At 37.0% G+C, this 141,125-nt stretch overlaps 1 protein-coding gene across 12 annotated transcripts; it reads right to left on the bottom strand.

The window, feature by feature from the left end:
- Positions 1 to 31,735: 31,735 nt before the first annotated feature.
- Positions 31,736 to 126,351, bottom strand: lark (RNA-binding protein lark). Of its 12 annotated transcripts, none has more exons than XM_083141479.1 (11): positions 125,835 to 125,989; positions 114,180 to 114,338; positions 112,398 to 112,634; positions 107,391 to 107,533; positions 105,710 to 105,757; positions 90,755 to 90,872; positions 89,431 to 89,753; positions 83,188 to 83,217; positions 75,964 to 76,026; positions 62,327 to 62,368; positions 31,736 to 35,612 (listed from the first exon to the last, which is right to left on the bottom strand). In XM_083141479.1, the coding sequence occupies exons 2-11, from the start codon at positions 114,321 to 114,323 to the stop codon at positions 35,606 to 35,608; spliced, it is 1,155 nt and encodes a 384-aa protein (XP_082997605.1). In that variant the 5' UTR covers positions 114,324 to 114,338; positions 125,835 to 125,989; the 3' UTR covers positions 31,736 to 35,605. The 12 variants fall into 12 exon arrangements, with proteins under 12 accessions (XP_082997605.1, XP_082997609.1, XP_082997599.1 ...); XM_083141473.1 differs by lacking the exons at positions 31,736 to 35,612; positions 125,835 to 125,989 and adding exons at positions 61,329 to 61,916; positions 126,234 to 126,351; XM_083141472.1 differs by lacking the exon at positions 31,736 to 35,612 and adding an exon at positions 61,329 to 61,916.
- Between the last annotated feature and the right edge of the window lie 14,774 nt (positions 126,352 to 141,125).

Genomic DNA, 141,125 nt, shown 5'->3' with positions numbered 1-141,125 from the left:
TCATTTTTTGTGATAATTTTCATATATGAAGGCATATTATGTACTGGAGACATAACTAAAAGACATGTAAGTCTTCAAATATTTATTTTATTGCAACATTAATTGAGGTAATTTGTTTGCAAGAAAATGTCCACCAGAAAGTAGCTGGAAAAGTAACTTAGTTACTTTCCAAGGAAAATTAACTATAACAGTTACTTTAAAATGAACGAACTTTTTGAACGAAGTAAATGAAATTGTAACCTAGTTACTTTTAAGAAAGTAACTTTCAGGACGCTGATATTTCGAAACCTGCCTTTTGAGACCGATGTTTACAAATCGACAAGATACCGAGGCTATGCCAGATTTCTGTCTCGTCTCCTGACGATATCATCCCTACCGTTAGCCCCTTCTTAAGCACCGCTGGTTGTCCCTAAAGACACTTTCCAATTCCATAAATTCTCTTTGCAATTATTCAACTACGTAAAACTTAGAAAGGTACAGTATTAAAAAAAGACTCACCTCGCATGCTCACCTCTGCGTATGTAATGGGTGTGACAGAAGATCTGTGGCAGATGTTCTGTCGTGTCGTCACTCATTGACAAACACCTTGCACCTGTCGCGGATCCCGCATTATCTCTTCTGGTGAAGGTTATCTAACTCTAACTGCATGGGATGAGTTATACACAGAAGGTTAGAACCAGTGGAGTGCCTAGGAGTTTTGAAAGGAGGGGAATATGACCCAGGGGCGATTCCTCAATGTAGGAAGTGAGGAACTTCCTACAGTTCATTTTTACTTATTTCCAGTTCTCTACTTTTTAGGAGTTTAATGCGTGTTATAAAATTACGAGCGCAATGTAAGTACAATTGGCTAGGTTAGCTACTGTCATGAGTTGACTGCTCTGGCTCGCTCCATAGCAGTGCAAAGACGATGGACAGGGGCTTCTCTGCCACTCGCTGAGGATCCTCGGCGGTCATCCTACAGACAGATGGGGGAAAGGGGGTGGAAGGGGCAGTGCAAGGACGTGGGGAAAGGTTACGAAGATCGGTGAGGATCGAGGAACCAGCAAGACTTTCCTCAACCAGCGATGCCAACCCCAACAAAATGTTACTAAACCAAGCACAATTTGATCTTTGTTGGCACTTAGCACCGTTTCTAGCATAATCTGCAAACACCAATCCCTTGGAGAGGGAAATCAAATTCAAAGGAATATGTTTTCAGGAAATAGAAATAAAATTATGTCCAAATCTTATGTCTACTTCACCAGCGGACATGTTTCAAACGAAAGGGAGTATGCCGATCCAGCGGAAAGCTTTTTTACAACCATGCCACGATCTATCCTCTGTCTCTTCTTCATCCTGCCCGATTTAGTTCGTCAGGAGAATTAATGGTAGGAAATCTGTAGAGTTGGGGGTAAACAATTTTCTCAAACCTTTTTAAGTTCGATGTTGAACCAATGTATTTTCTTGCAACACTTTAAACATTTTTGGGGGGAGGGAAATTTACACTATTACATAACTGTTAAATATAAGTAACGCAAGTTCAAAACTCTAGAAAAACAGATGCAGAATTACAATTATCCGAAAAAAAAAATTAATAATAAATTCTACCACAATTTAGAAGTATTTAGCATAATTTCGAAGTTTTAGCAACACTTTTTATTATTGTCAATCCACACGACAGGGAGGGGGAAGAAAATATAAATTCTGGCAAAATCTGAAATATCGTCATTGCTACTGTCGTCTATTTTTATAGGTTCACATTTAAATATTTCGTAGTTCAAAGTGAAGAGCAAGGGCCCCTTGCCACACCTTGAGCATGAGCCTGCAGCTAACATTCTAAATGCAATGGCTAGTACAAGCAAGACGTGTGAATGTAATTGATCCCAGTTTTCAAACCTTCCTCGGTTTACCATAAATTCTTCCTACACTCCGAAAAAGCCGAGTCGCCACTGATATGACTGGAATGGGGTTATGTCTCCTATTCTTCATAAGTCAGTCCTATATTTACCATGTTTTCTAGAATTTAACGTTCATTCTTTTTCAAGAAATGCTGGTGCTTATGACCCCACTCTTGGGCAGGCCACTACAAACAACTCATGCGAATTGTTACACACTTTCTAATTCAAAGTTCCGAAAATTCGGTTGTAGGGTCAGCCCTACCGACCCAAATAGGATGGAATTTGCAGGAAATAATCATGAAATATCACTTTGACAACATGTCACCTGCGTCTCCACGTTTTAGGAAAAAAATCCCTAAAAACTTTATTTTTTTGTACACAATGCGAAATTGTCGGTAAATTTCAGAAATCGGTCGTCTGCCTAATTGCCACTAATCGAACAAAACGGACTTGTCTTATAAAACGAACACGTAATAGCAGTTCACTACAGGAAAATACTAGGGTCGTTTAGAAGTAGGGTTATCAACAGTTACTTTCACAGTTACTTCGAGACATTTAAATTGGTAACTTGAAAATATGTAACGCGTACTAAATTTGGCAACTCTGTTTCAAAATATGAATCTTCTCTGGATGCTAAGGTGAAAGGATATTCGTGGAGCCGTCTAAGGGGCGGATTTCTGCATTTTCTGGGAATGTGGTAATCTAGCTACAAAGTCATTGTTTATTGAGGGAAAGTGTTTAAGGCATATATGTAGAGAGAGAGAGAGAGAGAGAGAGAGAGAGAGAGTAAAATAAAAGGCAAAGTAAACTATTTGTTGAAATAAAATTCTCAGACACTTTGACTTCAATTTCTGACGCGGAGTTTGAACTCAAGCTTCCAACATCTTTATGGAAATTTCCTTTTCTCTTGTACAGGTGGGCCTTCCCGATGGCGCAGTGGTAGCGTCGTCGCCTTGTAATCAAGATGTGCCGGGCCCGATACCCGGTGGAGGCACCAAGAGGAAAAGGTCTAAATATGGGCCCCCCTTTTTATGTTGTCATTTTCGGAGGAAAAAATTAATATGTCAAGCACCTGCCTTTAAAATGCATGTCTATGAAGTATGTACTTAAATGTAATAGCATGCTAAAGTATAGAAGGTCTTCATTTTTTAAAATAAAAAAGCAATTTCCAAAAAATGGTACAATGATGTATTTTAAAATTGTTGTCTAAATATGGGCTACTAGTGGCAATATCACAAAACACCATTAAAATTTAAAAGAACAGTCATTTATCGCTAAAACATTATAAAATTCATATTTATGAATAATCAATCTGTTGTTTTGAAAATCACGTGGAATGGGAAAAATCGAAATTACGAAAAACATCCAAATATTTGTTGAAAATGTGATATCAACAATAGACCTCATGTCATAGCCCATATTTAGACCATCACGCTATTTTTCTTCTTCAATTTATTTTCGCTCTCTGTGGTACATATTTCACAAACAAATCATGGCATTATAAATGCCCACATTTGTTTTATGTACCGCTAATATCATAACCTATACAAAGCAGATGAGAATTAAGAAAACGCTGAGTTAAAACATACCTGCAAAAAGTTTTCGGATGTCGCAATTCTATAACAGCGTCCAAAGCAGAAACTATATAACCACCACTTACTCTTGCGAATTGGCGTCGCAACCTTTGTCCTTGACAGATAACCAGTTCCCATAGCCTCTGCCGGGAACGCTGATAACTCCAAAACCCATATTTAAACTTTCGCCCATATTTAGAACTTCTCCTCTACTGGTTCGGATTCAACTTTAAACTGTAGGTCCAGTCCCGATTAGCCTTACTGTGCAAAAGTGTACTTAAAACACCAAATCAATCACTCAATCAATCTTGCACAGGTGTGCAAAGGTGGAAGAAAGGACAGGGCTGGAATTGTGAAAAGTAGGTGGGGGGGCAGGGACGGCGCGACGGGTGGGCGAGGGTGGGCAAAAATATTCAAGAAGTATTAATAAGTATTTATCAAAATACAAATGCTTCAATAAAAATGTATTCTTGTCTTGACTCCGTGCAAATTTTTCTTACGAATATTGTCGATACGAGAAAAGCTCACAAAATTATCCTGTACGAAGTTTCGCTGCCTTTGGATTTACATTAGTTTACCGAATAAGATAGTGAGAATCGTAAAAAATATGGCGAGGGATAATACATATTATTTGTAATTAATTATATTCCATATTTAAAACTTGAAGCATAAGACTTGTGATCGAGTTAACACTTCTGTGACTACAAGTATGCATTACAATATCTATCTACAGCCAAAGCGCACTTTTCTAGAGGTACAAAACCTACAGAAAGAAAAAAACAAATAAAAACATATTCACATTACTTCCATATGGCATGCAAAAGAACTTCGATTCATGACTAGGCTTCTTTCACCTAGCATTTTGAATAAAGGGTTACTTCTTTCGCTCGCGTGGCAATTGTCAGTACTAACTGAAACTGTTTCTAAGAATTTCAAAGAGTTATGAAGAAGAGAAACTCCATTTGTATGAAGGTGTGAACAGGAGAAGAATTGCCATATACGGTAGCTACAATGATCAAATTTATTTTTTTTAATTTGTTTAAGTAATTTAAGATTGTTTTCTCAATCTCTAGGCATATTTTTATTGAACCACATGGAGTATTTCTTTTCCCTGCATCAAACAGGTAACGATTATTCGATGTTAATTTTGCACATATTCCTTTATTTTTGCAATTTTTAATTTTATTTTGTGTGAAAAATCACGTTCTTATGCGAGGGAAGTTTAATGCAGAATGAACTAAAGTACTTTAAAAACTTCTCTAATAGGCATTAATTAAATACAAAGATTCATGTAGGCGGCTACGCGTATCAATTTGGAACACTCTATGAGCCAAGTAAAAATCATTCGTTAAGCCTCAACGAAGAAGCACTGCTCTTTTCAGTTAAACTCATAATGTTATTAAAATTGTATATTCAAAATCATTCGTTTGAATTACGCACAAAAACCAAAAAGTATTTCTTTACTATTGTCGGGGTTTATCATACTTTCTGTAATCATCCTTGAATGTTTAATGTGTGGTTTAATGTATAGGGCATACGACATTGTATCGCATGAAAAAAAAAACATGTTATTTCGTTTCGGAAAGCACGTCAGTTGTAGAAAATAAAGGCGGACAGTTGAAACTTTAGCAACTGTAAATGTTTAATTTTGGCATAACTTGCTCTCCGAATCTAAAACGCTAAAATTATATTTCAAATGGTTTTGCTGCTAGGTTGCTTCACTCCATGAAGCATTAGGCCTTGTTCCTCTCCAAGGGACGGCGGTAGTTTCACGCATACAAATTACTTCTTGTAACCTTTTGGTGTCTTCCATTTGTAAAGAATTTGTTCCATTTTTTTCATAATTGTCGCATAAATTAAGCAATATACTCTAATCTGCCACCAAACTATAAACCTTTCTTCTACGTTACGCTCTGGGCTGTATTTTGCAGACTAACGAGGCTCTGGCGTCTGTACTCACATCCGGTAAAAATGCGCATATGAATGGGAAACAATGTAATTGTTTCCACGTGATTTCATTTATCTCAGTTCCTGACAATTTAAAAATGGAAGTTAGCACAACGCACTATATGTCAGGGGTCCCGTATTGTAGCTCGGTTCGGACCCATGGATGTTTGTGGTTGTTCCAATGAGAATACAGAAAACAAAGAACATTTGTGTGCCTGACTACCATGCGAGAGACCCGGGTTCGATCCTCGGTGGGGGAGAACCGGGATTTTCCCCACCTGTTGAATTTGCTCCGGCGCCCACCCAGCGTTCAGGTGGCCCACATAAAAGTAGCCGGGCCGGGTGATACCAGAGACGAACTAATAATTGTGTGTAACTCTCTGACGCATCCGTGATATTCAGAAGCGGATAACGCAAAGCCCGAGAAAGTCTACCCGAAAACTATCCCAGCAGGTCGGTGTCACGAACAACGTGTCAGCGTGTGCTGAAGTCTCTGAAACTGAAGCCATACCGAGTAACATGTGTCCAGGAACTGAAGGAGCCGGACACAGCTAAACGGGTTGAGTACTGTAATTGGTTACTGACAATAATTGCGGACGGACGTTTGGACCCTCTGCTGTACTTGATGTCCGAAGAAGCGTGGTTCCATTTATCGGGTTACGTGAATGCGCAGAATACGCGGTATTGGTCTGCTGAGAATCCACATATCCTGCACGAAACACCCCTCCATGACAAAAAAATTGGTGTTTGGTGTGCAATTTCAGGAACACGTATAGTGGGTCCAGTGTTCTTTGAATCAACAGTGAATAGTGCAGTTTATCGTGGCTTCTTGCCACGTCACGTCACGTTTTACGACGAACTGACACCAGAAGAAAGACTATACTCCTACTTCCAACAAGATGGAGCCACATGCCACACTTCCAACGAATCCCTGGCATTGGTGCATGAACTGTTTACAGAAGAGCGGACAGTAAGCAAGGGGTTGTGCTCCCTCGTTCCCCGGATTTGTCCTCCTGTGATTTTTATCTCTGGGGATGCTTAAAGCTTAAGGTGTATGCAAATAACCCATACCCTGGCTGAACTGTAGCAAAACATTACCAACACCATCCGGAGCATCACCTGTGAAGAGCTACATGCTGTGTCAGCCAATATGCCGCGACGTGCACAAAAGTGTCTCGATGTTAACAAGGCCACTTTCAGCATCTCATGTAACATGCAGGTCCTACCTTTCTATCGGCCAGTATCCGGTATTACTACGCCGGGCTATTTTTATGTGGGCCACTCCAAATTGGGTACCTGGAGGAAACTCTGGGGGTAAAGGTGGTCAGGGGCGTGGTGCTAATCACATCAGCCCCACCTTTGGCCGTGATCAAGAAATTGTGGGACCCTAACTCCACACCCCCATACGCCTTCATGACGTAGCAAAGCACAGGAGAGCACTTTATTTTGTAATAAATATAAATATACGAATACTTATATTATGTACCAGTAACATAAGTAAAATACAAAATATTTTATTACAATTAATGATCGATTTGTGTAATTTGATTGCAAGAAAATTTTCAGCAGAAAGTAACTGTAAAAGTGTGTGAAAGCGCGAGAGGAAGAGAGAGAAAGCGAGGGGGGCGTTATACAAGGAGAGGAAAAAGGTGGGAAAAGATAAATAAGACATTCAACAGCAAAGAGAAAAGGCGAAAGGAATACAAAAGAATGCAGGATAGGGCGAGAGAATACATGTTTGTGAAAAATCATACATTTTATATCTGTCCACCCTAATTTATCAATATATGGCTCCTGCCCAGGTGGTCAACATTTTCTGGCGCCGTCCCTGAGCAAAAGGTAGACTGATATAAACAAAGCAGTGGCAGCTCTTCATGTGAAGTAGGTGCAGTGGGACGTCACCACATGTTAACGTACAAAAGGTTTTTATTAAATTATCCTTCACGTATATTAGTATTAAAAGAAACATATTTGAGATGCAAAATAATCCAACACAGTTATTTTTAGGGGTTTTTATTTTATCTGCGACGTTTTATCCTGGTTTCCCAGAACTTTTACAAGCTACTGAGGCTCTGGCCGAAAGGTACAAAGTACAGACTTGAAGTATGGTCTTGGCGGAAGTGACGTAACCTAGTTCAGTTCGAAAGCGCTAAGAACAGAAGTACGCAAGTGCACTGCTTGCAGTACATATGGTTGGTGTCTAGGTCACGTGGTTTCCGCACTCGTTGTTCATTTGTTTAAAATCGCGGAGGTAGAAAGTCAGCAACACAGGTTAAATATACGTTATGGGCCATCACGTTGTTGTAATGTAAATGTACGAACATTTGAAAATGATATGTGATTTCTATGGTGAAAAATAAGTGTTTAAAACGCGAGGAAAACAACGAGTACTCAGTTTTATCTACTGATCGTATTTGGCGCTGCAGTCGAAGTGCTATTCGAAAGACAAGACTTCCAGTCCACGACTTGACGATCGAACTCCAAGACCATACTCTGAGGATCCTCGCTTCAAGTACGGTCTTGCACATTTCGGTGTGCGGGATCCCTAAAAGTCGGGACCGGAATCAGGGAAAAAATTTCCCTTCCCGATCCCGATTTCGGGAAATGACTTCCCGACTTTACGGGATCCCGAGCAGTCTGGAAATAGCGAATGGTCATTTTAAAAAAGTCGTTAATTCTAGATGTTGTCTGCATTGTTAATGTCTGGAACTTATCGGAAATTGTTAGTTTTTGTACCAGAAATGCAAAAACAATCAGTTAAGGGGAATATGACGTGTAGAATTCGAGATTTTCAGAGCTTCGGGAAACTTTGAACTTTGTCGGGAAATTGCGAATTTTTCCCGTCCCGAATGTCAGGATTAAAACCATTTCCCTTCCCGACCCAAAAAATTCTGGCCCGCTAGTGTCGCTTCCAATATGGCCGCTCTATGTAGAAGTCATTCCATGCCAAATCAACACAGATATGTGCAATTTCCAACCTGACCATCTCCGATTTTCATGAAATTTGGGGAGTTGAAACTATGCATGGAACTTAGTAGCTATGAAAAATTTTAGTCTTGTGCGTCTTGTAATTGTTAAATTATTCAAGGTCAAAGTTCGCGTAAATTGCCCTTTTTGAGCCCGCTTAGCTGTACTAAATGTTCTGTACCTCCGCCACTATTTCACCTAGGAAGCTCAAATAAAGCGTATTGTACAGGGAATTGAACAAGCTTTCCAGTGATATATAACAAGCCCACCTATCGATAAAAATATAATTTTGTCACGTGACCTTGACCTTTGACCTTGAATATCTCAAAACATGTCATCACCAAAATTCGTGAAAAAATATATTTGGTCCCTCATGCCATACTCTAAAACATATCAAAAAATCATTCTGGGACTGCAATGGGATCAGAAGATACAAAATAATATGTGTAGCTATGTGTCTAATAAATGCATTTTGGCTGTGCAGGATTACATATTATTTGCGCAAGACAGTGTTTATACGTGTTTAGTGGCCAGTGTGCATCCTGTGTCAACTCTCTTTTTCTCGAATCCTGCAACATTAGCTTCACGTTTTGGTGTATAGTGCAAATACATACACTATGGGTACCACTTGCACCAGCCAGAACACAGTTCTTGGGTCGTAATTGACAAAATTTAGACAGTCCTATTTTCAGTTCCGGATTCTCATCTTTAAATGCTCGATACACTTCTTTCAGATTTCCTAAAACCAAACTCTTCTGCTTGTGAACCCTGGTTCCATTTTCCTTCATGGACACAAAATCTTTCTTTCCAGGCAAACATCGGCTTATGTCATCACTGTTATATAATGCTGTCACCTCGAGTACAATATTTTCACTTAGGACTCGTCCAGGTCTAGTATTAGGAGTTGATAGTATACAACATTCGTTTACTAACTGTTTCGCCTTCCTTACTAAATACCTTGAAGCTTTGAATTTGTTTTCAACCTGTCGAATGCTCCAGCTTTTTGGTAGAACTGTCAATATCTCAATCTTTTCACTGTTTGTAACACTACTATTGAATTTCTGTTTCAATTGATTCACGATTTCGGATTCCACATTTCTTTCACAACTTTCATTTCTTTCCACATTGGATACGTACGTATTTGTCAGTACCTGAGTAACTCTCTTAAACTTTTCCTTTGGATATTGTTTTACTTGCAATTTCTTCCTTTTTACTGGCGACTCACCGAGAAATGTAAGACTTGCATTTAATGAATCTAAAGTAACACTTGAGGCTACATAAGTCTCATATGTCTCTGATGACAGTGGACAAGAAGGGTCCTGCAATTCTGTGCTTCCTGCATCCTTGGATGTACTTGAAAATGACAATGGCCCTTTCATCTGTGAGAGTTTCTTTCGGCATTTGTCGCATATCTTTTGCTCCATACTTATACCATTGGCTATACGAACCATCCACACTTGCACATTACGTAGATATTTCTTGTATCTTTTGTGTCCATCTTCCCGGAAAGGATTACAACAGTATAGCAGCTTCTCAAAATCCATCTTCTGGGTTTGTTTTCTCACTAACAGTTTAACTGCTGAGTCCTGTGTAACTTAAAAATACTATTTCTGGAACCGTGACTACTTATTCACTGACAGGTAATGTGTGATAAGTTAGGAATTCCTGCGATTGGCTTTCTTGTAATTGCTGAGAATAAGAATATCTGCGATTGGCTTAGTGACATTGTTAGCTCGCTGCGATTGGTCAAAATAAGAATGCCTGTGATTGTCTTGTTGGCATGGCAAGCTTACTGTAATTAGTCGAAATAGGAATGTGTGCTATTTGCAGGGACGTCGTTAGGGGGGGCACTAGCCCCCCGAAACATTCAAGTGGCCCCGGCAAACTGTTCTACATTTGCAGAAAATTTTACTTTCATGACAAATATTGTAAAATAGTTTTTCAGCAATTTTCTCTTTCAGTTAGAAACACTGTTCTTAATTTGAGTGGCACGAACCCAAAACCACATTTCTTTCTAGTTTTCCTGGTTCTAGCTATAGTGGATGTCAGTGTAGGAACCTAGAACTTCGTCGTTTCTCGAAATTTTGAGGGAGCTGTCTTTCCACCCCTAGCAGTCGCAGGTCAACAACAGGCAGGGTTGGGCGTTGAATGTTGACGTTGCGTCCAAACAATGTTTTGAGCTTGAGTAGTTTGTGACCAGATTGCAGAATGACCGCTTGTGCAGCGGTAAACCACATATATGCAAACAGTTACAACTGGTCCCGAATCAGAGCGCAATACACGCTAAATAAGTATAATGGTGACAGTATGCCTCATATCTCCGGGTAAGTAGTATTATTCGAACGAAATATCTATTCTACTATTGAAACAGTCTAAAACACGCAACGTGTTAAAAGTAATTATCTTCACAAACTGTACGATTTCTCGAGTCGCATATTTTTCTCGATATCGTGAAGACCGATTTTGAGAATCCTCCTTAACAACGATGCCTCCCCGATTGCGCAGTGATAGCGTTGTTGCCTTGTAATCGAGGGGTCCCGGGTTCGATACATGGGTGGAGGTACACAGTGGTCCGGATCTTACTTTAAACTGTAGGTCCAGTCCCGATTAGCCTTACTGTGCATAAAGTGGACTTAAAAACACCAACTCAACTCAACTCCTTAACAAACTTCGAAGAATCGAAAATTTAAACAAGAACAAGTAGCTAAATACATTTTTGTAATTTTGAAGTAAATTATTATTATTATTGTTATTATTTTGGGTATTTTTGGTTCGTATGAATCTGCCTCACACATTAAGCACATATATTTAAGCATCTATAAATATATAATAACCCGTGGTTCGACAGCCCTGCAAGGGCCTTGGTCTATCTCCCGACTGCCAGTCCCTCCCACAATCCTACCTAGAGGTGTGGAGATCTTTAACCAGTAATGGGTTGACGTGGGGTCAGCACGTCGAACCCCCAACCGTTATAGGGGATATCCGTAAAGAATAATTATATTCTTGTGGTAAGGAGTCGTTGTCATTTAACAAACTTTATTGATTTATTCCATCATCATTATTTAAAATGTAGTGCCATACTGAACTTACCAACTTAACAAAGGCACATTGATTGCTAAATGGGGCATTTTCCTTGTGTTGCAGAGCAGGTTCAGTTTTTGGAGTATTGCAATGTTTTACACAGTCCGTTCGAAGAATTTTGAAAATATTGATGTTTTGTCAAAGGGACCACCCCGAATAAAATATCTGTGGATGTTTTACAGGTTTCATCGTATTTAAGATGGTAATTTTTCCGGTGCAACTTTCCTCCGTACAACATGTCTTTTGCCACTCAAGCTGAAGAGCCGATTTATAGGTGGAACGACCTTGGCAGAATCAGAAAGAAACTCTGATTGGCACCATGTTGACAAAAGACTCAAGAAGTCCCGCAACCGACAGAACTCGAAGCGCTCGGATCCTACGGTGACATACACTTTGGTTGAACACAAACGGATGCATTGGTAGGAAATGCAGTGATTTTATGGGCCGTCCCTTTCTGGGAAGTCGGGGACCTTTTGAAAACACGCTTTCGCTTCATGCACACCAGGGGGCCTAAGCCAGGTGCTAGGCATAGACAAACTACTAGGGGTGCCAGGTCACCCCTTCCCACAAAATCTTCTTTTCATCTGGCTCTGGTTATCGGCCGCGCCGAAACGCACTGCAGGTAGCTAGGACTTTCTGGGTTAATTACTTTATGGTTCAGCATGGACATAGGCTTTTCAAATTGCAAGAGACAAAATTCTACTGTTTGTCCTTTTTCTGGCGCGAGATGAATGACAAAGATGTCGCGGTTCCTTCAGGTTCCCACACTCAACCCTTGTGCTCATAACCTGCAATGAAGGGAAAGGCCATAATAAGCCTTTGTAATGTACCAACTTTATATTCTCCCTTGGTAACTTTCCACTAATTTTCAAGAAACATCTGCTTCTTTTTGCCCTACTGTTTTGATTGGTCGACAATTGATGACTGTCAACTAGTTCGAAGAACAGTTTGATCCAAGAAGTGGTTTCATAGTTAGCTTCTGTAAACGTAAGATTCCGGTAGGATCACGGAGTGCATGAGATCTCATTTTCATGCATTCCGAGTGAAATTTCGATCGATTTGGTTCATTTTACTTTGCTTTTCTGCCACATTTGGCTAATTGCGAAGATGGAGATGAGTGATGATATGATTAAATTGATCAATGGACACATCAAACATCCATGCTCAGTCCGGAATTCGAACCCGGCACACCTGGCATCGTAGCACGATGTGATAACCACTCCGCCACGGGGGTAGGCGAAGTAAAATTTCGAGTGTGAAGCTGCCAGCTTGTTTTCCTCTCGAAAAAGTTGAAGTGGGATCGACTGATCGACCAAATATCCAACACATTGACTTTCTAAATTGGTGTCCGACTACCACACAGGAGACCGGGTTTGACTCCAAGGGCGGTTGATCTCACATGTGATGAAGAATAAGTCACATTTCAATTAAGGAAGGAAACGAGGTATGTAGTCAACATTTTATAGTAGTGTGCATGATCTAGAAATAATACGTTCCAAAATTCTGCATATTTTGTGATTTTTCTTCATTTAGCCTCCACCAGGGTTGTCAATGGTCCATCTACCCATAACTTCTATGGGTTTCATTGGGTTCCGTTGCAGGACCGGAAACTTTCTTCTCGCACAATTTAAATTCGGTCCTAGTAGTGTATTGTTCCATTACAAAAAGGTTACTGGATCGTATTTAAATTGATCCGGAAAAAAATCCTGCACCGAATTTTAATTGATCCTGGAAAAAAGGTTCTTGGACAGTGTTTAAATTCAGCCGCAAAACAAGGTTCCTGGACCGTATTTAAATTTTACCGAAGAAATAGTTCCTGCACCGTATTTAAATTCATACGGAAAAAAGGTTCCTGGACCGAATTGAGGCCTAGAACCCATTTACACTTGCTGATTTTCTCTCCCGGATGGGAAATGAATTTATTTACAATACCTGGACCATTAACAACCCTTTGATTGTTAAAGATTAGGAAACGCATACATCCTAATTTGTTCTACAGGATTCCGTTATATAACCGGAACCTTTTCTCTCGCACAATCTAAATTCGTACCTAGTTGCTAATTGTTTCATTTCAATACGGAACTTTGACCCTATTTAAACTGATCCGGAAAAAAAAATGTTCGTTGACCGTATTTAAATTCTTCAGGAAATAAGGTTCCTGGACCGTTACAAATGAAAAGGTTCATTACGGTCCAGAACCCATTTACGCTTGCTGATTTTCTCTCCTGGACCGGAATTGAATTTATTTAAAATCCCTGGACCTTTAACAACCCTGGCCTCCACCCGCAAATGCAGACTCTGTGGCTGCTGCTTAGGCGGGAAAGTTCACTAGACATACAAATAAAATTAATCCAAAGTTATATAGCGAATAATAGTTACTTACATAATAACATCATGAAATATGGAGAGCCAAATTACTTATCAAGCATTTTCTGTTATTTGCCTATCCTAGTGGGAGCGAAAATCTTTTGCCCTTGGTGGTGAACTCGGTTCCTGCAAATTCAAGACTGCATTTTCTAATTTACATTTCTATTTGCGAAGCAGAATGTCCCGTGTTCGAATCCCGGCCTGAGAATTTGTCTTCTTTGTGATGGTCCTTTCATCAAGTTAATCTTAACTCATTCTCATCTTCACGATTAGCCAAAAAGTGTCAGAAAAGTAAAGTAAAATGAACCAAGTCAATCAATAATTTCTATTTCGTTATTTTACGCCGCTTTTCTACGTCTTGTGTTAAATGCGACGATGAGACTGAATGATGATCCGAAGGAATATCGATGTGAGACATGATGCAACCACACCTGTCCAAGGTCCGAACCTTGGACCTCTTGTTTAGTAGTGCGTCATGCTCATGCTTCGGGAGTGGAATCCTTTGAATGAAAAGTATAAAAGTAGGGTGAAAGAAAACAACATTGTACTGTGCAAAAAAGCCACGTTAAGGTCCTCTAAAGAAAAGTACAGTTATTCAGTAAAATTAATTTTGAAGGACAATGCCTCCGAAGTGTTTTTCCATTCCGTGACGCGTGGTCATCACATCGAGTCCCATCTAGTTTTGAGAGTGGAATTCGCTTACATATTGATTTCGACTAGCTTCCCAATTATCCTCACGATGTTAGGCCATCACAGAAATTTTAGAGTTTCTACCAGGGATCGAACCTTGAAAGATTAGAGCGCAATAATTTGAGCGCGCGGGAATTTTGTTTGTTTTAAGAAACTAGATGTGTGCATAAAATTTCATATATATCGTCATCATTCTCCAATGTGTACAGTACGACGCCACAAAAGACTCGTGCATGTCCCATAGAATAGTGTTTAAGGGTGTCGCCTTTCAATAAAGGCCGCCGGATTCGATTCTGGCATAAACAATATACATGGGATGCCTATCTTGAACTCATTACACAAACATTTCATTTTCGCACCGTTGTCATACTTGTACGTACACCTGATACCAACACCCTTTTATATCTAAACCCACGGAAGAGAGTTTTCTCTACTTCTCAATTTTCTTCGAGCAAATTTACAAATCTAAGGAGTAAGGACTAATGACATTGTTCTTGGTGGCTCAAAAATCTAACATAAGAGAAAATACATGGATTTTTAAAGACTGTCTAGATGCCATTAAGTTAATAAGTTCATTCTGCATTTAGATTCCCGAATAATGGCCGTGGATTTCGCGAGTCTATATCCGTAAATTTTTTGGGGCTACAGGAGAAAATAATGTTCTCTTCCAACAAGATTTTATATATATATATATATATATATATATATATATATACATACATACTGTACATATACTTATGTAGGCCTATATGGTATATTAATAGTTTGTTAGTTTTTAATGGTTTGATAGAAAAAAAATCTTAAGTTTTGGGCCCCCCCGAACTGATCAACCTAGCTACGTCCCTGGCTATTTGAGTAGTCAAAATTTATAAGTTATTGGAATTGACCATAAGAGCAATGGGATATTATTAAAGATCACATTGAGTGACCTTAATTACGACCATCATTGTTTAGTATATATTGGAATGATATTATTTTCGTCTCTTTCAATATAATTAACAACAAAATTACACCAATTCATTGCTCAGATTGACAAAAATTAACAAAATATGGCTTTTATCAGTCACATAGCTACACATATTATTTTGTATCTTCTGATCCCATTGCAGTCCCAGAATGATTTTTTGATATGTTTTAGAGTATGGCATGAGGGACCAAATATATTTTTTCACGAATTTTGGTGATGACATGTTTTGAGATATTCAAGGTCAAAGGTCAAGGTCACGTGACAAAATTATATTTTTACCCAAATGTAGACTTGTAGTATATCATTGGAAAGCTTGTTTAATTCCCTGTATAATAAACTTTATTTGAGGTTCCTAGGTCACATAGGGGCGGAGTTACAGCACATTTAGTATAGCTAAGCGGGCTCAAAAAGGGCAGTTTATGCAAACTTTGACCTTGAATAATTTAACAATTACAAGACGCATGAGACTAAAAATTTTCATATTTACTAAGTTCCATGCATAGTTTCAACTCCCCAAATTCCATGAAAATCGGAGATGGTCAGGTCAAAGGCTGTGTTGATTTGGCATGGAATGACTCGTAGGATAAATCTTTGTTTACATTGCGTGCGTTCCGAAAGTCTTAACGCATTCAACGAAAATAACTGGGCTCGTGAATCTGGTGAAACCAGTTATTTTACAGACTCATGGGACACTCTAGGCGAAAGCGCAGGCCCAGCGTTTTGTTTAGAGAAAGTTTCCGCATGGCGTCAGCGGAAGGAATGTCCTTATGGCAAAAATAAACTCTACTGTGGACACTGTTACTCATTTTAATCACATTCTAAGAACGGTCAAGGCATAGTCATCTTGTGCATGTTGCTTCATATCGGTCTCTGTTAAAATTATAATACATTTTCCGAACTAGTGCAGTTTGAATCCATCAGCACGCGCTTTGTCTGCAAGGAGCAGAAGTTTCTCACGGAACAAACCAGCCTCCTGGCCAGTGCGTTTGGTGAATCTCGTTCTTGCACGAAACGCACGGAATGCGACTTTTGGGACAGCATAATGAAACTCACGAAACGCACGGAAGCACTTATGAGACAGCCAGTTGCCATAACTCGTTTAACGCGTTAAACTCGTGAGACTTTCGGAACGGGCCCCATGTGAGGTTGTGTGTTGTACTACGTGCATCTAGGGTAAGCTTGAAAAAGTTCTGGGAAACCAGAACGAAACGGCGCAGATAAAATAAAAACCACTAAAAATAACTGTTAGATAATTTTGCATCTACAAAAAGTGGTTATGCGAAAATCTAAAAAGAAACATATTGTGAATTGTGGTCTGTTACATGCTCAACAACAGCTGTCGTTTTCACGTTCAGAAGACACAACGGCGCTTATGGAGAAACCGCACAGTGTTGCCAATACAGCGCTACCTCATGTCGCAGGGAAATGATGAGCTTCCTTCACAATGAAGGTGTTACATATTTTGTATATATAATGATAATTATATGTAATTATTAATATTAATATTATACTGTGAAAATTACAGTCATTTTCCCATTAGATTTAATTTAATATACAGGCACATTTAATATTCATTCGCCTTTTTCTGTAATTATTTCATAGAATAACATTGAGATAAGGTAATGTGTTACATATATATATATATATATATATATAAATTCATTATTGCCTATGAATTTATGTGTACGTTGGAAACTGAAAGGTGATCTTCATTTCAGTATTAATGTCGACAGTAATGTAAACAAAAACGAAGTGTATTTGCGACGGCACTAATGTTGCTCACAACAGCAGCGTTGGAAATAATTTTCAATTATTAAATTAAAGTAATTGCAATTCTATCATAACAAACTGCATGAAGTTAATATTTTTACTGAATGGAAATAAAATAACAACTCGAAAACGTGGTGGTGATTAGCCGGAATGCTGCGGTGAGTCAGCTCAAGATGGCCAGACAACGTCCCCTTACTTCGCGCGCTCGTATATTCCCATAAGAACAGCATTGTCCATAAGAGCCCATTGTGTCTTCTGAACGTGAAAACGACCTACCAGCAAGCTTGCCAAGGCATGCTTGCATCAAGCTTTTCATAACTAGCTGTAAGCTTACAGAATGCAATGCTCGAATAAGCCATGATGTGTACATGGACGTCCGCAGGATTTTTTCCAGGGAGGGGCAAGGAAGGTATTTTTTCCAGGGGGTGCAAACGAAGGCAAAATTTCCCCCAAAATAGTGTTGTTCCCTAAAAAACATTGCTTAAATTTGAATTTATGGTGCTCATGCAATAATTAACACAAATTATTGTGGCTAAAATGAAATTATATGTGTAAAATACATATTTTTTGGTTGACTTTCATTTTCCAGGGGGGGGCCACGGCCCCCCTTTCCCCCACTTCCGGACGCCCATGGATGTGTATCTTCGGAGCGAATTGACAATATAGAGAGAGTCTCCAATTTTGTTGATTTTCGGTATGCTAACTAATTTTGGCCTCCTAATCATGAATCTGTTGTAAAAAAAAGGGGGTCACGTCTGGAAATTTGAAAAAAAAACCGATTGGATTTTTTTAATAGGTGTATATGCGTAGTTTTACGAACAAAAATTTAATCTCCTGTCATTGTTTCCAACCACGCCGATGTTTTACAAGAAAATGATTTATGATGTTAAATTCTATTCGAACCCTACTTTTTCGATGAACTTAGGGGTGAAATGAGTGCTAATGGAACCTAACCTAACCTCGTGTGAATGATTCGTGGGGCTACCTGTGGATGTTTTTTGGGGCTAACGTCAATGGTTTGTGGGGCTACCCGTGGATGGTTTCTGGGGCTAACGAACAATGTTTCATCAAAATGTACAATTTCCAGACCCCTGACATATAGTGCGTTGTGCTAACTTCCATTTTTAAATTGTCGAACTGAGATAAATGAAATCACGTGGAAACAATTACATTGTTTCCCATTCATATGCGCATTTGCTAGCTCTCGTCTTTTTCAGTTTCGTTCATACTACCAGTATCGTTGAGTTCTTTCTTAAGAATACTGAAATATTGCACTACGTCCCTTTTCAGTTTAATCCGATATTATAACAAAGAAAATAACTATCAGACGCTACACAGAAGGGGGAAATTATAAGGTCACAGAGGAACAAGACACACTTCACAGCACACAAATGACAATGGCAAACTATCAGCAAAAAGAAGGAATTCTCCTCCTAGAAGTTTATCTTCCCGCTTCTGGGAAATCCACCCCTTTTCTGAGGTGTGTATATCGCTTTCGAATTCAGGTCTACCAAACGAAAGATGAAACATACGATTAACCTTGAAAGTCCTGGCACCTGGCTGGAGCCTACCAACTGCCACCGACAGGAGACAAATTTAATACAACTACTTTCTCTTTCCTCTTCATCTATTGTTTGCAAGAATTAATGTATCAAAGGATGGGCTTTTATATCGCAGCAGAAAATGAATTACGGCTCAATTTAAGTCCTAAATCACCAATAATTTACGACACTTACATAGCAATTTAAATGTCGCAAAGTAACTGTTAAAACGTTACTTCTATCGTAAAAAAGTAACTCTGTTACAGTTACAGTTACTCACTTTTAAAAGTAACTAGTTACAGTTACATTTTCTCAAAAAAAGTAACTGTTACTTGTAACTAGTTAATTCCAAACACTGTCCCTGTGTCAATATTGATATAACCTTCCTTATTTCTCTCATTTAAGTGTCCCTTCCCTTCATTGTATCTCCTTGCCCATGCCTGCGTACTTCGGTTTGTAAGTCGATACGGGTATTTTGTCTTATCCCTTTCAATTAAGAAGGAATTTAACATAGACTATACTTAGCTGCTCGAAGTAGATTAGATTAATTGATTTGTTTAATTTGACTTCGGTTTTCTTCCACTTTTGGCTAATCGTTTAGATGAAGATGAATTGTGATAAGATGAAATAGATGAAAGGACAGTCACAAACACACATGGGCAGATCACAAAATATATCCACAGATACCGGATGTGAGTACAGACGCCAGAGCCTCGTTAGTCTGCAAAATACAGACCAGAGCGTAACGTAGAAGAAAGGTTTATATTTAGGTGGCAGATTAGAGTATATCAGTGGTCAGAAGTAGCGAGCTACTTGTAGCGACGCTACACTTTGAAAATTGTAGTTGTAGCGGTAGCGAAGCTACAAAATTCCTGTAGTTGTAGCGAAAATTTCGCTACAGCTACATTTTTCCTCGGCATTTTGAGGTGAATTTTGAATGTGGCAACAGCGTCAGAAAAAATCGACAATAACCCTTAATTTTGCAGAAGGTTCATAAAGACCAGTGGCGTAGCATGAGCATTTCGGATGGGAACGCCAAGTTAGAAGGAAGGGTATGCCATTTTTTTTTCTTAAGAGTTTACTTATGGAATTAGCCGACATATGTATTGTCTATTTAAAATCACAATCTCATCACATAAGTCAGCCGGGTTCCGATAAAACATGATCCATGCTTGTTTTATGTAGAAAATAAGATGCCTCGGTGTGCAATAAATGCTTGGAGCACTGGTGTTTTATACCATTTTTAATTAGATTGCTCAAGTCAGAAACACCGCACACCATTCGGAGTATTTTGCTCCACGCGTAACACATGTGTAGCAAAACAGTATTTTATAATCAAGGAAACCTTTCGTCATGACGCAAGTAATTAGAAAACCTACCTCAATCACAAGCGCCTTTAGAACAACAGTAGACTTCATTGTTGTGGATGATACAACTATTGAATGATTTAGTTTATTTTACTTCGCTTTCTATCACTTTTGGCTAATCGCAAATATGAATATGAGTGATGATATTGATGAAGACACTCACAAAGAACAAACATGCGTAGGGTCGGGATTCGAACCCGAAACCTCTCGCCGTGTGCAAAACACACTGACACGAAGGGGGGGGGGATGATCCAACAATCGTACACTCTACTGACGTAACAGTGACTATTAGTAGTAATTCAGTTTCAGACCACTGTTTATTGTATCTTGAGAATGCCGATAAACATTTTAAAATAATTTTGTCAAGAGATCATACAATGTTAAGAGTTTTGAAACGAATACTAAACATTTCCACTGGCACAATATTAGGCAGTTAGATACTAACGAAAAAATATTTTTTAAAATAAATAGTTTTGTGGGTTAGGTGGTAGAGCAGCCACATAGAGCAGCCACAGGCTGAACTTCTACCATGAGGACTTTATCAACTTGTTTGACAAAAACTTTTTTGTTCTTTTAGTTTTTAATGCACTTCACTGTTCTTGCGATAAATTATACGATGCAGTGGTCATTAAAGAAAGATACGTCAGTCAATATTGCTTATTGTAGCATCACACAGCATGAGCAGAGGCACGAGCGCTAAAAACCGGGTAGGAATTCTACTTCTGTCGGCTGCATCGGAAGTACAGCGCCTTGAATCGGAAGGCAGGAAAGGTCACATGGCCCCTAGAACCAATCAGGTCTCCGTACGCCCGCGTATGGCGAGAGCATTTCGCCCGTGCTGTAGAGATCCAAGCCACAAGCTTTCCCTCCTTCTCTCTGCCTACAGGCAGGCAGAGTCCTGTACGCCAAACCTAGCCGACGTCCGGCAAGCAAAGACATTAGAGAAATGCTACAAGGAGAGCTGTTAGTGGAGCGTTGTAGACGGATAGCGAAAAATAGCTTTTATAATCCATTATGCTCAAACATGTATATAATGAGTCACGTTTTACTTTATATTTATAGCATTTACGCATTTTTAAAATTTTAAATCAGGGAACGCCGGGCGTATGGGCGTATTAGGACGCTACGCTACTGATAAAGACAGTCTATTACATGGAGATACAGATTATCTAGATTGTAGATTATAGATATCTGCGTAATTTCTTTAATTAGTATCTGAAGAATTCACATATCCAGATAACTAACTGACATATATGAATATATTCCTGCTAACAGCTACGTTTTATTAGCTGCATCGCTATTTTGCCTCGTTTGCTGCACCACTGGAAAAAAGTGCCTCCTTTGCGTCACCCCCGGAACAAATCCTGTGGATATTCATGGTGTAAGAGACACCAAAATGTCATTAATTGCTGTGTAAGACACAACTTGCAGTGCAAAAACGAGCAATGGAATATCCACTGCACTGACAAGGGAATAGTGCCAGCAATAAATGTCTCAGTACGTTAACAGCATTGACCATCGTCAGTATATAGGATCTCACCAGCAAGAAATTATTGTTGCAAGAATGATCGAGTTTCTGGAATTACAATTATTTTCGCGATAGTATTTGTTCACAAATTTTAAAATTACAATATGTTTAGAACACTCAGGTTTATACGACAGTTTCCTCAATAATTTTATCATATTGCAAAAAGTATGTACGAGTTATTGACTTTCCTGCAGATACGACAATTTTCTTTAGTTAATATACATAGTTTTCAAATTTATGTATTTCTCCTACTTTTCCGTCACTTTTCTGTAACTTTTGCTAATCATGACATCATCCTTCGCTGTTTCCTGCCTCTGGCTGGGTCGGCATAGAAGTCAAGCCTCTCCATTTTTTCCTGGTCTTTCACAACTCCTCTCTTTCCAAGGTGTTCCAATCTTGTCTCCTAACACTCTCCACTATCTGCTCTTTCCACCGACACCTTGACCTTATCCCACTCCTTGTGCATTGTAAGCTCTTACTGGTAGTCTTTCTGCATTCATCCTCTTCATGTGTCCGAACCATCTCATCTGTGCCCTATCTATTCTGTCCTAAAGCTTCACTACACCCACCGTCTGTCGGATCTCCTCATTTCTTATTCTATACCTTCTAGTCTTCCTCAAAAGACTCTAGAAATTTAATCTCCACTGCCTGCATCTTTTCTTTCTCTCTCTACGTCATTGTCCAAGTCTCTGCTCCATACGTAATTATTGGCACATAGTATGTTACATATTACCTTTTTGCATTTCATAGGTACATCCCTATTCCATATTATTCTTCGAACACTTTGATATAGTCCACCACCATTGATTTGTCCTCTTCTGTTTACCTCATCTACGAGGGCCGCACTGAAAGTTTCAGGAATCAGGTACTGGCAACTATGCAATCTGTTAGATTTTGTTATATTTATAAACTGTGATATTTGTCGGCTGTAATTACAAGGACTGACGTAACACGGATTCGTTTTCGTTTCAGGATAGAAGTTTGAAGTGAGGTGTTTGTAAAAAAAATGGAATTAACAAGAGAGAACTTTCGTGCCATGATTTATTATGATTTTCGGGAAGGTTTATCAGAGCAACAGTGTGTTACTCGAATGGTCGAAACTTTTCAGAAAGATGCCCCATCAAAGACGACAATTTATCGCTGGTTTCAAGAATTCAGATGTGGCCGGGTTAGCCTTAGTGATGAAATTCGTGAAGGCCGCCCATCGACAGCCATTGTGCCAGAAAACATTGATGCAGTTCGTGAACTAATCAACAGTGATCGACACATGACTTATCGCGAAATTCAGGGTTCCTTAGGTATTGGCATGAGTCAAATACAAACAATTTTGCACAATCATTTAGGTGTGAAAAAGCTTTGTGCCCGTTGGATGCCACACAATTTAACAAAAGCACAAAAAGACGACCGTGTGAAGTGGTGCAAGGCTATGATCAAACGGTTCAAGGCGGGATCATCAAATCTTGTGTTTAACATCGTCACAGGCGATGAATCATGGATGTACTCAGTGGCGCAGGAACGGGGGGGTACAGGGGTACATTGTACCCCCGCAAATTTTTGAAGGGGGGTACTGTACCCCCTAAATCCGTAAATCGAGTTGTACCCCCTGTACCCCCCTTGCTAATTTGACAGCAGACGGAAGGTGCTACTGTTAAAATTACCTATTATCAATTCGCCCAATAAAAAATGTATTATTGTTTATAAATTTTAACATTATAGTCCTTACCACAGAAATTCAAAAATATTTAATTGTAAACTTATTATACTACATTGTGCTTGCTACTAGTTAGTTCATTGACCTAAGTTCTTGGAAACCTCTTTAAGGAGATGAAAATTGTTTAAAATGTGTGTGGAACGATGGAATCAGATTGACTCTCAGACAATTACGCTACAGACGATTGCTGCTTTGCGTAAGGGGGGGTACACATTTCTAAAAAAGTGGTCGCGTCGATTCGAAGATAAGATACAAATCTTCATCAGAAGAGTATATGACTGACCCCATTTTCTTTTGAATATTTATAATGGAATTTTCCGAAACGGAACACTTACACGAACAAGACGAGACACGACAGACCAACTGGGGGGGTTTACAATGCACTCCTGTACCTCACCCATATTTTTCATAAATTTGTAAGATGGTGTTGGGAAAACTATACTTAAACCTATATATTAAGATATATTTTTTTAAAAAAAATAGTGCCGATTAGCCTATCTGAGAATGAGGTAAATTTGGAATAAGTTTTCATAACTTCAGAGTGGAAACCGAAAGAAAAATAAGCACAAACAAGAACGAGAAGGACCTTACCACACACGATACAAGATGAGGCTGTGACAATTCTCGACTCATCGCATCGCGATACCATTCCTAGGTGAAATGAAATCTTTCCTAGACATTTAAACAGGGTGCAATTTGCGATTTTATCAGAGGGGGGACTATTTTTTACCTATGTATTAGGTATACTTATAATTGGACATAAATTGCTTAAAATCTAATTGTGATATCGAATGCAACACAAACACAACGCCATTTTATGTTAAACTCTAAAGGCAAATTGTAAGAAAATTACATTAGTCAGGTGAATGCACGAGATAAATGAGACTCACTGCAGGTTCTATTGGTAGATTTTGGATTGGATTTACAAGGTCTCTGGGAGTAAGATGGGAATATTTGATTAATTGATTTGGTTTATTTTACTTCGCATTTCTGCCACTTTTGGCTAATCGCGAAGATGAGGATGAGTGATGATGATATGATGAAATTGATGGACACTCAAAAATAACACCCATGGCCAGGCCAGGATTCGAACCTGGGACCTCAGGCGTCATAGCGCGCTATGCTAACCCCTCCACCACGGAGTACGGCGAGGTGGGAATGTGTTTTGGATTTTCTTTGTAGATGCGAAAATCTTTAACTGTGACGCGCACATGCTTCTGCTTACATTAAAGTTTACATTTTCACATAAACGAGAAATTGACATGTCATCCTAAAACATACGCATGTATCTGCATTTAATACCACTACATACGAAAATAAACCTTGGCCGGCTGTTCACATTGTCCACCAAAAATTGAAAAGAAAGAATAAACTTTTGAGGGTATGGCTTTCCTTGCTACTTCTGAGAGCTGAAGGATTTCGGTTTTGTAAATGAACCGAATGATATTACTTTCAGTACTTGAAGAGCGTCATTAGGTACAGCTAATTATATTACAAATAAATGATTTGTCGTATTTTTCACAAATATTTCAAAGTTAGACTTCTTACGAGTTGATTGGGAACCATCTGAACTATTTTTTTTCTTTTTTAATACAACACCCTATAGATGTCTGAGAAAATACCAAATACATGGCTTCTAAAAGGCATTGGATATGATACACACCTGCCATAAATTGTTTAAAGATATTTTTATGCGTAGCTATGGGACTTTAAAATTAGAATGAACTGAACTGAAGTGGAACTCTATACAGCGTGTATCAAAAAGAATCATCCGATTTCAAAAGGCAATATTTAGGAAACCAATAAACATAGGAGCTTGCGGTAAATTGTAAAATACATGTTGGCATATAAAGTTTTACTTATAATAAGTTTTACTTTGAGCACCACCCCACTGGCATCTTCTTAACAATGAGCTTCCTCAACAATGGATCGGCTGTAGGGGGTCTACCGATTTGACATGATACCATTGCCAAGCGATATCGCCAGATCTCACAGTCTCCGATTTCTTGTGGGGGTTTGTGAAAGACTCCGTGTAAGTGCCCCCTTCCAAGAACTGTGGACGATCTTTGAAACCGCATAACAGCAGCAGAGATTGCAGCAACACCAGACATGTTCGCTCAAGTATGGGGTATGAATTTGACTATCGTGTGGATGTATGCCGTGCATCCAGAGGTGGGTATATTGAGCATTTGTAAAAATTATGTAACTAAAACTTTATATTCTCACAAGCAGTTTACAATTTACTGCAAGGTTCTATGTTCATTAGTTTCCTAAATATAGACTTTTGAAATCCGATGATTCTTTTTGATACACCCTGTATTATGTAGTTTCTATATCCTGGTTGGGGTGGCTCAAGATCCCCCTCACTCCTGATTTTCTGTTCCGTGAATTTCAAATAATCCCAGAATGAGGTCCAGAGCTTAGCCTTATATGTTTCAGAATTGTTATCTGATTTTAAAATCTGTTTTTTTTTTGTTTTTTTTTAAACTTAAATTCTAACAAAACAATGAAAAATATTTATGGATATTTTGCATTAAATAACAGGACATTCGTGTGTGCAGGGGTCCGGAACCCTTCCCCCCAAAAGTCTTACCAAGTAGTAAAAGTAATTTATCAAAATATAATTGTTTAGCATTTGTTATACTCAATTTTCATCAATGCCAATACCATGCTTGAACAGCATAACAATTAAAAGTTAGGGTGCGGCATAAATATCTCCCGGATTTCATTTGTGAATAACAAAGCAACGATAGATGTTATGCAAAAATTTATTGCACATTTGCAAAGAACAAAATGTTCCAATTATTTTTTACAAAATTGCCACAAGTCACCATTTTGGGTGACATAGTTGACTTCGTTTTAAAATGATATCGTCCAAATGCCGATCTGCACGGTGTACGCATTTCTGAAGTCTCGCCCTGAAGTTCTGCATTACCCTCCTAGTCATTTCTGGTCGGTATTGCTGCTCTTTCCTGTCTGATACCATCTTTCAGATCATTGGCTGTCCTCGGCCTTCCTTGGTAAACTTTAGCCTGCAGGTACTCCCACAGAAAGAAGTCGCAGGGTGTGAGCTCGGGGGAACGAGTTGGCCATGGAAGGTGACTTAAAAGTGAGATCAGACGCCCTGGAAACATTTCACGTAGCACGTTCATCGATACGCGTGCTGTGGCACCATCCTGTTGGAACCACACAGCCAATTTGCCACGTTCGTTCGATTGCGGCTGCAGGAAGTTGCGTAACATCCATACATAACGGTCAGACGTTACATTAACTGCGTGCCGTCTTCCTCAAAAAAGTAGGGGCGTTCATGGAGTTGTCTCGGTACATATGGGAAACAAAATGGTAATCCTTGTTCTTTCCAACTGTGAAATAAAATTTTGCATAACATCTATCGTTGCTTTGTTATTCACGAATGAAATCCGGGAGTTATTTCTGCTGCACCCTGTATACTCGATGGTTTTATCCGCTGAACTTATTGGAAGGCAAGGAATTTGACTCATACGGCTTTGAAGGATTCCAAAGATTTATGCACACTACTAATGATAATATCCATAAAATATTAATCAGGAACTTTACTTTTCGTTAATTGGATCTAACTCCTTTTTTGTTATTCAATAAATATTCAATTATTTTTCTATCTGACATTAAATTCCTTGCCAGGACAGTTGTTTTTGTGCAAATCTTGGCGATCTTAACTACACGTAAGCTAGATAATGAATACTTGCTGTTCTATTTCTATTCTTTTACTATCTTTTACCTATTCATGTAATAATAACAACACAATATTAATTAATGTACATATTTAATTAATTAATATATTAATTTAATTAAATATAATTATCCTAATTATTATTATTGCGACACTTGATTGGACATATATATATATGGGAGGCTGAATTTTGTACCCCCCCAAATGAAAAACGTTCCTGCGCCACTGGATGTACTCTTATGAACATGAAACAAAGCGACAATCTGCTGTGTGGGTGTTCCAGGATGAGCCTAAACCAACGAAAATTGTTCGTGCACGCAGTGTGTCGAAAAATATGGTTGCCTCTTTTTTCGGTAAATCAGGTCACATTTCGACTGTTGCACTAGAGAATCGTAGAACAGTCAATGCAGAATAGTATACCACAATTTGCCTGCCACAAGTACTCCACGTGCTCAGAACTTCAAACCCCAATCGTCGAATCATTCTGCATCACGGCAATGCCAGCTCGCACACATCATCTGACACAAGGAACTTTCTGGACCATGAACAAGTTGAACTCATGACTCATCCAGCTTATCCACCTGACTTAGCCCCATGTGATTTTTTTTGGTCCCAACAATGAAGAACAAGTTGTGTGGTAAGCGATTTTTCACTCCCGAAGAGGCTATCGAAGCATACGAAATGCATGTCTCGCAGGTACCAACTTCAGACTGGCATAACTGTTTCAACAATTGGTTCCATCGCATGAAACAATGCATTGCTGTAAAGGGTGAATATTTTGAAAAGCAATAAAAAATTGATGTACTTTCATTCTTCTTCTTTATGTCATTTTCCCGAAACTTTCAGTGTGGCCCTCGTATTCTTCCACTTCTCTCAATCATAACAATGAGGATGAATGGTTTATTTAATTATTCTCTTATCTATAGTCGCTTTCTGCCACTTTCGGCTAATTGTGAGAACGAGGAAGAATGATGAATAATGAGCAGTGTGGGGAATGGAGGAGCAGGAGGATCTCATCCTCGCAACTTGGCGTCTTTCCTAGTTTTTGTTTTGAGTCCATTTTATGCATAAATAATCTTATCGAGACTGGATCCTAACCACTATGTGCCTCTGCTGGGTATCGAACCTGGGGCTCTATTGTAGTCAAAGGGCTCCAGGTACTTTTCATTCAAAATGCTGACTTCATATCAGTCTATAAAAAATGAAATATTTATTCTCAAGAAAAATATGTTGATGTGAACATAAATACGTAATCCTACCAAATTTTATTTGTGTATAGTTGTAATAATTAATTTGGGTAACACCCTAATTGCAATATTCATATATCAAAATTTGAATTGATATGCCACTTGCATAGGTATGGTATTCTCAAAAACTATTGTAAAAATAAGTAACTGAAGTAACATTGCTATCAAAATTATCGAATGACTGGAATCATGATAATAAATAACAGAATCTATTTACCATTAGTAGGGGATTTTTTTAATACCCATATCGTTGTTTTCATTTTTTTTATGCAGAAGTAGCGCAAAAAGTAGCAAAGTAGCGAGTATCGAACAGGAGTAGCGTAGCGAGCTACTTTTTGGTAAATGTAGCTGTAGCTGTAGCGAAGCTACATTTTGGAAGAGTAGCTGTAGCTGTAGCGAAGCTACTTTTAAAATGTAGCGTTCCGATCACTGGAGTATATTGCTTAATTTATGCGACAATTATGAAAAATATGGAACAGATTCTTTACAAATACAAGAGACACCAAAAGGCTACAAGAAGTAATTTGTATGCGTGAAACTACCGCCGTCCCTTAGAGAGGAACAAGGCCTAATGCTTCATGGAGTGAAACAACCTATCAGCAAAACCATTTGTAATATAATTTTAGCGTTTTAGATTCTGAGAACAAGTTATGCCAAAATTGAACATTTACAGTTGCTAAAGTTTCAACTGTCTGCCTTTATTTGCTACAACTGATGTGCTTTCCAAAATGAAATAACATGTTTTTTTTTCATGCGATACAATGTCGTATGCCCTATACATTAAACATTTAAAGATGATTACAGAAAGTATGATAAACCCCGACAATAGTAAAGAAATACTTTTTGGTTTTTGTGCGTAATTCAAACGAATGATTTTGAAGATACAATTTACAATTTTAATAACATTATGAGTTTAACTGAAAAGAGTTAAGGCTTAACGAATGATTTTTACTTGGCTCATAGAGTGTTCCAAATTGATACGCGTAGCTGCCTACATGAATCTTTGTATTTAATTAATGCCTATTAGAGAAGTTTTTAAAGTACTTTAGTTCATTCTGCATTAAACTTTCCTGCAAAAAAAAACGTGATTTTTCACACAAAATAAAGGATTATGTGTAAAATTAACATTGAAAAATCTAATATCATCACTTGCTTAATAATCGTGACCTGACTGATGCAGGAAAAATAAATGCTCGATGAGGTTTAATAGAAAAATGCTTAGAGATTGAGAAAACAATCTTAACTTACTTAAACAAATTTAAAAAAATGTAATTTATGGCAATTCTTCTCCTGTTCACACCTTACCTTCATACAAATGGAGTTTCTCTTCTCCATAACGCTTTGAAATTCTTAGAAACAATTTCAGTTACTGACAATTGTAACGCGAGTGAAAGAAGTCGCCCATTATCCAAAATGCTAGGTGAAAGAAGTCATGAATCGAAGTTCTTTTGCATGCCATATGGAAGTAATATGAATATGTTTTTATTTGTTTGTTTGTTTCTTTCCACATATTGAACGATATGAAATCTGCTTTTCTTCATCAAAACAACTGGAGGAGGACCATAAAGGTTCTTACCTTTAAACGTGACAACTGAGGTGTTTGCATTTCAGTTTCAATCATATTTAATAATTCTCATTGTATGGGATAGAATTATGTCTTTTGTAGTCGTAAGGTCTGTGGTATGAGCTTTAACATTGAATTGGCAGTGACCTTGGCGTTATCCCAGAGAAATATTGTGCCCTCATCCCCCTCTCCCTTAAAAGATCAACCCTGAAAAATTTGGCAAATCTTGCGATGACTACGTAAAAATGTCACGCTTTGGCACTGATCCGCACCTATTCATATGTCATTCCAAGCAGACGAGCACAAACAACGGATGTTCTTTCTTCTACTGTTAGCATTGCTTCACATAACATGCAAATGAAATGTATTTTGTAATGGTATCACTTAAATGTATAGAGACTTTATAATCACCCTGTATATTTGTTGTCATAGATGGAGAGCAAACTTGTCACCTGTGGGTACCATTTCTGCATCAGCTGACAATTTTCGGCATTGAATTTACAGGAGATTTAGTAGAGACAAATTTTGTGCATTTTCATTGGAGCGCTGTCACTCCAGGAAATGTTGATGTAATGGATAATATTAAACAAAATAATTAATTTACATTTTATATAATATGCAGGTCATAACAGAAAAAAAAAATATGAATTTGCATACTTCTTAGTCCTAACTTATTTTTATTTGTCCACTGATGCTGCAGAACCAAGCACATCAATCAACTACTGCACGACATGATGTCACTCGCCAGTGGCTAAACATGCAAGATGTGGCAGCTACCACAATTAGTTGGGTTCAAGTTTTGTATGCCTTGCTGAACTAGCATTATATTGGAAAGAATTTAACTTAAGAGTCATTTCATGCCAAATCAACAGATATGTGCAATTTCCAACCTGACCATCTCCGATTTTCATGAAATTTGGGGAGTTGAAACTATACATGGATTTAGTAACTGTGAACATTTTGAGTCTCGTGCGTCTTGTAATTGTTAAGTTGTCAAAGTTCGCATAAATTGCCCTTTTTGAGCCCGCTTAGTTATACTAAATGTGCTGTAACTCCGACCCTATTTCGCCTAAAAAGCTCAAATAAAACTTATTGTACAGGGAATTGAACAAGCTTTCCAGTGATATGTAACAAGCCTACCTTTGGATAAAAATATAACTTTGTCACATGACCTTGACCTTTGACCTTGAATATATCAAAACATGTCATCACCACAAATCCTGAAAAAATATATTTGGTCCCTCATGCCATACTATAAAACATATCAAAAAATCATTCTGGGACTGCAATGGGATCAGAAGATACAAAATAATATGTGTAACTATGTAACTGATAAACGCCTCATTACATGTAAAGTAGTTATCCTGGTCATGAAAGAAATAGGTTAGGCACAGGGAGATCCCTAACTATGTGTGTCAAGCGCAGGTCCGGCATATTGAATTCAACGCAAAAATTTCAAAGGGAAGGGGGTGATGTGATATATCAAATCAGGCTAGAATTTCATGAGAAATGAAGGTTGTGTGGGCTGTGTTGATTTCATATGGAATGACTCTTTAGTGATTCTCATTGTGAATTAAATATGTGGGAGAAATAATGTTAAGACAGGAGGAGACTTTGTCACCCTAACCTATTCAAATTATTGTTGTAATGTGAGAGACACAACAAATAGTGCAGTGCCGGCGATTAGAGGGCAGTTGCCCTCATATAGCAAGAGAAAGTAAACCGTTCTTGCCCCCCCCCCTCCACACAGTTTTGGCACCCAATAATTGTGTATTAGCATTTTTGAGTATTTTACATCAAGAAGTTTATCTCCTAAATAAAAAATAACTTTGCATGTAACTAATCATTTATTGAATCCTTGAAAAATAAATGAACACATGCTATAACAAAGAATAACATAATTGCAGTAAAAAGAATAAATAAGGAAATGGGTCATTAATAAATCAACAACTTCTATAGCACAGAAAATAAAATACTACAGTTATTTCATTTAATATGTCTTTATAGACAAACATTTTGCAATAGCACAAAGATAGTTTTGATAGTAAAATGTTACATCATTACCCTTGGAATCATCATTAACTCTAGTTACACCACTTAGTATTAGAAAATTGTGTATCACTCCCAACACTGTAGAAAATTCATAGTTTCATTATATAAAGACATGTATCTTAATATATTTGAGGCAGTTATGGCTTCTAGATACATTGCCTATGTTTTCTATATTTGGGAAAAGACCTGAGATATTATGGAATGTAAGTAACCCAAAAGCACAGATAATATTAAGCACCACACAGTGGTTCACCCATCAAAGATTGGTAGTAGTTTAGTGTAATTTCATTTCAAAGATACTACAAATCTTATAATCTTTTCAGGGCCACCGTTAGTGGTGTGCTGCATGTGTGGCTGGTGCACACGCATCAAACATTTCTAAAGATAGCTGCATGAATGTGGAAAACTCAAGGTAACTTATTGAAGAATTAAAAATGAAAGAATCAATAAATATTATTATTTTCATTCATTATTTCACAAGTTGTTATTTTTAGGTTAGTTTTGATCGTGCCCTGTAGTGTTTCAAAAAATGAAATTTTGTTGGCGACGTATGTTGACAGAGTAACATGGGATGATTTCTAGTTGAAGGGTACTAATAGTTACCATATTATATAAAAGAAATAAGAAGAAAATAGGAAACAGATGCTAGAAAAGTTTGAATATTTCATGGCACGGGTCTTATCTTCAGTGGAAGATAGAACCTATACTCTGTCTTAGGAATCTGTGGAGCACGGTTGTGCATAATGGTTGGTAGCTGTAGCCGCATTTTCACCTCCATGCACCCCCTTTCCCTCTCACAAGTTCAATGCTCAAGCACTCTTGAGACACTTCTTGTGCAGAGGCTTGTTTTCATTCACTTGGTCCAAAGATTCCCAGGACAGAGTGTAGATTGACACAGATTCCAGAATTGTTAAGATACAGTAAAACCTCATTAATCTGGACTCCAATAAGTCTGACTTTGCTTAATCCGGACAATGCACACAACTGAGAAAACAGCCCAGTCTGAGCAACATGTGCAGTTTGTTGTGTCATTTTGGTTTGAAAGGTTAAGAATTTGCTTCCAAGTGACACTTGTCACTTTGGTCCGAAAGATCCCCTGCAGTAACCCTTGCTTTACACATCCAAAAGTAGTACATTACAGATACTACGTCATACAATTATTTATTTGTAGTGCTTTCTTTTCCCAGCATCACATGCACAAGTTAAAAACAACACAACAAAGCATGTTTTATCCCAGAAAATAAATAATCCAGTTACAGATTTCTCAAGGTGAAATGAGTAAAGTAATGGAAAGTAACAAAAAAACTGTTACACTAAATCTTGTCATTTCAGTAATACTAATGTAAGTATTGAAAAGTAACACATTATCAAGTAACATGTTATTTGAATTACATTTCTTCCTTACTCCAACAAACTGGAAACTAAGAAAGTTGGTACACGACGACATGGTCCCTGCAGGTAAAATCCTGGCTTTGATGCCAAAGACAGAGCAGATGCTGCAAACTACACAAACTAAAAACTTTCCTGGGTTTGGGTGAGCATATCCATCTAATTGCTTACATTAGCTCTTCTGACTTCCACAGAGTCAGCAACATTATCATCTTTTGATATCAAGCATTGCATTTTGAACTTACCAGGATTTCCACTCATATAGTCCATGGCTTGTACAGTTTTTGCAGGCAATTTTCAAACCATTCGGTGGTGCTTAAAAATGCTAATAACCTTTATAAGTGTTACACTGCACTTGATATTCAAGAGAATCAAGTTTATTCACCATTATTCAAAATAAACAAACTATGAGAACATTTTTACACAGAAAATCTCCCATCAAGAAGCTAGTTTACTAAAAAAAAAAAAACATTTTGTTTTCCTGACTTTTCCACTCAAAGGCTGATTTTCTGCTTTCTTCAATTTTTATACACTGTGTTTCATAAGTCCCATCAGGATTTTGAAGTTTGGTCATGCAGTAGCAAACGTACATACATGAGATGAAAGCATGCCAACAGGTAGGGGAAACATAGAAGTTTGTTTCTCTGCTAGGAGTCGGTAGTGTGTACACATGGTACATTCAGGTGAATGTGTGTCTTGTAACTTGCTAAAACTGAGTCAGTTGTTGAAAACGTGATTTTCAAACCAAGTATTGTACAGAATCACCAACGGACAAAACTATAAGATAGTGATAAAGAAAATTTGAGGACAGGGGTCATTTGTGAGTCGCAAAATTATAGGTAGGCCAGGGACCATTTGCCTGAGAATGCACCATGTACAACAATCATTTACCAGGAATGCTAAAAACATCTACACATTGTGCAAGTTGAGAATTACGAATGTCTCACGTGACTGGCATATCATACTCAAAATACTTGTCTGTAAACCATACTGGTTGCACCATATAATTCTGTTTGAAATTGCAAGAATGCTTGGAGGAGGATGGGCTTGTAGATAAGCTTTGTTCAGTGACAAGTTATCCTTTCATCTACCCGGCAAGGAAAACCATCATAATGTGCATTATTTGGGGCACACAAAATACTCATGCAACAGCGGAACACATCCGTGAGTCTCCTAAGTTTACTGTGTTTTGTGCAATGTCATCTAGCCACATCTATGATCATTTTTATTTTCCAAAAAACTGTTTCAGTATTTTTTACTTGGACATGTTGCAGCAATGGCTAATGTCTCTGTTACTGGAGGATAGTTAAAGTTTCATTTTGCATTTTCACTTGGAAGTTTGGGATTACCCAAATGCTATTTTACTTTTGTATTGTTTGACCACTGGATTGAACGATGGTCAAACAAAGATGCAACAGTTATTCCCTGACCTCCTGGGTCAGCCGACCTCACTCCATGTGATGTTTTTCTGTGGGGTTAAGTTAAAAATTGTGTTTATGTGCCTCCCTTACTAAACATTTACCAGAGCTTCGGCAATGGCTACCATCGATTGTTGATATATTGGAACATTTGAGTTTCTTTAAATCCACTTTATGCACAGAAAGGCTAATCGAGACTGGACCTATAGTTTAAAGTGGGCTCCGAACTATTGTACGATACGTTCAAAACTTCAATATTTACTCTTTCCATTGACATGTTCTCATCCCTGCGGGTGTTGGCCCCTGAGCTACTGACTTTTGAAATCCTGGAGGGACTTATGAAATGCCCTGTATTTTACACCCTTCTGACTCTTCGTTCCTTTTTCACGTGTGTGTGAGTTTCTGTATATACATACATATATAATTCGTATAAAATATCAATCACATTAAATAATATTTTGCTTTGAACTTTCATGTGATGTCCAAATTTGTACAAATTTTATTTTGAAAATATACAAACTCAACATAAGTGTCTCACATTACCTAACGACATCCCTACCTATTACAGTTTTGGTCTGTTCACAAAAACACCTCAACAGATTACCACAAAGCACAGTTCGCATATATTGTGCACTTAAAAAAAGCAGTCTTACTTATAACAATAAACATGCACAATTAAATACTACTTTGTGACATTTATAACTTACATTCTCTTGAAACTTATCAGAATTCACACACACATGCAACTTTATTTTCGGCTTCATTAAAAATTGTTACAGAAAAGGTACAGCATTTGGTATAAAAATCTGAAAACAACTTCTTCCTTATCAGCTAGAACATCAAATCCTGAAAAAGAGAAAACAATATTATATAAATGTTCTTTTTTTATCTTTCTAACACTATTCAAACACAGTTTAGCTTTCCTATACTGTGCTTATATAGTATTAAATATTTTTAGTGGTTACCTTTACTTAAAATTCACAATATTTAGAGCTTTTAGTAGAACTTACCATTTACATTAACAATCGCTTAGTTTCTGAAAATATTAAGTTAAAAATTACAACTGAATTATTGATTGCTGTTTTCTTTTTTTCTTCAACTGCCAACTTTTCATAGAACATTAATACATGCTACAGACAGTGGCGTGAACAGGGAAAATTTAAACTGCTCCTATTTCATCCCACAAAAATGTCAATTATTAAGTGGTCATGAAGATTTACATGTAAAGACTAAGGGAGAAAAAGGAAGCCACTGCCTGTTTAGGAAGAAAAAAAGAGCACAACATACAGTTTGACTTTGTGTTATTACTGATCTGAAAAATGCCACACGTGATTCAGAGAAATGTCAAAACTTACAATCCTCACACACATATAACATATGATACATATCAATACCTGTCATACAAACACTGTTTAGTGTTTAAACATTCTCATGCAAAGATTATGTACGGTGTATATAAAAGCTGTTTAAATTTTTTATGAATAACATGACTTTCAATTGATATACAAAATTACTGTGGTTTATGTGATATACCAATTAAAAACTCTTGTTTGTGCTCAGCTCATTCCAACATGTGCACATTTTGTGAAAGGCATACACCTAATTGTCCCGCACCATAAGGCATCAGGCTTTGGGCTTGCGTCAGTGGCATAGTGGCCACCCCTGCAACCCCCACAATGTTCTCCTCTCTATGCTCCTGAAATTTTATAAAATCCCAGAAATTCAATTATTTAAAAAATTATATTTACAAAACAGAATCTGGTTTCCAGTAACATCATGCAACAATATCTGCTCAGCCTGAGGGTGCCGAGCAAGTTCACATGTGCTCCCCCCTCCCTCCCCTGAAATGCAGAATTAACTTACTTGCTCGCAGATGGCCATCGATAGGAAAAAAATCCCTCATCTCGTAGCTAAACCGTTTGTTTATATGGCAAACGTATACTCTGTCAACTGCCTACAATTACAGTACCAATCCAGTAGAAAGTTTCAGTTGGTGGCTCAGTCGGTAACATGTCTGACTACCATGCTATAGGTCCCGGGTTCGATCCCCGGCCGGTTCAAATCCGGGAACTTTTCTAACGGTGAAAGCGGCCCCGGCGCCCACCCAGCGTCGAATAACATGGGTACCTGGGGGAAACCCTGGGGGGTAAAGGCGGTCAGGGGCGTGATGCTGATCACATCACCCCCACTCACAACCGGATCAAGAAAGTGTGGGTCGTTACCCCCACACGTCTTCATGGCATGGTGCTATGCACTGGGGAACACTTTACCTTTTTTTTTTTTTACCTTTTGCTTACTTTTTGACATTCTCTACTTGCCCCAAAATGTTTTTCTGTGTGATCCATTTCCACTTGGTAGAGGGGGGCACCAAACCACAATCCTGCCTAGAGCGCCAAAATATCTAGTTACGGGGCTTGTATATACATGATAATATTCTCAATGAATTTATTTTCACCAAGGGTGCCCCTACATTTTACTTGCGGGGGAGGGGGGGGAACAGGAAACTGTGCTACGCCACTGGCTTGCGTTATTACTATTACAACACCTAATTGGTATTCCATTTCTGTCCATACTTGACATATGCCCTTGTCAGTGGCAATGTATTGATTAATTTGGTCCTTGCATCATTTACAGGAATCTGATACACTTGGTCTTTGATCCAAAAAAAGTCCATGGGTTTTGAGATCAGGGGACCTAGAAGGCCAATCAAGTGGGAAATTTGTGCCAATCCAAATGTTGACTTCAGGCAGTGTTGGAATACCAGTAAGATGCCAATGTACCCACCAAAGTTTCACATGTAGAAGTAGACTGGAAAAAAATCTTCAGTTGTTGATTCATATAACTACAGTACCTGTATTTCAATCAAAAATCATGTTATTAATTTGTGAAGCTGTAAACAACCTATACAGACACACTACACCATTTTAACAGGACACTTTCAACATATATTTATTTTTTTGAATAAAAAATCATCAATTATATATTGTAGAGACTTCAATCCTTCACATGGGTCCTTGGGTTAACGTAATGCAGAAATTTATGCACATCTGTGTGTGGCTATGTTCGCTAATCACACACAAGTAAATGTAGGACTGTTATGGTATCAGACATTACATACTGTATAACAATTCTTGTAAGCTGCAGTAAATATACAAGACACAAAGTTTTAGTGAAAATAAAATATTTTTATACAGCCAGATTTTTAAGTGCAAAATGAGTAGTGATTCTGGAAATAATGAAACTTTTATATTACTTCTTCCATAAAAACAGTTGTAAAAAAAAACAGAATTGGATTGCTACTGGCAACTACCACATGATAATTAAATCTAAGCACTTCTACTGCAAAACCACATGACAATTAAATCTAAGCACTTCTACTGCAAAGTGTTCACTACTTTTGGTTTTTCGAGAATCAAAGTTTTCTTCCGTTTGCATGGAGAATAATTACGCATTCAGTTCAGACAGTGATTTTTATAGGTTTTATGTGTTGTTGAAATGTCTGTACTGCAGAACATGGGATTTTGCAACCTCATGCAAAGGCCTATAGAAATCTAGATCAACTTGTAGCTGAATTATGTGAAGGTTAATTAAAATATTATTCCAGATTATTTAAAGTTTTTCACAATTGTCACTGTTAGCACTTTAAAACTGATTTGCTTAAAATAAATATACAATGCAGTGTACCTTGGAGGGGTGTGTTTTGTATACTCGATAGGACAGTTTAGCTCTTAAAGGGTTAAAATATTCTTAATATAAAATCACATTTTTTGAAAAGCTTTAAAAAAGATAAAAAGTATGTGGATAAAGCTAGGGAACAATGTGTCATCACTTGTCATATGCAGAATCAGAACATTTTAACTCCTTTTCGTATCATGTGGTTTTATCACAAGGATACTTTAACCGTTTATTAGATGAAATGTTACGTGAATTTACAAAGCACATCACTATAACGTGCACTATAAATTTCTTTATTACAGGCTGTTCATCGTAATTTATTGGAATAAAATAATCAATACTAACTTAGTATAAAATTGGACTTACTTACGTGAGTGAGAATGAAGTTTTGAAAACAACGTTTCAGGGTACAACTGCCCACTTCTTCAGGTTCTTATTTTCTCTAGGCACTAATCATTACACCATCTCACGAAGTGTTAAAAAGGATTAGGTTACAGATTGGGTTAAGGAACACTTAAAATAATCACCGTCAATATTCCTGTCTAAAAACCACCAGTTAAAATTCCAGTTTTAAAAAATTTCCCCATTTCCCGTGAGACCTCTTAAAACCAGGGTCCTAAAAATCGGTAAAACACATTCTGTTGCTCAGCCAGCACTGGCGATCAACTCCAGTTCAAGAAGTAAGTCTAATTTTATACTAATTTAGTATTGATTATATTATATAGTGAGTAACACGCACTACACATTTAATTTATTGGAATATAACATTCATTTTCAGTGTTCTTTTCTGAATTTAGAACAGTGTTTCCAAACTTCTGTTGTCACAAAATTTGGGAGAAAAATCAGATATTAACAGAGAGAAGAAGAAGTACTTTTGTACTGATCTAATCTCATATTTTTAGTCATATCTTGACAAGTGGATTATTAAAAAAAAAAAAAAAATGATGTAAACAAAGATTGGAAACAATGACTTAGGAAATATCTATCACATTGCAGATGTGGTACACTTTTATTTTGATAAGAATCCTGTACCTTCAAGGGTGTTTAAAAAAAATATTTACGATGCACTGGCATTTAGTAAAAACTGAGCACTTAGGCAGAAATTGTGAGCAAATATTACTGTACCTTTTCAGCTTTTGTATTTTAGTAACTTTGTTCCCTACCTTGCAGGCATGTGGTGCACTCCGGTACAGCAAGGCCAGCAGTGGTGGCACACAGCATAACTGTTACAAATTAATTATTTTAACTTTTGGTTTCTCATTATTTCTTCCGGGATGCCTCAACAGAATATCAACCTGCAAGCCTCCAAGGTTCGTCCTTTTCCGATATGGGGCCATCAACACCCTCTTGTGGCATGTTGACAAAACATCTGCGTAGTATCACCCTGGCCATCCTGTAGCCTGAGTACAATGACACCAGGAGCCAGAGAAATCCCCCGGTGACCTTGAAGGGTCCAATGGGAGGGCGGTTGTGTTGGGGCAAATTTTGTTTTCCAGCCCGTAGGGATGGAAGAAAGCTGAGAGTGCCATCGATTCAGCTGCTGATGTCCTCAGTGTTGCGAACTGCACAATTAAGTGTACTGTATACTGTCAGCGATGTAGCATATCCACCAAGCTAGTTAAAATTTATATTCATAAATAAAACTATAAAGTTTCGTAATCAAAAATATGATAGCTGACATATGATGATGACATATTCCATGTGAAGATAAACGTTTCAGAGCGTTCGGTCTATTAAGAGCGCCATGGACACATCCGTCAAATAGAGTTGGTAAAACTCGCTGGCCATGGTCACACTTTTTTCAAGTGCTTTGAGTCGTTTGCTTCAAAAACTTTAGTGTTGGCATTGTTTACTATTTACTATGCAAAGAACTATGTGGTGTCAAAGTGGATTTGTCAATATTGCAATGTGTGAAAGTCTTGAAAATTATTTAATCATCCGTGATCGTCAGTTGCATTAAATAAGTTTGACAAGAGATCAACTGAAATTTGAAAAAATGAACAACTGCGCCAGGACGTTCAATTTTTCCTTAGACTTATTATGGAAACAGTACCAGGTAGAGTGCGCATTTTTTTCATTATAAAGTACCTTGTAGAAGCAATGAATTCTTGGTTCTCTTAATTTTTCGGGATCTGATTCCCCATTGGAAAATGTCACCGCACGCCACTGCTTGCAGGTTAATTACAGAATGAAGTATCAGACAGGGGTAATCACAAGATAAATATGCAAGGCAGTCAAAATGAATTAAATAACTTTACATATTTTAGTATAAAGTTCCTATGATAGATGAGGGTGTAAGGGATTAATTGATTTGAAAACTGTGAATTTTTATTTTCACAGAGAATTGTGAAGATTCACAAATGTGTGTTGTACCTCTGGTAGATCTGTTGCCAGGGGTTGTCTCACAAATCCCACACACGCCATTTGACATCTTAACACGCTAATAAACTGCTCACAAAAAATTTGCATCACCAACAAAAACTGTATTCCTGGGAAGAAAATAAACATACAATTGCTCAATCAGTACAAGAAAGAAGAAAACGTGGAAAACATGGGAAAAAGAACGTTCACACTAATCCAAAAAAAAAAAAAAAAAAAATGACACACTGCTGAAGTAGCAAAGGGAAACAAATGGCACAACAATGCTATCTGCCTATTTGTTATGTCAGACAGGATGTTTACCACCTGGTATGTCCCCCTTGAGCTGCAATGAGGTCTTCAACACGCCGGGGCATGCTCCCAATGAGATGATCAAGGTCATCCTGTGGTAAAGAATCTCATTCCTCCTGTGCTGCCAAAAGAAGCTCACGTGGAGAGTCTGGGAGCACAGCACGGTGTGCCATTGCATTCCTCAACATGGCCCAAGCATGCTCGATACAATTCATGTCTGGGCTTCCTGGCGGCCAGGGCATTCTGTTAATTTGGGCCTGCTGCAGATAATCTTGCACCACCCCTGCACGATGTGGCCGGGCATTATCATCCATGAACACAAGAGTTGGACCAATGTTCCGACGGTATGGTTCCACAGTTGTTTGTAGGATGTCTCTGATGTAACGCAGTCCTGTCAGTGTCCCTTGAATTGCAATTAGGGGCGTTCGGCGGCCGTGCATAATCCCTGCCCAAACCATAATGCCACCTCCTTGGAATGGATGAACAGGTTGCACATGACGAAGTCTCTCCCGCGGTCCTACGCCTCTCCACACTCTCACACGTCTCGAATCAGGCCTCAGACAAAGCCTACATTCATCTGTAAAGAGTACACACGACCAATCTGCAGGTCCCCAATGCACACGTTCGCGTGCCCACACCAAACGATCACGCTGTTGGTTTGCACTTAGAGGTTGCCGACGCATGGGTCTTCGGCAACGTAAGCCTCTTGCTCGCAGTCTATTGCGAACAGTCTGGGTCGAAACACGTATGCCTGAGGCTTGTTGGAGGTAATTTCACAACTCATTTGCGGTCCTGGTATTGTGCCGCAGGGCTGTGATTTCTAGCAAACGGTCCTGGGCTGGTGTTGTTACCCGTGGTTGACCTGAACGGTGGCGATCTGCTACTGTCCCACTGTCTGTGTACCTTCTCCATGTTCTGCTGACATCGCTCTGTGCGATTCCCATCGTCGCGGCTACCGCCCGTTGTGACATCCCACTCTGCACGAAGGCGATAACCCTTGTCCGATCGAACTGCGATATTGTACGCCTGGGCATGTCTACAACGCACCTTCACTACTTGAGTCTCTCTACGTAAGTGGGAGATATAGCCTTGACCATTACCACCCACAATACTGAGATGTTCGAACACACAAATATGCTCAGCTGGTCGTGGCTGTCGTCTGAAGAGCGAGTTATGCGGCGTTGAATGGGTATCTTGCACAGCACAGTGTGCTTTCTCACAGCTGGCCCAGTGGGACATGTTGCGATTGTTCTTTCTATCATTTCTTGGGTGATGCAAAACTTTTTGTGAGCAGTTTACTTCTAGCAGAGTAGTGAAGCAGCAGAATGTATACACCAAGTGCGAACAACACTTTGGGAAGTTTTATATCCATTGATGCCTTAAGGGGGTACTACATGTTAACAACTTCTACATCTGCCTCCCAACATGAAGTTCTCTATGAAGAAGCAGCACATGTAGTAGAGCTGAAGAACGTGAGGAAACTCCATGATGGAGAAAATGAACAGGAAGTTCATGCATGGAAAAGCAGCAGGTAAGAAGATGGGGAAGTCGCTACATGTAGCAAACTTATTACACTTTTTTCCCTGTGATAATTGGTAAGTTCATAATATGTAATTTTTTTCATTACTTTTGACATGCCCGGTATGGTTTGTCCAAGATTCGACTTCAGGACTTCCATATTTGCATTTCAAGTTTGCTACAGGTTCTCAGTGGGGCCGATTCTCACTGTAGGTCTAATTCTCACCCAAACCTCTCAACTTATCTTCCTCATACGGTAACCTGGAAATTTCTCCATATAGTGGAGGTTACAAAGGACTTGGCAATTGGAACAACAGTGGAAATAATGTTAAGGCCTTTTGTAAGACAAGGAAGATTCAGTGTCCATAAGTCAACTGAGGCCATTACTTGAAAGTGAAGAATCCATAAACTCCCTTCTAGACAACAGAAACCATGTAAATCCACATGCTGTTGCATCGGCGAGTCTACATTATTTTTTGTAAACTGGATTCCATACGACCTGTAGAGAGGGATGCATAAATTTTACCAGGCAACTTGTCCATCAGCTTGTTCATTCACTTTGTTTCATGTAATGTGAATTGGAACAAAATGTCATCACAGCTTGAGTTTTCATTTTAAGTCCACTTTTATGCACATATAGGCTAATTGGGACTGGGCCTACAGTTTAAAGTGGAATCTGAATCACTATGAGTCTCCACTGGGTATCGAACCCACGACCTCTTGATTAGGTGACGATGTTACCACTATACCATCAGGGAGGTTTGCCATCACAGCATATGACAAACACTGAACCAACAGCGGTACAATTAATTTCCTTAAAAATATGTAGGATATTAAGACGAAAACCACTAGTTATGGCACTTTCCTGGTGGTACTTATGCACCCTGTTACACAGTTGTTTCTCGTGGTGTACGAGATCAACATACAGGGTGCAGCAACTAAACCTGATGGTTTTTAATTACAAATAAAAACAAAACTCTTTCATGTAACGAAATCAATTTAATAAATGTTGTACTACAAGTCAAAGCATTTTAGGAAAATAGCATGAGTGGCAGTTTCTTGACAAGGACAGTTCATTTTTTGAATGACCCCTCAAAACAGAGACTTACGATGTCCACAAAGTGGACCATTGCTGATGCAGTCTCCTTGAAGTTCCTTACCCACAGTAGGACTGTGGGGTATTCCAACTGGGAACATGCAGATTATGGTGAATGATAAAAAGGCAATGGAAGGCACACTGTGTTGCCACCACATATTCATTATGAAAAATGTCTCAACCACAAAAATGCCGTTCACTGCTCCATGCTGACAGACATGCTTTGAGATAACCAACAGCTGAATGTCATTACTTCACGCAACTTCCATTCAGTGTTAACTTAAAAACCATGAGATTCAGTTGCTGCACCTCACAGGTGTGCTATTAAAAACATGAACTGTCCTTGTCAAGAAACTGTGTGAAACTTGCCACTGTTATTTCCATAAAATGTTTGGAGATGTAGTACAACATGTATTAAACTGACTTTGTTGCACATAAGTGTTTTGTTTTTATTTGTAATTAAAACTGCCAGGTTCATTTGCTGTACCCTGTATAATGGAGAAGTTTCTATCCAATTATTGAGAGAAATACACCCTTACAGAATCATAATTATGGGAAAAATATAGTTTCGTAAAAAGGAACAAAAAAAAAAAAAAAAAAAAAAAAAAAAAAAAAAAAAAAAAAAGTTGCACATATCAAACAAAACACTAATGTTTACTTGTTATTCTTGAGGCAGACTTTAGAATTCCACAAAGTACAACTTTGTATTTTATATAACTTCCTTTTTACAATGAACATGAAGTGTTGAACTGTGATATTTTAAAATCTGTTTCAATAGTAGTCTGTTTAAATCATAAGGAATACATCTACAAAATGTTGGGACATTTCATCAATTGTGTACTTTAAAATGTTCCGCAGGATATAATTTTTCCTCTTGGGATCTTCACCCACAATTTATCTAATTTTCACTGTCATCACTAGTGACATTCTGCAATGTTGCAGTTTACACCATTTCCAGCCATGATAGTGTTTCCCCTTTGTTTAAATTTTTTCCCTCCTGTTTTCTTCATTGCTGTAAAAGACTACAAGGTGCTCTACATGTCTTGTCAAATGGGAAGTCATGTTCGTGCCAGACAGCTGAAACAAGCTACTGGGAATGGTTTAATTGCAAGGGAATAGGCTCATGAAACAATGTGCAGTAGTGATGACATCTGTGTTCAGATTACTCAAACTTGAAATCCCAAAAACTGCAATACTCTTGTGGTGATCTAAGCACAGATTCTACTACTGATATACATTTCTTTAGTCCATGCAGTTGAAATTTTAGCCATTCTTTCATATTGTGGAAGCTTGTGTTGACCATATGAAATAAGTATACAACTTCATATTAACAGGAGGAGTTGAAATGACTCTTGGACCAACCTGTACATCAGAAAGGTTTGTCATTGAACAGATTTCTTGTCCTAAATTAATCCGTCTTCTTTCTCCACAACAAATTTTCAAAGCAGCTATGATTTGATAATTAGAAATGCTTATATTTAACATCTTCAATTTCAAAAATAGCAATTCAAGAAATTATGAACTGTTGCACAAAACTAATTTCTTCATACAAGAGCAATTGAATGCAAAACTACATGCAATAGAATTAATATGATGCTGTATTTATTACCATATTTCTCTAAATTTAAGCAATTAGTTTTATGTACAGGCACAAACTCGTATTAATAAACCCACCCCACAAGGTAAAAGGTATGGGTGATATTCTAGTAGGGACATAAATTGTGAGCAATGTGAACTTAATTTGGTGAATTAGCAATTTAAGTTACGCAACTTGTGCATGTGCTCTGTTCTGATAGTCCAGATTTTGAGAAAAACAAATAAAACGTTCACATATTTTCTAAAATTTTCAAAGATATTGTAAATTATGGAGTTTCAAATTATCTTACCTGTTTATCTAATGTTCTTGACAGAAACAGTAGTTTCTCACGTATAGTCTTGGCAGAACTAATTCTGCCTTCTGTCAACTGTCCTCTGATACAGAAGTTTGAATACAAAGTGTAAAGTATGAGCAGAAAATTAATTTCAGTAAATATTCAAGAGTTATTGCACAAATATTAGTTGTATAAGAGTTAGAATTAAGGCAATAAGACAAAATATATTACTTTCTTCTTAATCTCTTGCTCCTTGAATGAAAAAAATAATCCAAAATATATCTATAAACTGTAACTAATGCAAAAACATTTTATTGATAGGAAACACGAGAAAATTGTGGTTTATACAACATTTGAACAGGGCTTTAGTGAATCTTTACTTCCACATGACTCTTGTAATAATATTCCATCTAAATGCAGCTAATTTCTACTTTGGATCATTTACATAACTTTTCTACCTCTTAAGTGAGTCGCAAAAAGGTGATGCAAAAAAATCTTTAATTTAAAAATAAGTTGTGTGCATGGCATACATAGCTGTGTTTCATTTACTTTTGAACAGGGCCTCAACAAAGAGAGGGCGAAGAGGATGTTAGTATGATTGTCCTTAATATTAGGAGAATTTTAACATTTTTCTGGAAAACCATACAAAAGATGAAACATTATTTACATCCTTCAAACAGACTTAAAGTTGGTGGATATCCAAGTTTTTATAACTGCTCATAAATGATTAAAAGACTCAAATATAAATACAACGAACTACAAATATATTTACCAGTATTACAAAAGTATTAAAATGAAGGAGTAGGGGAGAATGGGTTTGGTTGTAACAGAGGTAATAACTCTGGTACTATTTGGTAGGTGGCCATTAGTGCCTCACTTGCAAATTTGACGAGATAAGTCCTTGACTTGGAGGTGAGAAACTATTTTATCTGCTTCTTGAAGAGAAAAAGTTAAAATTTGCTTTCTCAGCTAAATAATGTTTGTAAATACGTACTATATAGGTTGGATATGCGATCACAGAATGATTGAGTGTAGTTTAGAGTACTAAGGGAAGAATTGATACTCATTCTCAATGACAATATGTGAGTGTAGTTTAGAGTACTAAGGGAAGAATTGATACTCATTCTCAATGACAATATGTTGGGAAGAAGTGACCTGCTATGAAAAGATCAATTTTAAGTGGTGACGACGATAATGGGATCCAATACATCATCCTGTTATATTAGCAAATTGACATCCAGTGATCGGAACAAGAGACCTGCTGGGAAAAGATTAATTTCAAATGATGATCATGCTATATTCGTAATCTGCTGAGAATTATTCTCAGAAAGTTGACCAGGAGAAATGCCATAGGTGGCAAAAATGGCACCAGGTGATGAGCAATACTTATGTAGTTTTAATTTTTATTGTGAACCTATTCTGTCGAGGGATGATGAGCCCATGTTATACTTTAAATGTTATTTTATGATTCGTTTATTCAATTTTTATGTTAGGTCTTGTATTCGGGCATATTTCTCCAATATGAAACTTTTCTGTTGTTACTTCACTTATGAAGGCAAATGTTAGAACTAACACTTGTGGTGGGGCAGGTTGCAGCAATAGCAAGGCCACTTTTCTTGTTTACTTACTCAGATGCAGTTCAAAATTTGTCCTGCACCATGGCCATGCAGTCTAAGGCATCAGGCTTTGGGCTCCAGCTACGGGACGCGTGCAGGTTCAAGTCTCCTGGGGGAAGTGTAACAACTTTTCTCCTTTTCGGCCTGTGTATGGGAGTGGCAGCCACCCACCATCTTGAGGAAATTGGAGAGCTACGAATGATTAGCGTAACCCGGTCATGAAAATCTACAACTGGGGGGGGGGGGGGGGGGGGGGGGTCGTCGTGCTGACCACACATCACCCTGTAACTGGTCGGCAGTCGGCAGGTAGGCACAGTGTGTTGTGCCAAAGGTTATTATTATTATTTTTTGTAGTTCATAGTTTGTTTGCAGTATTGTGTACTTTTTAAAGTAGAAATACATATTTTCTGCATGTAGAATTTCGTTCATGCACTCCACAGTATACTTCGGTATATTATTCAAGAACAAAAAGTGTCACATCCATAACAATCTAGTCTCCCCTATTTTATTTTTCCTTATGAACCTTGGGTTGTCAATTTCAATTTTTTAAACAAAATACAATTTAAGGATATATGATCTTTATAATTTCATAAATCATGTTATACATATTCTGATTAGTGAACTCTCTATCATAGAGTAGTCATGCCCATTTATAGGTTGTAATGATTCCACAATGGCAATTGTATTTAAACTGAAAACTGTGATCATAGGCATAATGTAGGTCAATGACAGTCAACCTGCCTCCCTGCTCCAAGTTACTCTGATGAGTATGTTATGTTAGAAGAAAGAATTCTACTATTGTAGAATAGAAATTTAAGGATTTTCCTCTCTCTGCAGCCTACTTCATTTCTTGCATTGTAATAAATTTGAACTTTAATATTCTGTATTTCTAATTTGGATGTGTTGTAGAAAGACTTATTCTCTATGAGTTGTTAAGAAACAATAAAGATCACATAGTATTCAAGGAGGATAGTAAAATATTATCACTTTGTGTCACCTTTAGTGCATGAAGTACAAGGTCTGCCTCAAGAGTATTCTTGCTTCATGTTACATTGCACAGCATCATAAAAAAAAAACAGGGTAATATTGAACAATGTTGTCATCAAATTCTGTGTGAAACCGTAGAAAAGTGCACCATAAAGGCTCGAAATGTTATGAACTGTACATGGCTTTGTCTTTGGCTCAGGTGTTCTGATGGTCAAGGTCTTCAGATACGGTCGAGAAAATGTTTACAATTACTGCATCACCACTGGCCTAAGCCAACTGCCTTGCCTCCGGTGTATACTCAGCATAAAAGTATAAGGTGTGTGCTTCGACCTCCTCTTAGCAATGAATCCCAAAAACATTAATTAATTCAGTTTTTCAAGTTTTTAATGGCAGGCTGACATAATTCCTCCTTTGGCATTTTTCTTCAGTTCCATCTTCTGCAATCAGTTTTCTTCATTTTAAGCTGTGTCCTGCTAACCCAGGTCTCACGAAAGCTACAGTGGTCCATGCTGTGTCAAACATCTTTCAGAACTGCTACTTTGTTTCATATATAGACACAGAACATGGCACAAATGAATTTATCAAAATAAATAGTTGCAAGATGTATTTTAGGGTAATAACAGTTGTGCTATGAAAGGTAGAGGAGGAAACTGCTCTTTGTGGGAGAAATATTCCAGCGTGGAATTTTTCAACATGGATCCACTGGTCTTCATAAGATTGGCACCACACTAAACTAGAAAAAAGTATCGATTTGCTTGCTATGTGAGGCCAGTTGTACACACTGTGTTCCAAAAATGTTATTTCAGTAAAAATACACCTTAACCCCAGTGAATAAGTCAATTTTTAAAACAAGGATCATCATCTTTTGGAACATACTGCGAGTTGCTGAGTAAGCGGTGTTAAGTCTCTGTTCAGTTCTACTCCACGGGCATGGGGAGGAAATGTGTTTCTGTCAAAGTATCTTCTAGAGATTTAGCTTTCTTTGCTTAATTTGTTCTTTTGTGCTGCATCAATGGCACACTGTGAGAAGTAAGGTGTACAACATGACCAGAATACCTGGTTTATGATTAAATAAAATTGAAAGGGAGCTGCATAAATTGGACTTGGATGGGGTGGTGATGACATCGATGACACTGACCATGAGGGGTGCTTCATTTTGGGAAACTTTTTCTCTGAAAGTATCAAGAAGTAGTATGCAATTTTTGCAACTAGAGTTACACACAGGCAATATGCAGCTCCATTTTGAACATTCATGTCTCAGCATTGCTTAGGTGGAGGTCAGTCGAATTCAATTAAGTTTTTGTCTTCTTTTCCTATTTGACGATTTTTTTTTCCAACCATAGGTCTATAGTCTAATCTATAACCAAACAGAACGAGGTATGGTTTGTACCTACTACTTGTAGTAACAGAGGCATTAATTCTTATTTAAACATTACAAAATTATAAATTTCCTTCTGAAAATATGCTTTGCATTAGCACAAATACAAGGAAAAATCCTCTTACATCCTATAGTCTTTTAAGGTGAAGTAGTCCTGGACCCTTATCTCGACATTACAAAGATTCTCCATGTGAAAAGTGAACCACTGACTAAAGAAAAAATGAAAATTGGAAGATGCACGGTATGCTGGGTAGGAAAAGAGGCAGATTTGATACAGCTTCTAGAGTTTGACTTTGGTTGAACAAGATTTGTGAGTTATCGTGATGCAGCTGCACTCACCTTCCATTGATCGATGTTGGGTAATTTTGTTGCAAAACTATGTAGACATCGACAATAAAAATTGGTCACCTAGATCCTGAAATTCTCGCTTCCCTGCAAGGCATTACACCCACCACAAAATGACTTCGGGCATCATGTGAAATCTACCGTAGTAAGCGGTTATCACTTTTTAGCCTTGTATCTAGTGTTGTTTTGTTTCGAACACTGAATTGTTTCTGCATGAATGTATCTGGCAACTGTGTATTATTGCCGATAAGCGAGTTCATTTCATGTCGTATTGTTAGTTGACACAGGAAGGGTGACTTCCTGCTGTAGTGTGTGTGATAAATTGCTGTTTTCGTGTGGTGCACTTTGTGTTGGATATTTGACAACTGTACAGGAGTATTTGTAATATGCCAGGAAAGAACTGTAGTAGTGTGGAAAAAGCCAGCATTATTGCATGGCGAAGTGAAAACTTCCCGGCAAAGACTATATGTAAACAAACAGGTTGTGCAAAATCAACCATAATGAAGGTATTGGCAGCCGCCAGAGGAATGCTTCTGACTGTCATTCCAAAGCACAAATTCGGTGGTGGGAGGCAAAGAAAAACAACCAAATCTCTCCTAATGAGAGAAAAAGAAAAACCCTCGAATGACAGCGTCAGAACTTAAAGAAATGCACCCGAGTCTGCTGGAAAACGTTAGTGTTTGCACGATCCAGCACCGTTTACAGAAAGACTTGGATTTGCCGTGTCGTACTGATGCTAAGAAGCCACTACTCACTGCCTGTATGAAGAAAGACAGTCTTGCTTTTGCAAAGAAATATGCACACTGGACACCAGCACAGTGGAGGAAAGTCATGTTTTCCGATGAAAGCTCATTCCAACTGTTCCGAAAGGGAGCTGCTAAGGTTCGACATCCATCATCTTCAGATCGATACGATCCAAAGTATACGATTCCGACCCTTAGACACTCCCAGTCTGTAATGGTGTGGGGGTGTTTTTCAGGTGAAAAGGGTAGGGCAGGTTTATATTTCTTACTGCAAAACGTGACTAACGCAGACCAATATATCAACGTTCTTAAGGACCATTTAGTGGATATGCTTCAGATCCACAAGTGTGATATTTTCATGCATGATAATGCTCCTTGTCACACGGCTAAGAAGGTAAGGAAATGGCTTGACGAACAACAGATAAAGATGTTAGATTGAATAGCCCCAATCTCAAATATATGAAGCAATTCCTGGGAAAGAAGAAGATTCAGAACCTACAGACCTTCCACACAAAACTGAAGAAAATGTGGTGCATTGACATGTTCTTATATTACTTCCGAAGTCTTATTGATTCTATGCCCAATCGCATTCCAAATGGTCCTCAAAAGTAAAGGAAACATGACTCCGTACTAATGTATGCATTTTTTGCTGTATCTAATAGCTTAATAATAGCTTTTCACATGAATTTTCTGTATGTTTTGTGCTTTTGTTATGAGGTCCAAAGTAATTTTGCGGCAGGTGTATGCGTGTTGCCTAACTCTACAGTGATAAGTGGATTTTAATAGCAAATTTTCAATGGCAACTTCTACCACCACCATACAGTTAGCAAACACACAAGTGTCTTGCAGTAAAGCAAGTATTTCAGGCTCCAAGTGCCTCACTTTCATTGCTGGTGACTGTATGTTTACTGCAGATGTTTAAGTAGAGCCGACTGGTGATGTCCCAACCATATGGAATGGTCTCAAGGTGCACCAGACCGTAAAAAGTTGCACCCCACACAGCACTACCTTGTGTTCGAAATGTTCTATTTTGAGCAAACATTCCAAAAAGTTACCCAAGTTCTAATCACTGGTAAAGCATTTCAAGGCTTAAGAAAAATGTTAATTTCCCATCACATGCGACTATTCACTTGATGACACATTCGTACATATGATTTTCCAGCTTAAAGCTAGTCTGAATACTCTCATGGGACCAAATTTTCAAAATGTATATCATTTGACTGCTCCTACTGACTGTACAGCTCAGCCAATTTCTAATGTATTTTCTTATTTTTCTTCCTTTAAGTTGCTCCTTTGTCTCTCTAAACTAAATATAACAATGAGGGTGAATGGATGCAATTGATAATGGGACATCACAAAATAACACTCATGCCAGAACTAGAATTTGTAGCAGTCGATGGCAAGATTGAGAGTCTGGTGCTCAACCATCAAGGTTACCAAGTTTTCAATGTATGGTGACTTTGAAGACCAACTTCATTTGACATTTGCATCTTGCAGAACGTGATTTGTCTTGACTGGTCATACTTTAAAGCCTACACAACAAAAGCACCAACTTGGAATTCTGTTTTCACCTTTTGCGTCGGGAGGCAGGGAGGGTCACATGAACCAATCATGTTGGTCCATTTGGCATGGCGATGGGAAATTCTTACAGTGTAATGAATTTCCAAACGTATGCCTCAGAACAACAGTTCAGAGTCTGAGGTGCCGTTAAGCCTAACAGCCATTGCCAGTTAGGAAATGTTATCTTTTCACACTTCGAGACTCCCACATCTGAAGATGAAAAGTTTGGTGGTTAGGCTTTGGTAAAAACCAGAAATATGCTTTGCTATTATTCTGTAGTAGCCTATGTGGATGGTTTAAAAGAATAAAATTGGTCGTTAATTTTGTAGCAGCAAAACTAAATGGTGCATTGATGATAGCAAGAAATGCTCAATGATGCTAAAATGATATCTGCAGATTCTAATTGAGTGAATCATAATTAATAATAATATGCATAAAGAAAAACAGCTTTACGACCTACTTCACTTGTTGACAGACTTAAGTTTAATGTGTAGGTAAGGTTCCATATTTCCACATTGCAGCTTTTAATTAATTTTTAAGTGTAGGAAATAAAAACTGCAATGAGGACATATGGAAATTTACCAATGCAATACTTAAAAACTGTGCTTGCCGAGCCAGCCACGACTTGTTCACAGATAGAGCATTTGGACAGAATCTACAGTTTAACATGTCATGCAGCATTACACATTGTCCCTCATTATGAGGAATCCCACATTATTGTTTAATATTGCTTGATTTGATATATTTTAGGGTTGAGATGATACCATCATTTGTTGATACCGATGCCCTGATCGATTCCTACCGATACTTGTATAATTCCAGTATGATACCAGGCTAATTACTGAGTCACACTAACTCATCACATCACCAGGCACATATCTAGAAATATTTTAGTGGGAGGGAGGGTCTGTCCAAACCAAGTGTTTCAATAAAAATAACAATATAAATGTACATAATTACTAAGTTAATGTGTGTGTATTCATAATAATATGTAAATTAATATTGCTATCATTACATGAATAGTAAAAATATATTACAAAATTAATCATCTATTCATCATCTAGCTATCATGTAGTTAACATCGCTAAAATTTGTATAAAAACAACTGTTCTGGCAAGAAAATTAATGTCTAAAAATTAAAAAAATTGAATATGTAATGAATAACCAAAAAATTATGTTAGGTCGAGTTAATGAAAAGTTAAGTGTTATAACCCTCTGCCCACAAAGTGAGTTGGTATCATTGTATGACGTCTTGCCTCATTTTGATTGGCTAGCATGCTCAGAGCCATGAGGAAGAATCAAGCCTGCTCAGTCGGGAGGCATCCGTTAAGGGGGAAAGAGTGAAGTGACTTACTGTACACGTGAATGGTGAGTGTGGCTATGCGATGGGGGATGTAAGTAGATTGGGGTTCCTCTTAATTCTTTAGTTAGATATTTATTAATTTGTTCAATATTAGGTTTGTTATTTTCAATTGATAATTAGATTATTATTAGTTTCAGTATCCAGGAACCTAATCTATAATTCTCGGTCGTATGGCCGCGGGCACTACTCACGTATTATCCCCCAGTTATTAATCAATTAAGTTGTAGGATATAAATTTATTTGAATTTGCTATAAAAGGAAAGGGGAATATTAACTAGTTGTCTATTAGAATTCTATATTCTGGCATTGTTAAAAATAAAATTGAAAAGATCAAAGTTCTGGTTTGAATTCGTAAAAATAATTTCCTAGAAGAATGGACTGGGACAACAGTTTACTTTCACTGGCACTCTGTATACAGTAGATCCTGCTTTATGCAGTTGAGTTTGAGCGTGACTACAATGAGATGAGCCCTTTTTACAGCTTAGTTGCAGTGTCTGATTAATATGTTATTCATATTATTATAAGTTGCAGTGTGCCTAAATGTTTTGTGGTACTGTCATTCAAGGCCGTATGATCCCAATCTAAAAATAACCCTTGATTGGCCGATACCAGCAGCCACACAAAATACTTAGTACATAGAAGGGAAAAGCACAAGAAATTGCTGAATCTACTTCCTGCTTGAACATAGATAAAAGAAAGCTAATTTCACAGTGACCTTCAACCCTCCAACGTTAGAGCAGCATAGTAGTGTGGTTTATCTTACTCCCATGATTTTTCGAGCAAGAATTGGCAATGACTGTTTCTTTTATTGCCACAAAGCATTTACCAGGCACTTATATAACTTCACGGTCACGTTTGGGTCCAGCTTTCACTTTCCAATGCCTTTGATCTTGTCATCTGCTTTCCAAGAGGGTGGTGGTTTGTTTATCCAGGGTTTCTAGGAAAATCTATGGAACACCTTGTGCTGGCCTCCAAACCTGCCACAAGGAAGGGCGAAGAAACCTTTGAAAATGACAAATTTTGAAACAACTTGTTGCTCTTGGCTGCTCTTCTAGCCACTCGAAATCATTGGTATCAGTGGAGAAAATTAAACTGATAAAAAAGATGAGCATGCGTGAAGATGAAATTGATAACACACTTGCCCAAGCTGAGATTCGAACCCGGGATTTAGCATCATAGCATGATGTGCTAACCACTCTGACACGAAGGCCGGCTATTGTGTAATACTTTCAGCAGCATTGAAGCTTTTAACCCGTAAGGATGCCAGTATGGTTCAAAACAACTCTGCACTGGGTAAGAATTACCCTGCCAGTTTTTTTTAATATATTTTTAGATCACTTCCGATGAGTCCGAGCCCACTCTTCTCGGTACCTTTCCAGAGGACTCTTTATGCGTGTACAACCTTCAATCGGTTGTTTGTTTGTTTGTTCTGCTCGCAGGCCACAGAAACGCTGCCTGAATAAATTTCATCCAAAGCACACTCATATGTTTGTTTGGTATTTCAATATGTTCTGTTTTCTACTTTTTATCAATTGTGTGATTCAATTCAAATGTTCAAAATTAGTGAAATTAGATTAATCAATGAATATAGAACTATTTACATGCTTCAAAACAATGAACATTTGAACGTAATTTTTATTCTGGGTGTTTTTTATCCAGCATGCATCCTTACATTATGGCAGAGAGCACTCGTCTTACCATCTTTTGAGAGCTTTATCTTTGCATAATGAAATAAAAATGTTCAAACTTAATAAAATTAAATGAATCAATGTGAAGTATTATTTTTATGCTTTAACCTTTTGGTGCCCTATCGTCTCAATCTAGATGCTCTTAGGTAACCCTTGGATGCCCGATCGTCTCGATCCGAGATGCTTTGTCAAGGTCGTAGTTTCTATGTTATAACCGCTATTTTTGGCTAGATTTTCTATTTTCATATTGTTGTTGACACATGTATTTACAAGAAATGATTGTTGTACATTTTTTCATGACAATGGCAGGGAAAAAGGACTTATTTTTTGAGTCTTTTAAGGGAAAAATTTTGCTGACAAAGGAAGGCCGGCTTTGTTGTTCTAAAGCAATGAGTTTCCCTCACCATTGGAAACTGCATTCGAAGGAAGAGGGGTTGTTGAAACTGCATCATAAGAATGGAAGTTGGAGGCACGCTGAAGAAAAGCATTTGTTCTTGAGCACGCATGGCTACAAAGGTTACCCTGCATTGTCTAAAAAAGAATTTGGAAGTAGCTGCAAGAATTGGCATGCTTTTTTCACTCCCTTCTAGCTTCTCCTCCTGGAAGGTTGTGCGTTCGTGAGACTCATTTTGTGTCCAAGTGCCAAAGATTTTTTGAGTGAAGTGTGACTTCCCAAGACTATCATATTTTTTTAAAACAAAATTATTTTGGGATTCCCCCTCCCACTCAATATATATATGCCGAATGTGCATAGATTTTATATCATCTGAATCTGTGATACATTCCGCGTACAACGGTATATCATTCATATCTCTAGGGCAAGTAGCCTCTGAGCTATAGTCATTTCAATGTAAACCTGCATTTCGCTGAAATCCAAAGCTTGAAACAGTGGCGCGCGTGTTACATTGGTCATATGATATGATGCAAAAAATTTTCTGTTTCTTACATGCCAGCGATAATTTCTATGTGCATGTTTACCTTTTCATGTTACTTTCTTCAGGGGATTCCCCCCTCCGCCCTCCATATATATGTCGAATGTGCATAGATTTTATATCGTCTGAATCTGTGATTCATTCTGCGTACAATGGTATATCATTCATCTCTCTAGGGATGTAGCCTCTGAGCTACAGTCATTTCAAGGTAACGCTGCATTTTGAAGCTTGAATCACTAGCATGCTGACCATTCCTTTTGGGGGTACAACTCTTGTTACATTGGTCATACGATAATAATGCAAATATTTTTGTGTTACTTACATGCCAGCGATAATTCCCAAGTGATTGTCGACAGTCATGTCATTTTTCCCCTTGGGGGAATCCCCATTTTTTTCCCAAAATTTTGGGGGGTTCTCCCCTGCCACATATATGCTGAATTTGCAAAAAAATTATATAGTCTGACTCTGGTTCGTTCTGCATACAACGGTATATCATTCATCTCTCTAGGGCAATTATAGCCTCTGATCTACACTCATTTAATTGAAACACTGCATTTTTCTCAAAATCAGCTTGGACACCAAGGCAGCCTGTGGCCTTGGGCTCCAAAAGGTTAAAACACTTAAAATTCAGACTTTATAAGCAATTCTCCTTATGGGTATTATTTACCCAGCATGCATCTTTATGTCCTAGCGGAGAGCATGCATTCTGCCAGGTTCAAAAAAGATTTGAAACAGGCAAGGAATATGGAGTATGGAGCAAAAGTGGGAAAATAATCACAAAATGAAACACTGGCACAAAGACAGGTAAAAAAATTGCATTAAAATGCCAAAAAGTAGACAATTCAGAAGATAGGTAAATAAATGCATTGATTGCAACAGCCCTGGTAATATGCAAATGCAACAGAGATTCTAAGAAAAAAAGGGGGAAGTACAGATAAGAAATACAATCAGAACACTGTAATAGTGTGTGAAAAGGCATTTATTTCTAGAAAATAGAGATAAAACCTTGATACAAGAATAAGATGTCAAGAGTTAAGTTTCTTGAAAGCCGGAACAACCTGAAATTACTTTAAAATGGGACAGGATATAGTTTATTAGGAACAAAGATTTGGCAAATAGATTCAGGTAGAAAACTGTACAGACTATTTCTTGTGAAGATCATCCCAATTATAAATTTTCTTCCTAGAACATACTGGAAAATTTATTATTTAAAGCTAATGAGGCTTTAGGGACTGAAGTCGTACCTAGAAATAACAAATGAGTTTTATTTTATGACATTTCTTTCTCACCCCTTCTCCCTTTTTATTCATAATTTCTGCTTAGCTCGTCCTCACCTATTATCATGTAAGTTATTGTGGTCCTCAAATGCTAGTATTAATTCATCATGAGGGCATGTTTCCATATCAGTAGTTTTAATACTGACACTAGAAACATTTTAACACTTTTTTTCACCAAGGAGCTTGCTGACCAGATTAAATGCACTACAGTGGTTTGGATCTGACATTAGTCTGTAGGTCAAGTCCCGATTAACCTATCTTCAAAAAGAGACATTAGACAAATCTTTGTTGCTTATATTTCTTCTGTTAGCACTCATGAAATAAAATCCTGACATTTAACTTTCTCCCTCCCCTCCCACCTCCCTCCTCTCAGTGACAGCCCAGTGAGGGTAGGGACCTGCAAAACAGCTTTTCACTGGGTAATCTGTGGTAAGTGCATCATATTTACATATATTTACTTCATAAGCAGTTCTAATAATACATGAAACATAACCAACACAGCTTCATCACATATACCGGGTGAGTCAAAAAAAATGTACACACACACACTGAACTGTCATAGGAAATTTATTTTACAACCTACAACGTCAAATTTCTGGGAAAAGAAAGGCTACAGTCCAATTAGAAAAATGTGTACTTTCTGGTCAAACTTAATGTTCCAAATGGTGGTTAAAGTAAATGTTCAAAAAGTTGGCCTTCAGCTTCGATACATTTCTGAGCAAGGGTCACGTGAGAGTGGTGTTTAAGTGCTAGTAGTGTGCTACACATTCTAAAGAAAGGCAAGTTGCGTGTGTACATTCCAATGCTGGTGCAACAGCTTAAGTTACGACCCAGAGTGCAGGGTACAATTTTGTGAATGGGTTCAGGAGATGGTTACACGTGAACCGGGATTTATGGGTAGCCTTGTTTGGTCGGATGAAGCACAATTCAAACTTAATGGAACTGTCAATAGGCATAATTGTGTGTATGGGCTGAAGATAATCCCCACATTACTGTTGAAAAGCCTATGCATTTGCCTGGTGTAAATGTGTGGTGTGGTGTGGTTTGTCTCCTAGGGGACTCATTGGTAAAAAGTACCTAACAATGCTTGCTGATTCTATTTTCCTTGTCATTCGTGCAATGTACGGTAATGACAGGTTATATTACCAACAAGATGGCGGCCCCGCGCACTATCATAGGGATGTGCGAGCATACCCGCACATCCCTGGATCAAAATGTACCAGGCCAGTGGATAGGATGCAGGAAACCAATCTAGTTTCCTGCTCGCTCTCCAGACCTTACGCCATTCGATTTTTTCTTATGGGGCACAGTAAAAGATGAGGTGTACCATCATAAACCACGTAACCTGGACACACTTTGGGATGACACCCAGGCTGTGTGTGCAGAAATCCCATTGGACACTTTGGCGACTCATATTCAGAAATGTATCGAAGCTGAAGGCCAACATTTACTTTAACCACCATTTGGAACATTCAGTTTGACCAGAAAGTACACTTATTTTTCAAATTGGACTGTAGCCTTTCTTTTCCCAGAAATTTAACCTTGTAGGTTCGGAAATAAATTGCCTATGACAGTTCAAAGTGTGTATACTTTTCTTTGGTGCACCCGGTATGTGTGCATATTAGGCCACATCATCTGCATCATTCTAAAGTAAAAGGACTTGATCCAACTGCAGCTGTTCCTCACAATAAGGTAGCATTTATTTTTTACCTTACTCTACTGAGGCATAAATTGTGCTTTGAGCTGCTGCAAGACCAATTTCCTTGTGTATACCATAGCACAATCAGATGATACTGGTATTTGTATGTCTGATATTCATTATTCACTCATTTTTTTATGTGCAAATTATTGTGCAATTTCACATTCAAAGAATTTAAATAGAATGTCATGTAACTCATGATCATATGTAGTTGCTAGCTTCGTATGATTTTTGAATTTTTGGTATTTCACTTCAATTGTTGTGAATTTTACAGTACATAGTAGTCCAGAAAGTAAGTTCTATTTGCAATTTGTGCTGCAGCAGTCCTGGGATACCGAGAGTGAATATGCACGCCAAGTTGTCTTATCCATTGGCAAGGCATAGATGTCAGTTGGAGAAAAGAGTGGTGCAGACAAATGTTTCGGAGTGCGTTCATTTAATGTTCCAAGAAAACAGAGATGCTCACCACACGTGAGGTGCAGTCTACGATCCGATATTTGAATATGCAGGGATGAAATCCAGTCAGCTTGGCGAGGTGTGTTGGGAACAGATCATACGAGTGCCTCAATGGTACAGAGATGGATGTGACAGTTCAATGAAAGACTGAATAATGTGCAAGATGAGGAACGCAGTGGGCAACCATTTGTGGTGGCTGACGATTTGGTCAGAGAAGATAACAGACGATTCACCCTGTTGACACTTTGAGTGCATTTTCCACATACTTCCAGGTCACTGCTTCATGAAATTGCAACTTGGTTATCATCAAAGGCAGCATCGTTCTGATACAGGCATACAAAACATAGTGTCTTGTTATGATAAGTGTCTGAACAGTGGTGGCAATTAGGCCTAGGTTATGTACTTCACTGTGCAATAAAGTTTTTTGTACCACAACATCTTTTTTTTAATTGGCAAAACTGAACTTAATTCTGGATAACTCCTGTTTTTGGAAGTATGGCCTCTCCCTCACTCCCAAAAAAGTGATGAAATGTGCTACAAATATTTAGATACAGTGAACATAATTCCCTCACTGTTTCCAAGTCATCTTTAACACGTTAGATGGATCCACCACCACACTTGAAACCCTGGCATGGAAGCGGTGGTGCTAGTGTCGCTATTGAAGTCATGGAGGAGCCTGTAGTTCACATATTCAGAAATCTTGGCGCTAATATACACCCTACCACACCTAGATTTGGATACAACTGAAGAGACGTTTAAGGTACTATTACAATTGTATCTTTGGTATTCCATGTTACTTTACCATTTCAAGCTAACTGTAAGGATTGTGATTAATAATAAGGGAATTGGTGAACAGCCACCAGCGACATATTATACTATCATGGTTTTGATGTTTACATCAAAAGCTTACTTGAAGATTTGAATATGTCTAATCATGAAGTAATGTCAGTTTTTGTAATTAAAATTTATTTTAGCTGGTTACATTGTGGACAATTTCACGAAAGAACTTAACACTAGGAATACCAGCTTCAATACACACATGGATATTATTAAGAAGCCACATATTATTTAATAAAAGGAAAAGAAAATCAATGGCCGAAAGATTGCCATCACTAGTATCTTTCATTCACGGCCCAACCGAGGACCAAAAAAATTCAAGATGACTCATATATTGAATGTGTGAACACAGTTAATTGAAATTGAGCAATTTAAACAAAAAATTAAGTAACATGACAAACAGTGTTGCATTTCTAAGGAGAAGTTATGGTATTTTATGTTTACATAATTCTGTTCTTCAGAGTTAAATTACTTTTACACATCTAGTTAAAAAAATATATATTACAGAAATCACGTGTATGATGATAATATAAGCAAGCAATGTCCAATGAATTCTTAATTTTTATCACTTAAACTTCCAATCCAGCCTTCTTTATCATTTCTTAAATAGTTTCCAACTTTAGCTTCCATAGTGCGGTATGCATAAGGCAATAAATACATTTCTCGAAATTGTAAATATGTAAATTCCCAAAATATAATTTACATTGTCGGCAAGGGCAGTTTATTGTACACGTAATTGTATATTGTACTTATTAACTGTAAATCTATTGCAGATGCAACGCAGCTAGAAATTATATTGAAACTGTAACTTATGGATTAAGGATGAGTAGGTTTAACAAGAAATGCTAACATTTAAGTCATATACATATATATGTATTGATACATGAAGAATTACAGCACAATCAAGCACGGTGAAAGGATATATATATCTATGTGTATTTTAAAAAATTCATTTTGATATCTAGAATATCTCACGAATACTAAACTACTTGTAATCCACCGAATTAACTTGAAAGTTAATCATCAACCATGTAAAGCACGTTTATCATTGTTTCTCCTAGCCACAAATAACTACTTGAGTAACTGTGCAAAAAACATGAATCACTAGTTAAATATATATTTAAACATAATATGTATCAAGTAAATAAAATGAAACGAAAGTACTTCTAGAGTCCGCAACAGTAACCCGGAAATACTTTACGATCCGTCCGATGAAGTTTCATTTGTCACTCCAATCCGGCCACGTTTCCTTCTTGTTTTCAAGGATCCTCTTTTCCGACGGTCTAGGGCTTCCCGACATATTCACGTAACGGTGCTCCCAAACCGACACATTCCCAACTGTTGGCGTTAACAACGGGTCTTGCTGCAGATCTCTTTCCACGGCCACGGCCTAATACGGCGCGTACCGACGGGGGGGAGATGGTCCACGAGCGGGAGGTCTGACATAGAATAAAGCAAAGTTAAACTTTAAAACAAGTTTCGGTGTGTATATATACAATTAACACAAATATCAAAGAGCTTAAATTAAATCAACACCGAATGTAAATTATAACCGTAAAAACTATTCACGTAATTCGCACTGAAAAGTTACCATGCAGAGCAACAGTTACTTTTTTCTTTTAAATCAGTAGAACGAGAGAATTTCACCGAATTTTGTCTGCAAGATTATACAGAAATATTCAACGATATTACTCAAGCAATTAAGTTACTCGACACGATCTGTTTCTTCGTTGTTTTGCAAAGCAAAGATTTATCTCCAAAAGTTCACTCTACATATTTTGCTGAGCATGCAGAAATGATTTATATTTCTTTTAAGTTTCATTTACATGTCTCAATTCTACGCACTTACCTCCTGTCATCAAAGGTATCCCTGCTAAAGTCCTCGTACAGTCTGCCAAGAAAAGGATGAAATGTGTCAAAGAATGCTTTACAGTGCACACCACACATGATCTTTACACACAAACAATTTTAGGGCATTATCACAAATATTCAACACAAGTACATGAATTATCAGACTCCCTAGGAAACTTTCAACAAAACCTGATGCAAGCAGAAAGTGTGCATTTGAGAGGACATTGACACTTCTTGTTTTTGTAACAAGAGCTCTTGAGTTATGTAGCCATGTACAGATGAGTGAAGACAAAGATTGAATTTAGGAACAACATGGCTATCATATTTCACAGTTGAATTTAGGAACAACATGGCTATCATATTTCACAATCTTTTACTATGGGTTCCAAAAAAAAAAAAAATTAAGATCTGCGATGTCATATTTCATTGTGCGAGAACCAAGAGGGACCTAACTTATATTTATCAAATTTACACAGGGGAAATAATGTATTCTTGGGAATATGTCTCCACTCTACGTGACTCCACTTTACTGCTTACGTTTAGAAGTGGAGATTTGGAATGTTGGCAACTACCAGTCAGAAACACTGTAGAGCGATGTGTATATTCATGAATTTTTTTTTGAGAATATCCTTTAAAACTGCAAGGACAAATTTTATTTATATACTTCATTTTTTCTCCATTACAAATACTGTGCCTTATGACAATGTCCTTGATTGAGAATTTAAAAGTCCCAACTTAACTTTCTGCAACTACGAACTAAAATACTTTAGCATAGATCATCTGAAAAAAACACTTCAAAATTGTTAGTCATGTGATGACATGAACTTCTAATTGTCATTGACACTATATTGCAAAAATCTACTGAAAAAATGCAGGCTCCAACAGGAATTGAACCTTAGTCCCTTCTATACTGTGCCACTGCTCTAACCAGAGAGCAACTGATCCAAGCTTTCATAATGTTTTTTGTTCTCAGTTTTATCTGTGAACTGTCTTAACCAGGAATACTACAGCACACACTGTCTATTTGAAAATCCTGGCAACAGTCTTGCAGCTGAATATTACATTTGGTTGTGTTTTCCAAAATTTTAATGTATAATAATATATAATAATATTTTGCATTTCTTTCATTATGAAGATGAACAGTCAATTTCCAAACTCAAATGGCTGCACTTTTACAGTTAAGGTGCTTTAGTCTGTTCAATTCCACAAATATTAAAGAGGATCAGATTTCTGATTTCCACCACGCCAAGATTCTGGGCTAAGACCTATTCAACATACATTACACATCTATTTGTAGCATGTGCACTTCATATTGAGGCTCGGCTGAACCTTTGGCCGATGCCAAGGCAGCTATTTTCAAATTTCCCCCTCTTTTTGAAAAGCTGCTGTGATTTTCCAAAGTCTGCAAAACTACATCTGCTTAGAATTTCTTCTAGAACATTCATGTGAATCGTGCGTTTGATTTTGCTGTTGCCTCGATATTCTCAATAGTGTTGTGGTTACATAAGTCTATTAAACTATTGATAATTTCTAGACAATAGTGGAAGCAAACAACATGACAATTCATGTGAATGATCTAGAAGGAATTCTAAGCAGATGCAATTTTTCAGATTTCGGAATATCATAGTCTTTTTTCGAAAAAGAGGGGAAATTTCGGAAACAGCTGCCCTGGCATCAGGCAAAGGTCCAGAAAAAGCTGTATTCCTGGTATTTGCACCAATGCCCAGAATGTATTCAGGAGAAAAAAATCCATATAGTTCTAAATTAAAAATCTTCATCTTGGAAACTACAAATGGTACTGTTACAAATAGTCCTTCATTTTGTTCAGTACAGATTAGGATATAAGCCTATGGTCATAAAAACAATTTTCCTTTATAAAGTAGAGGATGATATTTTTTACAAACTTTTCAAACCCAATAAAAAAAAATGCGCATCTAATCTAAAACTCCTTCCCCAATATAGCCAGAATCAAATTACTATTCAGTAATTACCAATGACACACTTGAAGGCTCATGTAGCAATAAAAGCTTGAAACGTTATGTCATTCACAGTAAGTTCCGAAAGTCACATACCACACAATTGCTGCTTGGTATAAAAATGTACCAGCCAGGCATTGGCAAAAACACATCATGGAACAAAATTTTAATTTGATATTTTTGCTATATATTTTTAGTAGTCTGTTACTTGGCAGTTGTTCTTTAGAAATGATGGAAATCAATTTTCAAGTGCTGTCCATCACCAACATCAGGTTGGTAGCCCCTTTTCCAGGTTATACCACAAAAATATCTTATATAGTAACTACAGTGGTTCCGGTCAAAGAACGGACTTGGAAATTCTAATTTTTGTCTTTTCTGTCGAAAGCCATGGAGGAGCACATGAACAGCTGAACCAATCGGCTTTGTCAAGTTGCTATGGTGAGGAGGAATTCCCGTGGTATTCTACATTGCCAAATTTGTAGTTTTCAGTCATTTTCGAAACCGGTGGCACCCTCATCACAGCCAGCCCAGTGAAGCCTAATGGTTCCCTCCGCATAGCAAGCAAATGAATCTCAACATTCCCTGCCTCTCCCTGAAATGCGAGCGAAAGGGGCTTGTTGACAGACAGAGGTGTGTACGACTGGACAAAAATCAGGCATGTAGCAACACCACTTTTCCCCCCTTGAACTGGAGGCAGAAAGTCTGCGTTTCCTGAAGTCCATTCTGTAGCCAGGCTAACTTTAGAGGAACATGAGTAACATTTGATTTGTTCTTTTAAGTACACTTTATGCACACAAAAAAATTAATTTGCACTGGAGGAAGGAAAGCAGGGTGATAAAAAAGTTTAAAGTGCGATCCAAACCACTGTGCCTCCACTGGGTTTCGAACCCATGGCCCCTTGATTACAAGGTGACGACGGATCTGCCGTAAGAGAATGTACAAGCAGTAAGTATGATGGTGGAGGCGAGTGTCACATGAATTCCACTCAAGATTTAAAAACTTCAAAAACATTTTCTTCAAGAAAAGTATGCACGGAAGGGAATTGGTCAGAAAATACACAAAATCGATTGTATTGCTATTTAGTTTGTGGCAAAGTGTTTCATTGAAACTCCAATGCTCTTTTAAATCCTGCACTGTCATTGTGGTGGAAGTTTCATTGACACAGCACTGTTTGCTTTGTTTACTGAACAGGAAAAAGTAAGAGTTTATTACAAGACACTGACTCATGTGCCTTGAAACATAGATTAAAGAAAAAACTTTATGGTTTTAATTCCATTATCTTCATATTTAGGTATAAATGGGTCTGGTACTTACAGAATGCACTTTATATTGACACATGGTGTCATAAAGAAACACACAAACTTAAAATAGTTTTATAAAAAGATTGAAGCAAAATTCTCCACTGCCAAATATTATTATATTACAAAGAATAAGGAATAATTTCCAGCTTATTGTCTGCTTCATACTCAAAACACACAACTTTATTGTCATACAAAATTTATTGAATAATAAAAATACAGTGCTATTCAAAGAAAATTCCTATTAGTTTTGGAAAAACAAACACTCTCGCATGAAAAAATATATTTTTTCAAATCTTTTGATTTAACTTGACAACAAGGTTTAATTTAATAGTACCCAACTGCAAGTACAATATACAGCAAATGAAAACACATGCATTGAAACTGAGATATTTGGCAGTTAAAAAAAATATCAGAAATATTTTTTTGTTTATCATCAATAATAAGCTCTATATATATTGCACTATTTGATAGAACAATTGTGCTTAAGTCAAAAATTAAATTTTATTCACATGAACAAGACCAAAAAGTATTTCAACAGACTTACTTAATTAAAAAATCATGCACCTACACTACCATAACTGCTTCAATGTTTTTTTTAATAATTAAAAATAATATATATACGAATGGAAAATTTGTTTACAAAATTTCTAGAAACAGTGTCTTAGAATTCTAACTATACACTATCACATAATAACACAAATACATAAACACATGCACAATAGTGGTCCCTAAAAAGCATCAAGTGACCTTGGCTTATAATGAATGTAATTGTTGAGAAAATCACCTTGTTTAACAATGTAGCAGAATAACTTCCTTTCACCAAGTTAATGTTCAATAAAAATGAACTCCTAAACCAAATCGAATTCACACAAACATCAGTAGTATTTTTCATTATTTTTTTTCAGGAAATAACAATGCTGAACCTGCTTGTATGAAAAGTGAAAAGTGAAAAGTAAAACTAAAGAACAAAAACAAACTAATTGTGTGATTCACTTGCAGTTTTTCTTGCTCTTGATTCATTTGTACAATTTTGAATAGACAGACTGAACTCTTTTTTGCTGTCCAATTACATGTTTACAATCCTTCTCTTATTCATACACACTCACTATAATTTTTACTTTGGTGCAATTCCTTAAAGGAAATAATACAATCCTCAGACAAAAGTCCTCAACAATGAATACAGTTGTACGTACTACACTGTTGTCAGTAGTAATCAAACATATTTTGAACACACCCAATCCCATTTAACCAACATGTGTACCACATGTCAAATCAAATACTTTTAAATTACAAGGGTGGGACCCTCCACAGTCTCGTAATAGTTCTTATAACTTCTAGCCATTTATATAACAAAAATAATAACAAAGTTTCATGATTTATCATCAAACAAAGGAACTACAGAAACTCAGTTTGCATAAAATAGCCCTGACTGGCACCTATCTTTGCACATTTAAGGTTTGTTTCCAGAATGTCACTATTCAAAGTCTAATAGTAATCCTTTCACCCATTTGTTATTCCTCCAACCCTATCCCATTCGTTTAATCACAAGCTGATTTCCACTTGCTTCTGATCATTTACACTGTAGCTTACAGGTCGTCGTCACTGTTCTACTTCAGATTGCTGTCCATTTGGAAAAATAATTTTGGGGAAAGAACATGCTTCCACGCTACTTTATGGCTGTCAGTTAGCACAATGCCACTTTTGCAGATTTCATAACATAATGAATGTGAAAATACCATCACTGCTTTTCCCTTAAGTGAAAAATTCTTGCTTGTCAATAGTTGCTGAAAAATGAGATTAAAACAGTTCATTTTCCTACACTCTATACTGATTAATATCTGGATAAGAAAAATGGCTACTGCTTTAAAAAACAAAAAAATACACTTCATAATTGAAATGTACACAGCTGATTTTAATAGGTTTCGAAAAACAGAGTTTACATGGACCACAATTACCTGAAACAGCAAGTGAAATAAAAATAAGGAAAATAAACCAAAAAATCTACTTCATCACTGGGACTACAGATTAAGTTTGAGAAGTCTGAATCTGATATGAACTCCACTTGGAATATAACAATCTACTTTTAAAAAATAAACACTGTTCTCTAAAAAAAAAAAAAAAAAAAAAAAAAAAAAAAAAAAAAAAAAAAAAAAAAAAAAAAGGGATAAAATCTTTAAAATTTACCATTAAGTAAAACTTCTAGTTGCTTACATGATTACACTGGTTGACATTTTTGGGAAAAAAGTTCAGATGTTTTCAAATCAATAGGTGTTTATGGAAGTATTTTGAATGCAGATTCCAGAAATGAAATAAATTTTTCCCCATCACGTCAGAATTTTTCACAATTTCACAATCTAATAATGATATTTGCCATTACAGTACATTTATTACAAAATGCAACAAAAGGGGAATTTTGGATGTTTCCAAATCAATAAGTGATTCTGGAAGTATTTTGAATGCTCATCACGAAAATTACATCAATTTCTACCCATCACATCAGGATGTCTCCCTAGGTCAGGATTTTTCTCCATGTCAGCAAGTTCAATCACCATACTATAACATTGAGTATTGGAAGGAAGGAGGGGTGAAGGAAATTTTCATGATGGATTTCGAAAATAAAACTACGTAATCAAAGTTTCATGCTAATGTGTCATGTGAAGTGGATTCAATTCATACAATTTCACATGCATTTATGGTTCAAAATTGGAGGATTTGTATTGTAGAATATCAATATTTTACCACCATCAAAACAAAGCCATCTATTGAGGAAATAATAGAACTACACATTTGATTGTGAAAAATCCTGACGCAATGGGAAAAAATTAGGGCTGAGCAGATACAGATACTAGTACTATCGGTATCGGTTCAAAATTTTCCCTCCGATACCATTGTCTTTTGAGTTGCTGGGACCAAGGCCCAAGAGCAACATTTGTACTTTTCAAAAGTTCGATCACCCTTTCTTGTGGCATATTGGAAGGAGTTCCACATGTAGCATTTCCGAGAAATGGACAAACCACCACCCTCCTGAGAAGCAAATGATTGACAAGATCAAAGGCATGGGTAAAGTGAAAGCTGCGACCAAAATTCTGGAAGGCATTCATCTACCTGATAAAGGCTGTGTATAAATAAAATAATTTGTTCCCAATTCTTGTTCGCAAACTCATGGTGGTAAGAAAGATGGACATTTTTACAACCAGCATTACTACCGTGCTGGGCTGTTTCCAGGCAGATGAATGCAGAGCTCTTGCGAAAGACTGATGAAGCCACTGTGGAATTAGTTTTTGTTTTATTTACATCCAAGCAAGAATGGAGGGTTGTGGATTCAGCAATTTCTTCTCGTACTCTTCCCTTCTGTGCAAGTCTTTTATGTGACTGTTGGTATCAGCAAATACCGAAGGAATTCTTTTTATTGCAAATGACTCAAGAATGATAGACAGCATAGCAAAAAGAGTACTCATTTTAATAACTGTATTTGCATATATTTTTGTTGCTTTTCTCCTCTAGGTTAACCCAAATGACAAGAATGAATAGTGTTTATATGAAACAGAAGAAGTGTGTGTCAATCCACAGATTTTTTCTGTAACAGCAACACGTAAAAAAGTCTTGCAACATTTCAAAAACCTTTTCTTTGCATCCTCTTAGTCTACAGAGAAGTTCATATAAAACAAAATTACCAAATACTGTTATAATGCTACATGAGAATAATTTGGGAGTTATTTAATGTCATTAAAGGAATGTGACGTGTTAGTATAACTCGATAACTAGCCTGTTACTTTAAAATCAAATTTTACAAGTATCGGTATCGGTGGGTATAGGTGAGTATTGGTATCGGCATCGGCTCATCCCTAGAAAAAATGGATGATATTTGCGTGATCAGCATTTAAAATACTTCCATAATCAGCTATTGGTTTGTAAACAACAGAAATTTTCCTTGTGCAAATTTATTTTGTTGCATTCTGTAATAAGTGCAATGGAATGGAGAATATGCGAATTTTGATTGTGAAAAATTCTGACGTTATGGGAAAAAAATGGATGCGATTTGCATGATCAGCATTCAAAATACTTCCAGAATCACATATTGGTTTGCAAATAACTGAAATTTCCCTTCAATAAATTTATTTTGTTGCACTGTGTAATACAAGTACAGTAGAGCATCGATTATCCGAAGTAATTGGGGGACATGATGTTCGGAAAACTGGTTTGTTCGGATAATCGAACTGTACATGTTTATTTGCCAAAAAGAAGTACTGTACAGTAAATTTATTCATAAAAACAGGCATCTCTTTAAGTATGTATTACAAAGTAACGTACAAAGGCAACTTTAGTAGGAATATATAGTATGTGGTACAGTTTATTAAACAAAAATATGTACATATTACATACGCATTTTGCATGAACAATACACACAGTACACAAAATTAACGTTTAAAAAAATCCTTTATTTTGGTCTGTGTAAGCAAGCCTACACGCTTACGAGCAGCTAAGTCACGTACTTTTTTCATTACAGATATCTGAAAGTGAGCGAGTACACAGTTTGGTTAAGCGGTCGTTCGGTTGACCGACGTTCGGATAATCGACGCTCTACTGTAAATGTGATATAATGGTGAAAATGAGAATTTTGATCCTGAAAATGTGAAAAATCGCAACGTGATAGAAAAAAATTGACGTCATTTCCATGATCAGCATTGAAAATACTTTCAGAATCACTTATTGATTTGGAAACAACCGAATTGCATTATGTAATAGATGTACTGTAATGGTGAATATCATAAGTTGATTGTGAAATTGTGAAAAATTGTGACATGGGAAAAAATTGATTTAATTTTGGAATCAGCATGCTGAAATTATTCAGAAACAACAGTCATCTGGAGACATCGAAACCCATGTCGACCAGTGTTATTAACAAACAGGATAATAAAAAACTGTACTTAATACATGGGAGTACTGCAATTGTAAGCAATTATTCACGCTTAAGCCTGTAGAGACAATGCCAAGTCAATAATTTTAAAATACAGAGGTAGGTTAAGGTAAAGTTCCCCATGTACCTTGCACCACGAGGCATATATAGGGAGGAGTATGTGGGGCCGCACACATTCCACATATGGCAGGAAAAATTCCGACCATAGATCACCCACCCTGGGAATCTACACCAGGTCTTCCCCATAACAATGAGATACCCTACTGTCTAGACTATCGCAGCTTGTTATGTACGGGCATTTTTCAAGGGTGACTCTAATTTTGGTAGCAATGCGTGCACATCAAATAAAATGGAAATATGGCTGTGATTCGAAAGTTCCAGACCATTTTGAAGTGGTATTTTAAATCTGAGAACTTGCAACTAAAACAACAAGGGAGGCACGAGTTTGAAACCCATGATGCATCATTATGCAGCAATTTCAGTTTCCTCACATATGGTGTTGAAATGGCCACAAATGTGCCAAGCAATGTTCACATGGAACGGGCGGTTAGCAAATCAAGCATAAAATGAATTCTTAAGACATAAAAATTGAAGAATGAAGAAAACTACCTTGATCAAATACTGATTTGTTATACTTTTACTTTGCTTTTTTTTTGCCACTTTAGGCTAATCGCTAAAATGAGGATGAAGGGTGATAAATGAGATGTATGAAGGCAAGGATCCATTTATGACTAGCAGATTAAGCTAATAAGCTAACCTCTCCACTATGGTTAACCCCTCCATGCTCAGACAGGACTAATTTGCCCAAGATGTGATATAATGTAGTAGGTGACAGAAATGGAGTTACATGTATAACTCAGAAATGGAGTTACATGTATAACTCAGGACTGTGAAGTTTCAACATTTCAGTGCTTGAACTAAGTATCTTCTAAGTTTCAAATTCTTGATCACTATGTTTGTGCTACAACTGCTAAACATAGTATTAAGTTATTTAAATATGCCTTTCTCTCAAAACTGTCTTGACTGGAGTTATGTCACTTGTGCTCTGAACAATTCAAATATATCTTTTCCATGAATAAGGAAAAGAAAATCTTGAAAATTTCAATAAAAAATCTAGTGGTAAAGAACAAAAAAGAGGATTAAATATTCATCCTGTTTGTTAAATGATTAGTAACTACATGTATGGTGCTGCCTCCTACATTTTAAAGAGAGAAAGCACTGATATTTCAATAGACTCCTACTAGCAAGTGGAACCCAATTTTTCATAACTAAAGATCCCTTGCACATATTTTCTGCTCTTCTTTGGTCCTAAGGCATGTATGGAATTTTCTCATAGCATCCTTACTCCTTGTGGAGTACTTGGCAATAAATATGGGAAGTTTTTTCTCATACTCAACATCCAGCTTCGCTGCTATCATGACCTCATGAAAACCTTCCACTGTGCTATCAAAATCAGGATATAGGGGTAGAAACTATTTGTGGTCATTTGAGTATTGGTATGATACTCCTCAAGTTTTGCCTAAAATCTGCCACTTTCAATGAATCCTTTTTATTTATTTATTTACTACCCACACTAAAAACTCTTATTAGTATCTTCAACTCAATTGTCTTCTCCAGTCTTTGTTTTAAAATATTTTCTCATCTTCTATTGCATCCTTTGGTAGAATCCCGAGGTAACCCATACTGAAGACTCGTTTGCTAGAATAATTTCACAATAGGTGTCATGTTGAGTATTACTGGATGAACGTGAACATGGTATACAGCAATCGGCAGCTGTATACACAACCATGTGAAGAAAGGGTTACAAAAAAACAGCTGATCTCCTGGGTTCAATGGTGGCCAAGACTTTTATCTACAATGTGCCATTGTTACCTTCAAACCATGTTATAATCAATACTTATACAGCATTAGACTAAAGTCGATTTTACAACCCTCCATCAAATGTATATACCTTTACCGCAAGGCCACCTGCAGGATTTTTCTGAGGAGGGGGGAGCAGTGCTCAAAGTGAGGTGATGTTTAGAATATTCTGATAAAGCATCCTCAGTCACTGCATTTTCTCCATGTTGATCTGTGCAAACAACCTGGCCAAAGCATCCCCCCCCCCCCCCAGTATTCCTACTTCGAGGACCAGGGGGACAGAGTTAAGATTTCATATCTTGCCCTTCAGTCACAAAATTCATATTTACTTTTTTATCATTATTGTCGTTTTACAAACCATAAAATTGAAATTCAGTTGAGAATACTGTGGTGGTGTTGTCAAGTTCATACTAAAGTCCAATATTTAAACAGAAACTGGATAGACTTGCTTCATTTCCAGAAACATCTATACCTATGTTAATGAACAGTTCTTTGTCTTCGTACTTTTTCACAATGCATATATATATCAGAGACCACTTAATCTGCTACCATTAGAATTATACAAAGCCTTTCCAGATTATCACAGGGCACCCTTGTTTCCTAGGCATAGTCACAATTTATGATATGCAAAAGTGTACTAATTTTCTCACTTTTTAGTGTATGAAGACTTTTAAGGTTTTTTAAGGAGGTATTCAAACCTTTGCAAAAATGTCCTTATCAGAACTGCACACAACTAAAATATTTCAGACGAAAATATGTGAACAGAGTTTGAACAATCAGGATTTTATTCTATACCAATTTAATTTAACCACTCATGCAGATCCTGGAAGTTATTTGCAAACTTGCACATAACTCAACTACACTGGACCACATTTTAATTTTAACCTTCTTGTCCGTTCAAATATGTCAATAATTTTACCCATGCTCAAATCCCCCTTTCACAACCAACACACAAAAATTGCTGTGTAAAAACCACTCCTAATAAAAGCGTGCATTCACATAAAGCATTGCAAAAAAAGAGCCACAAACTTTTCGACTTCACAATCAAAGGTTCTGCCACACTAAATGTTCATTGAAAAATGAAAAAAAGAGAATTTATCAAAAGTGCTTATGAACCACTGTGGTCTAGTCGGTAGGGGAATCTGACTGACCCATGGGAGACCTGGGTTCGATTCCTGGGGTGGGTGATGTAAGGTCAGATTTCTCGATCTTGTTCCAGCATGAAGCAGCTCTGGGACTCCCTCAGCCTAACAAAATCTGTACCTGGGGGGGGGGGGGGGAGGGGTTAAAGGTGGCTGGAGTGTGGAGCTGATCCCATCACCTACAAAATGGTATAGAATGAAGAATGTGTGGAGCCCTACCCCCACATCTCCCTGTATATGTTTCATGGTATAGTATAAAGTAGACAGGGAACTTTACCTACCTACCATAAGTGCCGCACAATCATGCAGCTAGTAATATAGAAATTAATTCTGATTAGGGTTGATCTGATAAGAATCTTTGAGCATTGTAACAAGCAATAGTTGGGTTCATAACCCAGTATTTATAACTATTCCACTATAATTATACTGTACATTCATCTGCCTGATTTTTTATTTAAAATATCAAATCCACTTTTACTAAATCTTGGGGTAAAATTAATATAAATTATGCTTATTTCCAGGATATTTGGACTGTAAAAGTGTTGCGTGGCACTTCGTGACATTTTTAGATACATTCAGTTTAGCTTTATGGTGATAATTGAATTTATTACAGGTTGCTCTTGCTACAGTTGTTACACCCTATGTAAGTTTAATTTAATTTTATGCTTACACCCTATTTAATTTTAATTAGTTGAATCATTCTATAAATTGCAAATTACAGTCATGGTAAATCAACTCTATGAAAGTCTAGCACACACTACATTGAGGTCCCCTAGTATTTCTTTAGCTTCCAAATCAGTCTTGCAATGCTGCATCAATACTGAAATGTTGGGGCTACCAATTGGAATTAAATCTGAACAATTCTTAAGCAATGCAAGTGTATTTATTAATCATTCAATTATCCAGAGCTATTTAAGATGTAACATCATACACGATGACTGGAAAATCTTAGTGAATGGACTTGTGTGCCAATTATCATTGTTAACCCAACAACAAACATGTAAAATCCCACCAAGGGTGAATTAATTTTTTTTTCTTGTAACTTTCTGGTTCATAAATTTTCAGATGCAACAAAATTATCAACCATAATAGGGGCAATAAAAAATGTTTATGTAGACTTTTCTTGAAAGACCTCTAACTTTAAAAAACCAGACAGGTTATCGAGTTAACTTGTGTTGCATCAGGCTAGTGCATTGTGTTTCCAAGAATGAATGAATGGAGTTTGGTGAGATTATTGTGAAGGGCCTTACAAGGCATACATTGTTTTTTGTTGTTTTTTTGTTAGGTTCAACAACTCAGGTTTCTACAGAAAGCAACTGATGATTTAATATCTGAAACAAACTCTGCATTATCTGACATACACAAGAACAATTAACTAAAACATATTCTGGGCAGTATTCTATCCTAGTGGGTTTGAGTATGTGCACTATTGAGAGGATGACATGTATTCTGATTTTTCTTTATTTAAATGGTAAAAATTTCGAATTTTTTCACTGTAAAGCATAGTCTTGGCATCATGCCATTAGATGGATCCCTTTTATTCCAATCAATCTATCGGGAAAGCAAACATCTAATTTACATCACAAATGATCCTCATAGTGAGGTGGTGCTGCAATTTGTTAAAAGAATCTGAAGAAATAAAAATTTCTCTCCTGTGTATTTTTCACTCACAGCCTGCAGACAGTGCCATACATGTGCAGAAACTATTTGAGTTTGAGTTGCTTTTAAGTCCACTTTATGCACAGATAGGCTAATCGGGACAGGACCTGCAGTTTACAGTGGTGTTCAAACAAAATGCAATGTATCTCCACTGGGTATCCTGAGACCCCTTGATTACAAGGTGACAAACTTGCAGAAACTATTTAAGGTGCTGAAACTAATAAAAAAAGAAGTTTCAAGGTGTACTATGTAACACATCTTTTACAATAGCATTACCAAACTAAAAATGTCATAATAGTTAACACAGTCAGACAGTATGTAGCTTAAAATTCATTTAAAATTTTACTGGTATGCAAGTGACAATCAATGTGAAAGTTTAGTTGCTCTTGAGACTCAGAATTATTTTAGAGAATTGGAGTATTAAAAATACTGACCATGCAATCAGCATGATGTTGCAAAAGTTGCAGCATGTATTTTGCAATCTACAGTTCGTCAAATCCCTGCCCTAAGTCAATGATACACACCCATATTAGGCGAAAAGCTTGTGGCTTATTTATACGAAAACTCAAAACCTGTAAACACAAAAAAAAAGTTACAATAGTGAAAAGATGATGACACAGGCCCCACACAACACACACCCAGTGGCATATGAAATACAAACAGGTGAGATTCAAAGATGATAAAAAAAACAAATAAAACACGAATGTGCAACCTCTAAAGCATCCCACAACACCCGCATGAAACAGATTTTCAAAAACTGTAAAAGCAACAAATTTTACCCTGATGTTTCGCTGCTGGTGACGGGATATGCCTCTGAGTAGCCCCATCCAACAGCAGACCCACTGTGTAACAAACAAAGACTTGTAAGAATACCAAAAATTAAAGCATAAAATGATGATCCTGTATTGAAAAGATGTAAAAATGTAAATTTTGTACGTTAAGCTCACTATATATGTGGAATGGACCAGTATGAAACTTTGTCAGCACCAACAAAGAACATATAAGACTTATCAATGCCAATAACTAATGTTCTACCAATCCAATACACAATTTAGAAAGTTCATTCGCCTCAATCTTTGATGTATTTAGCCATTTCGTTTACATTGCATTGGTAAAATTCAGTATAATTTTTCCAATATGCTAATAGGCTGATATGGATACAGCACCGAATAATAATTTTCATTCCTACTACGTCTAAACTAGGCATGTTCAGAAAGTAGTAACAGTTTGGTAATTTAAAAAAAAACATAAAACTCTTTATTCACAGTGTTCCCGCTGGAAGGAATTCTGAGTGCACAACACCATGATAATAATAGAAAACAATGAGCATGAACTTAATTTTTGAGCGACTTTGGCATTTTTTTTTTTTTTTTGTTCATTTTTGAAGCGGCATTCCGAAGATTATTGACATGTTTGCATGTCATACTCATACACCCGTGTCTCATCACCAGTTATGATGAATTTCATGAAGGTTGTCACTAGGGGCTCGCGAAATCATGTCTTCAGCAACATCCCTGTGATGTGCTTTTTGCAGGAAATTCAGCTCCTTCGGAACAAGTTGTGCCGTGGCGCGTTTCATGCCTAACACATCAGTCAAAATGTTGTGAACGGATCGAGGGGAAGGTGCGCAAAGGATTTTAGCCAAAGGTTCTTTTCTTTGTGGTCACACTAGCCAAATTCCGGGTACTATATTTACTGAAGATATTTTACTTTTTAAAAATGTATTCCTTCAGCTGTTTTCCTGCAAAGGCATCCATGGCAATGAGGCACCAGGAGACAAGTTTTTGTATACTCTCATCATGCACTACTGCTGCCAGTCCATTGGTGGAAGGATACTGTGTCAGAGGAAGGATATGTACAGGGTATCCAAAAGATCGCCTGGTAGTCAGCTGTGCATGTGTTTTTGCACAAGTTGAATCACGTGTTTCTGTGGGCAGTCAAGATGAACCAGAAAATTGAGAATCCTGCCAAGTGTGAAGTGACATTTGTCATTCAGTTTTTGCACACTACGAAACCTTAAGTCATCATCACAACTGACTCATAAGGTGAACTTGGATGTTGCCTGTATATCCTTCAACTGACACACTATCCTCCGGCATATGGACTGGTGGCAATTGTGTCTGACAAAGGTATGCAAAAACTTGTCCCAGACATCATGTGTACTCTTAGAGTAAAAACATTTTGTTCAACTTAACTTTTATCACTTTTCTTTTCTTTATTTGCCAAACAGGTACTACTTTCTGAATGTGCAACGTACCTGGGTTACTTTTTTTCAATTTTGCGAAGATAGTGTGGTATTAAAGAAAAAAAAAAATTATGTGGTGCAATGAAACTACGATAATAATCAATGGCTCATTTTTGCATATATAAACCAATAAGCCTATACCAGGTGATACTTATTAATCCGTCCCATCCTTAATAATGCCTGCATAAACTCACAATGTTGTATTCAAGATATAGCATTTTTGCATTCTCTGTGTAATAATAATCATGTACAGTGCACAGACTTGGGCAATTAGCAATAGAGGCAAAAGTAAGATGCAGGCAGTGCAAATGAAAATCTTAACAAGCCGAATTCATGCATAATTCCTGAAGCCAATAATTCTCGTATAATTAATGGAATTCAAGAAAATCACTGTGAGTAGCCACCTTGAAATATGTAAACAACAGCGAAAGGACACTGCACAAAGATTCATGTGAATGCTCTGGAAGGAATGCTAAGCATATGTAATTTTTCAATTTTGGAATATACCGTATTTACGTGTATAATGCATAGAGGCACGCAAATTTAGTTTTTGACGAAAACACAAAGTATGAAATAACATGCTCTAATGTTCATTTTTCATGTTTCTGAAAGGTGTGAGGTGCATTTTTCTACCCTGTTTTGTCACGAAATAATGCGAAATGAACTGCAAAATGCGAAATTGACTCAAACACGAAATTTACCGTTTATATACCGACGCGACACTTTCTGAAGTCTGAAGTATGCTGTGAGTTATGCAATTCACGGAAAATTGATTAATTCTGCTGTAAATATTTGAGAAGTATATATTGAAATGTTTGACCCCTTTACACAGGAATACACTTAATATTCTGGTAACTACATAAATGTGCTTTTAGAAGGGATAAGCTTATTTTGTGTAATAAGTGCAGTTTTTAAATCAAATTTAGGATTATATTCACAATTTTAAAACCAAAATGCCATCTCATATAGCACTTTTGATGTGATTATTCACCGCTATAACACTGAAATTATATTTTATTTATCGCTTTTGAACCCAAAATAGACTGTTTTTGTACTGAAATTTTGCTTTTTTATTTACCAAAAATATGTGCCTCAAATAATGCACATGCGTGTATAATGCGCACCCTGGTTTTTGATGGGGAAAAGTGAGAAACAATTATATCTCTTATATAATGCGCAGTATAATCCAGTTTCAAGAAATAGCTTTCTTAGTTGTAGGTTGTAAAGCTATTGCTATGCTGATCAAGAGTGAATGACATCATACCTACTCAATGAATCACCTGTTGCTATGCGGACCAAGAGGAGAAGAATATCACTTGGGTATGCCAAGAGACACCAACCCACAGCACCTACACCCTTTCCCTCCACTGTGTTTAGCATCACAAAGCTTTCACTCTTTAACCACCTTATTTATTCTGTAATAGTAGACAGAGATATCAAAATTACATTATGGATTTGCAGTGCTCAAGAAGTTATTTTCTATTATTTCTTGCCCAACAAAATACTGCTGATACGCATCACATGTGACAGGAGGTGTATTCTTGAATTCCGCCAGATGGCACTGCTTTCCTTGGTGTCGCAGAACATTACAAAGTGAAAAATCGTGGGAAATGGCCTTCAAACTTTTATACATAGTTTTGCTCATTCCATCCTTACTTTTTCTAAGAAAAACTTCAAAATATATACTTTTTCCGTGACTAACGTAACATTTATTCAAGGCACATTCAGGACCCTTAAAGTAGCAGTTAGCTGCACAAGATTTCTTCCATTAAGGCATTTATACACTACATATATATAAAATATTATTTGGCCAGTAATAAATTTTAATTATTACTTTTTCATTATCTTTTCTTTCATCCAAAGTACCATAAAAATCAGAACGTTTCTTAATTTTGTGATTAAATTATTTCAACCGGATTTCACATTAGTATCAATATCTTAAATGTAATACAGATAAAATTGTTTATTTTGTCCTTCCCCCTGCAAGCCAATACCAATTTGTAACAAAATTCTTCTTCTTTAACAGTAAATCCAAAATACTTGATATTCGTTCCTTTCGTCTTTTTGTAATGAGTGCTACAGCCGTAAATAGCAGTTAGGCATATTTTCTTTCGGAATGCACTTACATTCTTCGCACTAGAAGTGAAACAAAGACAACAAAAAAAGAAAACACTCAGTCCAATGGTCTACAGAAAAGAACAAAATCGGAAACTCCACTTGTCACCCTTTGAAAAGCACCCCCTCACCTGGCTGTGGCCACTATGTTCACGTCAAAGCTCTGACGTATGGCTGCATCTGCATCCACCTGTTTGTCATTCCACCATGGGTTATACCATGATTTTCACACACTTGCATTGATTGTTTATGTTTATGCAACCCTATCATGTTATATATCGTAAAGTTTATATCCTGCAGTTTCTGAATATGGCAACAGTATTCCAGTCAAGATGGCCTCACTGATGTGCAATGCGGTTGAAATAAGCTCATCACAAAATGAAGTAATGTTCTGATTTTTATGGTACTTTGGATGAAAGAAAACATAAGGAAAAAGAAAATACTGCAATTATTAAAATATATTATTGGCCAAATAATATGATATGGAGTGTGTAAATGCCTTAATGGAAGAAATCTTGTGCTGCTACCTGTTAGTTTGAGGGTTCCGATTGTGCCTCATATAAATGTTATGTTAATCATGGAACAAGCATATACAGTAAACCATCGTTAACACGAATCCCAAGGGACCGGAAAATCAAGAATTCGTGCTAACCGGAGATTTTAAGTTTTGTTTGCATATCTATGCCTGTATGCTCCTTTTGGCCATGACTCCTGCCTTACTGCTTGCAACTTGATGTTACTCGTTACCTATTTCATTCATAACCAGGATAACTCCTTTACATTTTGTAGGGGGTGTTAAGGGACTTTTGACTTGTCAAAGTTCATGTAATGAGGCTTTTATCAGTCACATAGTTACACACATTATTTTGTATCTTCTGATCCCATTGCAGTCCCAGAATGAATATTTTATATGTTTTAGAGTATGGTATGAGGGACCAAATATATTTTTTCCACGATTTTTGGCGATGACATGTTTTGAGATATTCAAGGTCAAAGATCAAGGTCACATGACAAAATTATATTTTTATCCAAAGGTAGGCTGAAAAGCTTGTTCAATTCCCTGTACAATAAGATTTATTTGACCTTCCTAGGCAAATTAGGGGCAGAGTTGCAGCACATTTCGTATAGTTAAGCGGGCTCAAATAGGGGAATTTATGCAAACTTTGACTTCGAATAATTTAACAATTACAAGACGGACGAGACTCAAAATTTTCATACTTACTAAGTTCCATGCATAGTTTAACTCCCCAAATTTCATGAAAATCTGTGATGGTCAGGTTGGAAATTGCACATATCTGTGTTGATTTGGCATGGCATGACTCGCATGCAATTTCCACATTTATTTGTAATAAGCCAGGTTGCAAGTTTTGTACATACAGTGGAACCTCCAAGTTTTAAGTTCCCAGATTTTACATTTTCCCACATTTTACAAGGTCGAAATACACAAAATGCTGTCAAGTTTTGTATAATGCAGAAAATTTAAAATTGGGGTTTCACTGTATTTTCAAAACACTTGTGATAGTTTTGCATGTTAGACATCTGAAATTGTCCAGAATGCGCCTGTCAGCATCTTTAACATAATAGGTTTAAATTAATGAAATTGTGAGACTGGCTCCTTTCAGAAGAAATCTCCACTGAAGAGTGAAAACTGATGAAGGGACATTCACGAAGAACACCAATGTCAGGGTGGAATGGAAACCCAGCATCCCAGGCATTGTAGCGTGGTGTGCTAACCACTCTTCCACAGAGGCCAACGAAGAGTGATTTGAAAGATGCACGGACTGTAATTACAACATGTAAAACAATGCAGGGTCAACCAATTTTATAAGTGTGATCATAGAGGAGAGACTGCTATAACTGTCACATGTTCCATTCAATACATTGTTTTGCACAGTATTCTCCATGAAAAATCTAAGGAGTGTGTTTTATAGAGCGACCTCAAACAAAAGAACCTCAAGTGAAAAGTCTTCGTGCACCTCCCCCTACTTTCGTTCAACTCTGGCTCCACTCTGCCCCACCCCTCCATGTGGGAGTACCGTGCACAGGAGTTGCGGGTCTGCAGGCTCTTTTTGCTTGTGGTTCCACTATAGAATCTGTTTCATACTACCAAATTCAACACTTTCCATTCTTGAATACACAAATGGATACTTCAGTACCTGTGTAGTGGAATCTATGTTACTTTTAATTTTGGGGTGTACCCATTGGGTTAAATAGCTACGTACATTGAAATGAGTTCATAAAAATATCCGTGGTTAACATATTAGGTGGAAATCTGCAAAATTACCTACATCTTATGTCATTAATTGCAGCATTTTGAGACTATATTACAATGCTTTTATAGATGGAAGCATTTAACCATATCTTTACACAATGTGTGAATTTGATATGCAATTAATACATATTTGTTATTATTGAATTTAAAATTTAGCCAACTTTTCTTCATATATATTATGTACACTGAATGACTAGTCTTCACTTTTCATCTGATCAGTGGAATTAAGATTTGAGTAAATCAGATGAAAACCAGAAATATCTCTCTCTAAAAAAGAACAAACCAGAAATTGAAATGAAGTAATGCTTAACCTAGCATTCCCAGTTTATCTGCAATGTAGTTTCCCAAGGGAGGTTCAATAGACTTCATACATATTTTGTCCATAATGTTCTTCAATATTCTATATTTTTTTAAATATTTCACTTTAGGTAGTAAACACATGTTTATTTATGCTGCAAAGCTTATTTTTGATAAAAAGTATTCTTTTTAATTTTAAGAAGAAATTAATTAAAGTAATGCCAATGTGACACTAATTATAGAATCACAAGGGAGTTTACTCCTCAAGATCACAATCTAATTTCTTTACCATATTGGGAATTTTGTTTCCTTTTAAAAATGTGGAGTACATAATTAAGAACTATTACCAATTTTAAGTGTCAACATGAGTCATTGTTGTATGAAAAATGGTACCTATGGGCTGAAAGGGCAACCCCCCCCCCCCCCAAGTTCTAAGGTTAACCCAGCACCAAATCAATGGGATCAAATACAGTAGATGCCTGATCTTATGTTCCTGAATTTTGCATTTTTTGCACATAATACATTTTAATGGTTTTCTTTTAAAATGAAAAATTCAAAAATTGCACTTTACATCTCAATTTTGGTCTCCAATTGCTATTTTGGTACATAGATCTACCGCTGATTTATTTTATCCATATGCAACCCAAAGAGATTTCTTTGAGTATCAAATGTTGCTAAACATGGTGGTGCACAATTAGTATTAGCCTCATTAGAAGAACATTAAAATAATGAAAGCACCTCCCCATAAAAGCACATACAACTCCACACAATTCTCAACTTTATCATGTGTAATTGTACTAAACACCATGCTCTAACCACATTTGCACCTTCCCAAGGGTAAAGACTTCTCAGGAAGTTATGGGAATGATGCAGCCTTTTTCGTTTCATTCATGTATTCTCCTACATTTCTATGTTGACAACGACAATGTGAATCCGACCCTAAGACACCTAGCTCCATAGAATGCTATGCTAACTACTCTATCATAGTGGTTCACTAATTTTCAAACCTGAGAGTCACTAGCCTGGATGATGAGTAAAACAAATAAATAGAAACAGATATATTGCACAGCTTACCTGGATCTAGTGCGTCCCAAATCTTCCTCCCTGAAAAACAAAAATAGAACTTCATGGTACCAAAATTTGATTTGTATCCACGTGCATGACATCAAATATACACACACCTAATCACAGTTCCAACAAAAATTACAAAAATATGTAGACAACTACAGTGGAACCTAAATTTTACATTTTCCCCGCATTATACAACCAATCTTGATGGTCCCAAGATGGCAAAATGTTATAAAAGTTTTATAGATTTTACATTTTCCTGCATTTAAGTTTTTTTCAGCTAAGTCCCCTGAAAAATGTGAAACTGAGGTTCCACTGTATACACAGAGATGACAGTAGTTGAAATTGTAAATTGTAAAGATATTTATTTATTTAAGCTCAGTGCATGTTGGCATCAAATGAAACGTTCCTACGGTTTGATCCCTTATGTGACAATTTAAGTCATTTTACTGTACGGAAAGAGGGAGTAGCATTTTGCTCTTATTATTCTTCTAAAATCACATATATATATGTATATATAACAAGAAGGGAAGGAGGAGGGACGTCCAAAAAAATCACATCAAATATATATGTGCAGTTATTTTTTTTTATGTTGCAAAAACTGGAAGAAGTGAGCTTTCTTTATTGTACGTTTTGCTCTTATTATTCGGAACGCATTTTTCAAACCTTTGTATTTTGAAAAAAAAGTTTCGATTTTTGGTAGAAAGCAAGATGGTTTCTGGTTCGCTCGGTTCGAATCCCGGCCGAAGAAGGTGCAACAAAAGAGGTTTTTAACGACATGAAAAACATACCGGGTTCATTGTTTGTTAAGCTTATGATACAAAACTAATAACTAAATTACAAATTTAAGAAAGTTAAAAATAGGGCTCAGCTGATACCACTTTGAACCAATACCCTGATTCCCACAGATACCAATACCAATGCTTGAAAATTGTAATTAAAAGTTGTTCAAAATGTAGATCAATATTTATGTGTAAGTATTCCGCTAATTATATACATCAATTTACCAACAATTTTTATTTAAAATATTTGAGAATTACATCAGAATATTAAATTACATGTTATCACAAAATTCATTTTTTCACACAAAATCGGTGCAACATAAAGAAAATTCGAATTGTGATAAAATTTCCAGGATAATTAGAATCTGTGAAAGTGTTGCATGGCATTTTTGAGGAGTCTGTGAAAGCCCAAAAGGAAGTGAAAATATCTGTATACTTTCTAATATGGATACCACTGGTATCTGCTGATATTGATACAGCCACAGCAAAAAAGTTTTAGTAATACGAAGATAACACCTTGTGCCATCTGTTGGTATCAGAATACATGGGCATTTCAGTATATCTGAAAAATTGATGATCACCTTACAAATCTGGTATCTGTAAATAGCCTGTAATCTAGTGCAAAATTCTGTACACTTTCTTTTTATTGCTGTCCTCAACAAACAAACTCTATGGCACAACAGCCCCTTGAGAGCAAAAAACCAGCCAAACTGCTCTTTCGTAGGGGACGAGTGGTCAGCACATAGAGTCCTATCACTGCTGTTTTCTAGTTTTCGATACTGCTACTTCTACTTTTCAAGCAGCTCCACAACTGTTCTCATGATGCTGGGTCAACACCAATCTTTTTTTAGCTCCCACCAGGAGCAAACTTAGGACTACTTACTATCATGAATATAAACATATATTCATGTTTTGGGGAAAGGAAGATGTGGCAACACATTAGTGGGCTCAGATCAAGTACTCACTTGTCCGAGAAGGTGAGTACTTCATTTCAGTATAATAAATGTATAATTCTTGCATCATAGTTTTGTAAATTTGCAGTTTTAGGTTTCAGAGGCAAAATCCATTGCAACCAACTGGTTACATGCACTGAATAAAAAGGTTAATTAATTGTTCATGTACTTCAAGGAGGATTTGCAATTTTATATTGGATTGTTAGAATATCAGTTATCAATAAGGACCTTGCAGTAACATCAAAAAATTTAAATTGTTGCAAAATGGTGTTTACATGTGTACACTGTCTACTTCATGCATTCAAAATCGCAAAGCTCTTAACCCCTTTCTGCATGATTTTTTAGAAATACCTGAAAAAAATATATGTTGTTACTTTTGATATTGGTGGACAAAAATAGCAAACAGTTTTGAAAAAAACATTTTATTTTCCAAAATTCTTTTAAAAAATATGTTTGGATCATATATGGCACAACATGCATTTATGGATATGCCAGTACACTACATTTATGGATATTCCACTACACTAGATTTAATTGTTTCTGAGCTGTTTGAACACAGCAGTTTCATATTGTCTGAATCACGTGGTATGGAATAACAAGAAGCAGTTTCTGTCCTTGTTCAAACATAATGGAATCTTACACTTTACACAATGTACAAAGGACCTACCGGTGCATTTTGGGTATTTGCACCTCATTCGAGTTTCCCAATTTGGGATGTGTCCAACATTGTCTCGGCGAATGTGCACTTGAGGGATTGGAACAGAAGGCCCATTTCGTTTCTTTTTCTGAATTTCATTCTCAAGTTCGTTGCTTGGGCGTCCTCTACGCCGTACAGAGGTCTTGCCTTGTTTGCATAGTGCGTCTGACACTTCAATTTTGAAATTTACTAATGGCATGTACAACCCTGTCTTCCGTCTCCACAATAACCATGCGTTGACAATTGCCATATCAATTAGGTGGTGAAAGATTCTCATGTACCATTTTTTGGATCGGATCATTATCCGATAGTAGCCTAACATGGAATCCAATAGATCAACTCCTCCCATATATTGATTGTAGATTTTTACGACGTTTGGACAAGTAATCATTTCAAATTCATTCTTGGATTTGAAGAAACGCCGTGCTTCCCCAATTGGTTGACTTCCTAAAAACGACGATAGAAAACACACTAACTTGTTGTCATACCAAGCCACTGAGGAAAGCTTCACACCATCAACAATTGCAGTTTTCTCAACAAATGATCCCCTCCCCCTTTTTTTCATTGTTGATTCACTCGGCATATCAACTTCACCAAGCCTATTGAGTCTGACAGTACCTAGTGCATTTATACCTTCTTTCTTCAGATACACCTGAAGTTTTATGTTGTTGAACCAATTGTCAAACAAAAGTGTGTGATTTATATTCCTTGGAACAGTGCGCGAGAGACGTATAGCAACATTCCCACTAACACCAACATCTGGTTCACCTGGAAGTAGCACATTATCTGAAGCACCTACAAATATTTCAAAGTCGTAGCTGAACCCTGATTTGCCACTAAGAACGAACACTTTGTAGCCCCACTTATAAGGCTTAGCTGGATTGTATTGCTTGATGGAGCTCCGTCCTTTGAAGGGGATTATTTGTTCATCAATGCAGAGTTTTTCTTCTTTAGGTACAGTCAGCAAAGATGAACGAAGGAACTTTATAATGGGCCTCACTTTATAAAGTTTGTCGTGGCCTTCTTGACCAGCAGGAATAAAGTCGGTGTTATCATTGAAATGAAGGAAACGGCGTATATCTTCCCACCTATTGACTGCCATTACTTCAAATATCCGAGGGTGTCCAATTTTACTGCTCCAATAATCTCTGCAAGCAGGTAACTGAATCACGGACATGTTTAGCAAAATACCAATAAATTGTTCAATTTCTTCTTTAGTAACATTTCCTGGCTTATTTGGTCTCTGTTGCGTTGTATATAAGTTTGTTTGCTGAACAATATGGTTGATTAGCTCGTCTGTGAATAGGTACTTGAAATAATCGAAGGGGCTATTTAGTTCTTCAAAAGATAAAGGCAAACTTGTATCACCTCCAAATTCAACATCATTGCCATTACACAGGAGAGAATCCTCATTCCACACGATCTTCTCCTTATCTTTCTTTGCACTTGTCTTCTTTTTTCTGGTTTGAGTGGGAAGATCCGAAGGCTGTTGTCTTGATGTTGATGGGATCGGTTGAGATTCTCCTTCAGAATTTTCGGAGGGTGTTTCGGGAATAACAGTCACATTAGGCTTCATAATGGCATCTCTTACATTATAGATATCTTCATCCTCGGAGTCGGGAGCTAAAATGGGCACCTTTCTCATCTTGCTATGGTCCTCATCGTCCGACAGATCTGAATCCTCACTGAGATAACCATCTCCAGGAACAGTTGTCACACATGACAAATGACCATAGAATTTGGAAGGATCCATATCCAGTCTGCAAAGATGAGAAAATAGTTTAGAACACAAATGGACCACTTGGTATAACAATTCAATAAATGTAAAAAAAATACTAAAATATTCTATTTGGTTTGTAATATCTACAGTGCAGATACATTGCTGTTCGATTTACATGGGCAGCTACATTAGAAAAAGCAATGCATATGCATTTTATAATTGATTTGAGCTGTCTAGAATATCCCCCCCACACACACACCACTCCATAATCTTTGCTACTGATGTTTATCCTCTTGTGAAACTCAGAAAAGGAAACACATCTGAAAATATAGAGAATAAAACTTGTAACATCGTCTTTTTGCCAACACTTTCTATTTACGTAAGAGCAAGATAATAAATACCCACATCCAGCAATGACAAATATGCATGGAAAACACACATGTGATATATATATAAAAACAACAACACATGTTCTACACACACGCCATAATGTGCAGCTTAGCAACACACAATCAGCTGCATGAACGGCCATATATGGACCACGCCGTGTTCCTTTGTCTAACTACCCACGTATGGAAGGCCATATATGAACCAAACAGTTTTCTTCTTAGTAGCAAATTATAATAACATTTTCATCAAAACTTTTTTGAGATTCTCGTTCTCAACATAATCAACAATCATGAGATATTTTTATATTTGGCTAATTTGAGATATTTATCAAGATAATGTAAAGAAAACTCACCTTTGTTACCAAGCCCTTCGTCCGTATGGATCAGATGCAATCACACTCTGCAAGAACTTCGTCCCGCGGCTAACAGGTGGCAGCACACATTGCGCGACCAACAGGCTTGGCTCATTTCTGGCCTGACATGCATGAAAAGATCGTGAACTTTCAAACAAGGTTATAATGACTGTTATAGTGGTTTGGCTCAGATATGATCCATTATGCAGTAAGGGGTTAAGTCCATTCCTTGAGACAAGACATTCTTCAGCTGCTGCCAATCAACATTTCTGTTTAAGCTTTTTAAAGTTTACCTTTTACGTAGGACTGAGCCAATACAGACTGCAATGAATCAGTATTGGAAAGTATCAGTTCGAATTTATTTACCGATCCTTTTCAGGTACTTTTGGTCTATGAGGTCTGCAAAAATGCCACCCCACACTTTCACCAGGTCTGATTATGCTGAAAATTATGTAAAATTCGAAATTTCCATTCAATTCTCACAAACATTGTGTGAGAAAACTTGATTTTATGTTTAAATAAAATGTAATGTAATATTCTGACCTAATTCTTGAATATTTTAAAACAAAACTCTTGAGTAAATTATTTTCCTGTAGTTTACGGTTATTACAAGCATAAGAAAACAGTTTTTTTCTTTGTGACGTTTCAGGAGAACACACGCTCCTTTCATCAGACATTTATTTTCATTTTGACTAAAGATACAGTTATAACAATGGTTAGTAATTTTTAAACAAAAAGAATCTGTTATATAATGGATGTTGTCAATGTTACATTGTTGTAATATAGCAACTTAACTGTGAAAAAAGCAGTCTATTTTATTTTTATTTTAGAATTTTTTTTTTTTTTTTTTTTTTGAGCGTGTGTTCTCCTGAAACGTCACAAAGAAAAAACTGTCTTCTTATGCTTGTAATAACCGTAAACTACAGGAAAATAATTCTATCATGCAAGCAATGCGTACATACAAGAAAAACTATTGGGTAAATTGATGCATAAAATTGGAGTGCAATGCTTACTCTAATATTTAACAATATTTTGAAAACCTTTTAATTATTACAATGGTATTGGTGGGAGTTGCTAAAGAGTATTGTCATCTTCATGGATATCAGTTCAAAGTAGGACTGACTCAGGTGTACTGTTAACCAGTCGTGGCTCATGAGGGGAAGGGCCTGTAAGACTGCAGCCCCCCAAAAAATATATATCTTGGTGTCATTAGTGCAAAAATTAAATAGTGGAAGTATAAATATTTAATTTTTTCACTAATGGCAACAAAATATAAATTGTTTGGGAGGCTGCAGTCCTTCTTTACATCAAACACCCCACAGTCATACAATTACAGTTAGAGATTATTGCATTACCTGAAGCGGCTGCTTGATGTTGGAGGAGAGCGTCGGCTGAAAATGCTGAAGTCAGAGCTACCTCTATCATAAAAGCCGTCTCTGGAACTTGAATCACGCAAAGAACTTGTTGCACTGCGCAGCGTTATTGGTGGTGGTGGTGGGAGTGAATCCCGGCGAGGTGGCAGAGGGGGTGGTGGCGGAAGGAAATCTCTCCCTCGAAGTGAAGATGGTCCAATGTCTCTTGGTCCAAAATCTCTTGGAGGAATGGGTGGAAATCTGCGTTCAAATGCATCCCGCGAGTCTTCGTATCTTCGATCGTAGTAACTGTCATAGTAACTATCCTGGTTAAAAGAAAAAAACATGTATTCAGGCAATTGCCTTCACCAAATTTGCTTAAAACTATGCATGATTGCATTTGATACATATCCTCATACAATGCACTATAATGGCACAAGCAAACTGATATTTTGTTCTTAACTGTCGAACAGCAACAGTGGATGACAGCGTGGCTTCTTGTTTAGGACAACTTACAGCACCTACAGAAGCAACTGTCTCTATGCATGATTAGACAAGCGAGAGTTGTATGTCTATAAGCCTGTAATATACACTCCACTGGCCTATGGCCACAAAGATCCCTTCTAATGTGGAGTAGAGAACATAGTGGTTGGACACGTAAACAGTGATGTTGTGCTCTCTTTTCAGACAAGTCCAGGTTTAGTCTGCAAGTGATTTCTTGATGTATCCTCATCTGGAAAGAACCTCGTTATCAGCACTGTCCAGCGAAAGATGTCGAAAGGAATCATTGCACTGTGATTCAGAATGCCAAAAATGCCAGCAAAAAAAGAAATATTTAGGTTTTGGTAAGGGGACAAAACAGTTCTCTAAACAAAAATGGAACAGGAAAACTGTCCAAGAAATTTTGTTTCCCTCTGGGTTCCCACGTCAACTCCAAGTGTATTTTCCATGAGATTTCCCAGAATCTTCAATTTTTTCCCCATAGTAGTTGATACACACTGCAATACTACTGTAAATTTATTTTACAATAGCCTTAATTTCCCCTCACAGTCATACCATACTCCCCTTCTTTATTATTATTTTTATTCCTAGTGATTGGAGAGATTAATTGGTACTCTATTGGTATCAGCCTATCGGTGGATCAGTAGCATTACTCAAAACAAAAGGCCTGTGATGGAAAAATTGCTTGAAAAGTTTTCACATTATATTTTTGGGGACACTGAATCTGAAAATGACATCCATTTTTTTCCAACACGTAAAGGAATACCACTGCCTTTATTAAGAAAGTTTATTATGCAAATAGAAGTTAGAAGCTTTCATAACTTACCCCAAACCTTCCCATTATTCTGTCCCTCATAAAGGGTGGTGGTGGTGGGGGAGGATAAGGTTCTCCTCGTCCAAACATCCTGTCCCGAAAACCATTCCTGTCCGGTCCCATGCGGCCTCTAGCGAAGAAACATTACAAATTAATCAACATCTATTAGAACATCAACACAGATTATTACATAAGCAATGTGAAATGTGAAATTTAAATAAGCAATAAGGGTGTATGTTTGTTTCACGAATGGGGGCAGAAACCTACACTTACTTACATGTGAAAGCAAAAGGTCAGTGTTAGTGTTGTTTTGCAAATATTTTCTTAATGTAAAAAACTTACTGTATTTTTAAAATTCAGTGACCTTTTCACTCATGGCAATGGAGGGAACTTCAAAATATTTCTGAGCTCAAAATCTGAAGTATGGATGTTCAGTGACAATTAAATTTGCTAGTGCAAGGAATGATGAAATATAAAAAAATCCTACAAAAATAGAATTGTATGAAAAATTATTGTAATCTTCAGTTATATTCATACTGCTGTAGGTTTTAGCATGTTAACTAGGTATGATAAGAGATTCCTTGGTACTACACCAGAGGTAACTTTATATGAATCCATGACTATTATGAAGCATCTATTTGATAACTGATGCACAATTCTGCCATTTTTACTGTTCTGTGAATATAAAACTTTAATTCAGTTGTTTTCTTTTTTGGGAGGGAGGGGTATATACAAAATTTCTAAATATGCAGCTTATTTTTTTAAAGGAAAAATCTACACATGTTATATGAATGGGAATGAATTAATCCTTCCAGTTTATTCAATGCCACATTTCTAACGAAGTTAAGAAGGGTACTGCAGGACTCTGAAGTGCTTTCATTTATTACCACAACCATTTGGCAAAGGATCCCCTGAAAAGTGGCATGTAGGACAAGAATACTGGAAATGCAAACTGGTCCTTCCTGCAGGTGAATGGCTGTTATGGTGCCTGAAAACATTGAAGTTGCTTTTACTTATTTTGTCCAAATGTTTGGCTTATTGTAACTGTTTGATGGCAATGTGAGTTAAAAGCAACGAGAATATAAACACCCATAAATAATTTGATGCCTTTTAATTGCTTATTGACATGTTTTATTCAGTATTTCTGACAAATCAAAACACAACCAGGATTCCCACTCATTTTGGGAAGCTTCTTTCACAAAATTAAAAAGAAATTAAAAATTCAGACCATTCGGCAGTACATCAAAATGCTAGGAACACACTTTTAAGATAATTTACTCTGATAAGCTTACTTTTCACTTTTTCTGTGCAAATTATCTTCACGATCAATTTCACCACCAGTCTGGTGGCACCTGATGAAGCAGAAAATGTGCACAGGAAAAATTAAAAGTAAGCTTATCAGAGTAGATTACCTAAATCCGACTAACCGCAAAACAGATATCTTTAGACACTTTTAAGAGTTAAGCTGCACTCACTGTTCAAAAGAATGCTTATTCAACACTGTTCAAATTAAATTTAAAAATATATAAATAGAACACTCATCTACGATCAAGAAATTTGTTTAAAAAGGTGGAATTTATTTTGATTCGAAGCAGCAAACATAATAGTAGGCCATTTAACATTATCAATACTTGGAAATGTCAGATCAATTTAAATTTGAAATTTAAAATGTAAAGTAAATCAATTTTTTTGCAAAACACAGTGGAAAAATGTTTGAAAATATTTATTCATCCCTTCTCATAATACTGCAACATAAAATTAATCTCATGAGAATTTTTGAATAAAGCAAAATCTCATGTAAGTAATTCTGGGCCATTAGGTGTGTGTTGGGGCAGGAGGGGGAGAAGGGGTGAATGCTTGTGTGATTTTCCAGTATCTATAGAACATGTATTATTATTACCAAGACTCAAATTTTATCTAGCACTCCTGATTTTTCCCTTAAGCAGTAACATTAAAAAACTAAACAATTTCTAGAAACTATGAAAGAACTGATGTCAAATCTTTGCAGATACCAATACAGCATAAATATAAAACCTACTGATACCAATATTCTAATGATCATATACGTATAAAATTGCTAGAGTCGTTTTCACGTTCAGAAGAGACAACGGCGCTTATGGAGAAACCGCACAGTGTTGCCAATACAGCGCTAGCTCATGTCGCCGGGAAATGATGACCTTCCTTCACAATGAAGGTGTTACGTATTTTGTATATATAATGATAATTATATGTAAATATTAATATTATACTGTGAACGTTACAGTTACCCTTTTTACTATGATCCATTGCGATCACTACACACGCGAGTGTAATGCACGAATATGACACTTCAGAAATCACTTAAAAAAGTAAAAATCACTGAGCGCTCACACAACTGAAAACACTTTTTCGAGAGAGGAAAAAGTCTAAACAGACCAAAGCAGATCTCTCAATCAAGTAAGGGGAACCTGGAACATGGGTTACATTCAAGTTGCAACCCAAACAAACAAATGAGTTATGGCCTACGTGAACTGATAAGACGTGAATGACTCAAGCAAGGCATGTCATATTTCTATCTTGAAGCCCCATATTTTGTCACCTGTTGGAAAGCCTTTCAAAGGTTAATACGGTGTCTATGAATTTATGTGTACGTTGGAAACTGAAAGGTGATCTTCATTTCAGTATTAATGTCGACAGTAATGTAAACGAAAACAACCTGTATTTGCAACAGCACTAATGTTGCTCACAACAGCAGCATTGGAAATAATTGTCAATTATTAAATTTAAGTAATTTCAATTCTATTATAACAAACTGCATGAAGTTCATATTTTTACTGAATGGAAATAAAATCGAAAACTTGGTGGTGATAGCCGGAATGCTGCGGTGAGTCGGCTCAAGATGGCCAGACGTCTCCTTACTTCGCGCGCGGTTCGGGTTAAAAAGAAATTCCAAATGCGCGGTTCGGGTTAAAAAGAAACTCCAAATGCATGGAAGTAATATTTCTGGGAACCATTGAGTGGTTATAAAAAATAATTTCATTATTTTCTCCACAACTTTGTTGCTGGAAGTTTTTACTTCGAATTACAGAACAAAAAATGGCCAGTGACGACATTTTCTACTGCACGAATATAAAAAATCTCCACATACTTTATTTGAATATTTTTTAATGCGAATATGCTTTAAAGTATTGATAAATTCTGAGTACCACCATCACCTATGACAATTAAAAAACAGTGTCAATTTTTTTAAGCCTCGGCTGGATGTTGAAAGAAATCCAAATTTCGAGCGTGTCGTTAGTTCCGTTCTAACAACAGTACCAAGGGAACACGAGGGAGGCGCTGACGTTGCTTTCAAGAAATTCTCCTTTTTCCCAGTTACAAATCTCCAATATTCTTACCATCGTTACCCAGTTTCAGCAAGCCGACCTCGCTGCTTTTACGATCTGGCAGGGAGAGGGGGAGAATGAATGGTCGTTCCCACTGGCCATTGACATATGTGCCGAAACCCTGAAGAATAACTGTTTTCCTTTCGTTAGTTGAAAAAAACCTTACACATCGTCCTTTGAGAATACCAGCCTATGCACTGTGAAGCTGCATGTTTCTTCTTGTTTCCGTCGGTACATTCCTTTTGTTACAGTAAAATGGCCAACTAACATAGATTATGTAGTAAAAGACCTAAAATATAAATACTCAGCTTTGGAATCAGGATTCTGTTGTTACTGTTCTCCATAGGCGTAGCTACGGGGTGTGCTGGGTGTGCCTAGGCACACCCTAATAGGCTGCTTTATCAACGAGAATTAAAGACAGATATTTCAATAAGAGAGAAAATAAGCGGCAGTTTGTAAGAAGTTGAAAATGTCATTACTTGGTACAAACGTTTGCATTATCGCTGATGAAACGGGTGTCTATAGATTTTCGATTTTTTTATGTCATTGGAGAAAGAAGATATTTACTGCATTTTATTCTGTACTGCAGCGCTTTTCTTCTATACCTGTCACAAGCTGCACGTGTGAGAGAGCTTTCTCCAAGCTCACCCAAGTTAAAACTAAATTAAGAGCAACTCAGAAGCAGGATAGATTGGAAGCCCTGCTCTTGCTATTTGTGGAACAGGAAAAAGCTTAGTCGATTGATGTAAATGAAGATGAGTTTAAGAACATTGTACCGTTTGACAGACGTCTCTTGTTATATATGACGTGTATTTTGAGGTATTTGTTTGTAACATTTATGAACATTTTGTGTGTGTAATTTCTATGCAATTTGATTTTTCTACTACGTATATTCAGAAATTTTCAACACTGTCCTTTAGTGAATTTATATTCCTTTACAAACATCAGTGCAGTTAAAGAGCCAAGTGATTGTGTTGCAAAATATACTATCAAAAAGGTACAAGACCTCATTTTTTTTCTTTGTGCACACCCAAATATAAAGTTCTAACTACGCCTATACTGTTCTCGTACAAGAAGCTACACACTTCGTGTTATCAGGACCTCTCCGATGGCGTAGTGGTGACGTCGTCGCCTTGTAATCAAGGGACACCGGATTCAATACTCGGTGGAGACGTAGTGGCTCCAGTGGGGTAGCAGCCACCCCCGGAATCCCCGCAACGAGGGGGGGGGGGGCGAGGTGTAGGAGCCCCACAAAGAGCTCTTGAAGTTTTTATATAATCGCAGAAATTCCACAGATAGTGTCGCTTATATAAAAAAATAGATTTACGAAACAGAAATCTGGTTCCCAGTAACATCATATACGATGTCTGCGATAACAAGCAGTGACGTATTATCTCAGCCAGAGGGGCCCCGGTAACTTGTCATATGGGTCCCCCCCCCCCCCGAAATGCAGAATTAACTTACTTGCTCGCAGATGTCAATCGATAGGAAAATATCCCTCATATCATACCTTTGTATCTACGCAGTTTGTCGTAAACGTAGTGTAGCGTGTCAATTGTCTACAGTTATGAATCCAGTAGAAATATTCAGTTGCTCAACCAGTCTATCCTTATTTTACAATAAACATCAAAATTGTTAATTCGTAACCTTTTAGTTTTACACGTGATATTTAGAATGTAACTTCCCACCTAATATTTTCAAGGGGGTTCCCAATTCTTTTCATATTGAAATATGAGCTGAAATGAATTTCCCATATTATCTACACTTGTTACGTTTTACTTCAAAGGGGCCGAAAACCTCAGTTAAAGGTGGGACCCATAGTAAATTATCCCTTTGCTGTAAAGACCATTATTCCATCCTCTGCCACGCAGGGTATACAACGTATGAGTTAAATGTGACCATTATTTTGTGTAATTTTGTAAGTTCATTTTTCTTACAATTTGGCATTTTGTGGACATTTCTGTCGAACTAGTTCTTATTTTCCAGTGTGTTACGATTTTTTGATCTGCAGCGTTCGAAGGGAAAATTCCTCGCTGCAAATTTCCTTGTTCGCGTTGGGGATAGAAAAAAGGAAAATTCGAGCACTGATGGTCTATTAATAAAAAGGTTCTTGTTTCATGAAAAAGTATTTAAGAAAGTATGATCACTGGTCTATCGAAAAAAGAATGGCAGCATTAAGATTATGAATAATGATGTTGAGGTCTACTAACCTGTGGCAACCTTATTTTATTTTGTTGGGTGCGGGGGGGGGGTCAGTCCTTCCAAGCTGCATTTCATGGAGTGACAAATTTTCAGTGAATAGAGTTCCTTCGCAGCTTTATTATCTATCACTCAAGACTAGAGTCCGCAGTCATTTCTTCGTAGCAGATTGAAATTTACCTTGTGATAGGTTACTACCGACAATCTAGATATCCGGTTCAACCCCCTTTACTGAAGGATAAGTTTGTTGCTTGAGTATATTACTCACTCAGTATTAGAAGGTTAATATGAGCGACTCTTACGTTGAATCTTGGCCTGGAGGAACCAGGGGATGGCTTAGGGGCTGAAGGCACATTCACCTCAAAGTCCAAAAGAGGAGTGTTTACTATCTTTTTACAATTCCACCAAAACAGTATTTTTTAATATCTGTGTAATATATGTAACTTCATTAAAAAAATATTTCAAGCAAAAATACAAAGCAACAGGAACAAAATATATGGCAGCGGGAAGCTTCCCCCTCCTCCAAAAGTGATTCCTGGCTGTGGCCCTGCGTTGAAGTAGAGAAAATATTTCCAGATTCTTCTTCCAGTTATTTTTCAGAGATTCAGACCATCCTGATTTAGTTTCAAGAAGGTACTACAGTGATATAAGTCGATAACAAAAAAATGGGAAGGCATAATATTTGAGGCAAAAGTTAATTTCTTGTACAACGAAGGGGGGAGGACAGATAACTATCTAACTATTGTACCTCCGTCCCACTAGGGGGGCCCCTCGATATTTTACTTGCGGGGGGGGGGCAAAGATCGGCTCGGATCCCTCTTTAAACTATACGTCCAGTCCCGATTTGCCTTTCTGTGCATAAATTGGTCTTAAAACAAGTTTAACAAACAAACGTTTTGCTATCAGTTCACAATCATAATTGGCTGTGCTCTAACAGTTGGAGATATTGATAGATGCACGTAAAGAGTGAGGTATTTGCAAAATTTCCGGCAACTACTCTTGAAGCATCGATATATTATAAATTGTACATATATAGTCTCCCCATAATAACCAAATATTAGCAAGCAGATGGAGGACTTCCCCTTCCCTTTCAAATACCATTCTGTACATAACCACCGAACTCCGGACTTCTATTACTCAAGATTAGTCTGTCCGATACCCGGTGGAGGCAAATGGCACAGTGGTTCGGATCCCACTTTCAACTGTAGGTCCAGTCCCGATTAGACATCCTGTGCATAAAGTGGACTTCAAACAACAAATCAATCAATCAATCAAGATTAGTCAAAAGCAGGCACGTATCAAGAAATATATTTCGGGGGGGGGGGGAGGAGAGTCCGAACCAAATCTCAGAAATAATAATAATATAAATGATGAAATTAAAGTATTCACATTAGATTAATGACATTAATTCAATATGTAAATTAATTAATAATGTATTATTATTATTACTTGAATAGGCAAAAAGACGGTGTAAGAACAGGTTGGAACAGGGATATAACAACACATATTCTTTATCTAGCTTAGGTGTAGTTAATATCGCAAACAAATGAAATGAGAAATGAATGTCAAATAGATCAAGGATCGAATATTTATTGAATATGAATATGGTCCTATTAAATACACACACATGGCATTTAGACGATTAAGAACTTGTTATTTATGGAATCATGTCAGCCAAGACACATTTTCACCTCACTCACGGTCAAGGATTATGTGAATTCAATTGAAATTGTACCAATATCTACAATTGAATGTGAATGCGGGTTCCGTGTCATGAACCTAACCTTTACTGAACAGAGGCAGATTAAATATTTGGTTGAATCATAGAATACATTGCCGTAAATCCATTTCAGTGTTGGTGTTTTATTTTCATTTGGTATGAGCTCAAATTACCATTTTAATCCTTAGTTTTAAAAGTAATTCAAACACAAGAATGGTTATTGGGGGTCATTTTGAGTTTTTTCTACTTTTTACTACCTACATTTGAATTTTTTATTTTCTAAAAATTTCGGGGGGTGGCTGTAGATCCTTCAGCACCCCTCTGCGTATGCATGCCAGTGCCCTCTGGATCTCCCTTCCCTAAATAGTCCTCGCCTCAAAAGTGACAGAAAAGCCAAGGTGAATTCCTTTTTCTTATCTCTAATTCTCCGAAACTATTCTTTTTGGAATGAGGAAATAAAGATTAAAGTTGATTTCCAAAAAAAAAGAAGAAGAAGAAGTATTGAAGGACAATAACAGGGAAGTTTTCCCTTTGTAAAGTCGGCTGGGCGTCTCACTGGCCTGCTGGAAACTAAGATTAGGTTCCTGGGCGTGTTTTGTGAGGTCGGATTTTTGCGGCCTTCTCTCTTCATAAAGCGGTTCTGGGGTTCACCCATTCTCAAATAAACAGGTACCATTGAAGGACGACACCCCAAGGGGCGGGGGAGGCTAAAGGAGGCTGGAGCGTGATGCTTAAAAACCAAAGGATAGAGAATGAAAGTGAAAATAAAGATAGATTGATTGATTTGTGGTTTTAAGTCTACTTTATGCACAGAAAGGCTAATCGGGAGTGGAGCTACAGGAAGAGGAAAACCAACCAAAACAGACTATAATAACAGAGTGAGGGGTGGATTGAGAGAAATGAAGATAAACATTTCTCACGATGGAGTGAGAAAAGGAACAAAGAAAAGAAACAGTACAGAACGATAAAGAGATAAAGGAAGGAAGAGAAACAAAAAGATAGGCATGCAGAAAAAACTATAGAAAGAGAGAATGAGAAACAGAAGCAAAAGGTAGAAAGCGAAATAGAGAACGAGCAAGTGGAGGGAGAGAGAGAAAGAGAAGGGCAAGAAATGAAGGAAGCTCTATATCTGAAGAGCCAGGGAGAGAGAGCAAAGAACGCAGGAGGGAAAATGGAACAAGACCTAATCGTGAAAAAGATACTATGGTTTTACACACACAGAGATAAAAGAGTTACAAATAAAAGTTAGTTTTCTGTATTACAAGTTCTAGACTCTCCCAAGTATCATTCCAGCTCAAATGAGGCGAAAAAAAAGTCGCCCTAGTTTCGAGTGTAAACGAAATTTTAAAATTTTACTCGCTAAACTGCTGGAAAAGGAACACAATTCAATTGTATTCAAATATTATGCATTACTAAGGAGGGCTTCCCAGGTGGCTTAAAAGTAACACCTTGTAATCAGAGGGCCCCGGGTTCAATAGCCGGTGAAGGAACGTCTCTCCCGAAGGAGTGGTTTGGATCCCTCTTGTAACTAAATATTAAGATTTCACCAGATTTCTGACTGTGATGCACCGCAAGTTCATAAGTCCTATATGCTCGAATGTCAGTTAATGAATGAATGCTTCCTTAGTTAATGTTACCAATGTCAAGTCACTGTTCAAATTAAAGGGGATTCCAGGTAAGTGTCTCCTGTCCCATTTTCCCCAGCCTCTACATCTTCCAACTAGTAACATAAATTTTCCCCTTCGTAAATTTTCTGTTATTTTTGTGTAATTTGTCTTTTAATTTTTAGGTTCATTTAACGCCGACACGTCAGTCAAAATTGTCAATTTTTACATAATCTTACATTAATTTTTGTATTAAGTCCTATGTTATGTACAGAGAGGCTAATTGGGATTGGACCTACAGTTTAAAGTGGGACCCTAACCCGGGAACCCTTGATTACAAGGTGATAACGTTACCACTATGCGATCGGGGAGATCATTAATTTCAGATGAAATTCATGGTTTGGAAATAAATTTATTAAAATTTTGTTACTCCACACCAAACTCACACAGAGCATTGTCGTCCTATTAAATTTTGCGCTTTACGTTTTATAATAATAATAATATGATGATGAACGTTAATTTAAATGTTTATTTTATTATCTAATTTGAGCCTCAATAAATTAAAATAAGTCAGTTCTTGGGTCTCAGATTTAGTATAAGTATAATTATTGTATTAGGTAAAAACAAAAGTCAAAATACGAAAATGGGAATCTCTGAACCACCCTCTTCCATCCTACATTTTCTTGAATTCCCATAATGATGCATATAACCTAGATATGTAAAAAAAATCGGAGAGCATCACAGAGTAAGTCAACGAAGTAACTGGCTTTCTTGTTTCGGATCAGACTTGTACGAACCGACGTAATTTGTGTAAACTAAGTGAAGGCGATTCACTTCCTCGACTTCCAAGACTGTCTGTCTTGTATTTTGAAAGTAGCCACCCACTGAAGGAATGAATGCACTTCCCTGAGTTTCCAAGGTCTTTGCGCGGACAAAACATAAACAAACCAGATGTCAAAGCAAGATAAGAGATAAGTTTACAAATTGCGGTGTGAAACCATCCCCCTCCCCCTCCTACGGCTCCGAGCGGCACATGACCGGTGCCGCAGATGGGAGCATACACATTCAGAGCGTTGCTTGCCCAGAAACGACAGCAGCGTCATAAGCGGAAAATCCTCGAACTTGCAGAAGGCGTGGGAACTAAATACTTGTCTTTCTTTTAATAAAATTATGTAATTTCTGTTGAAGATATTGTGAAAACGCTTGGAATTATCTATATAAATTCATGACACTAAGATGCACAATATTGAACTTAAATGCTAAAATGGTTTTAAACTCTTCAAACGCCCCATTTCAAGCTGCTTTCAGATCCAATTAATGCTGAATTTCCAATTTTTTGTACGCCAAACTAGAATCCCAAATTGATTTTTTTATCATTACATCACTCCGTGTATCCTTCTAGAAAAGCCTTGCAGAGTATCATCGAAATTGGAAGCATATGTTAGGAGATTTTGTCAATAGAAGGAGAAGCAGTTTTCAGCTGTTGAGAGAAACATCCAGCCGAGGCTTAATAATGAATGCTTCAATTTTACGACATGTTTCAACGTTAGGAATGAAAACAATGTAAAAATTGTGTTTTCACAGAAAATTTGCGTTTTTAATTTATCTAAAATTATGTAAGCAACTTACCAGTTTTTTGTGTTCACCATCGTATTCTCTACAAAATTTCCTGCAAAACTGCAGGTACCGATTTTACTTAACCTCTTAACTGGGTATGACGTAATACTCCGTTCTGGCTCTACTGATTTATAATGGGCATGACGGGATACTACGTTCTCATGTTCTTACTGCTGATATCTGTTGTGTATGACGAGATACTTCGTAAAATTACTTTCTTCTTTGTTTCACCAGATGGCTCTGACTTCCAGACTGTTGTAACCGTTAGAGTTAGCGGGAAGCAACGAACACAGCCCGACGTTCAGTTCTATCGCGTATGCAATAATGGCTCAGGCAAATCGGAAGCGACGGCGTGTTTTTCCTGCTGAGGAAATCCGAGATATATTGTAGTTGTAAATCTCGCATATTGTAAAAAGTACAACAAGGACCAATAAAAGAATAAATAATACCTAAATGGTATGCCATGGAGCACAGAAATATTAACTAAAATATTGGTTTACGAAATTCATCAATTTATCAACAAAAATTCCCAGGGCAGATTGGGCTTTCGACGAGGAAATTACCCAGTTAAGAGGTTAAGCTAAATTTGTAAATCCAGAAATTTCACAACAGCGCGCTCGTATTTCCCATAAGAAAAGCATTGCCCATAAGAGCCCATTGTGTCTTCTGAACGTGAAAACGACTCTAGAGGCATGCATATTTTGTTTCTTGACGGAAACACGAAATGTGAAATACCGGTAGCACTTTGTATCTTTCATTTTTAATGTTTCTGAAAGGTGGTTAGTCACAAAATGAACTTCAAAATGCGAAACACACTCTTAAACACAAAATTTAGAGTTTATTTAGCGATGTGATACTTTCTTCAGTCTGAGTTATCCTGAGAGTAAATAATGAAAAATAGATTATTTCTGCTGTAAATATTTAAGAAGCAAAGATGGGAATAAACTTAATACTCTGATAACTACATAAAATGTGCTATTAGAAGAGAAATGTTTATTTTGTGTAAGAGAGTAGTTTTTAAATCAAATTTAAGGTTTTATATACCATCTTCACTACAAAATGTCATTTTATATATTGTTTTCTATCCCGAAATGTGCCAGTTTTGTACAGAAATCTTGATCTTATATTCATCATAAACATGAGGTCCTAAAAACTGCATTTAGTAATTGTAAATATAAATTCTTCTTTTGCCTCCTTAATTAATGTGCATGGGTCACTCACTTAACCTAGCCAACCAATAATTTTTTTCCTTCTTCCCCGAAACCACCCACCCTATGCAGTAAACACTGGTGAAAGTACAGTAGAGCGTCGATTATCCGAAGTAATTGGGGGACATGGGTGTTCGGAAAACTGGTTTGTTCGGATAATCGAACTGTACATGTTTATTTGCCAAAAAGAAGTACTGTACAGTAAATTTATTCATAAAAACAGGCATCTCTTTAAGTATTACAAAGTAACGTACAAAGGCAACTTTAGTAGGAATATATAGTATGTGGTACAGTTTATTAAACAAAAATATGTACATATTACATACGCATTTTGCATGAACAATACATACACCGACAGAAGTGTGCTGATTGTTGAAACACAGCGACTGGCGGCTTGGCCGGTCAGCAGCGCCTTATGAAGGCCCCATTAGAAGCAATGTTCCGCCAGCGGTGGCTCAGTGCGGCGACTACTGTGGGAAACTTGGTTTGGGAGTGAGGGGGATGATGGACGGTAGGGTGGGAGAGTAACAGGTGCGAGCGAGTACACAGTTCGGTTAAGCGGTTGTTCGGTTGACCGACGTTCGGATAATCGACACTCTACTGTACCTTATATTTGTTTCCTAAAGTCTTTCTCTGGCAACATTGTACCAACACTACAGTTAGTATTCTGTACTCCTACTCTTCGTCATTCTGTGAACCGCTTTCTTCTCAGTGAAAATGTGGCCGAGGATACGAAATATCAAACTTTTTCCTTTAATGTGGTAAGTGTTTTTCCTTTAATGTGGTAAGTGTTTACTGTCTCCTCCTTCATTTGTGTTTATCTGCCCTTCTGGCATCTTTTATCATCCTATTCCTGTGTTATATATATATGCAGGTGAGAGCTTCGTTCATCACTTCACTCATCACAGACATTGTTGAAATCACACGTTAAAAATTCAAGGCAACATCATTGCTAGGTACAGTCCTTGTGACTGTGTTCTGGGATGCCAGGGGTATTCTGCTCATTGACTAACAAGGGAAGATAATGTCTTTCGGTATTCTCAAATCTTGGGACATCTGCCCTACAGCTCTGATTAAGCACCAAGGAATTTTTCATCTGTTTTCAACACTGAAGAGGGAATTGAAAGTTCAATGTTTTCCAACTCATGTTGCCTGCCATGAGGACTACGTAAGGGTCTGAGGCCAGAATTTCATTGCATAGGGGTTTAATAAAATTTGGTGCTGCAGTGAGACATTATCTCTCAATGTTGGTGGAAATGATGTGGAACAGTAGTGAAGAATGTGCCTATCCAGAAATATATGAACAACATATATATGTAACCAAGTGAGTGCGCTATAGAAAGAAACTTCAAATTTGGGCACTTTATAAATAACATTTTGTATTAGTTACCCACAGGGAGCCAACCTTCCTTCAGCAATCATCTGTACTTCGAAGAAAAAAAAGTTACACCAGAGCAGTGTTTCTGTACAATAATCACGTTTGGTGGATGTTTCTGTACTAACAGAGATACAATAACCATGCTTGGTGTCAACACTGTTTGGAATGTTTTCTCCCCACAACCGAAGCTGCAGCTAGTTTAGTATGTGAGTAGTCACCGTGTGAGTACGGCACATTGTATTTCCATCCATCCAGCGCCAGCGAAAATACAGGGGAAGCTAGGCCGGCTCGGTAGCTCAGAGGTAGACCAATGGCACGGATTGCCAGAGACCCGGGTTCGAGTCCTGGTCGAGCCTGCATTTTTCGCTGAAAATCTACATGGCACATTGTATTGAGTTGGCATCCAACATTGAGGTGCACTCAGTCGTACGATTTATGTATATACAAAGCATAATTGGAGTGAAATCTCCATCGCCAAATTGTTGATGTGTATGGTGGGAATGCGTTGTCCCGCCCCATGATAACGAAATGGTGCAGGTGTTTTGAAGAGGGAAGAACGAACGTGAAGGACAAATCGCATGTCGGGCAGCCTGAAACTATGAACTCTATCCGAACTCTATCCGACAAAATTAGAAAGATTGCAAGTGAACTGAACACTGTAACTACCACCTTTATGGCCCTCTCAAACAAGACCTAGGTGAGCATTTTGCATCAGATTAGGAAGTGCAGGAAGCAGTGTTGAAAAAAATTGGATGAAATTTTTACACAAAGGGAATCAAAAAAACTGGTCGCACAATGCAAAAGTGCTTGGAACATCTTAGTCAGTGTCGAAAAAGGTTTTTGTCCATTTTTTCTTTTTAATGTGTTTTTGTTTCTTTTATACAGGAGGGGTGTAACTTACTTTTTGATTCATCCTATTTCACCCTTTCTGGTTGTATCAATATATACATTACATGTCAACTGGCAACCCATATTCACATAAAACCTACAACCAACTCCAATACCTTGTTTCTCCACTACCTATCCCTACTGGACAAGTTTTTTCAAGTTGTTTTCCATAGCCCATAAACCCTCAGAAACACCTTGGTATGACAACAAACTGAGTTGCAAGACCTGCCCAGAATTTCATCACTTCCTCCAACTTGCCACTACTTGAAGCTGATATATAGTATATTCTTATGTGTCAGATCTATGGTTGCTTTTACCTGGGCTCAACTGAGAAGTAAAAACAAGTTCTTCTGCCAACAACGTTCTAGGATTTGGAAAGAATTATGGATTTCATTCAATGGTACATTGCTTTCCATGGTGCACTATTTTGTCAATTTACAACAATCCTTCCTTTTTTTAGAATGCATGTATAAATGAACATCACAATTTTCAAAATTTTGACATTAAATCACAAATATCTGTATATCATGGGACTTCTATTTGTTATAAATCTAGGATGTTCAGGAATAAACACTTGTCAAAAATTTTATAGTAGTTATTTGTGTTTATTCTTACACCCTAGAAATTGATGAGGCATAACTTACACCACATGCCATCATTTCACTAAGTAATGAAGATCAGTTTAGGTAAGTACTTACAGTTTTCCTCCAGCTTTTACCACATCATGTGGCTTCATCAGGTAAGTTGGGTTAAAAAGGTTAAAATGATAAAAAGCAATGCAGTGCCCTGTCACTCCTTCCTACTCTTATCTCTGGCTGGCAACTGGCCAGTTGATGTGATGAAAGCTAGAGGAAAACAATTAAGTATATGCCTAAACCAGACTTCACAGCACCCTAGAAATATCCACCTCCTCAACATGCCTAGCTTAACAATCTGAATTTAAGTTAACAGCTTACTTCAATGTCAATTTAATTGCTTTCAGACTTACCCCATTGTCTTTGGACATTCTTTTGACCAATGACCACCTCTTCCACACCTAAAAGTAAACAAGCAATAACCACCTATTAATTCCTTTGCATCCAAATATGCATTACGCGTACATTGCAAACTAACTGAAGTTTTACTAACTGCTTTAAATCACTACAAGATGCAAGTTAAACAAAAAAAATTGCCTAATACCTTTGGGTGTTAAGACTGTATCATTCCTAGCATGTGATACTTTATTGTTCTTTTCATTCCAGTTAATTCATAGTAAGCAGACAAGATTCTTCAATATAATAGAGTAATTTTTACATGCAATGGAAGGACAGAGGACAAAAATAACAGATTATTCCATGCTGTAGATAGTGTATTACACTTGTTACATGGAACAGCAAAATGACCATCGTCTGACTTTTTATCATTTTAAAAACAATCTTTTCACATGGACTGACGGCTGTAAATGACTGTATCCAATTGAAACATGTTTTTCACACAATAGTGACGTAACTAAATACTGAATTTCATTTTCTGCTGCTGGGGGAAAGGCTAGAACTTCCAGAGTATATTTTGGAGTTCAGTTAGCACAAAACTTGTAAAATTTGAATGAACAAGAAAAAAGTGCACTCTAGATTAAATTAATGTCCATTTCTGCCACTTTTGGCTCACCAATGGTGATGAAATGGATGAAGGGATAATCACAAACACATAAGAACAGCACACAACACAAGCCCTACAGAGTGGCTGAGTCCAGGCTTGGCCAGCAATATTGCAGTCACTGGTGTGTACTACATAGAAGTGAGGTTTACCTTCCGGTGTCTTCAGCAAATGTTACCCCCTTACACCCTACTCTAGGTTAAAAACGGCTGTTGGCATAAAATATGCTTTTCTTAAATCTATTCCAGTTAATTATTAGCACTGCTGGCAAATGTACTGGTCTGAAAGATGAAGACATTGGGTGGGTGCTGGAGCCACTTGAACAGGTGGATACAATCCCGGTTCTTCCCTGCCTGTGATCAAACCTGGGTCTCTCGCATGGTAGTCAGACGTACCATAGAGCGGAGCACAATAAATTTACTTGGGTTGCCATTTATGTCAAACAGTGTATCATACAACAAATTAAAGCCTATTTTCCTCAATTTTCAGCAATACATCAGCTAAAGGGTAAATCAGACGATAAATTTCCAAGCCTGCACTGAATTTCTAGCAGTAACAAGAGGTTGTAACATTATCACTTCTAACAGAAGTATGTTTTCGAATTGAGAAAGGATTAAAAAAAAGCAAATTATTAGCTTACCAATAATTACATAAAACATGAAAGATTACATGCCAGTTGGATGACATAGTCTTAAGTGGTCTTGTTCACAGAAGCCAAATTTACACAATTCATATAATTTTCAAAATGTCAAAAATTTGGACATTACTGAGAAACTCTCTATGCAAGTCTGAGCTGTTATACATCAGTCTAAAAATTTTTGTTCTTGATTAATTTTACACTTGATACTCCCATCCCTCTTGGACATTCACTAACTTAGAATCTAATTAATCTATTTTTTATTAATATACTTCACATTCGGTAGGTCCATCTAATATATGCACAAACACACCATATTCAAGAATTATTGAATTACAACTATCTTACTATCAGTGTGACCTAAGTAAAGGTTAAGTTAAAAATTTAAAGGACTTACCTGTAGCATTGTTCTGGATCACCCATCCCAGGCCTTTGCCTGACCTTACTTGTTGAAACCTGAACTTTCATTGGCTGGCCATCGACCACATAGCCATTCAGCTCCCTGATTGCTTCATTCACACTGGCAGTTGACTCTATATGCTAGAACAATTTCAATAGTTTAGTAACTAACCCAAGGCAGAATGTTTCCTTTTTCTTTTGTTAAAAAAAAAAGCAATAATACATGTCTCTTGGGTAATAAAATGTAGGCAGTCACATATTTCAGGTGAATAAAATATTAAGATTTTGGTACAAAAAATTGGCATATTTCAGAATCAAAAGTGGTTTATAAAATGCCATTTCAGTGTTAAAATAGTGAATAGTGAAACCTCGATTTTACAATTTTCAGAGGACCAAACTAAATGTAAAATCGAAGAAAATTTTTATAACATTTTGCTATGATGGGAGCATCAAGATTGAATTTGGGAAAATGTAAAATACGGGGATGTACATTCAGGATTCCAGTGTAAAAAGCGTAATTTTCATTCAAAAACTATACTTATTACACAAAATAAACATTTTTCTTCTAATAGAATATGTACAGCAAAATCTTGTTAATACGAAGTTCAAGGGACCAAAAAATATCAACTTCGAATTAAACGACTTCGAGTTATCCAAACTGTTGAATTAAATTCATATTTTGGATGCGTGCGACTTACTATCATATATAAGCATAAAATCAAAATTTGTTATACTTACCTACAGTAAGTATATATTTGTCAAAGACAACGTTTTGGTGGCAACTGGCCCTTTCTTCAGGTTAAAAAGTCTGCTTTATGGAAATCCACAAAGCTTCGTCATTTAGAAAGGATATAGGATTTTATCCTTTCTAAATGATTTGTGATCGGATAGTAACACTGGTTTTAACTGTTTTTATACGAGTTTTAAGGGATTTTAAAATGTGGGATTAGTCCTGTTTTAGTAATTTGTTATCCTAACATTCAACCTGTCCACTTAAAAACCTATATCCTTTCTAAATGACGAAGCTTTGTGGATTTCCGGAAAGCCGACTTTTTTACCTGAAGAAGGGGCCAGTTGCCACCGAAACGTTGTCTTTGACAAATATATACTCACTGCACGTAAGTAAATAACAAATTTTGATTTTATGCTTATATTTTGAATTAAAGTGGTTACCGGACGTTGTCGGCTACCAGGCCAAGAGTTGCTCACTCAAGGGAAACTTCTGTATCGGAAATAGACAGATGGGCGAGACTTGCAGGCACCACACGTCTTTATTTTGGAACATTCCTGCAATCTTATCTTGCATTTCTCACCTGGCTCTGGTGAATATTTCCAAGGTGGCACATTCAGCGGTGTAAGGCCTGCCATACACGTTGACAAAGAATGCAAGTTCAGTGGGCATTTCGGGCTGCTTCATGGGAGTTGTCAGCAGCTATTAGGACAAGGAATGTCAAGGTCAAGTTAAAATAACATCCAAGCCCTCTCCACATTCAATCTTGTCGACTTATGCAGGTGTCTACTTAGAGTTAAGTGAAATCAGTTTTCCCGAAGGGTCTTGTAAGAAGAACCTTCGTATTAAAAATTATCCATACCGAAACACATGAAAAATCCTATCTTATTGTCTGGGGAATGGGAAGAACTTTGGATTAAAGGGTACTTCACATTAACCAATATCATACTAATGAGGTTTTCCTGTATATAGTTTTCGGGAAGCTTTTTAACAAGTTTATTCCTGTGTAACGGAGTCCAATTTTGTTTCTCAAATATTTACAGCAGATTAATCAATCAATCAATAAAATAATCATTGTGAAGATGAGGATGAACCGTGATAAGATGAGAGGGATGAAGAGAAAATCACAGATATGCAAGGATGATACAGCACAAGCTCCACATAACCTCATACTGACTTTGAGTACAGATGGCAGAGCCTCTCTGGTCTGCAAAATGCAGTCCAAGGTGAACTACATGGAAGGAAAGTTGACATTTGGGTGTTTCTAGGCACCCCATATATCCCACTTTTGCATTTTAGAAATAACAGGAAAAACTGAACATTTAAAAAACAGTGGTTATAGCCTTTAAATTTGTTACCAGTATTGCAAGGGGCCCACATATTTCATTTCTGACAAGAAAACGAAATTTTAAAGAACACATTGTAGTGTTAATTTTTCATGTTTTTGAAGGGTGTGAGATGCATTTTGCTACAATTTGTTTTGTCACGAAATAATGTGAAATGAACTGCAAAATGCGAAATAAACTCTTACAACACGAAATTTAAGGTTTATTTACTGACAAGACACCTTCATAGGTCTCAATTATCCTGCGAGTTATGCAATTCACAGAAAATTGATTAATTCTGCTGATAATATTGCAGAAGCAAAAATTGACTCCTTTACATAGAAATAAGCTTAATACTCTGATAACTACATAAATGTATTATTAGAAGTGAAATGTTACTTGTGTGTAGTAAGTATAGTTTTTAAATCAAATTTAGGATTATACATCACAATTTTAAAACCAAAATGTCATTTTATATACCACTTTTGATCTGATTTTTCACCGCTATAACACCAAAATTTCATTTTATTTACCGCTTTTGAACCCAAAATTGACTCGGTTGTTGAACCGAAACTTAGTTTCATTTACCAAAATTATGTGCCTCTAGGGAGAGGGAGGGTAAGTATTGCATAATGGTGTGCCATAACAAAAGTAAGGAACAGGAGCCAACCCTCCACAAGCCAGTGATCACACAATGTACATAATAGGCCCTTCTTATGCATGAAAGGTTTAAATAAGAATACTAAATATGTGAAGAATATAATGATGGGATGTGCCGAAGCCAATTACAGATGTATGAAAATTGGCAGAAATTGACATATCGGCATTGACAAAAATCTGATATTTATACCGGTACAGATAATACTAGTGTTTCTAATAAGTTTTATATTTTAGTTTTGTAAGATGAGTTAATTATTGCAAACTCGTATTCAGAGGATCCTACCTCAAAATCAGAAATAAAACCGTACATTGCTGAACCAATTATTCCACGTGACCAGGATTTGCTGTTGTATTGGAAATTCAAAAATTAGTATCCAAACCTGAAGCAAGTGGTCAGAAAATACTTGGGCATACCTGTTGCATCAGTATTCAGTGTTGCTGGACAGATTTGCAATAAGAGAAGAAGTAGGTTACTTCCAGAAGTGCTTCCAAAACTCGTGTTTCTGAAGTTGAATCTGGCAGCCTTAAATTTCCAACATTATGGACAGGAATTTATTTTGCATTTCAAAGAACTGCTTGTGTACTAATGTTAAATATCTTGAGAATCAATGTTCTTCTTGAAGGTTCACATAACCACTGTAGATGCAAATGCACATTCGTATCTCTTGATAATATATATGTATATACATATGATATGCAATAGAAATGTTAATAGTAAATTTATTTTTGTCACGCTGAAATAACATTCCATTTCTGTTTAATAATCTTATGTATCGGAATTGGTTAAATATCGGTATCGGTTCCAAAAATTATTGGCGAGTACATCGGCATCGGTAAATTTTCAGCTTCGTCCCATCCCTACTGGAAATCAGTCAAATTTCCCACACCCTTGTGTACATTCTGGTACATATTAAGCATGAATTGCAACCACAAACTGCACATTTTGTAAACAATGATCTAGACATCAAATATGTTCATTCATAGTTCACACTGTGTAAAAATGTGCATAAGCTCAAGAAAGGTGTTTAAAATACAGGAAAAAAATGTAAAGGTAATTTTTAAAAATTTGAGAAAATAATTAGCACTTTTAATACTTGCAGTAACACTAATGCAATTCATGACTTATAAATGCAAAAACATTCCATTTTATTTGGAAATCAAGAAGGATCTATAAGCAGTAGCATATAACTAACAGGCAAGTCCACCAAAACATGGAAGCAAAACATGGAAGCGTTAGCTCCCAACATTCCAATGACATTAGAGAAATATACTTTCCAGCAATTCGGTCTTTCATAGGGCCCACAAAAATGTCACGTGACACTTTTGCAGAGTGTAATTATCCTGAAAATTATACAAAATTCAAAGTTTCCATTGATTTTTGCATCCGTATTGTAGGAAAAATAGACTATCTCATAACAAGGTCATATTCTGCTTTAATTTTCATATTTCAAAGCAAGTTGATGCAAATGTGAGTGAGATACTTGCACACTAATACTAATCAATATTTTGAACATTTTTTTAAATTCTTACAAATTTCAAGAATAGGTATCGGCATTGGCATCAGTTCAGCCCTAAGAATGTGCACAACCGTTCCCTTAAAATAAAAAAAATCACCTGTTTTTTTTAATGGAAACTACTACAAGGTACTTACTCTAGGACCTTGATAAAATTAGGAGTATAATTCCTGGTTTTCAAGGCAAATTTTACAAAAATTCAAGGGTAAAAGCAGATGTTTCCTCTATTTCAGCCTTACGAATTACCTCCTTTCACCACCCACATACACAGACACACACAAATATATTAACAATATAAAGGGTCTGTGCGATTCAAATATATCTACAAATTTGAATTCAATTCGGTAAGTCACAGATGTTATGGGATATATTAATCTGTGAAAACATTTGTTAATTGTATGAGAATTTCAATCTCAACTTCAAGATATCTTGCAATAATCTTCCGTCTGTCAGATAGATTGTTCTGCAAAGAACAGTAACAATGCAAATGAACTGAGAGAATTCGGTTTTATTCTCCACGCAGCTTTCATTTCTTTTCCTTCCTCCATAAAAAAAATAAACTGAAAAATTGGCTTAAGGGCATTAATAAATATGCATAAATTCAATGGGATTTGGATTAATAAAAGTTGCAATTTTTCACGCCTACGGAGAAAAATTCACTTAGAATTTATGCATAATTCAAGGAATTCCCCGTGAGTAGCCACCCATTACTATTAACTTGCTACCAATATCTAAAAAATACAACTGCATTAAAGTTAATGCAAAGAATAACCTACCACAAATCCATAGTTCCTCACTATGTCACACTCTACAACTGTTCCAAACTTTACAAACAATTTTCGGATTTCATCAGCCTTTGTCTTATCAGTAAGATTGCCAACAAATATTTTTGTTGTTGGTGTTTGTGGTCCCTTCCTGCTTGTGGCTTCTTCAACCTTCATTGGCTGGCCATTTACCAAGTAGCCATTCAAGTTTTGAATGGCATCCCTCCCTGAAGATTCATCTTCCATGTGCTGGAAAAGAGTCACAAGATGAGCTACATCATTCTGTATACATATCTTTTTTGGTGGCCACATCACTTTTCACATTTTAAGCATGCAAACAGGTAAACCAACCCCCACACAGTATTTCTAAATGGAAAATCTAATTAATATATTTAACCCTCAAAACGCCTGGATGCAACATATGTCAAATGGAACATTTTCAGACTTTTGGAGTATACTCTGATACATGTTTTGAGTGCTATGTAAGCCTTGAAGTATGTCTCTCATAATTAGTAGTCTAATTTGATTCGGGCTATATTTGAGGGAAACTGGAATTTAAATTTCTCCCCGAAAACAAGCACAGCTTTTATATTAGAATATATGTATTTTCTTTCAGAAATCAGCAGCAAGTGTGTAATTCTTGCCATGAGAATGGAACAAACATCAGGCAACATGGAGGTATTCTTTTTTTAACATCACAACATTATCTACATCAGGGCCCAATAAAGTTACAATTTCATTAAAAAAGTAAGGTTACTTTCTTCTTCTTCTACTCAATCAATGAATGTTTTTTTTTCTCTTCATCAGGCTTTCAGCGCAATCTGTACTGAACAAACTAGGTATGAATTGCAACTCTAGAATTTATAATTTCCAAGATATAAACATTTACTTAAAACCTTGAGTAATTTTCAATTTTCCTCTGAAAACACTCAGTGTTAGGGCCTATACAGGGAAAATTGGCCTTGGTGTTTAAAGGCTAATTTTTGTACACAAAGTGAATTTTGAAATATCATGGCAAATAAAATTCTCTATTTTACGGTTCCCAGTTATCACACTGAAGTTCTAAGACTCCAATTTCAAAAAACAAAAGCTTCTAATGGTATATGTGTACATGCAGTCTTGTAATATTAATTCTTATAAGAGAAGAGGAAAAATTCTAAATTACATGCAAGGAAAATTGGTCAAAATATTTAGAACTATGTTCCAAGCAAATATTGATACATATTAACAATTTGCAAAAAGAGTCTTACATTGTATTAACTGAAAATTCTAAAACAATAGTGTTTATTTAACATCTTGCAGAGTAGGAATGATTGACATACTTCATTTTTAAGGTAAGGTATTTTCACAGACCTGCATTTGTAACATTTTACTACATTTTTACAATTTAACCCCTCTCTCTCTCCCATGTTGAAATTTTCAAAGCATCTCAATTCAATCCAAAGTGTGCCTTTATTTAAAAGTTAGTGAGTGGCATCACTGCACCACTACGGCTATTTTCACCTGCTGCCATAAATCTTTGTTACTTGCTACTAAAATGCTGCAACACATTTCACCCGAGATACTTCAAGATAAAATCTTCCTGGCCAGCTAAAGGTTCCCTAATACTTGAAAGATTGCACATTATCAGTTTTCACTTAACCATGACATGATAAGCTTTCCTCATTTTAACAATGCATTTCATGGAATAAAAAAAATTCTTACACTAGATGCAATTATCTACCCGACATGCATACTCACAGTGAATTAATAAATATATAACATTGTTATTCAACATCCTAAAAAGGTACTTACAACGAAGCCATAATTCTTCACTACATCACATTCAACTACTTTGCCATACTTCTCAAAAAGAGGTTTCACATCTGCCGAGTTTGTACTTTCTGTTAAGTTCCCCACAAAGATTTTAAAAGTACCAACACTGTTAGCACCTGGCATGTTGTAGGCTTGTCACTGAAAATAAAGAGAAAAATATATGAATACTACAAGAAAGGATCCATTACACACACACACACACACAAAAACAAACAATTCATAAAAATGTGTGCAAGAATGTCCTACTTGGGTTATACACTACACTATAATGTTGTGCCAGTCTGTGCTAGGTAGCCAATTTCTAACGATCTCTAATTTTCTCTTGCCGTTTCGATACAATAATTGGGTTATTTTCACTCAATACAGTTTCCGTAGCTGCAGATTACAGCAGACATATTATTAAAATTATCATGAACACATGGTGTTACACAGTTAGCAAATAAACTAGTATCCAAACAGTTTCTGAGTGGCTCAGAGTAAAATTTGATAACCACAAAAGTAAGAAATCGAGAAAAAGCAGGTGAGAGTACATGCATTACATTGTGGCTTATGGGCCACCCAGATGTTCCCATGTGTTTCTATCAGGAACTTCATTCACTATTGTACAGCAACTGGAGACTGCGCAAGTGAATCCAATGTTAACTCAATTTTAAATGAAGTGTGGGTTATCACGTTTTACTCTCAAGTGCCTCAATTATTAGAAGACAAGACATGTGATGGTTTTCTTTCATGCCAATGCTTTTGTCCCTTTTCACATAAAAACAGCAGTCATAAAATCCATCATATCTGCCCCTGGCTTTTCTGCAAGATTTGTCCTGCTTTTCTTTCATACTTCGCTTGGCAAACAACTGATGGCTCTGCAGTATGCAGATAATCATGCTCAGCGGTCTGAAATTTGTAGGTGTAGTGAAAATTTTGCTACAGCTACATTTCTTCTCAGCATTTTGAGGCAAATTTTGAATGTGGCAACAGCGTAAGAAAAAAAGCAACAATAACACTTTGCAGGCGGTTCATAAATACAAAGTCTAATATTACATGGAAATACGGATAATGTATATTTTAAATATCTTGACATTGCAGATTGTAGATATTTCTACAAAAAAAAAGTAAAGTGTTCCCCTGTGCTTAGCACCATGCCATGAAGGCGTATAGGGGGTGTGGGGGTAACGCCCTACGCTTTTCTGATCCGGTCATGAGTGGGGGTGATGTGATCAGCATCACACCCCTGACCGCCTTTACCCCCCAGGGTTTCCCCCAGATACCCATGTCATTCGACGCTGGGTGGGCACCGGGGCCACTTCCAACGTTAGAAAAGTTCCTAAAAGATAAGTGACGTATATAAATATATTCAGGCTAACAGCTACGTTTTTTAGCTGCATCACTGAGGCAAGAAACATGACTCTTGTGACATCTCTGGAACAAATCCTGTGGATATCCATGGTGTAAGAGGTAGCAAAATGTTATTAGTAACTGTGTAAAAAAGAACTTGCAGTGCAAAAGCGAGCAATCCATTCTCCACTACAATGACAAAACAATAGTGCCAGCAATCTATGGGTCAGTACGTAAACAGCATTGATCATTGTCAGTAAATAGGGTCTCACCCACAATAAATTATTGTTACAAGAACGATAGACATCCACTTTCTGGAATTACAATTATTTTCGTTATATTATTTTTTCACAAATTTTAAAATTACAATACTCTTAGAACACTTGGGTTGTGACAATAACTGGTCACAGTCACAGGGTTTACACATCAGTTTCCTCAATATATTTTATGATATTGTAAAAAGTACGTACGAGTTATTGACTTTCCTGCAGAAACTACAATTTTGTTTAGTTAACATACAGTTTCCAAATTTATGTATTTTTCCTATTTTTACATCGCTTCTCTGTAAATTTCGCTAATCATGAAAATGAGGAGGAATGGTTTATTTAATAATTTTCTTATCTATAATCACTTTCTGCCAATTATAGTTAATTGAGAGAATGAGGAAAATGATGAATGATGATGAACAGTGTTGGGAATGGAGGAACAGGAGCATCCCATTATCCCAACTAAGCATCTTTCCTAGTTTTTGTTTAAGAATCCACTTTATGCAGATAAGCTAATCGAAAGTGGATTCAAACCAGTGTGTGCCTCCACCGGATATTGAACCTGGGGACCCTTGATTACAGGGTGACTAATATCTGATGTGTCTTCAGGGAAACATTCCCAACAAGAAAGCTTATGTAAAGCATCGCTTTACCTGTTTCTTATTTATATCATAGAAACATGCCCCAGCTATCAACAAGGTTCGAGGAAACAACCCCCCCCCCTCAACTAATATTCTTTTTAAGGGCTACGAAGATAACATTTATAAATATCACATTTTTTGGTGTTATTCTCCTTTTGCATAACAAGTTATTGTTAATGTCTATACATATGATAAATTCCAATTAATTTTTAAAAAGTAGTCCGTGAGAGAAATATTTTTATGCGACTTAATGAGAACATGCACACATGTAAGACCTCGTTTCATGTAGGCAGCAGGAATATTTAATAACAAAAATGATTATTTCAAAGCATAGGTTACCCTCCAATTATTGTTCCTTCTTCCATTGTTTCATTATTTAAATCTCCGCAGATGGTAAAACTGTCCCACATGATCTTTCTCTGTACCCATAGTAAAATTGACTCTCGGAAAAGCCGAATGGACAGAAATGCGAGAACATTTATTCTCAAAAAAATATGTTGATGTAAGTACAAAATTTAAATAATCCTACCAACTTTTATTTGTGTACAGTTCTATTCATTAATTTGGGTAACACGCTAATTGCAATACTCTTATATTAAATTTGAATTCGTATGGCACTTATTCTCAAGCACTCAAGTAACACTGTTTTCAAAATTATCAAATGATGAGGATCATGATGATAAAAAACAATCTATTTTCCAGTAAACACAACTATCATACTATGGCATTCTCTAGAATATCCATAGGGTTATTTCAAGAAGCGCACAGGAGTAGCATAGCGAGCTACTTTTTAGTAAATGTAGCTGTAGCGAAGCTACTTTTAAAATGTAGCGTTCTGATCACTGAATGCCATCCATCTGTGGAGAAAGTTAGGTAACTCTCGCACACAGTACGATGTCAGACTTGGGACCATGCACACGAGGTAGCAATGGCATCGTCGATTAGCCACTACTCTTCGATAGGCTACATAGAGCATGCACATTGAACAAAAACTGGTGAACTCGCATAAAAGGTTCTTTATAACTCATGGTTGCCCTGGATGTCTTTGACTTCGCATTCCAGATAAGCCAATTATAACCATCATACATTTACGAGTACTGGAGGCCTCTCAACAGAAAGTAAAGCTGAAGGCATCATCAAATTAACATTGGTTAAAACTGAGTACAACCTGTGACGTATTTCTCAACGTTCATTAAAAATATACAAAAAGTATCATTCTACTACTGTAGGAATACGCCACAAGTCCTCATCACCTCAATTTCGCACGCATTGCATCTTTGTTTTTGTTATAATTGCGGAATTGTCCGATAGAGGGACATAGTGGGCAATCAGCAATTTTCCGCTTCTGCAGCCAGCACAATCATTCAAGCAACACACACACACATGCTATATTTTACCCAGATGCAATGGAAGGAACTCTCTCCCTATCGCCAGTGTTCTGACATGAAACGGGCAAGGCCATGTTCGTTCGGAAGGAGTGGTGCTGGTATATTGCCTCTGAGTATCATTACGTAACACACAAGACCTTATTCAAGTGATGTTGGCACTAAGGAAGAAGGTACGTGGCAAGTTTTGACAAACGCAATACTATGTTTCTTCGTGGGTAATTAAGACAGTTTGAAGGTTTCGTTTGATTATCCTTTTTATGGAAAATTGCATATACGAGGTTTAAGTGTGCAAGTGAATAGTCACGAGTTTGGAACGACTTACAAGTCATTGCTAGCCGTGTTACATGCTAGTTGTCGGTAAGAATGCAAAAGGATTGTTTACATTGCAAGGATGGAAAACGTCGTCGATAGATTGCTACAGTGATAGCAAGTATTGGACATTTGCATGGAAGTGCACGGATCTACCCAAACTTGTTTTTTTGGTGACCCATTCTATTTCGTATGCCTCCCAATTGTACGAGAACGTTCGACGAGAGAATGAAGTGGAATGAAGCAGACAGTGACGTCACTAGCAAAGACTTCCAAGAAACTATCCTGATGGTGCACAAGGGCTACCAGGGAATCTAATAGTGAACGAGGTATGTACCCATTCAAACAGTGCAGTGATTGTGTTTTATTGACGTGGATAGCACAAAATGACAAGTAGTTGCGATTACATACGTTTGTCAAATGAACAAACTGCTAAAAATCACAAGATTGTAGTTTGTGTGTCGTAAGATGATAAATACTTAACAAATGAATAATCGGAGTTCTCCAAAAAATTGTATTTGATGCCTAGTTTAAATCTCTTGATAAATTAAATGAACATTTTTGCATGGAAAACTCAAAAAAGGCATCTGACCAGTAATGAAAGCCAAGTAAGCTAATAACCTCCATTATTTTAAACCTTTCATTAATTAAAGAGCATCAGTTGATTCAAATGAAGCTAGTTTCAAGTAACTTCATATTGGTGATTACGAAGCATTAAGCACAAACTACGCAAATGGATGTACCTTAATGGGAAGGTTAGGAGTAGGCTGCGTAGCTTTGAAAGTTTGAGGATTAATGAGAGAAGGAGAATAAGAGGGAAAGTAGAGAATAATGGCAAGAATAATGCATCTACATTAATGATAGCTCAAGGTAGCAAGTACATGAATGAATTAATGAAACCCAACCATCTAAATGTATATTGTAGACAAATAGAAGTTATATTTTTACGTGCTATCCATTGTGGGGTATTGTTGATATAATTAATTAGTTTACAGAGTACCCTTTTTGAAATTGCAAATTTGACGCTGTGCCATCAACAAGTTGTTTTCTAATTGTTACCTTTGTTAAAACCTTTACAAACAACAAATGTTACATAAAATGAAATTAGAATTTGTCGTTTGTTCATACAAGAATTCTTCTACAAAGATCTAATATTAGCGTTCATGATTTTCAATGGGTTTTCATTTGGACCTTAAAAGTAAAGTATTGGAAGCACAATACATGCATAGCATACATACATACATACATACATGAAGTATTTCTTGAGGGGGTTGTGAATTTTTGATTAAGAGAGATGCTTCGTCTGATTAATGTTAAATAATTGGTACTAACGAAGTTACTTCGTGGATTATCTAACGGTGTACGTGTTCAATTTTGCCTCATATTTATTTCCCGGTGTGGTTCTCTTGAGAGACTAAAGCGACACGTTACAATGTGTCACGTGCTTCCAAAGTAGCAACTTTAGTAATTACTGGGATATGGTATAGTTTTCTTGTCCACAGCCTTAAGCACGTATTCCCTTTGCTATAGAATAATCTACCCACCTAGGACATTACAATCCCTATCCAGGCAAAACTGCAAAATTTGACAAGTATCTACATTGAGTCAACTTTAAATGAACATAATTCTAGATGATCTAATTTAACAAAAGGTGTGTTCAGCATATTAGAGAAATTATCAGCGTATTCTGAGCAGTCTTTAATTATGGTAACTTTGTATTTGTTATAATTATTACATAAATTCACTTGTACTAACAAAAAAAAGCATGATGAAACATTAATCGATTTCTATGTGGTTTAGTGAATGATAAAATATGTGTGACACTCCTGAAATAACTGGTTCTAATTTTTTTGTATCAATGATGGCTACTTTTGTAATTATTACATAACTGCAGCTACAAAAACAACAAAGGAAGCACACATTCAAAAAACAAAGTGTTTCCTTGAATTTTTCTGAGCCCCTCCCCATTTCAGGCAAGTAAGTATCTCGCATAGGACAGGTAAACTAGTCACGTACATGCCTCCAAAAGAATGAACTAAATGTTAGCATGGATGAACATGATGTGAAAGCATGTTCAGGAAGTTTATACGGTATGTTTAAAAATCTTTGAATAGCGAATATATTATAATGACAGACTTAAGATTATCTATCAGCTACTATCGGTTATCAGACAAGTCACTATCAGGTATAAGACAGTCACGGACTCAATGCAGAAGTGTCCATGACTGGGCAAAGAAATTGAAGCAGAAAAATGATCGTGGCAAATTATGTGTTGCCTGGATAAAGTCTCATCTACCCTGTGCCAGTATTGAGGTGGTGACAGCATTCTCAAACTTCAACCACAGTGCATTATTGGGCATTGGGTGGGCTTTTGTTTTCAAGCCCACTATATGCACAAATAAGTTAATTGGGACTGGGCCTACAGTTTAGAGCGCAATCCAAACCACTATGCACATTTACTTTTGTATCACAATCAGGACCCCTTTATTACCTATGCCCAACTTACCCCAACCACCTTTTCAATATCAAGGTACTTTCTGACAATAGAAGTAACAACAGAGTTTGCTTAAATATTTTCAATCGGTGTACCGGCAGGATGATGAAAAAATAAGATGCTGAATATTCAATCTTACAGTGAAATCAATAAAATAAACTATCAGATATTAGTCTTAAAGAAATCAAAGATGCCATAAAAACTCTTAAACCGAAAAAATCAAATTCAATGTTACAATTGTGTCAAACCTACTTAATAAACTGCAAACAGTACGTCACGTTTCAGGGCAATACTTCCGATGAATTTGAAGCTACATCCGGAGTTCTCCAAGGTTCTAACCTCGGTCCCTTATTCTTTCTCATGTACATAAATGATCTTCACGAACACCTAAATCAATCGGGTAAATTACTTTTTGCGAACAATTTAAAAATATACAAAAGAATTTGCAGTTACAGTGGCTGCACCGAGTTACAAGCAGACATAAACAGTCTTGTGGAATGGTGCGAAACCAACAAACTAATCTTAAACAGCGAAAAATGTTACCAAATGGCATATACTCGAAACACTGCATCAATAAAATATGGATATTGTACAAATAAACAAAAATTATAACGGGTTGAAACAATCAAAGATCTAGGAGTTCTGTTTGATTCTCTAAACTTACATTTCACAGGCATGTTAACTTCATAACAAACAAGGCTTACAGACTTCTGGGATTTATAATGCGTACATGCAGTGTGTTCAAAATTCTTGGAAGCTTAATGATGCTCTATAATGCTTACGTTAGAGCAAAAATTGAACACACAAGCATAGTGTGGCACCCTCAAACCCAGTAAGATATAAAGAAAATAGAACAAACCCAAAGTAAATTCTTAAAGACACCCAAAGTACAAACTCCTCAAATGGAATCCCGTGCTCTGTCTATATACATTGATCTGTACAATAAATCAATAATGTTATAACAAATTATTGTATAATGAACGTGATAAATGGGTAATATACCTGTTGCCTTCAATTTCTGAAATAAATAAATAAAATATTCCAGTTAAAAGTAACAATTGTACTTCTGTACTGACCATTATTTTTCAACTAATAGCACTCTTGCTAAAAAGACAATGTTAGGAAATTTCAATATATAAATTAGGCTAGTAGAGAGATTCAAAAATAATGAAACAACAGGGAAGGAGCAAAATGAAACCTAAGAAATTATTAAAATGCAAAATTGCAAAAATATTGAAAATTACCTAAAGCCACACAACTTGAAAATGCACAATAACAACCATATCAGGTTCTAACTGAAGGAAAACTGACCAATATCAGGTTTGGCATTTTCTTCAAGGTCCAGAAAAAGAGATAATTTTTTTCTTCATCAACTTCTATACCCTAGCTATGAGTGTGTGTAGTATGTTACAAAATGTTAACCATGTGTTGATTGCTATGTTAACAAGAATATATCTTTTGTGTCTAAGTGCACAGATTTAAAAATTGAAAAGATACTTTGGAAGCTACAGAAGGAAAGTAATGGTGACCACATTCTTATTTGAAAAAAGACATAAATCTGACTGCCAGAAACTTTTGATCGAGGCTCGAATGTTAATTCCACAACTCCAAATAGTATTTATCTTAGTGTGATCAATGAAACACCTTAAGCCTCTAAATCAGGTACAGTGGGTACTCTCCAATAATGCAGAAAAAGTATTGTGTAAAATACGATAGTCGAAGGTAAGGAAAGGAAGCACAACCTTCATGTTAAGTTGAACATTTGTGTTGTAGTTTCCACCATCTTTTTTTCCTGCATACTATAGATCACTTTCAAAAATATTACATCCTCTCTCCAAAAGGAAACATTAAAAAAAAATGTGCAAGTACTACACAAGCACAGCAGTTACTAGAGCAAGTAAGCTAAAAGATTTGGATATCAATCAAACTGAACATTACTGTGCCTGTTTGAGACTTGTTACTGTCAATCTTAATCAACAATTCTTCAATCTTAACCTTACAGGCAAGAAAAAATATAAATTTGATGTCACTCCCTTTCAATGGATCACTCTACTCAATGTTAAAGTACTGTGCAGGCTTCATGCTTTTTAATTAACACTAGCAATTTTTAACATTTCCATGTGTTACGTGCAAGAAAATTATAAATTTCACGAGTAGCGCAAATGATATGAAATAAAATCAATAACTGTACTTAAAATAAGGGTAACATTATAGTACAGGGGAGATGGATTTCTTCAATTTTACAGGAGGAAGTACTTACGGAAATCATTTTCTGTAGCGTTGTGGAAGTTCGTGAATGTACTTTTGATCCATTTTCATGCGAATAGATATTGTTTTCTGCGAAAATTTCTATCCGACTCGCTGTTTCTGCTGCCCCCTTTTGCTTTCTGCATGAGAGCACAATGTTCCGTCTGTTAAGATAACATAACCCCATAGTCAGTGTTTGAAACTCACAGTGTTTTCACTAGAACGTGACGTGTTGAGTATTTTTTTTTTATTTTTAACAATGCTTGCCTAACCTACTTTACGGAAAATGGTTTGTGGGGCTAACGTGAATGGTTTTTGGTGCTAACGTCAATGGTTTGCGAGGTATTAACATAATTTCAAATCTGGGCACGAAAGTAGGTATTTTCCGATGAACGAGGTTGCAACACTGCATAAACCGACAAAACACTCACACAAAGCACCCTGAACCAGTACGCTATCGCCCGCCATACTGTGTTACAGAATTGAAATAACAAGCAACAGTAAGTACTCGTAAATGTAAAAAATAGACATTATCTTAGTTAGAAATGCATTATTTCACCTTACGAAATGTTCCGCATTCCAAAATAGTACGTTAGCAATGTAAAAAGTGCGAAATATGATTTATAGGTGTCTCCCCCATACTATAATAGTACCACATAATGTAACTACTCTGTACAATATTTCAATACTATTTACATCCTCCTCTTGGTATAGTGTTAACACTGTCGCTATGTAATCAAGTGGACCCAGGTTTGATTTCCAGAGAATACACATAATGCAGTATTTCTGATTCCACTTTAAACAATGGTTCGCAATTATTTTGCAATTTCTAGAAGTTTCCAACAACTTTTAACTTCAGATTCGTGATTAGGAGGCCTCAATTAGAGAGTATGCCAAATATAAAGAAAATCTAAGAGGGGTCCGGTCATCTAAGTCGTTCCCTTAAAAATGATATTTCTACACTTGTTTAGTAACATAGCTTGGGCATAAAAAGTTACACACTATGTGAGATAACGATTGTATATGTCGGAGGCGGATTTCTTCAAATGTACAGGAGAAAAGACGAGAAAGTACTTACGGAATTGCGTTCTTGAGGACTTTCGGAAGCCGGGGAAACTGTTTTTTCGAATCGTGCAACTTATTTGGCCTGTAAGTAAGGTATTTTAAGTGATTCATGCATCTCCGTTGTACGATAGCTCATGACGCCAATACCGTCGACTACGTGAATCAAATGTTCCGTGCGTTCGATTATGTAACCCCCTGTCAGTGTAGCAACCACGCGGTAGTTTTACAAGATGATGTGTGAGCAGGTTTTTTTTATTCCAATTTAAGTTAAGACTCTAGTTTAAGTCCTTTTCCTAAGGAATACGTGTCATATATCGTTGGAAAGCTTATTTTATAAGGAATTCAACAACGTAAATCCCAAAGCGAGGAAAAATTTCCTGAAGGAGTAAATCGAGAAAAACCGATGTTGTCCGGATATGCGTAATTGAACGTACTGAGGAATTTTTTAGATGATGAAGCACATATTTAGGGGTGAAATGAGTGCTAATGGAACCTAACCTCGTAGGCATACCTCGACCCCGTGAATGGATAGTGGGGCTATCGTGAACAGAAAGTGTAAAAAGGAAAAGGTACTTACCAGAAGAGATGCCGGGTGCCGCACCACGATTGCAAAGAAGTAATCACCATGCAGATAAGGACGTAAAGTAGAGTCTAGCCTCAATTTTCGCTTAAAAACCTTTTGTGAATAGTTTGTGCAGCATTTATCGGTTCATAAGTTTGGAAACACTGCACATCAGCTGCCGATATACAACGTGAGTCAAGATTTGCCCGCCGAATTAGCAACGACCAATAAATGATTATAATGTTAAAAATAACGCTTTTTTCATGGAAAAAAGTTATCCCAGCTTGAAAAATGTTCCGGTATGCATATGAGGTAAGTAGAAATGATTTTTATGAAAATAACCGAGTTTAATGTGTCTCCGGCTCATACAACTGGTAACGAAATATACATGACCCTCCATCAAAAACTACATTTATACGGTGCGATTATACACAAAACAGACATGGCTCTTGGCTCATAAACACATGTCAGTATGAAACGTCATTCCAGTAATGTTCGAATGAGAAGCCACATACAAAGAACAAGACAACTCATATTTGCACACATGATCATGTGAAATTTGAGTACTTGCACTTTTTTTTTTTTGCCATACCGGCAAATCTATCGCACTGCCGACAAGGAGCATCTGATCATATGAAATTAGTTATTTGTATATTTGCCATGCCGGCATATCCCAAACGAAATTATTACTTTCACAGAGTTTCGAGGCAACATATCACAAGACTAAGTTGACTATGCACTAATTCGAAACGAAAAATCGTCATGTTAGTATTTTCCTTTGATATCTCAACATTAATTTCTCACAATTAGCATAATACGGTTGAACATGTCTTTTGCCTACTTACATACTTTACTGCTATTACAGTATGCGCACAAAAATCAAACATGGTTAGAAAACAAAATAACATTTACCGGAACGACTGAATAAATCGTAGTATGCAGGCACTCCTACGAGATAATGGTGGACAACACGAGGCGGCCAATGTAGTTCATTCAACAAGCAAATAATATACATACATATAAAGAGAGCGTTCTACACTTATGAAGCACCTATGAATGATGCAATTCACGTTTTATCTTTCTTATTCACAACTATTGAAGACTGGCCACCTACTACATATATGCCGGGGTTGAAATTAACACCGGCAATACAGATACTATTGATTGGTCAACAACAACAAAATACGAAATATTACTTTGAAATACTAGCACAGCATACCTTAGAAATGATTAGTGTACAATAACTCACAATAATGTATCAAAATATATCGTGAAACGTTAAAACATAGCAGCCAAAATTATCACTTTTTACCTTATAGGTTATCGTACTCACCGATATGGCGGCTTCCCAACGAAGTACAACGTGCCGCCGACAGATGACGGGTAAACGACATGTGCAGCTACTATCGTAAGTACACACTATTCTACAATCCTTGTTTGAGTTGACAATGCAAAATTAGACTTAAAAATATGTTGACAATATCGTAAGCTGAATCGCAAAAACCAAATAAAATTAAGTTTGTACATATATACTACAAATAAAGTGATGCTGTAAATACTCAAAAACACAAACTTACATTCTTGTTCCACAGGGGTGTAGGATTACTTCGGGCATCATATTTTCACAACTCGCTTGCCTAGACATCCGCCTGTATTTCATTATGAATGTGTTATCACTATCATATAACAAAACAATAATTATTATTTTCAACATTACCACTAAAAATCTTACCTGTTATCTCTCTTTTTCTTCGGTGTCACTCGGAACTTGACGTACTCCCCTTATCATTCAATTTCGCAAGTTCTTGAGTCATACAAAAAAAAAACATTAAAAAAAATCCAACAATTTTGCCAGTGCATTCGAATCAAAAATCATTTTCGGCAACACCTGAAAATGCTATAGTGTCATACTTCGCAGCAATAAGTAGCTGCTCTTACTACAAAACAGATTTTAAGAGTTTATTTTCTCTGTGGAAAAACTCCTGTCAGGGAAAAACAACCAACCGGCTGCGCCAAAAGTTTTCGACCGGGTGGGTAGAAGTTGCAGGGACGGCGCAAAGGGTGGGCAACCACATACAAGAAGCAAATGTAAATACAGGCCCGTAGCTAGAGAGGAGCCTGTGAAAATTCAGAATACATTCCTACCTGGAATTCTCACACTAATCTTTACAATTATATTCAGTATTACCCAGGCAGGGGCCAGGGGGGCTGAGCCCTTCCTGCCACTGCCATCAGCCGCCTTACATTAGGTAAACTATTTTGCATAATTTGTTTGCAGTGAAGAGTGAAAATGTAGACAACTCACAACATTAAGGATAAATTCACAGAATATGAACAGTATAGCTATATTACATTCCCTCATTTTGTTTATGAGGAGAAGTAGCTGCAAGTATTTAGAATATGGCCGAGTCTGGTGCCACGCACGTGTCAGCAGTAAGAATAAGCGTCAAATTTGCTGCTAGGAGGATGATAAGGACGAGAGAAATGCAAGTTTATGATTAGTGGGAATGAATGTACAGGTACTTTAGAAAGCATTTAGCGATATTATTTTAATGCTAACAGAACTTAACCTAACTACGAGAGCATTTAGGTATATTATTAGAAGAATGCTAAGGGACCTAATCTTAAAACATTTTGTGAAAGTAATCGCTACAACCTCACAGTATGTGTTACAAACGTAATCGCACATATAGCATGATGAAATCACGATAAAACAAAGACCGAGTCTGCTCCAACACGCATCTTTTTTGAGGTTCCAGCAGAAAAAGAACGTGGCAGCAGACACTACCTTAGAACTCTAAACTTCAGAACGTTCTTTCATAGAGGAGCTTCTTTATCTGTACTTTCACTGTCCCTGTTGCAACCTCCCGTTTAGACAGAAATCTGTGACTTTCATGTCATCATGCAAGTTCCCTCCGCATCTGCGTCAAAGGTCAACAACAGCTCCCAAGTTTTGGGAAGGAAGGGGAGTTTAATTGCTTCGGCTGAGGGTGGAATATACTGTAGGCGCTGTAATTAAATATTGTGCGTTTTTTGTGTGTGATATACATATCTGCATCATCTAAAATAGCATGGGGTGTGTAAGGGATAATTTTAATATCGGTCAATTAACACTTCAAGAGATGTTTTAAAAGATGTAGAAAAATGTAGTATTTGTGTAATATATGATATTTATAAATGAATGAGCGCCCCCCCCACACACACATAATTTACCTTAATTTAATATTTTTTTTAAAAAATGGACTTGATTTACAAAGCACCCCCTGATAACCCGTGAGCCCCCTGGAGATCAATTCTAGCTACGGGCCTGGTATTACCACAGTGATGAAATCATCCTGGACGGAGGGAGTTAGAGAGGGCTGAAGCGGAGCCTCCGAGAGAGGTACTATACACGGACCTCACCAGGGGTGTGCGCGATCCCTAAAAGTCTGGACCGGGATAGGGGAAAAAATTCCCGTCCCGATCCCGACTTCGGGAAATGACTTCCCGGGCAGTCGGGAAATACCGAATGGCCATTTTAAAAAGTCGTTAATTTTTTACTTTTTCTGCATTGTAAATTTCTGGAACTTACCGGAAATTGTTAGTTTTTTATTGCAAGAATGCAAAGACAATCAATTAATGTGAAAATAACGTGTAGAATTCGAGATTTTCAGAACTTCGAGAAATTTCAATCATTTCCCGTCCCGAAATTTTCCCGTCTCGAATGTCGGGATTGAAAAAATTTCCCGTCCCGACCAAATAATTCTGTGCCGAGTCTGCTGCCACGCACGTGTCAGCATTAAGAATAAGCGTCAAATTTGCTGCTGCCACGTAATTCGTCTGCTAAGAGGATGTTACAAATCTTAAGAACAGATTGAGACGAGAGGAATTCAAGTTTATGATTAGTGGGAATGAATGTGCAGGTAATTTAGAACCTTTTTATTTAGAAAGCATTTAGCGATATTATTTTAATGCTAACAGAACCTAACCTAACTACGAGGGCATTTAGGTTTATATTAGAAGAATGCTAAGGGACATAATCTTAAAACATTTTTTGTGAAAGTAATCGCTACAACTTCACAGTATGTGATTGTGATTGTGATTTGGTGTTTTAAGTCCACTTTATGCACAGTAAGGCTAATCGGGACTGGACCTACAGTTTTAAAGTGGGATCCGAACCACTTGTGCCTCCACCGGGTATCGAACCCGGGACCCCTCGATTACAAGGCAATGACGCTACCACTGCGCCATGTGGGAGGCCCTTCACAGTATGTGTTACAGACGTAATTGCATACATAGCATGATGAAACACGATAAGACAAAGACCGAGTCTGCTGCCACGCGCATCTTTTTTGAGGTTCCAGCAGAAAAAGAACATGGCAGCCAGTAGCGTGCCCAGAATTTTCGAAAGGGAGGGGTTATAAGTAGTTTTTCTTGGTAGTCAGCCTTCATTTTGTCATATTTGCCTACCTTTGACGTTTTTTCTTTTAGGAATGCTGGCCCAAAGGGGGGGGGTAATAACCCCCACCAACCCCCCCTTGGGGACGCCACTGGTGGCAGCAGACACTGCCATAATTCTGTCCCGCACACCCCTCGGCCTCACACCCAGTTGAGGTTTCCCGAGGAACAATCTCCCAATATTTTCAAGTCAGGTCTGGCAACACTGCCCCGAGCCCCAAGAACGTGGGGAAGATGCGCGAACGATTTTGGCATAGGCCTAAAGGTACCTAAAGGTTCTTATCATTGTGGTCAATATATACAAACACGCAGTCATAACTTTTTACTGGCCGGTTTTTCAATGTTCAGTTAAGGTTCATGTTAGCACGTAACTGGTTTTTCAATGTACAGTTAGCTCGTAACTGGAAATCTGGTGACGATTATCTTTACTGGTACTTCTTCTTGCAGTTACCAGCCTAACTGGCAGTGGCGAAGCGTAGAGTTCCTAGCAGGGTAGGCACAGAAGTGCGATAATTTCCATTAGTTGCTTAAATCTGTAAAAAGAAAGGGAGGGGGGGCTATGTCATGGAGAGTGGTTCAATGTCTCTCCAGACCGCTTCTTTACTTGGCAGTGGCATGACGTTTTCAAAAGTGTTGTTACCGGCCATCAGCACGATAATTGTGTCTTAGACGTTCTCCCCCACCCACCAGATGTCATCGATCTAGATTTTTGTTCACTTCTGTTTTTTGTTTGTTTGTATTTTTTCAACCCCTGATTTATGCACACACCTCCAGAAAGAACTACCAATCATGAGACATTGCGAAAATCCAACGAATAGTGCTCGAGCCCTGTTGTCAATTCTTCATCACTTTTTTCTAAATTTATTTATTTATTTTGCAATTTTGACGTTTGTGCCGTGAGCAGACGACAGAATTCCGCACTTTCAGCGACTGTCAGTTTGGTATGTTCTATTGCTGCCAACTTAGTTTTTGTAGCAAGACTTCCTCGCACCGAGGAAAACACCATTGTTATCTGTTGTCTAACTAAAGGAATGGTTGTAGTTAATTCCAGTCTTGGCTTTCTAGATAAATGAATTTCTGACACCTGTATGTGCAAGTAAACATAATTTAAATTTTGAATATTTTCGTCTCATTTGTTCTGATCTATGCTAATCGTGACGATGAGAATGTATGGAGAATGAATTAAAGATGACCAGGAAACATTGACATGACCACAATTAGGTCACCTGGCTTCGTAACGTGTTAGGATGACGACTACGGGGCTTTCAAGAAAAAAACATAAGTAAAGGTGACCTCTCTCATTCAGTGTGTATACTTCGCATCCTAGTTTGTTCTACCCCTTGTGTTTGTAGACACCCTTACGTGATAACAGAACATAGGATCCTCGTTTGGGACCCGGCAACACGACAGGTTACTATGTAACATATAAACAGGTTATAATAAATGTAGTTGCTTGAGAGAATAAAATCCCAATTTTAGGCGCAATTTAGTTCTTTTCTGCCAATCCAATGTGACAACACTGGCATGTTCCGCCAGACCTGAAACAGACATGGCCCGCGCAATAACCCCATAACCCTCTTTGTCCTAAACCCAAAAAAAGTCTTCCCTTGCATTGTACTTTATTTGGCCGCCCTCTTCTCTTGTTATCCCTTCAGGGTAAACGAAACTGCCTACCTCTTCGCTTGTGTCGGCTGCATAAAAAAAATATCTGCTTGTAATATTTATTCAACGACAGTGTTAACGCATTAAATAACGTTTCAACAACTTTGAATTTTTAAAAATATTTTGCTGTCACTTGCCACTGCTACTTGCAAAGGAAAATATACTTGAAAACATTTTAGAAATGATTGTTATAAGAAGGAAACATGAAAGACCAAAAGTGGGTCCTACCTTACCGATGATTACTTCTTCACTCAATTAAGAACTCGATTGTTCTTGTTCTTGCATAAATCTGATCGCTGCACACGACACCAATCAAAAACAAAGCTCTACCGCCACGAACCTCGCGCTCCGAGTCAAGCGCCAAGCTCCCTTCTAGCGTCGTGAGCAGGAGGCAAGTTTTCCCAGAGGGTGAACGAGAGGGGAATCCCCGTTTACGATAAAAATAAATTATTCTATTCCCAGTGAAAGTAAAACTACTTTGTAAATATAAAGCGTAACTATCATTTTAATTTACGTAATTTGGTATGAAGACTTACTTTACAAATATAAGTTCTTTGGACTTTCTGTTTACGCTACGGTGTTGGGTGAATCGACAAGACCATCAGCACTCTGACCAGAAAACGAAGTCAGAACTACAGTACTCCGTAATTTTCAATTTCACTTACACTTGTCGATGAAAGGAAGGAAAACCTAAGTTTCTTACAAAATATGGAGAATGTACAATGAAATAGAAGTCTCTCTGCACGAACACAGGCTAATGTTTATAAAAAATGCCGGTACACCACAAATTTCCAACCCTGGCGGAAATGCAGTGTTGCTGATATGCTGTTCGTCCTAGTGGGTAACACCGGGAGGCCGGCCTCAGGAGCGCGTTATAAGTAGGGAACGGAACTTTATGTGCTAAAAAACTCAGAAATATTTATTTTTTATGTGTCATAAATGTTGAAAATATGTGATAAAAACAGGAAAATATGTGATAAAAATGAAAAACATTTGGTAACAAAAACAAAATATTACATGCATTTTAAACACCTAAAATCAGTTTCTAAATGCTTACCTCTTAGCGAGCTATTTTTTGGAAGAGTTGCAGTGAATCACCATAGTTTTCTCCAAATTCTCCATTGTAAATCTGTGGCGATTATCTCTAAACAGCATCTTATATTGTGAGAAAGATCGCTCCACGTCACAAGAAACAATTCTTGCATATTTGAAGCACGAAATGTCACTAACGCTGAAGTTTTCCAAAGCTTCTTCTTCCTCTACTTCACCTTCCAAAACACGTGCAATTTGGCACAAAGTTTGAAAACCTTGGTTTTTCCCAAAAATTTCCGTATATTTAGACATTAGCACTTGTGAGTTAGATCCAGTGAGTTCTTTCAGTTTCGTTTCTACTATACGGACTTCACCCACGGAAGCTGCCAAAGTGTTCGCGGACGATTCAAGCTTTCGTATGGAATTAGAGAGAAAGGATAGGTTTGTTGAGATGTATGTCAATTCGACTTTTAAGACTGTATATCATGGAAAGGCCTTTTCCGAATTTGCCTTCCTTTTGCCGATAGAGCGCGCACAGCGTCTACACCACCAGATGTTTTGTCCAGGCCCGCTTCGCGAGGCTCCTCAAGAACACGCCTCCTCCGGTACACGGGCAGTTAGTGATTGACAGGTCGTAAAACCCTTGTCATTTCTTTCCTCAGACATGTCCTTTGCTGTTCGGGTCTTCACTGCCAAAAGCTGATCTTACCATTTCGTGTCAAAATTCCAGACGATAATATAGAGTCCTGCAGCAACAATATGTGGCTTGTAACATACATAATTGTGAAAGCTTCTTCTCTTCAACGAATAAGGAGTCCCAGTAGTCTATTATTGACCTCCGGGGCGAAGTAGTTAGCGCAGCGCGCTTCGACAGCAGGGTCCCGGGTTCGAATCCCGAGTAAGACATGGATGTTTATGTTCTGAATGTGAATGTGAAAAAATGTGGAACTGAGTAAAAACTGATATATGAGAAAAGCAGAGAAAATATGACATCGGACTGCCACGTAGTAAACCCAGGTTCGATTCTCAGTGTGAATGATTTCAAGCGGAAAATTTTCCAACATTATCCTTGCATAAAACCAACACTGTGAATGTATTTGATCTATTTTTATAAAACTTTCACTGATACGCAATATATGCACTAATTTAATAAAACTTGCATATTTTAATTAATATTAGGTCTAAGGCAAAATATGGTTATTTAATACCATGTTTTCCAAAAAGATAATAATTAACAAAATGGTCAACTTTTTCTATTTATATATATTTTTGTTGTTGTAACCCCAATGCAAGGGTAGTATTTTCCTAAACTTGATTTCGTTTAAAAACTGCAGCCATGTTTGACTTATGATTTGCGGCATTTTTAGCCTTTGTAGACAGTTGCGGTAATTATGATAACTCATCTAGCTTGGGTAAAGAAACATTGTTTTCAGTTCATTTCAAGCTACATTGTATGTTTCGTGTATTTTTTCAACATATTGATTTTGACCAAAATTCAAAGTTTAGGACCTTTTTTTTAGGGAAGTTATGTAATATCAGAGTATTTCGACTGAATTACTGTTATACCTCTTTGATCGTTTCTTGATTCTCTTTTCCAAAATTTTGAGCCCAGATGTCTCCGATGGGGGAGCTAAAAAAAATTATATTTACAGCGTAAGGATTACTCTATGACAGGTACCTGTGAAACAAAATTTCCAGATTGATATTTCATGGATAACAAACCTACCACAGGGGAGGGATTGTTCAAAAACAGGCATTTTACATTATTATTTACAAAGAAATGTTTGCTTTTTAATAATCATGTAATTAGAATTATTGTATTTATTAATTACATCATGCGAATGGCGTAATAAGTCCGTTAGTAGCGTTACGAATTAAATTTTCCTTTTTCTTTATCTCATTAGTTATGAAGAACTTCATCCCGGCTCGACAAATGTCACAAGGTCTTTCAAACTAAAAAAAAATAGACTGCTTTATGCCAAATTTAAGTCAGATTAAGTGCCAGTAAGCAGTTTTTACCTGTTTAGACCACTACTTCAACTGCGACATTTGTCCGAACGGGAAGTTCACCGATTCTGGCCTATGTTAACTTATTCTTTATAGAATTACAACAAAATGGGTTGCTTTGTTATTTTATTGTAATTTTGAAAAATCCAATTATGTATAAAAATATGTTTTGTTACTTAAATTAGCTACTTGTATTTGAAAGATATTGGTAAAGACACCCACCTGCATTATGCAATGTGTTTTGAAGGCATATTGGTGGGTGGGTGGTGGTGGCTCTCTACATATTCATAGTCTCGGTTATTTATAGAGGCGATGCAGATCGTCTCTATGCTCCCACGAAGTTGTATAGTAGAGTCCCTTGTACGTAGATGCACCTCATGCAGTGGGAGAGCCCACTTTCCTCACCCTCTCCTCCGGGAATCGAACGGCAGTCAAGCTCTCCTATCGACTGTCTTTATTCTCCAAAAAATAATTTCCGAAATAAATTATGACCGATTTTGAATCAGGTGCAGCACAAACAACATTGGAGATATTGAATCGGTAGAGAAAACCCGATTTGCAGGTTGTAAACTTATATTGGCTCCCGAGCGTTCGTGTATATAAATACAACCTCCCCCCATTTTTTTATAATTCTCTAGGCATTGAATTAATAATGAAGGTTAGTATATTGAATCTTTCACCCGAAATTCATTATAAAATTTTATAATGAATTCTTAATGATTTATTTATTTGGTGTTTTAAGTCCACTTTATGCACAGTAAGGCTAATCGGGACTGGGCCAGGCATGGAACCCGGGATCCCTTGATTACAAGGCGACGACGCTACCAATTCGCCATCGAGGATGCTCAGTTTTTAATGGGGATGTAATTTAAATTACTAATATTACAAAAGGCTCCCCGCTATTTATTCCATCCTGTTTAATGATTACGAAAGATTGTTGTTTCAATTTAGCATGTAGAAGGATTCGAACAGGTGTACCAGCCAGATTATATCGGCGTTATCTTCCAACGTTTCGAGCACATACATAGCAACAACATCTCATCTCTGAAGATGAGAGCAATGTATACGATGGAAGCTAACGCTGATTTGACCTCCCCTGTTCAATTGACGTCGCCAGGTAAGCTACAACTCCTATGTAGAAGGGTGAAAATGCAAACGAGTTGGATGAGATAATTGAGGAAATTAATGAATTATAGCCTAAGTCTGATGAGATGGAGGCCAAAAAAAATGTACATATGAAGATAAAGTGCCTACTGGCAAGAGCTAAATAGAATAAGATATTAGATGGAAAATACAAAAATTGATTTAGTAATAATTAGAGGTTATTGTAAGCGTAAAAAATTGATGAATGAAAAAATATGTTTTGATATGTTTAATAAGTTTTGATTAGGGTGCGGATTTATAGGCAATTTTTTCTATCTCTCTCTCTCTCTCTCTCTCTCTCTCTCTCTCTCTCTCTCTATATATATATATATATATATATATATATATATATCATTACATATGTTTTGTGACTGCTGTTTGTCTACTAACTATTCATACTGTGCTTCAAAAGCTTACTTTTAGGGATACTTCATAACGAAGCAACACGTGTCTCTTGGTAACTGGCTCTCAGTAATAAACGCAATCAACCATTCAGCTTGTGTTGTCTGTTGCTTGTGTGTCCCTCGGACTGAGTTCTTTTTCATACCGTGCATCGTGTCGCCCTGGCCTGTTGTTCGCTCATGCACAGTGAATATTTTGCTTTAGACGGTGTGAAATATCCGTGTCGCTTGATTGAACGCAGGTTTGTGTGACATGTTATCCTACAACTGTGTGAAACGTGACAGGAACTGTTAATTTAAAGGAATGACATTTCTCTTTATACATTGCATGAAATGAAACTGTGTATTTTCAAAATATCTGCATGTAATATTTCAGATTCTTGAAATTACTAAAGGACAGGGGTTCGAAGCTGAGAGCTTGAGTATAAATTCCTCGTAAGTTGGGGTAGTTGAAGTGTTGGTTTAATAGGGTTGGCATGGATCTCAGGATACCAATAATATAATTTTGAGAATAGCCTGCACTGCCCTTCCTTACCTTAGTGATAGTAGACGAACGTTGATTGGATTGTTCTCTAGATGAACGAGTATCTTTTTATCTTCGTATATTAAAAACAACTATATTCAAGGTCTGGTGCTCAAATTTGCTGCAGATCGGAAGTATTCTTGTGGGAAATAAATATTTACAGTCTAACTCATAAACAGTGGGTGGATTTTCTTTACACCTACCATGAGATGGGTTGATGCCCCGACTACTGGAGAGGGATAGAGTAGTTTCTAGGAACGCAAACCCTTTCCGAAAATAAAATGGTCGCTACGCTGCGCCGCTGTTATTGTTGTTACTTTTATGACAGTTTTGCCATTCGCCGGCTTTACTGATCTTCAAATTTAACAAGTATTATTTATATATTTTATTCAATTTCTGTTATTTAGCGTCATTTTTTAGCCAACATCGGCTAATCGCGATGATGATGAAGGGACGCCACCAAGGTCTAGTATATTATTGTTGCTGTTGTTTCATTTACTGAGTTTTAATTGTTTCATCATTTCACAATTTGTAATATGTAAATATTAAAAACCATTGCATAAGAAGAAAGTATAAAATGTCGGTGCTTAGTAGTGCGGGGAAAGGGAGGCATCAAACCCCAATCCTGCCCAGGGACTGATCTATGGGGCTGGCGTCTTGTTTCAACTCTTAGAACCTCGGAAAACTGAATTCGCCTGAATATGTGAAATGAATGCGCACAGGTTCACAGTTGACACTTACGATTTATCTTTATGATTGTAATTTCGATTATGATAATCTGTAAATAATGAAGTTGATAAATAACGTTCAGGTATGTTTGAAGTAGTCGAGACCGAGAGTATGAAATACTAATTTAAAAAAAATGAAACCTGCAGAAATGAGGTAAAGGCGAGGAAGAAGAAAGATCATCCGTGTTAGATGTAGTGAAACAGCAGTATTTGTTGGTGTTTACCATAAATGTGGAAGTACTGCGCAATTAACATAAAATTTCTTGCCCGATCATTTAGCCGTACCATAGAAGTGTACCATTAAAATTCCTTTGAATTATTATTACTTTTCAAACAATGTATCTATATTTATTTATTTATTTCGTCTTCTTTTACATGGCGAAGTTAAGACTGTGGAGCCTTTTCTTCCACTTGACCATGTTTACAAAAAAAAATGAATGTCAAATAATTAAAATATTGAAAAATAAAAATATATATTAAAATTACAGAGAAATAAGAAATACAAAGAAAAAATACATACAAGAATGGTAATCTAACCTATAGATACGGGCACACACACTCACACTCACACATACAATGCTGTGCAAATTAATGCGGACAAAGAGAGAAAAATCACCCTTCCACAGTTCTCCACGATTTATGGGAGTTAATCGAATAAATACGTAACATAAACTTATACTAGTAGTATCAGCTAACTGTTTGATGCGTACTTGATACTGTTTACAACAATTGCAACAATTGCAAGGTTTGAAGCATTTTTGTTGTTTCATTATTGTCGTTGTGGTACAATGCCAATTATTAACCAACAGACTTCTGTGAGTGCTTGGCTGTAGTAAACACGCTTTTGTTGTGCTCCGTGTTCCTACGTGTTTTCAGTATGGATATAACACCCAGAAAACGTTCTAGAATTATTACATTGAGTGAGAACACATCCATGACTGTGTGGCAAATCACTGAAGTGGCTGGTGTTGGGAAATCAGCGGCAACTGGTAGTTTTTCTCCAAAACGAAAAGGAAAGTGTGGTAGAAAACGTATTTCACAACTGTATACATAGCTACAGCTCGTCGGCTCACACATGAGAAGGAATAAATATCCTACCTCAAATTCTGGTTTGGCTCTATTTTAGAGACGGAGTCTCATACTCGATCTCGTGTCCCTAGGCCACGCAGGATCTGATCTCGTTCTTCAATGTAAATTAATATCTTTCTGATAAACTATGGTAGGTGTGGTGAATGCAAACACATAGTGACATTAGAAAATCATGCGCTTATTCATACCTGTATGCTACACTGGTTGTTCTCTGAATTAATTCATGTTAAAATGGCATTTGAAAATGATTAACTAATAGTTATTGTCAGCTTAAGAGCATATGTGCTAAAAAGGCTACACAAGTGGCTGCAAGGGTAAGGACCCTCTTAGTATCGATCACGTAAAATTTGAATATCAAAATATATTTATGTGAAGATGTGGTCCACCCAAATCTTTGACAGGTATCCAGTAGTTCTCCCACGTAAGAAAGTCTGGCGCTGTCACTGCTGTTTACCTATTAACTATTCAAAAGCTGCTTACTTTTAGGGATACTTCATATCGAAGCAACACGCGAAAAGCGACACGTGTCTCTTGGTAACTGGCTCTCAGTAATAAATGCTACCAACCATTCAGCTTGTGTTGTCTGTTGCTTGTGTGTCCCTCGGACTGAGTTCTTTTTCATACCGTGCATCGTGTCGCCCTGGCCTGTTGTTCGCTCATGCACAGTGAATATTTTGCTTTAGACGGCATGAAATATCCGTGTCGCTTGAGGATTTCACCAATTGAACGCAGGCTTGTATGACATGTTATTCTACAGCTGTGTGAAACGTTGCTGTTGATTGGATTGTTCTCTGGAGGTATGTGTCGCTTGTCACTTCGGTCTGCAGCTACATTGAGAAACGTTGCTGTTGACTGGCTCGTTCCGAAGCGACACGGGACATTCACATTAAGCAACAAGAGCCTATTCAGTTTAAAGCAAAACATGCACGAACAACAAACCGAGTCGACATGATACACGATATTGAAAGTCCCAATCCGAGCGACATGCGACACGAGTAGCTTCTTTCAGTCACGAACAAACTATGAAGATGTAATTAAATTCATTGTCACTCGCCCTCTTAGGGAGAACTCACACCGAAGCGACAAGCAATACATGTCGCTTGGGAACGAGCCAATCAGCAGAAACGTTTCACACCGTAGCGGCATGACAGGCAGCACATGCCTACGCTCGATTGGTGAAATTCTCAAGCGACACGCGTCACCGGTCACTTGTCGTTCCGGTGTGTTTTCTCCCTCCATCACCATTAATGTATTCACATAATATCCAAAGTAAAATATCAATGAAACTAGAATTAAAAAATTTGCAAGATGTAGGTTCCATTATTATAACATAACATTACATATAGTATAATTGAATGTGCAGTGAATTATTTTTAAAATTTAAATATCTACCTTCAGCATAGTTGTCTTACCTCTTTATGAAATAGATTGGTGTTCTGTAAATGTGAATGTATTGCCCAAGCGTGTTCTTTGTATAGATACAAATTGTATTTTTAAAATGCGTTGAAGTTAATGTGACTATAATTGAAATTATATTCAGAGATCGAGACGAAAACGAGAGAGCGTTTACATAACTTGGGACAAGAACAAGATTTAGAGTTTGAAAGAGTACCCGACTGTCTCACTTCCTTTCGCTGTAATTTCTGTAGGGCCTCCCAAGGCACGTATCTAGAAATACACCGAACCAAGTGTGTCAGGAATAATAATAATATGATGTTTAAGTTAAAATTATATTATTATCACATAAATAGGTAAAAAGATCGAATAGCAGCACGTATTCATTATCTAGCTTACCTGTAGTTAAGATCGGAATAATTTGCATAAAAACAAGTGCCCTGGCAAATAAATTCATTTCAAATTGATGAAGAATTGAATATTTATTGAATAAAAGAGAATGTTAGATCCGGTTAGCGAAAAGTAAAGTTCCTGATTAATATTTTATTGTTATAAATAGTAGCGTGCAATCATAAATCTCTGGTAATTGGTACTGTCCTTCTAAGCCCCCTAATTCCAATCTTTCTTCCAAGTTCAAAGAGTGGGCCTCCTCGATGGCGCAGTGGTATCGTCGTTGCCTTGTAATCAAGGGATCACAGGTTGGATACCCGGTGGATGCAAGTAGTGGTTCGAATCTCACTTTAAACTGTAAGTCCAGTCCCGATTAGCCTTTCTGTGCAAAAACTGGACTTAGAAATTACAAATCAATCAATAAGTTCAAAGTAAATTATAACCATCGATTATGTAATAAATGAATGCTACACAAATATATTTTCATTATTTAATTTTTGCACTTGGAAAGTCTTTCTTGGGGAGGGGTCCGGACCCCTCCCCAAATAAGTCATTTAGTTTCCTCGATGAAATTAGTAGTAATTATCTCGACTTGTATTCAAGGGGTTTCACGTTCGATCCCCGGTAGAACTACACAGTGGTCTGGATCCCACTTTATCCTGTAGCCCCAGTCCCGATTACCCTATTTAAGCATGTAATTGACTTAAAACTAACTTTAATTTTGCTATAATGTATGTAAGATTCAATTGGGACAGTCTCTGTATTAATGTATTTATCCTTTTGGAAAATAGAAATAAGACAAATGGAACACAATGAAAAAACAGCCGGGTGAAGGAAATCAACTTTGGATTTTCCGAAATGGTCGGAGCACGGTCAAAAGCCGCCCCCAAGGGAAAAGACAATACCAAGGGTAGAAGAAGAAGTAAGCGAAGCCACGCCCACTATTGTAAAACCTGGTCAGAGTCATCTATCGGCAGACGGCTGAACTTGTAGGACTTGAACATAACCCCGCCAGCCGATGGCCAGCCCCGCTATGGCTCGAATAAAGCCATTGTCAAAGGTGTTCGAAAACGCATATCAATGTTTGCAAATGGCGTATTGTCACAATGGGCCTCTCAATTTGAAAAAAACAAAAAAATCAGTTTACTCAGGAAGGATGCAAGAAAGCCTTGCAAGCTTTAATTTTTACAGTAACTTAGAATCGGGCTCTATACGCCGATCCAAAAAGTGAGATATTTGACAGCTAATATCTTTTAAAATATGGAAGTGATAAAAAAATTTCAATATTCACTGTTAAGATTCATCCTTTCTAATCAATTCACAACAAAGCTCATTCAAATGTCTCAAATAGTTTTCGAGTAAAAGTGTTCTGAATGAAGGTCTGTTTTTCCGCTGCCCATGATATGGCCTCTTAAGGAGGGATCCTTCAACAGTTTTTGCAGAATTTCTATAGACGATGCGTCTTCTTTGTCGAGATCGTTTACAACAGATACAAAATTTTCAAAGTTCTGGGCATAATATACAGCTGCATCCAACCAAGTGCCCCACCGCGTAACTACAGGTGTAGGGGGAAGGGGAACCTCAGGACATTTTTGTTTAAAAATGTCTATTCTTCTAGGCGACTTGATAAAAACTTTCTTCCCATTTGAAACCAGTTTATCGACGTTGGGATAAAGAGCTCTTATCTTTTCACATATTCTATGCTACGCATGAGCCACACATGTAACGTGCACCATTTTTGGGTAGCTAACGGCAAGGCCTACTAAAGCTTTTTTCATGTAAGCTGCAGCATCTGTCACTAGGAGAAGAACATTGTC

Source organism: Lepisma saccharinum, chromosome 20 (genome assembly GCF_977018435.1).
Source record: "Lepisma saccharinum chromosome 20, izLepSacc3.1, whole genome shotgun sequence".
In the NCBI taxonomy this organism is placed as follows: domain Eukaryota; kingdom Metazoa; phylum Arthropoda; class Insecta; order Zygentoma; family Lepismatidae; genus Lepisma; species Lepisma saccharinum.
Note: the sequence above shows the minus strand (reverse complement) of the source record. Positions and strands in the feature narration are given on the sequence as shown.

Coding starts and splice junctions, on each gene's coding strand:
- lark (XM_083141473.1), bottom strand. CDS start 114,323: ATGCCAGGTGCTAACAGTGTTGGTACTTTTAAAATCTTTGTGGGGAAC. Junction 83,218..89,430: donor ACATCAAGCAGCCGCTTCAG/GTAATGCAATAA, acceptor TTTGTTTTTCAG/GGAGGAAGATTTGGGACGCA. Junction 62,369..75,963: donor ACCAGCAGCGAAACATCAGG/GTAAAATTTGTT, acceptor TTTTCTTGGCAG/ACTGTACGAGGACTTTAGCA.